Source organism: Nannobrachium achirus (assembly GCF_963921795.1).
Source record: "Nannobrachium achirus genome assembly, chromosome: 9".
Taxonomy (NCBI): Eukaryota; Metazoa; Chordata; class Actinopteri; order Myctophiformes; family Myctophidae; genus Nannobrachium; species Nannobrachium achirus.
In genome coordinates, this window is record NC_137818.1 from 31,386,370 (window position 1) to 31,491,105 (window position 104,736).

Genomic DNA, 104,736 nt, shown 5'->3' on the forward strand with positions numbered 1-104,736 from the left:
ATGGTAATATGATCTGGCCTCCAACACTACCACAAAGCCACTGAGCACACTGTTATGCAGTGTCATGCACGTGCACAGCATGTACTTAGTTTGTATTTTAATTTACTTTGTAGATGTAAATTAGAGACAATTTGAATTGACACAAGTCACATGATAGAAGTTCTAATGAGCTCATCTTGGTAATTATGTTGATGAAATTGAGATATGGCATCTACATTCAGTAGACTTTAGCATTTAGGTTATACTGGATACACTCAACTCAAGACTGCATGACCTTGACTTAGAGTACCTGAACTTAATGCAATCCGTTGACACATTTATATGAAGCTCACATCTGATGTAATTGGGTCATTTATCAATCACGATTAAATTGGTGTTCAATCTGATAGGCTTTTACAATGAACCTTTTTTTTTTTGTTAGAAATGCCGCAATGCATATCAAGGTGTCATACAGAGGAGGAAGATGAAAAAAAGAAAAACTGCCAAGTTATTGTGGAATGGGGAAGCCATACAGGTTGTTCCCATATTGCCTTTTAGAATTAATACTTTTTTGTGAGAGTGTGTTTTTTTCTGTGTGACGAATCTTTGTGATACTGCTGCACTGCGTCATAATTTGCATCCCCATTGCTTTCATACAAAAACAGCCTCTCATTAAACAATACTGTACACAGTTTAAAATGTTTACTCTAAGCTCACTTCCTGGGCTACTCTCTTCTTTAAAGGTACATTCTGAGATTCTTTTGAACATATACGTTATATTCACATACATTCTTAACTAGTTTTTTTTAATGCACAGTATACAATTTGGAACTTTATTACCCCATCATGAATCATTAAATGTTAGTTTTACGCCAATGTTTACATTACCAATATAAACAAACCTATTACAGCCCCAAACCACAACAAATGCAGTTTAGAAAATGATGTATCTGTTGTCTATAGCAGGGGTCTTCAACAGGGGGTCCGCGACCCCTAGGGGGTCCGCGGAGGTACTGCAGGGGGTCCGCGAAATTATTGATAAAAAAAAAAAAAAAAAAAAAAAAAAACGATTTCAAAAAATGTTTTTTCCTTCTTTTTTTTGCCATTTTCCACATTTATGTTAAAAAAGAAATCATGATTCTATCCATTTTGAATAGCTTGAATACATGATTGCTATTGACATATTATTGACATTTGTTCTCAGTTAATAAGTAGTATGTTTAGAAATGGTAGTGGTACGGCCCACCCTGCTCGCTGTAACTTGTACATGTTTAAAATAAAAAATATGTCGTAGCCCCGACCCCCCCACCTTACGAGGTGGTAGGGGGTCCCTGCTCCATCTCCCCATCAGTTTGGGGGTCCCCGGCCTGAAAACGTTGAAGACCCCTGGTCTATAGTGTTAGTCCTTCTTTCAAGAGCTCAATCATCTAGAATAAAAACATGTTTCCAGTTTCCACTGCATTTAATTTTTTATTCTTTTTGGTGTGTGTGTTGGGGCTACCAATTTGTGATGTGCATCACTGATTAGGCCTTTAAACAAAAACTAAAAAGTAAAAACTAAATGAGAGCCGAACCATAATGGTCTTAATTTTAGGTCTGATTTGTTGTTAAAGTAGCATTTTGTGAGCCCCACTCACTTGACTTTTTGTCAAGCATCGTGCTGATGCTTTTATTATTTCAGTTAAGAACCACTTGTCATTCACAATAGGCTGTTTAAAGTGTGTGACTCTTTTAAAAGCCAGACTGTGGACCGATTAAGTGCTTTGCGCACACTTCAAATGGTTTACTTGATTCAGTAACATTTCATTCCTCTAATTCTAAATTCACTTAGTATGTGATAGATGCAGGGAAACAGAGTAATACATCTACTGATGTTTTATTGGGTTATCAGTGTACTTAGCCATATACAGATTTGGCCATTAATGGTCAGGCATTGATACATCTTTTGAAACCTTAGTCTAGTCTAAGCAGCATTTCTGTTTCATTGAAATTAATGATTGTGAGATTCTGTGCCATGGCAAACAGGAGATTGTACAGTTTGTGAAACTGCTAAGTGTGAGTCAGAGACGCACTTAAAAAAGAGAGTGGGAGGAGGAACAGTTTGTGCTTAAGCTTATGGTTGTTCAAAAGTAAAACTTTACAACTACATAATTTAGAATTTAACATAATGGTTTTCAGTATTTATGTTGTTTTTCGAGACAACCCACATTTTCACAGAGATGTAGTTCATTATTAGTGGAGGTGAGTTACTGTGCCGTCATGTCCAATACTAACATGTTGACCACATGCCACAGCTTTGATGATATCCATGATATGAAATGTGGAACTTGCCCTGTCCTTGAAGTGTTACCAAAATGTTATCTAAAAGGAAAAAAGATTATTTTTGTATTTTGAACTGGGGTTGTAAAAATTGTAAAATTGTGTTCTCATCATTATAAATCAGAGGTTATTTGAAACTAGACATCACTGGTTCTCATCCGTGTTTATAGATATGGGACTCCCCTGGTTTTACATCTCTCATGGGCCAAGAAAACCCTTGGATGATTCTTAGAATGTTTTGGTCAGTTGGGAAATTAATTATATTTCAGCTGGGCCAATGTAAAAGGTAAATTATTGAACCCTTGTATAGGCTACTGGTCTGCATAGAAAATAATACGAAAAATATTGAAAATGTAATGTGGGGACCACCAAAAATGGCATGACTGAGAACCAATGATTAAAGGATATTTAAACAGAGAAACGTAGACAATGAAAAGTATGTTTCATATGATTTAGCCTCTGTAAATTGTAACTAATTCAACTGTTGATTTTATTTATGTTTTGTAACTAATCAAAATAAATGATGGAGTTAAACATCAAAACTGTTATTATTCTGTCCTTACATTATATATCCAGCGCCGCGGGAAATGGTTGAAATTGAAAAGTGAATACGAATATTTAGTTTGTCCCATATGGTTTGGCCTCTCTGAAGTTACCAGTGGTTCTCAAAATGTAGGGGTCCTTGAGTGAGTTTCAGGGGATCCCCAGCTAAATGATAGTTAGGAACCAAATGGACCCACATAGCCTATACATTAACTAAGACTGTAATGGAACCAAATGCCAACTCTCAGAGTTAAATTAACATTGCTTTTACAATATAAATTGGGGAGATATATGCCATTATTAATGGGGGTCTGTAGTGTAGCCTGCCTAATAATTGCATGTCAAACGAGGGTCCTTGAAATTATAATGGTTATAAAGCCGTAAAAATCTTAGGCTATGGTCCCTGGCATGTGTTTCCAGATGGGGGTCCTATTAAGTGTCAATTTGGGGGTCCTTGACATGAAAAGGTTTAAGGACCACTGCTCTGTGGTGAACATAGACTGTAAAAAAAAATCACACCCGTGTGAAGTGGAGCTGTGTGTGTGTGTGTGTGTGTGTGTGTGTGTGTGCGTGTGTGTGTGTGTGTGTGTGTGTGTGTGTGTGTGTGTAGATCATGTGTACCGATTTTTGTGACATTTGAAGAAAATATGTAGGAAAAGGAGCAAAAAGTGTGTTTTGGAGAAAATTCAAGATGGCGGAAAATCTATCCTGGCGCAAATGGGCGTGGTCTATATGTTGAGATGCGTCTTGACCCAAGGAATCCAGGGAAAAAAGAATTTTAATTTTCCGATCCACGGTTCAAGAGTTACGGGGCAAAACGTAAAGTGGGCCGTTATAGCGCCACCATGAGGCCGAGTGATGTAATTATTTTTCGATTCATTCTTAAAATCATTATGAATATCCTCTCCGAGGTTTGAAACTGTAGCTCCTATGGTTTACGAGAGAAAAATACTTGAAAGTGATTTCTTGCATTGTCCCATTATAAGTCAATGGGGACAATTAAGCGTCGTTTTTTGCCGATTACGTCGGCATGGTAAGGCGGATCGGAACGAAAGGTAATAGAACACCATTCCCGGCCGAGCCGCACATTTTGATGTATATATTGCGCGAGTGGCGTAAATGGTGCGGCACTAGTTACGCGCCGAAGTCAGGCTACATACACACACACACACACACACACACACAGACACACACACAGACCCACACAGCCACGTGTGGTTTCACACAGCTCCAAAAACAGATGAACCATTGGACTTATTAACATTTGGCAACATCGTCGCGTGAATGCAGCCCTGTGATCCCAAAAGCGCGTTAGCGGACTCTAGCGGTGTGCATAACGAGAATAGCGCAACTTTATTGTTCCTTCAACAACAGACAGCGACGAACGAACGTCTCGCGCTGTTGCCTTTGAAATGGCGCTGATGCGTTTATGTGCTCATTTATTTCTAGCCAGTGTGCTTATATAGGTGTCTATTCCATCATTTTGCCCTGGCCAGGGTTCACTTCTGGACATGATTCATTATACTTGGACATTGCACAGCTCTTAATCAATGATGTGGGGGCAGTAGTTGTGATTAATTTACCCTGAATGATAAGGCCGCATCGACCCCCGAGCTGTCGTAGGGATTTCATCCGCTTCTGACCGCTAGCTTACAAGCTATGGTAAGTTGCTAATAAACGACTTAGCCCAAAAAAACATTTTTGGGCATATTAGGCAATATTTTTTGCTGTTACGTGAAACAGTATAACATAAATGCAAAGATGTTGTATTAGTATAGAAGATAGATTTTATTTTCACATTGATATCTGACGTTGAGTAACCTAACATAGCTAGCTCGCTAGCATGTTTGCTAAATGTTTTAGCGCCCTGCAGGCAGTATCAACACTCAGTGTTTACAAATAGAACGCTAAAGCTAGTTAATTCGCTAGCAGGGTACACTAGATATCAGAACGGTGGTTTGGTTGTTTTTATTTGTGTGTGCTTAATACCAGCGAGTTATCAGCGTGTCAGATTTTATGTAACGTAATAAGACAATGGTGAAAAGTTTATTTGACAGCCAGCTCTACTATCGCAACCCATCTAAAATTTGCAAAGATTACCTTGCGCTATCCAGTTAGATTTGTATGTGAACGGGAGCTTATTTAGATGGTTTTCTGTACGTTAAACAAGGCTCAGAGTAACTTACATAGTATACATACTAAGTAATAGTTGAAACATTAAACTTTCATTCATATTTCTCACAGCTTCTATATGGTGTGCTGCTGTATTTCAACAGGTTTGCAGGTGAATGCTGTGTGCCATGTTTGCCAGGAGTGGGAATCTGGAAGTCAATGGTTGGATGAGCAGCTTGGTTCACGGCCACTAACAACTTTGCCTAGGATCTTGGTTCACCTTTGACACATTACGTAACATCTGTGTCCTGGATTTTATTTGGAGTGGTATTTGAGACCGTACTGATCTGCACCGTCCTACACTCAGTATGGCATCAGTACCTGTGTACTGCCTGTGTCGCCTGCCATATGATGTGACACGCTTCATGATAGAGTGTGACATTTGTCAAGACTGGTTCCATGGGAGGTGAGTGTGATGATATCCACTCATAATCAAAATAAAAAAGAGAGCATTTACATTTTATAATCACCTAAAAGAAAGTGACCCAGATACACTCCATAACAAGGCTCTCACACACAGAGAACATCTAGAGAGATGCCCCCTCAGCCAACTGGTCTAGGAACTCTGCACACAAACACAAGCTGAGCCACCAGACAGAAAACTCACAGGATTAAACCAAATTATAAAACAGCAAAAAGAAAGCTACCTGACACATTGGAGAGAAGCAACCCAAAAGCAGAGCAAACTAGAATGCTATTTGGCCCTAAACAGAGAATACGCAGTGGCAGAATACCTGAGCAAGGTGACCGACCCAAAACAAAGAAAAATCTTGACTAGGTATAGACTCATATTAGCCCCATATAGAACCTCACCCGTCGCTGCATACTGTTGTGCTCCGAGACGAGGTCCTATAAAGGTTTCCCCGTGGGGGGGTCGAACGCCTCCAACGTTGAGGTAGAAAACACTTCCCGAAATTGTATCCACAAAGTAAAGGTAGTTCCGAGCTCCCAGACTGTGATAACCTAACCAGGGTCAATAAAACATGAACCAGGGCACGAAACAATCCGTTAAAATCGCTAGTTTTGTCAGCCGGCAATGTTTACAAGCCTGGAAGTTGCAGCCGGAATGGCAGCATTAGCGGCCCCTCTGGTCGAATGTAGCCCCAACCGTCGCTGCATTCGAACAGACATTCGACCAGAGGGGCCGCTAATGCTGCCATTCCGGCTGCAACTTCCAGGCTTGTAAACATTACCGGCTGACAAAACTAGCGATTTTAACGGATTGTTTCGTGCCCTGGTTCATGTTTTATTGACCCTGGTTAGGTTATCACAGTCTGGGAGCTCGGAACTACCTTTACTTTGTGGATACAATTTCGGGAAGAGTGTTTTCTACCTCAACGTTGGAGGCGTTCGACCCCCCCACGGGGAAACCTTTATAGGACCTTGTCTCGGAGCACAACAGTATGCAGCGACGGGTGAGGTTCTATATGGGGCTAGACTCATATACGACATAGGCATACCTGGCTCCTTAGAGAAAACAGACTTTGCACACACTGCACACAAAATTAAGTGGAAACTGAGCTACAGTTCCTAACTGCCTGTCCACTGTACCAAGACATCAGAGACACATAATTCCCACAGATCATAACCACCCAAGGAGAGTTTGAAAACATGACCAATGATGAAAATTGAAAAACTCTCATGGTTACACATCTCCATTCCGACATGTCTCCTTTCCGACAACTAACCCTATCCCTAACCTCTATGGAAGTGTTGCCACTCCGACAATAAGAAGTCACTGTCGGAATGGAGAGCACCCCCCCAACTCCCATACCTGCTGGCTGAAGTAAAACAACATTGATGGCTAGCCTTACACTACACATCACTTGATGATGTAAATTATATTGTATATGTATTGTATTAGTGTGTTACAAGTGGTTGTGAATTATGAAAAACTCAACTCGATCCGTTTTTGCCATGATCAGTTATAGGCCTAATTTGACATGACTATTGTGACAACCACAAAGTACATACAACACATTTACCTAGTTAATTAATCATAAACCTGTTTGGCTTTCCATTGTGTAATAATTGATCATTTTCTTTGTGCAGTTGTGTTGGAGTGGAGGAGGACAAAGCTGCAGAGATTGATCTGTATCACTGCCCCAACTGTCAGGTGTCCCATGGGCCATCTGTCAGTAAGTAATAGTTTATTCTGGGTTTGCCTTCATGCAATACTGCATGTGGTATTTCCTTGGTCTTTTACAGTACAGCCAGCACTTCTGGATGGTCCAGCTTAATACTCTTAAGTGCTGGTTGCTGCATTGTTTTGACTTTTGGACTGTCTTTGACAATGTACATGTGATTTTCTTTCCCTTCTCTTCCATGCAGTGCGTAAGCGCCGTGGAGGCAATAAGCAGACAGATGGTGGTCTTAGTGTAGCAAGAGATCCAAGTCGGCCTGTCAAGACAGGAAGTCCGCAGTTCGTCAGGGAGCTACGCAGCCGCACCTTCCCAAAGTACATTTACATTTGAGGCATCATTCACACAAATAATTCTATTTAAATTCTCAGTTGTGTTCAGGTGACTTTGGTCTTCCTTAGTTTGATATATTTCTGTATATATAATACCAAAGTGGGACTTAACACTGAGCAGGACATGACAGACTATGATGTGAAAAACAAATTGAAAAATATGATCACAATCACATCTTCTGTGTGTCTTTTTCTGTGTCTGTGTGTGTGTGTGACTTATTTTATGACAGTGCGGATGAGGTGCTGCTGAAGCCCTCAGGGGCCCAACTGACAGTCGAGTTTCTAGAGGAGCGTTCATTCAGTGTTCCTGTCATGGTGTTAAGGCGGGATGGCCTTGGCATGAACTTGCCCCCTTCGTCGTTTGGTGTCAACGATGTGGAGCACTACATCGGTATGCCTCTAGCTGCCAGATCACATGGCTCAAGACTAACCCTTTTCACTTTTTTTGTTAAGCCGAGCTCACAACGTGTCACGGTCACAATGCCAATGAGGGCTCAAACAATCCACTTCGTAACAACTGTATCAGCCTGGGAGTTTTACCTTTGTCCTAAATTACATATTTTATTGTTCCCTGGAGGACAGGATGTTGTTGCCATTGAGATTCCCAGGCTAGTGTGTGATCAGAAAACATTTTGTCAGATTATATCTTTTTAAAGACAACTTTATACTTTGCTGTATTGTTTGCTTGAAAATCAGTTATTGACGTATAAATTAGGCAGTATCATGAGCTCATGTCTGAAATATGATTGTGTTGATCCTAGGTGCAGACAAAGAAATTGATGTGATTGATGTGTCTCGTCAAAGTGATATGAAGATGCGATTAGGAGACTTTGTGGAATACTACAACCGCCCTAACAGAGACAGAGTACTGAATGTGATCAGCCTGGAGTTTTCTGAGACTAGGTACAACTGGTTATTGAACCCATCACACTGATCTATAATAAACTCTGGATTCGTGATGATGTAATTAATCATTTGATGCCACCGTGATGCCACATTTTTATTCCCTGCTAATAATGTAATGAATAATGATTAACCACAATAATTAATTCTAGTGTTGGGGTCTAGCCCTATTACCATATTTACTTTTTAAAATATTTGGTTCGCTTAGATTTAACAACTATGAGCTAAAGAGAATTGATGAGTGAGAGATGGTAATACACATTTTTATTAACACAACCATTCTAAACCATCATAGTGAGATCTGGAGTTAATTATAAATCAGTGACACGTAGTTCATTCATTTACTGTATGGGTAATGTAAGTTGGTTTAACATAATTTCTCAAGCTCAACTAGTTAACCATCTGAATGTTATGTCATACGTACAGTGTATATATATGTGAACTTACAGGTTTTTGTCAAATTTATGTTCAAAAACCTTTTGAACATAATGTAAAATAAATAAATGTGTCCCTGTTTCAGGCTGTCAAACCTGGTAGAAACTCCAAAGATAGTAAGGAAACTGTCTTGGGTGGAAAACCTCTGGCCCGAGGAGTCTGTGTTTGAGCGCCCTAATGTGCAGAAGTATTGCTTGATGGGAGTGAAGGATAGCTACACAGACTTCCACATTGACTTTGGAGGCACCTCAGTCTGGTATCATGTTCTGAGAGTAAGTGGTGAAAACACAGCTCTTGAGATTCAGATGTAGCAAAGTTTAACTTGATGCAGCAAAACAATTCATTACTTATTCTATTTCCAAAATTAATTTAACATTTAATCAATGTATTATGTCTTTGTACATACAGTACATGAGTCTAATACTTTGAATTAATTGGATATTTAGATTTTATTCTCATAAATAACAGTATATGTGTCCTTGCCACTCTTCAGGGTGAGAAAATCTTCTACCTGATCTCACCTACACCAGCCAACTTGACCCTGTTTGAGCGTTGGAGCTCCTCAACGAGTCAGAATGAGATGTTCTTCGGAGATCAAGTTGACATGTGCTATAAGTGCTCTGTCAAACAAGGAAACACTCTTTTCATCCCAACAGGTAAGCTAGAATGTTTGTTGTTAGTTTGGGTTTGAAATTGCAATTTTGGGTTTGGCATATACAGTAGTGTTATTGCAGTATTGTTACTCAAATGTTGTCTCCTCTCTGTCTCCCCCAGGGTGGATTCATGCTGTGTTGACTCCAGTGGACTGCGTGGCTTTTGGAGGGAATTTCCTGCACAGTCTCAACATTGACATGCAGCTACGGTTAGTCCCCTCTGGTTCTGTTTTTCAGTATATTTGGTAGTATTTCGAACTTTTCTTAAGTCATCCATCCACAGATATTCATTGGTTGTAGCTGTTTCCATTGATCACTGAGTTGACTTGCTGTATTTTACCCTCAGAGCGTATGAAATCGAGAAGAGATTAAGTACAGCAGACCTTTTCAAATTCCCCAACTTTGAGACTGTCTGCTGGTATGTCGGAAAGCACCTTCTTGATACATTTAGAGGTAAGAGGCCTCACTGCTTTCCCATGAATTGTATTACTATCTAGTGAATAAATGATTGTGCTCTCCTCTCACTAACTCTTTTGCTGGTTTCTCTTGCAGGTCTGAGAGAAAACCGCAGACATCCTGCTACTTACCTGGTCCATGGGGCAAAGGCCCTGAACAATGCCTTCCGTACCTGGACTCGCAAAGAGGTGATGCTCAGTGATTCACGTTAACTGAAACGGACCATACCAGTGTTTTTCCATCTGTTGATTATATATATTTTATATTATATATATTTTATATTAACTTCCAGGAAGCCATTGGTTTCCATTAATTTCAGTACTGTATGAAAGTCAACATAACATGGTAAAGTTATGTTGCCATTGTGTGATACAGTTAAAAGCTATTTGATTTGAGTCCAAATTTGGGTTTGGCTGTTCTATTGGTCTGCTGATATATTGGCTCTAATGTTTTTTTTTGGCTGCCATTTTAAAATACTTTATTGACGTATCTAGAGGTACTGGTACAAACATTCAACACTCACTGAACAAAACAAAGTCATTTTACGATTGGTTTGATTCCCCAGTATTGTAAAGTATACAGTACGAACTGGGCTAACATGCAAAAACACTGGTATGGTTATTTGAGGATTGTATACTACTATACTCTTTCTTTTTACCTCTTAAGTTCTTTCTTTTCTTTTGTTCCTTCCCTCGTTTAAAAAATTACTCTTGCCGCTATCCCTGGATAACAATTTGCCAGAAATGATGCCGTCACATATGATATAAATTATGATTTTTTTCCCACCCAGGCTTTGAGTGACCATGAGGTGGAGATCCCAGACTCTATCAAGACGCAGCAGCTAATAAAAGACCTGGCCAAGGAGATACGCCTGGTTGAGGTAATTGGCAGAAGAACTCAAGTAAAAGTACTTTATGTGTTCATACAGTTTTCATGCAGTAAAAGTGTTAAACATGAATTCATCATAGATCTCTATCAAATGTCGCTCTCTCTTTTCCAAGGACATCTTTCAGCAAAACATTGGCCGCACTGGACCTCAATTCCCTGGTTCACCTATCTCCAAAGCTCCACTGACCACCTCTCAGAGTTCAGGCCGCCCCCCTGGCAAAAAGCGAGGTCCCAAACCGAAGGATGGTCTTGGTGGTGTAGGGCCCCCTGTAACCAAGAAAAAGGGTCAGAAGGCTTTACTCAAGGCAGAGGCAGGAGAACTGGACCTCCTTGAGATCCACACCAAGCACACACTCAAGAAATTTCAACCTGGGAAGTCAAAAAACAAAAACAAGGTATGAGTTCAGCAGACTTCACAGAAGATACCAAGAATGACTAGTCGTCATTATTCTTATTATCATTGTTGTTATTATTATTGGAGATCCTTATATCAAAGTTTGCTCACAGTTCTATTTTCTTGCACTCTAGTTGGACCTACCACTGGATGGGTTTGAAGGGAAATTAAAGAAAAGCAAGCTAAAACTGGTACTGACCAATGGTAAAATTCAAGGGTAAGTAAGCTTTGAGTCCAGAAATCAAATTATTTTCTTACTATAGGTGGCACTCTTTCTCAACCTTTATTTCATTGCTATGTTCTTATCTTTACCCTGATTGTAGGAAGAAAGTAAGCCGTTCAGGTGGCAGTAATGGAGCAGGAAGTGCTGGACAGTACCAGCATCTGGACATGGAGGGGTCCAGCCTCTCTGACTTCGAATCTGAGGATGAGCTGCAGATTGACGAAACTCCGCCGCCAAGACGCAAGCCTGCAGCATCTAGCAAGAAGAAGAAACTAAGTGGTAAAGAGGAAATCATGACTCGACAGAACTATGAACATTTGAATTGATCTATGGAGAACTTATTTAATGATGTGAAGTCTTTTTTTTTTTTCAAACAATGGGCTATGGGTGAATGTTTTGTCTTTAAAAAGTAATATTTAATCTGGTTGAAGTACCACTGAACACTGTATAAATAATGAAAAATGTCTGGATCCTCTCAGGTCTTCCTAGGAAACTTCCCCGAGCCAAACCCTGCTCTGACCCCAATCGTATCAGAGAGCCAGGAGAGGTGGACTTTGACATTGAGGTGAGATTATATGAATATAATCCAAATGAAAATGCCATATGTCTTATTATATGGGGGCATGCTAAATTTGTCTTTTTACACAGAATAAGCCCATTCCCAAGATGCACCTCAATCTTTCATGGGCAAATTTGACTTATGGGGGCTAGTAGTGTTAATGCAAATATTAATAAAGAAATTGCTGGCTTATTGTGTCTAAAAAGACATATTTAGCCACTTGTACGCATGCCCCCACCCACTGAAATTAAAATTGCTAAACGTGCTAAAACAATAGAACAAAGTAAATGAAAACATTTCTACTCACCTTTTCTTTTCTTTAATTACCATCTAAAATATGAACCCTTGTTGTAAAAAAAACAAAGTTGTCCTTTAACAATGTCATACAGCAGTGATAATTGCATTTATGCCGATCAGGAGGACTATACCACAGATGAGGAGGTACTGGCAGCCCATGGAGTAAAGGGTGGAGCTGGAGGCATTCTGGACTTGTTGAAAGCCAGCAAGCAAGTGGCAGGCTTGGACTCTGCTGCACTCAGGTTGGTTCTTAATGATGGCCACTCATCCCCTAGCACACAGGAATCATGTTTAAGGACATAGAAGGAAAGACCAAAATGTTGATAGTGTAGTATATTAAAACATTGTACCTCTTCAGAGTAAAAAAATAAATGTCCTGTATTGTCATGTTTTAGTAAAAACATTGTCTCAAAATCTTGCATAATTCACCTACAAATTGTCCATTATGTTGTCCATTTTTATGGTTTTACTATACTGGTTGACAAGCTGTCTTTTCTTTGACTCAGTGAGGAAGCACCAGCTTCTCCCAGTACCCGAGATGCAATTCAAGGCATGCTCTCCATGGCTAACCCTCCTTCCTCGTCGTCCTCCTCCTCGTCATCATCCTCATCTCCCACCTCCATCTCTGGGGGCCTGACTGAGGGACTGGGAGTGGTCAAGGAGAAGGGAGGGAGGGCAGTGTGGGTGACTGGAGGTATAAAAAAGACGGGGTCAAATCCTGAGAAGAAGCCTGCCGTTCAGCAGCGGCCTGGGAAACGGGCCATCAAAAAGCCAGCCCGACATCTGAGCGAGGATGACAGTCCAGATGAGCAAGAGACTCTGGGAACTTGTTTCAAAGACTCAGATTATGGTGAGAACACACATTATAATTTCTTTGAGTCTACTTTAAAAAAATAAAATAAAAAGGGACCAATCTTTTGGTTGCTTCTGATGCCACATGTACTCAAAATAACATGCATTAGTTAGTGCATGGTTCCAAACAAGTTTACAGAATAAAACACATGAACACATTCACAGTCCACATATGTCACTACAGATATACACTTCCATCTGCCATATTGGTAACACTGGGAAAATGATGGATACAGGAAACACGCACGCACATACACACGCTTTCCTTGTGCCTGCTGATTGTGACAGGTTACAGCAAAAACATTTACAATTAGTTAATGATCAGCCTTTTGTTTGATTTCTCAAATATATCTTTCAGTTTACCCATCCTTGGAGTCTGATGAGGAGGATCGTGCCAACAAGGCCAGGATGAAACGGAAGAAAAATTGGGATGACACGCCTTGGAGCCCCAAAGGTATTCAACTTGGTTACAATACAATCAGATATCAGTTTTGAGATTGTGGTGGTTTGATCCCTAAACATTTTGTTGGCATTTTGTAGCCCGGGTGATGCCAACCCTTCCCAAACAGGAGCGTCCAGCGAGGGAAGGAGCTAGAGTAGCATCAGTAGAAACTGGCCTTGCTGCTGCTGCTGCCAAGCTAGCACAACAGGTGAGTTGAAGGGACAGGATGTCAGCTGAACCAACCAAGCAATGGGTATGAACTATGAACTCATGGGGCATTCAACTTGAACTCAAAATAGTTTTTGTCCGTTATGACTTAGGAGCAGCAGAAACCTGCCAAGAGAAAGTACACCAAAAAGCCCCGCCCCCCTGCACCTGTAGCCCCACCTCCTGTCCAGGTAGAACCAGCTCCACCCTCTCCTCCAGCAGCTACAGAGTCTGCACCAAACTTCAGCCCAGACAGGAGAATGGAGTATTACTCTGCCAGCCTGCTGGACCATGAGTACACAGCAGGACCAGGACCCTTTGGCCCCGGAGGACCCAGAGGCAGTGGAGCCATGGCCCCCGGTGTTTTCCTCACTTCTAGGCGACCTTCACTTTCTCCTCAGAACAGCAGCACTTACTCTCCATCAGCTGGGACTCCTTCAGGCGTAACAAACCAAGGCACCACAGGACCAGGTCAAGGTAAGCATTGGTGGCTTAACACTTCACAGCCAATGATAAGATAAACATTGATTGATACAAGCAGAGAAATTCAGTTGTCATCGTAGGGGTGGGACAAGAAAATGGGTATTAGCAAGAACCCCTAGATACGATACGTATCACGATATTTGGGTCACGATACGATTGTATCACAATATATACAGTATATATTGAGATGAATCACAGGAAGGTGAACGAACTAGCTACAGTCGTGGCTAAAAGTATTGGCACCCTTGCATTTGTAAAAAATAAAAAAAACAAAGAAATCTTCCAGAAGCTTGGCAAATGAAAACATATTTTGCATCAACATACAGTATTTGGTTCGCAGAGGAACACAACATAAAGCTAGAATAAATACAGAACAGAATCCTAGATCATTCTACAAAGAAACTTGCATACATACTTAAATACACTGTACTTGAATTTCAAGCAGTCTATTCACCTGGAACTCACCTGCGGTGAAGTTGACTTCTTTAGTAACCACTAATCCACCCAGTTTAAATGGAGTAAATCCCCCATTCTGCTGTTTTGTGTCACAGTCAGGAGGTCAGAGGTCAGATTGTAGCCAAACATGGACAATCTGAACATTCTGAAGGCTCCAAGTCCATCTCCAGAGATCTTGATGTTCCTTCACTGTGCGCAATCTAGACTATTGTGTGGTGTTTTTTTTAAAACAAATGCAAGGGTGCCAATACTTTTAGCCACGACTGTATAGTACAGCGACGTCAGGACTGGACTTCTACTATTGGTTTCTATGTATGGGAACAGAGTTTATTTTTTCCTCAAATATTACTACAGCCTGGAGTATCGATACAGTATTGGGAAATAAAATATGCAATATATTGCGATATCTATTATATTGCCCATCTCTATGATATGTTGTCGTGTTTTCTTACGTTGTCAATACACTGGGTTTATTGACTACTAAATATGCTAGGTAATAGGTATAATTTTTTTTGTCTCCACCAGCCGAGGCATAGGGAGACTATGTTTTGCACCCTGTCTGTCCATCCGTGTGTGTCCGTGTGTCCGTCCTCTCCTGTCTGTGTACAGCTAATCTCCTGCGCCGTTGCCACGATGGCAGCGAAACTGGGCACGCACACTCCCTGGGTGCCAGAGCCGAACCTCTGCCCCACATTTTTTAAATTGGCTAAGATTGCCTTCCAAAGTTAGCAGAACTGCTCCATTTTGAACAAAATGCCTCAAATCATGAACACGGAGTGCGATTTCCGTCAAATTTTTCTTGCACATTCCCAGTTCCCACTAGACAGAAGAAGACATGTCACTTAAAAATTGTAAAATCAGCCTCATTGTGGTGCTACACCAGCCCGATTTGTGTTTTTTTTTTCTTCTATAACTACACCGATCACTGTAAAACGTTGTACACACACTCCTTACAGGCTAAAGATAAACCTTTGCCCTGCATTTTTCAAATTTGCATTATATAGCGCCACCAGGAGGCCGACTTACGTATCTGACTCCTTCAGATTTTATCCAAATTTCAGTCAACTTGCTACACATGATCTCTATAGTCATGTGATCAAGACGGATATCTTTGCTTTTTCATATTCCTTCCTGATTGGCTAAGATTGCCTTCCAAAGTTTGAAGGATTGGTCTGTTTTGAACAAAATTCCTCAAATCATGAACTGAAACAATTCCACCCTTTTCACATTTTTTAGAACAAAATGGCTACCTGGTGGAGACCTGTGCTCGGAAGAGCACTGCTTCTAGTTTACATTTGAATTCGTATAAAGAAAGTTAGAAGCTTGCCTTACTGGAACCAAGAATTTAACACGGGTCGCTGGCAGGTTGCTGTCGGTGTATGTTACAGAGGCACTATGCAAATTGTTGTTCATGTACAATTGGCAATTATGTGAATATTTCTGCTTTTTGCCTTTTTTATTGGTTTTTATTTATTCAGTTACACAGATATTGTGACTTATCATAGGTGAAAATGTGTGCAGTATTATATTGATTATCTCCTTATTGAGGACCAGATATCAAAATATTGTATTGTGAGTTATATCGTCCCACCCCTATGTCATAGCAGCAACAGCTATTAGAGTGAAAAACAGGATATGCACAGGAAAGAGACTAAGAATAGTGTCAAGACAAGAGCCATATCAGGACAGATACAAAATATATTAAATAAAATGGTTTGACTTAACACTAGATATCTGCACTTATGAATTAAATTAACTTTGTACACAACATTATATCAATAAGTGTACATGTACAGTCAGTCAGTCTATTACCAGTGAATATATGCATGAATATACTGTATGTCTATTGATAATATATATGAATGGATATCAACGGACTTGACTACACACATCAACAGTGAATTTCAGACGATATGTATGTATAGTGTCTGTCAACCAGTGGTTACTCATTTTAGCAACAGCACCTTTTCTAATTTATTGCTCTCATCCCACCCTCATTTATCAGGGAAACGTCCAAAGAAAGGACTTGCGACTGCAAAACAGAGACTTGGAAAAATCCTGAAAATCCACCGCAATGGCAAGCTTCTCTTGTGAGAGGTGTTGGGAATGTGGCTGAAGATTTTACATGGGAACGAAGAAAATGGCTTTTTATTATAGATGGCTTCAAGGAAGTAACTGCTTCAGATGATAGTGATTTATATTTTGTACTACAGTTATTTAGTTATTTCATCTAAAAGTCATACACATTATCTTTTTGACACTGTGCTTCCACATTACATATTGCTTATTTTGAGGAGACATTAAGTTATCTACAGCAAACAAAACCTAATTTGATAGTTAGAAGCCTAATCTTTTGCTACAATAAAACAAGAAAATAAGTAGTAATTCAAATTTTACAGACACATATTTAGCCAATAAGGCTAGCTAGCTCATTAAATGTATGTACTCATTTGAGGTTTTAGGCTATTTGAGTTTGTTTATATTTAGACATTATATAATTTATAATGTTTTTTATGAATTTGTAAAGGGAAAGAACATTTTATTGTCAGGTAAAATAGTGTTTTGTCTTAATTGGACTGTTTTTATAGTTATTTCCCCCAGTTTTTAGTTTTCTTTACGTTTCAGTGACGTACTGTATATCATTGTGGTGGATGACATATTAGAACACCAGTTGTTAACTTAATTTTGTCAAATGTTTTCATGCATGTGGTAAATGTCCACTGCACTACATGTTGCATTTCATTTTAAACGATTTCATTTTGTCCATCATGCTGTCGGCAAACTATTACAAATAGCCTAATACCTGAATAGAAAGTGCTAAGCTGATGCCAAAATTGCTCTTCCCAAGAAGACATTGCATCATGCTTTATTTATTTATTCATATTTATTTAATATAGTATTTCTGCCATCTCCTTATAGTTCATTTTCTTTGTGTAATTTTTGTCAGCACTTCAACTGTGTATGTAAATGTCATTTTCTTTCCTCCCCACATTTCTGTCAGCCATGTAATAACTGTATAATAGTGTATCTTCATTGTTTCATTATTTTTTACTGGTTCATTTAAGTCATTGTAAATATTTATTTATATAGATAAACAAAACAGTCAAATGAGCTGAAGAGACAGCCTCTCGGTTTATCATGATTTGCATCCCGAGTTTGAGCAATGTTCATGGGCCAGATCTAGAGACATGCTTTTTTTGTTTTAGGAACGACCTAGCATCAAAATAAATTGTAGATTTAACTGTATGAGAAGACATTTAAGGTGGGGATTAGGTATTTGGATTGATATGTAAATAAATGTTGTAATTTAATTTCTTTTATAGTTCAGAAGACTTTGTTTGAAATCTTTCTTAACACATTGTAAATGATGCATTTCTGTATTTGGAAACGGTATGTAATATGTTTTTTTTTTTTTTGTATGCAGTAAATATGTCATGCTTAGTTTGTCATGTAGTATTGTATATGTAATGAACTTATTGTGCTAAAACAAACTGCCCTTGTTTGATTTAATCCGTTAGTTATTTTAAATACTGTTGATATTCACACACTGTCAGTGTACTGTATATGTTAAACATGATGTGTTAAATACAAATACGGCCTGGAACAGATAAAATACACCTTGGGCAAAGTTGCTTTTCTTTCACTGAAATTATTTGAGTGCCCCATACCAAAAATTAGATTTTTATTTTAAAGGGCCAATATAGTATGACAACATGGACAGTTTTCCATGCATACGCTTGCTTGCTTTTTTATTTGACCAATATTCTTATAATACACATTTCAAAGACTGAATTCACTGAGTTTTACTGTCATCCTAAAGATATAAAGGGGAACATGTTGTATTAAACACATCTAGTCTTTACGTCAGTTTGATTTCTTCCCATGAAATTGCTATTCCTTAGGTTATAGTGGCTACACAGTATGGGTCTGTAATAACAAACCACTCCAGTGATCATTTTTGACTGATTAGTGTGGACCACAGTTATTCTCAGGGTTGTTTCCTTTATTGTACTCCATACTTTAGTGGTGACTTGTCTAAGCATTACTATCAGAGCTGTTAATTTATTCTAACAGCAACGTTTCCCAGTCAAGTTTGGGATAAAATTGCATTTGTTGTTAAAATGTCGGATCTTTATCCCCTGGTTTTCATTCAGTTTGAATACATTTTCATATCGAGATGAATTAAAGTATATTTTTCAAAGCTATAAGCATTGTGCCGAGTGCTTTTCGTGTGCACATTTATACACCACTGTAGAGATAATGTGTAGTGAATACTCTACTGCAGTGGTTAACAAACGTTTTAGCTTGTGACCCAATAGATAAATTAGACTTTTGCCCGGTACCCAAGCTAGTGCAAACAGCAGATCTACAAGCTCACAACGCGCCGCTTCGTGCCGAGTTGTGAGCTTGTAGATGGGCCATTTTCACTACTTCTTAAACGTTTGTTTTCTAATTTATGTAATTTCTTTGATTTTTCTTTGATTACCTCTTGAAATTACAGAAAAGGAAAAAAAAGGTATATATATATAATTATATATATATATATATATATATTCTTTTTTTTATTATTATTATTTTCCCCATAAAAAATGCTTTTTTGGGAATGTTTTTTGAAAATGTTTTGAAATAATAATTAAAAACGAAAATGTAGGAAACCAAAAATTAACCCCCACAATTGTGTCCGAAATAATAATAAAAAACTAAATGTAGGAAACCAAAAATTAGCGCCCACACTTGGGTCCTGACCCACTGTTTGGGAAACAGTGCTCTACTGCTTATGAGATAATTCCGATTAGTTATGTTTTTTAGCAACAAGGGAGTGCCCAGGGTAACGCAGCCAGCGCCGGTTAGCGGTCATTCTCGCGAGAACTAGACTGCCCTACTACTACTCGCTAGTGCAAGATGGAGAAGTGAAATTAACACGCATCCGAGGTAAGCAGACAGATGTATTCCAGACTGTAGTTTTGGTCAATACTCCCTGGAGGGTGTACCTTCATTCTCTTAGTCAACTGCTGTTTTGAGTTTGTACCCAAAATGTTGTGTAATGTCCTATAAAGCGGTCGTCTTTTGAGGGGTAAAGTCCGGACCTTATTCTGCTGTGTAAACCGCCATTTTTAATTTAGCCATGATTCCACCGATAGAGCATTGTGCTGCTGGCCGCTTGCTAGCTAACATACGAACACACACACACCACCCACACACACTCTCAAGTTCAATATGTGTTGGTATGTGCGTGTTATGTCTGTGTGTTACTGTGCTGCTAAATGTGCATGCTCACCAACTAGCTAAACGTTACCGGCGTTGAGAAAATGCCAGGTGATGAGTGTCAGATTGCGGATTTGACTTTTTTTTGTATGTAAGCAGCAGTGGTGTAAAGTAACTAAGTAGATTTACTCAAGTACTGTACTTGAGTAAAATTTTGAGGTATTTGTACTTGAGTATTTCCAATACTTTTACTTCTACTCCACTTAATCTCGGATCCAAATATTGTATTTGGATTGTTTTACTCCAATACAATTTGAAAACTTTAGGTAGCCTACTACCGGTAGTTACTTTGCAGAATACATGAAAGGTCGACCTAAAACAAAGTCGACCCAAACTCGTTTCCCAACGGGTCTGTGGCCTTAAGCTAGATGCAGAATAGACCGAAATCAAATCTTTGCTTCTGGGGGTCCCTGGAACAAAATATTTTGCGATAGGGGTCCATCCGTGGAACAAAATATTTTGAGATGGGGGTCCGTGGCCAAAAACACATTTTGGGGGTCCTTAACCACTGATAGGCACATTCTAAAAATGTCTTCTAATTCCTAACAGTTTTCCTGAAAAAACGTATGTTGCTATCATTGTTTCTCAAACTTTGTCATGTCAAGGACCCCCATAATGATATGTATTTGGCCACGGACCCCCATCGCAAAATATTTTGTTCCAGGGACCCACAGAAGCAAAGATTAGATTTTTGTCTATTTTGCATCTAACTTAAGGCCACAGACCCGTTGGGAAACGAGTTTGGGTCGACTTTGTTTTAGGTCGGCTTTTCCTGTTACCACTTTGCAGATATAAATGATTATATTAGGCTATTAAAGATATATTAACCCACTTAAGCCTCATTTTTTCAAACCTATCGCATAGCGAGTAGCGACGTGTTGTGAGCTTGTAGATCTGCTATTTTTTAATACTTTTGTACCTTTAGTCAAGTACATTTTGAATTCCGGACCTTTACTTGTAACAGTATTTCTACACTGCAGTATTGATACTTTTACTTAAGTAAAACATTTGAGTACTTTTTCCCAGCAGCTAACAACAGTTTGGAGCAGACGGAAGCTCGCCATAATGTCTGTGTGTACATCTAACACGAGCTAATGTTAAGTTTCTGTAACTTTTCTATGGCCAACGTTACGTGTACTCAAGTTAGGGTCGCCTTTTAATGGATGCTGTTGTGTTGTAGTGAGGTTGGCAAACATTAATAACCGGCATAAAGTGATGAGATGGAAGCTTGCTAATAATTACTGTAGCCAAACTACGTCAGACAACCGATGAAGCTGGCAAAGGCATCCCTGCATTCTTTATGATGCTGCTGCTGCACTGATATCAACATGTATGTGTATTGCCTTCTCGCATAAGTGCTGTCTATAACGTTACAAGATAAACAAGCTGCCCCACTAAAATATGTTAAAAAATAACGTCACTTACAATCTTGGGACTTGGGTCACGTTTTGGACCAAAAAAAACGACTGCAGTTGGATTCTTCCATTAAGTTTGAACTTGACATGTAATCCAGCAGCAGTACTTGCTGTATAGCAAGTTTTGAATAATGACAGGGTTGTGGGTTATCTCCACTCCACATGAGACCTTATACACTTCAATGAACATTGTGATGACATGAAAGTAAGGGGGAAGGGTTTTGGTATTTTCTGGGCAAACCGTACGTGCATGCCCCCGAATCAATCTGCATTGTAGCAATGGCTGGCATAATTGCTTTTGCTTATTCTAATTCATACCGGGCCACAACTAAGCTGAAGGACTAACCCACAGCACGGGCCAATTTGGAAGCAGTGAGCTCCAGTGGCATTAGCCCCACTATAGAACCTCACGCTCCGTTGGCGATCCGTTGGCGATCTGTTATTAGCTCCGTGGTGAGGTCCTATGGAGTATGGACCCATGCACCTGCTGTCGAGAAATGGCTCCACGGCGATGGGGAAAACCCCTTTTGCGGACATAAATCCAAAAAATAAGGGTAGTTCCATGCTCGCAGAGTACGGTTTTCCTTCCACCGTCTCATTAAATCTGGAAAAGCCCCCGGCGGCAGGTGCGAGTACTGCTCCCTTCGCATTGTAGCAGAATAGGGAGCAGTACTGGCAACTGCCGCTGGGTTGAATGGGAGAACATGGCAGGCTGATTAAATAAGCGATTTAAACTGTTTTCCGAGTGCCGGTGGAAGGAAAACCGTTCTCGGCGGGCGAGCGTGAAACTACCCTTAACTTTTGGATTTATGACTGCGAAAGGGGTTTCCCCGTTACCGTGGAGCCGTTCCTTGACAGCGGGCGGATGGGTCCATAGGACCTCACCACAGAGCTAACAACAGATCCCCAGCGGAGGGTGAGGTTCTATATGGGGCTAAAATAGCATTTGAAATTTTAATCATGTAATTTGAAATCAAACTAATTTTCTGGGTTTCAAATGTATACAAAATGTTGCCACCACCAACCATAAAAACATTTAGTCCTTGTTTCTCTTGAAGCTGATTTTGGTTTCCACTATTTATTGCATATATTAAGTTAAACTATTCCCTTCATAATGTGCCCTGTGACCAATCACAGCAGTTAAGTGTTCATCTTATTCATCTCTGTTCATAAGTACTGATTCACGTGACTTCAGCATGCATGAGCATAACTGACTGAGCAAGCTACCAGTGTGGGAGAAAGACAAATAGCCTTGTTGTCAAACTTCAGATGATTTGTTTAGTAGGTGGTCTATTATTTTCAGTCCACACATCAAGTAAGAACGGAAGACGGATAAAGATACAATTACTATGCCTGAACATGGAATTGAAAAAAAAAAAAAAGTATTTTTTACACTGTTTCATCCATCTAACATCTGAGTGGCACAGGATCAGCAGTTCAACTCTTTTGCTTTAGTTTTTGGATAAGGACCAGTAAAAGGAAAAAGTCAGATACTTTCTGGCTGCTAACCTGCTGCTATGAGGACAATACCGCACTTATTGCAGAAGGGGAAAATCAAAAAGAGGGAAATGGTTAATGTATGTATATTGATTATACGATGCAAATGACCACAAATTCAATTCCTGCTCTGGCCGTCCTGTCAAAGGGGTGCATCTCTCCACTCCGACATGTCTCCTTTCCGACATGTCTCCATTCCGACACTAACCCTATCTCTACCCCTACCCTAAACCTTAGGCCCATGGGGAGTGTCGCCACTCCGACAATAAGAAGTCCATTTCGGAGTGGCGACATGTCGGAATGGAGAGAGCCTCTCCCGTCAAAGTGTCCTTGAGAAAACACTGAACCTTCAATCAGATCAGTCATTGCAAGTTGATGTGCAGCTAATGAGTAAAAACTGAATAGACACTTGTGTGTGTTGTTGTGAAAGACTTGCTTTCGAAAAGTGCTTACTATGTAAATAGTTGTTTTAATAATAGCTGTGATCACAGACAATATTTACCTTTTTAACATTTCATGGATGTTAAAACAGTTTCCTTTCTGTCTACGCCTGGTATACGTGAGGAAGTTCATATCTTTTTTTGTTTCCCCTTTCTCACTCAGAGTTGAAAGAGACTACGAAACTAGCTGAGGAGGAGTGATGGAGCTAATGAACCAAAGCTGCTTGTGGTATGTACTATGTATGTACTGATAAAATGGTTACATTATGAAGGCCTGTTTACCAAGATGCTGTAAAACCTGCTCAGTGCTGAACCAAAAAGCTAGTGGCTACTGCCCTGCTACAAGGAAGTATCAAAACATTTTAAATGAATACTTAATTTGAAATACTTACGCAGAACTGCCATACTTTAGGTTGCATGTAATTTGCAATAACAGGCACTTCAACTCTGAACTACATCTAACGGTCAAGTGCAAAAGACATTCACATCTCAATACACGATGGATGGGTGCTGGATACAAAGAAATAAAGTGTGAAGTCTTACAGATTTCTGCACGAAATGGCTCCTGTTAAAATGATTTTTCAGGATCTCGGAAAAATATGACAGGATATCTCCGAACTTGACAGGTTTTGATGTCCTTGTCCATTGCCATTGCTACAACATGCTTCATTGAATTGCGGCAATTATATGGAAAGCAACATCCAGATTCTTATGCATTGATTTTCTAGTTAATCAAAGGCAAAATAAATGTCACATTAGAACAGTTCATTCAAATTATGCTTTTGATTGAAGTATACAAGCTTCGCAAAAAAAATATCTGAATGTGTATTTTATTTAACATGGTCGTCCTGTCCCACAGTACAAAGTTACATTCCTTGTACTGAGATTGACTCTAGGACAAAGCCAGCAGGCCATTATCTTTATGGTCCGGGATTTTTGTAATGTATGATTATTTATAAACTATACTGTATGTATCAATGCAGAGTTTTTCGGTATTGAACAGATCTTACTATAAATCCATCCCCCTTGTTCAGCTAGAGCAAACAAGTTCAATTGCAATTGGTACATTCAGCTGTCTCCATTAAATTGTTCTTCAGTTCCATGTTAAGAGTGGTTCCCCTGACATCACAGTGACATCAGAGCATGATATCAGAGTGATGTCATAGTGACAAGTGAACCAATAGACTGTAAAAATGTGTACTGACTGACTGACTGACTGACTGACTGACTGACTGACTGACTGACTGACTGACTGACACAGAAAGACAAGCTGTGACATTTCTCATGGTATAGACCTTTGGTCGCAATAACAACAACAATCTGACATAACACTTCCCAGTGTGTTCTTTGTTGACACCTTTATGTATTTTGTGGGTGCGAAATCCCTAGCTTGAGCTTTTAGTGTTTTTTTCTTTTTTTACTTGGTACATTTTTAACATCATCCTCAATATAATGATAGATCCATGTTAACCCAGTTAACTACAGTGTAACCAGTCTTCATGGTGGGCAGGAACCTTACCTGTGTGCCAACTACAGTGTATTTTTGAGCGGTGTTAACCGCTCCTACGTCTGGCTTTGTCTGTACTGTAGGTCCCCATATCCCTATGTCCGTATGAGCACGAGACTTACGTCACATGAGACGTAAGGTCAGAAAGTACGCAGAGACCGACATCACCACAGCTGATGTCACGGACAGAACTTCCCATACAAGGAGATAGTTTGTTTGATACCATGCGAAATGAGCACCGCCACTTCGCACAGGTGCAATGTTTTTAATTGCATCAAACACATGCCTGGTGTGACCCGAAAATGCGAAATATTCCAACTGTTAATGGTGGTGCGAATAGTTTCGGGCTGACAACCCATCACATCAGAGAGGCCACCACCTGAAGGGTTTCCAGGCAGTTGCAGTTAACAGTAGCCAGTGGTGTAAAGCAACTAAATACATTTACTTGAGTACTACTGTAGGTATTTGTACTTAGTTGAGTATGTCCAATTTCCAGTACTTTTACTTCTACTCCACTACATCTCGGATCCAAATATTGTATTTTTACTCAACTATTTATTTTAAAACTGTAGTTGCTACTAAATTATAATATAAAACATACATAAACCATACTTGAGTATTTCTTCCTGGCGGCAGCAGGGCAGCCACACACCGACAAGACGAGACACGGCTAATAGGAGAAACACTGTTCCCTCTCAATGCAATGGGATAGTCAGTCGACCATGTTCTCTCTCTCTCTCTCTTTAAATTGGGTAGAGTCAGCTTTCTTTGATATTGGGAGAGAGGAGTTCGCCTGCCCTGCGAATGTCTGCAGAATTCGACACCAGAGCGAATAATAACAACCGCTTTTTCGCTCCGTGGAAATTTGTTGCTGGTGTGGAAGCTTGCATTGACTAGCATTGAAAAAAAGGCGAATTATTTGCTTCGCAAATTCGCCTCCGGTGTGTAAAGACCTTAACGGTGCTAAACTTGGACTACAATTAATGAAATTATCTAGACTAAAATGTATTAATAAATCAAATCAAACCCATGCCTAAACGTGACCATACTAACAGTGCCTAACCCTGACTAAAATGTATTAGGTCACACCCATGCCTCAAGGCTCAAAGGCAAACATACTAACAGTGCCTAATCTAAAATGTATTAATTAACGGGTTGATTTCTTTATTCCCAGTGAAAAATCTACCTCACTCAGAATGAGATTGCAGCACTATATTTTTGTGTAATATTTGCGTTTGGATGTACTCATGACACAAACAACAATTTGTTAAATATTTTCAGGCCAATTAATCCCACAGACAAAAAAGTAAAGTTTAACAGTGCCTAATCCCAACAAAAGAATCGAGTGAGCGGTGCCTTAAGCGCCATTCCCACTGGACACGATAAATATAAAGATAACTATAACTATATCGTTCATTGTATTATCTTTATTGTCAGTGTGAACACTGCCATCCACTTGAATGGCCTTTTGTGCTGCCCAACAGTGCACTTGAAGGTCAGTAAGGTCACCCAGAGTTATTGTAGCTGTTGAGGCCGTACTACATAGCATAGAGACAGACAGACTTGGTCAAATGTTTGAGCCGTTGGCACCTCTCAAATATATTGAATTACACTTTTTCTCTCGATTGGCCATGACCTGGTATCACTCTGGTTAACTTAGTGTTTCTCCTGGCTTCCTTCCTTCCCCTTGATGCTAAAGTTAGGGTTATAATTTTAATAATTTGTATTTCAGAGCATGTCATGATCAACGCACTGGTCTGGTGTATTTACACAGTCACATTTTGTTACTGCACCTTCCCACCTATTGGAATGATAATGGTTTATGAAGAGTCATGGATTTATGTTGAGAACACAACTAATTCTGAAAGATATGTTTGTATAAAAAAAAATTGAAATTCTCAACATAAATAAGGCTGGCTGAAGAACACAATAGTGCTTTAGTGCCTAGTAGGCTAACATAAAGCGTATTCATTGTGTGTTTTGTTTTGGTTCTTTTGAGTGGGGGGCCTTATTGTGTTTGAAAATCTCCCTTATTTTCAAAAGTTAACACCGGCAGGTATGGCTTTGCGGCATAGAAGCTGGGGAATGTTTGGGACTACCACATCATCTCAGGGGCTCCTGTTGCACTGGCAAAAAAAAGTTCTCGGGAAGGTCCTGGCATTTACCATGACCGTTCTGGTTGTTTTTCTAGAACTAGAGGAGATACTTTGCTATTAGAATGTTGCCATACAAAGATCAGTCTCATTCCTGTAAATGTTAAAAAATATCTAGCAGGAGGAGGGAAACTGGAATTGGCATGTGCTTTTACTGTATTAGGCTTCAACACATGAGACTAAAGCGTACATAAAACATTTATTTAAAGTGGAAGACCACCCATTTTCAATATTGAACTATGTCATTAATATACCTTAGGGGAGTTGTGTGGAAATAAAAAAAATGTCCCCCCTCTTCTGTGTTGCCTAGAACTGGAGGATTGATTTGGGGGTTTGTATTGTAAAGTACAACGGTGTGATGTCATCACATTGTGATTTGACAGGAAATGGGGAGAGACTCGCAGCAAAGGTCGTCGGGAACAGGACTCGAACCCACGACACGCTGTCAGGCATCAGAGCCTATGTGGCATGCGCCTGGACCGGTAGGCCCATAGACTTAGAAAGGTAGACTCCTCCTTCGGCTCTGGTGCATATGCATCATCAGGGGATCAAGGGAATCTGTGTGTATCGCTTCCACGTGCATCACACATACGGACGTTGGTAGGCCAATCAGAGGCAGGTGGGGGCGTACACAGCCTGTAAGAACAGCTGTTCCGCACAGCCGCACAACATCAGGAAATGGATGGATTCATAAGTCCCGAAAAAGACGTGCTGTGATTGGCCAGTAGTCACTTTGACTGGGAGCGATCCCTTGGTTTTTCCAGGATGTCCAGACTACAACTGTTGCACGTCGCTCCAATGAACTGCAGAGGCGAATGAGGCGTCTAGCTTTTTATATCTGTGGGTAGGCCAGCAGGCGCCCACCTCCAACAATTTTCAAAGGCACGGAAGCTCTGAAAAATGATCAGAGGCAGGGGGGCTGATAACGTGAGTGCTTTGTCGCTCAAGCACCCAGCCGTAATGCTGAGCACTCAGCCAGAACGGACAAGCGTATTTTCATTTTGACAAACAGATGCACAAGACGGTCGACCTGGCCGTCTCCAAGTATTCAAACTCTTTTTAGTATTATAGTATTATAGCCAGCAAGTCTTATAACATGCGTAGCCTACATAACACACTAGCTGTATGTATTTGACAGCAACAGGATACAGGCAGGGGGCGCTCGAGTCGGGTTTAGCACGCAGTGGCACGCAGAAGAATCGTTACCTATGATGAGAGGATAAAGCGGATGTGACGCCTCCTCCCTGCTTCTGTTTCGCCTTTACAGTCACACAAATTTGTTTATATAAATTAAAAAATAATCTAAGCATATCTAGTTTAAGCATATCAGAAATGGAAATTCTAAAATAAAATTTAAAGCGATTTTTAAATATTTGTCTTAGCGGACATGACAAACAGATGGCAGCTTCCATTCTCTGCTTTTGGGGATGTATATTGTGTAGTATTTCCTAGTCTTGCATAGCCAGACATCTATTACACATATTCCACAGTCTCCGAATGCTGTAAAGTCTGTAACTACATCTCCCAAAATCCGAGACGGGAAGCTGTCATCTGTTTGTCATTTCTGTTCTGCCAGAGTTAAAACATTGTCTAGTCTCCCTTTGCTAGCGATTTGGAGCGCTTTTACTAACCTTTGAAAATCCACTCGTCTCTCTTCTTTCCACCTGAAAAATAACATATCCGCGTCTTTAGTTAGGGTCTGTATAAAAAGGCTTGTTTTGACCAAAAAAAGCATCTGGGAAAAGAATAGTTCCTGCTGCAGTTCTGGTATTTGTTGTCCTGATATCACTCACGGGTGCAGGGGAGCGCTCACTATCATAATCCAATGAAATAAAAAATCACACCTAGTGTGAAGTGAACGGTGCTAATTATGAGTTAATTTCATCAAGCGTCTCCTGAGCCAATCACAGCATGTCCTGCGAAGCTTGGCCAATGGTACCCTGGGCGTACAACAAACTTTGAGCCGTTTGCGCCTAGATGTAGGCCATATCTAGGCCAGATGTAGGCCACGTTTCCGTTTACAATGTCTCGTCGTTCGCATTGAATGAGTTAAAATATATTTTGCAGAAATGGACAAGCAGCGAGCTATGTGCTTAGTAAATAATCTATAAGCTACATATATTTAGATGTAGGCATCGTTTCCGCTTTATCGCTTGATAATTTTCGGGGCTTTGGTTTGGTGCTCCAGAATCCAGACTGTATGACAGAAGCGTTTGAAAATTGTTGGAGGCAAAAGTCTGACTTGTGTGAGATAGTGAATAGTTGTCTGGCTATGCAAGACTAGTCCGCTAGTAACATTGCCTTAATAACCTAAAGGGCACAATCAAATCTGAAATGGGATTTTTAAAATCTGTATCAACATTTCACTCATAAGCTAATGAGTCAAGTTAATTTATGTCATAAGTTTTGGAAACATATTGACAAGTACAATATTTAATACATTACTTAAAGCAAGCCATTTATGTCAGTGTTTACAACACACTGCATTCCTTTATAGTGCTGTAATTGGCATAACTAAAATGGCTGCACACCTGATAGATATTAATGTGAATATTATTATTGTGGGTAGCCAAATTAGTTAATGTAATTATGCAACGTAATTAGTTAATGTAAACATTCTAAACAATTTAGGTGGTATTGGCCATTAAATCATTGATTACAAATCAATCGATCTACAGAACAATTAAGGTGAAACAAATAACCAATGGTCACCCATTATGTTATTGTGCACTGCGTTGAGAAGACAGTGGTCCATGTCGTAACGTTATTCACTTTGCACACTACCCAGTCATAATGACTGTAGTGCCGACAGCCAGTACCCACTGACTACATGCTACGGATACACGCGCGCTTGCTCTCCGAAAAATGACCATAATCTAACAGGCTGGCAGAGGAACACATCACTATCCCGAGCCGGTTTCTACTCGGCTGTGTTTGCCCCGAAAGAAAACTGAAATACACCAACTCGCAGTGTCACGTTAGACACGGTCTGAGAATGATTCAGCGAGTTATTAACGTTATGCGTTTCTGCTATTGCTATTCAACTAGCAGCTAGCTCGCTATAGCTAGCCAGCCAGCGCGTGCCACGGCTGTCTAGCTGAAAGGCCGGGGTAAGAATTATGACTTTGCCAGAAATAAGATGAATGCAAATGTTTTGATGCACAATCAAAAACCTTTTGTCGTTAGCTATTCCGGGCTCTGTGCACGGTATGCCCGCTGGCCACAGGCTTGTGTGAGTGGTAGTGGTGAATGATGCAGGGTGGACAGTGCGGGCTTCTGATGCTTCGTTAATACTTCACCGCAACGAGCATGTCTCTCGATAAAAATGACGCATTTTCAACGGAAAAAATTGCCGTCGACACTTTTTTCATTCGAAAATTGCGTCATTTCGCTTTTATCGAGAAGTGCTCGTGTGACGAAGTATAGCCACATTAGCATTGATGCGGCCTGTGCTGCAGCCGCGAGCTAAACTAGTCCGGTGTTCACGGGACAAGGCGTCAAAACTAGTGGCGGTCTAGGGAGAGTGTTTAACAAACTTTACATTTCAAGGTCTCCCCACAATTCTGGCAGTGTACAAATGGAACCAAATGAACCCGTTAGCGTTAGGTTGGTTCCATTTGTACACTGTCAGAGTTACAGACTTGTATGGGTCAATTTAGATCCCCATAAAGGAACCCAGTAACCCCGGTCAGAGGCCCTGAAATCCACTTGGAGAACCATGGTCTAGGAGTCTCAGTACAGCAGTTTTTAAGTCTGTTCTGCTAAACCTCTGGGGTTTGAGGCCAGTGCATATGTATGTATCACGTGTTGGGATGATATTAGCCGGCTATCAGAAGTTTTTTCTTCCGCCTGGATTGTATTTTGTTGCTTTGAAGTAGCTGTTTAGCTGCTGGACTGGTAGCTCGATCCTACAGACCAACTCCTCCAGCCATCTATTGGAAGGCTCGGTTCGTTGTGAGGCTTTTTTTTTCTCGCAGTGTTTGGCTGTATGAGACGTGTTGCTGATATAACTACCGAGGTGTTCGATTGTTTGAGCTTGTGGCAGCCTGACACAGGCGAGAAATCTTAGATTTAAGTGCCTAATGTCAGGTAACGTTTGTGTTGCTAGCGAAAGGGCTAGAGTTAGCCAGCTATAACTTTAACCTGTCAGTGTCAAGTCACTGACGGCCAGCCACTCGCGTCAATTAGCTCGATGTTTGTTTCATGGGTCAACGTGAATGCAATTTCTTGAACATGTGAAACGTTTACATTTACCTGGTTGGGCGTCAAACGAAATAATTACAGTAACTTTGTCATAGTTGGCTAGCTACTAATTCGCCTCGTTTGCTAGCTAAGGTAAACGTTAGCATCACCTGCTAGCCAGTTATAGTGGGTCTCAGTTTGCTGACTAGTAGCACTAATTTCCCAACCCAAATAGTTTTTCTGTCACAGGATTACTGTAGTCTGGCCAATTCGTTGACTGCCTTGTACCAAAACTGAATCGATATTCCTTTTCCATTTGTAGAATATCACTTTTTTTTGTGCTATTGCATTGTTTATTGTGACGCTATTGTCATGTTAATTATTTACTGACCATGATTTTAATGTATCTTTAATTAATAGTTGACTGACTGACTTACTAGCATTGTACATTCTGACGTCTTGGCTTCTGCCTATGTAAGTTGCTTTTTACCATAAACAGCTTAATTAATCAAATGTGTTTGCAGGTAACGTGAATGGAACATGCTGTTAAGTGGGCATTGCCAAATTACTTACTGTAAGTCACATTAAAAGTTGTTGTTGTTGTCATAGATGTTCTCATTCGATTTGTTACTTTCATTCCACTGTGTAAATTGATAATCACCACTATATTCTGTGTTGTCTTGGTACAGTTGAATAACATATGCAATTTCTTGACAGAAGCAACAAATAAAAAGTAGCAACAATGAAAGTCGACAGAAGCAAATTAAAGAAAACCCCAACAGAAGCTGTGAGTGTACATAATGTTGTATAGTCACTTATATTTTGGTAATTGTATTTTTCCAGTCTGTCCCTAACATTGTCATGATCTGATCTGTGCTTTGCAGCCTGCCGACTGTAGGACACTTATAGAGAAGCTTAAGGCATGCAATGACGAACAACTGCTGCTTGAACTGCAGCACATCAAGACCTGGAATATTGGCAAGGTAAGCCACAACAGAGATGCAAGGGGAGGGGTGCCTATGCCTATTGAATTGATTGATTGAAGACTTTATTAGAAGTTTGCATAGGAAAAGGTACAGTTTCATGACGGTACAGTTCACTGGTACAAGGTCTACTAAAAGGAGATCCATGAAAAGACTAAGCTTATTTCACTGGAAACCATTGAAGTATCTCATAACATTGAATGACAGACAAATAGAACACAGTACTATGCAGTAGATATGTAAAGAAAAAGAAAAAAGAAAACAGTAAGTCTAAACAAACAGTATATACAAAGAAGGGGCAGGGGAGGGTAGGGTTGGGCTAGGTTAGTTTTTTTACCAGTTGCGAACGGCTGCTGCCTGTAAGTGGTTTTTCAGGGCAATTTTAAAGGATGCTAGTGATCCACACTCCTTTATGACCTTCGGTAAGGCTTTCCACATTTTGGTGGTATAGCAGAAAAAAGAGTTTGATCCTTTGTTGGCTTCATGTAGAGTCTGTGCCTGGGCCTATTATCACCCATTACAAAAATGTATCCAAACCATGTATCCAAACCTACAGCACCTCTGTATTTTTGGAGATAAAACCAAGCGAAAGGTTTGACTTGGAGTTGGCATCCTTAGCTGGCTTTGTTTTTAAACGTTTCTTGTGTCCTTATCAGTGTGAGCTGTACCACTGGGTAGACCTACTAGACCGCTTCGATGGCATTCTGTGCGACGCAGGCCAGACCGTAGAGAATATGTCTTGGTTGCTGGTGTGCGACCGACCAGACAATGGACAACTCAAAGCACTGCTGCTGGCTGTGCTCAACTTTACGGCGCTGCTCATCGAGTACAGCTTCTCCAGGCACCTTTACAGTTCCATAGAGGTAGGTTAAAAATACATATATATTTTTTTGTCAAGCATAGTGTGCTGTGCTAACATGTTGCACAACACGTTTTGCCCCCAAAGCATAAATTAAACTTGACAGTCTCCTTGCTCTTCTGTATCATGTACCAGTCTCCTTGCTCCCCTCTGGATCATGTACCTGTCAGACTAATAGTAGAGTCAACACAAACACTCCTTTTTAAATTATTTTTATTAACCATTTGTTGCCATTTTCTCTGTCTCTTTCTCTTCACAGCACTTAACCACCTTGCTAGCGTCATGTGACATGCAGGTGGTCCTGTCCGTGCTGAACCTGCTCTATGTGTTCAGTAAGCGCTCCAACTACATCACCAGACTCGGTTCTGATAAGAGGACCCCTTTACTGGCCCGCCTGCAGCACCTGGCAGAGGTTTGAAGAATACAATAATTTCCTTAATGACAGTTGTCCCTTTTTCAAGACTTGATTGTATTGTGAGTGTCTTTGTTCTCTCCTGCAGAGTTGGGGTGGAAAAGAGAATGGATTTGGTCTAGCAGAGTGCTGCAGGGACCTGTCTATGACTGTAAGTTTTTGTCAAAGTTGACACTCAATAAAAGGCCAAGAATTTGTCCAAATTAGTTATTAATAATAACTTTTCTCATTATGACTTTCAAATAAGACTAATGATGCACTATTCATTAATCTATTCCTCTTACTGTGCTGCCATCCCTTGACATGCAAACAGAAGTATCCCCCCAGTGCCACCACACTGCACTTTGAGTTCTATGCTGAACCGGGTCCTGAGGTCAAAGTAGAGAGAAAGGTAATGGCAGGAAATGTATTTATGACTTCCTAACATTGTACAGAATGGCAATGTGAAGGTCATTATTGTTTTAGCCATTTTCTGTTTACTAATGTGGCAATCGTTTGGGCTATCTTCTTTCTACAGCAGACCAGTAGTAATACACTACACTATATTCACATCGAGCAGCTTGACAAGGTAAAGCCAGATATTTGTTTTATCAGCAAACTTGTTTACAATGACCCCTTTTACATTGCCTGCTCACGCCCCTGCTATTTCTGTCCCTGCTCCACGTCTCCCAGATTTCTGAGAGTCCCTCTGAGATCATGGAGTCGTTGACGGTGATGTACAACATCCCTAAAGACAAGCAGACCCTGCTGTTCACACACATCCGCCTGGCCCACGGCTTCTCAAATCACAAGAAGAGGTTGCAAGCCGTCCAGGCCCGACTGCATGCCATCTCTATACTGGGTGAGTAGTGTGCATCAGTACCATCCCTTGGGGGCATATTTGTGACTTTATTACTATACAAACAGTTATTATACATGTATACATTATTTACTTCCAGTGAGTGCTCACTGCTGACATTATTTTGTCTTCCTTTTCCAGTGTATTCAAATGCACTCCAGGAGTCGGCCAACAGTATTCTATACAATGGCTTAATAGAGGAGCTGGTGGATGTGCTACAGATAACAGACAAACAGCTTGTGGTAAGAATATTGCCTGGCTCCAGCCCATAGACCCGCCCACACTCTGAGCGGACTGGTTCTCTTGGTCTGGTGTTGTCATATGACGCTTAACTTGATATGGTATCTTGGCGTACCAGCCAATGAAATCAATGCAAGATGGAGGAGGGGGTGGGTTTAACTTTTGAAAATCAACAGAAACAGTGGTGGGAAGGAGCTCAGCCAAAGCTCTTAATTGCTCCCTTTGAACTTCAAAGGGGGGTTGTGCACACCTCGTTAGCATCAAAGACAACGACCTGTTTGATGCCTGTCATAGAGGGGAGGGGGGAATGATTTTCTGTACACACAAGTCAAACACAACCCCTCCCACCAGATCTCTTGTGATTGGGAATGTCAAATCCCCTCCCCTTTGAAATCTCTTGTCAATGGGACAATGTCAGACTCAAGCTCAGCGCAGAGTCTGAAATCAAGAAGACGGACTACTCAATCCCACCCGTACTGCCTTGGTTATTGTATAGTCAGTAGTTGTATATGAAATTAATTATACTCCATATCCTATGTCCATGGGCAGCAAGGGTTGTTTTCACCAGATGTTTGATGAATATTCATGTTCAATTTAATTTTTAAATATTAAATTGCTATTTTTTCCATTTAGGATATAAAGGCAGCATCTTTGCGCACTTTAACTTCCATCGTCCATCTGGAAAGGACACCAAAGCTATCCAACATTATTGACTGCACCGGCACTGCTTCCTATCACGGCTTCCTGCCTGTGTTGGTGCGCAACTGTATACAAGCCATGATTGGTGAGCAACAATTTAGAATTGATGGCTAATTGCATTTATTTCTCAGATGCATATACATTGCCAATTTAGTGTATATACAGTACATTCACATTGGAAGTGAACATAATGCTTGTTATTGCCAGACCCCCTGATGGAACCCTACCCGCACCAGTTTGCAACAGCACTCTTCTCCTTCCTCTACCACCTGGCCAGCTATGATGCTGGAGGAGAAGCTTTAGTATCCTGTGGCATGATGGAAGCCCTACTTAAGGTATGTCCCAACTTTAAATCACTGCCAGTGGTGTTGACCCAGTATTTATAAACATGTTCCTAACGCCTATCCACTCTGTGTAGGTGATCAAGTTCCTAGGAGACGAACAGGATCAGATCACCTTTGTAACGCGGGCTGTGAGAGTAGTCGACCTCATCACTAACCTGGACATGGCTGCCTTTCAGTCCCACACCGGCCTTACCATCTTTATCAGCCGACTGGAGGTTGGTGATGCACTCTGCTCTTCTTTCAGTGTCTGACGCAGCAATCCAGCTACAAATTCACCATAGTCCCGGCCAAATGTCTGGACTCGCTAACCCCTCTCTCCATCTATCTTTGTGTTTGCAGCATGAAGTGGACCTGTCAAGGAAAGAGTGCCCTTTTGTCATCAAGCCAAAGATCCAGAGGCCGAGTACGGCAGTGGAGTCGGAAGATATGGATACAGACATGGACAGTCAGTCATTGTTAAACCCTATACTTAGTTGACTAGAGCACCTCAGGGCTCTATAGCAGGGCCTAGGCCCCTTCTGTTTTTGCTCTACATCAAACATATAATTTTCGAGATGTCTGAGTGAGTGTCTGTCTGTCTGTCTGTCTGTCTGTCTGTCTGTCTGAAACAGCGTTTCTCCTCAGTGGCTGGAGCAATTGATCTGAAATCGCATCACCATTAACATATGAACACACCTGACATAACTGTGAAGCCCGTTTGTCACTTTCACAAATCATATGCCGTATATTAGCATTTTTATGGTGTATCTACTATCTATTCTGCATCTAGCATGAGGCATATCTATTCTGCATCTAGCATGAGGCAACATGTTCACTGTGTGTGTGTGTGTGTGTGTGTGTGTGTGTGTGTGTGTGGGCGCGGGCGGGCGGGCGGGCGGGGGCGGGTGGTGGTGGAACACAGTATCTGTATCTCTGTAGCCATTAAACAAAACGGGTATTTCTTACATTGATGCTCCTACATATTATCATGCAAGCACCAGTTAAAGTTACTTTCCATCCCTCATCCCACATCCCATAACCCACACACTGCACATCATTTCGAAGCTCATATCTTTGAACGGGTAAGGGCTATTAAATGTATTCACCAAAAATAGCTAATCCTGCTACAAACCTGCGGTGTGTTGCAACACATTATGAGCTGATACATATGCCATGTTTGCCAAATGTTCACCCCCAGAATAGGGATACTAGGGGTCAAGTGGTTAAGCCAAATAACCTTAGCCCTGAAAGAGAACATTTCTCTTTTATATAGAACCCTTAAACTGTTATGAAGAGCTTTACAGTTAACCAACTTGGATAAAATAATGCTGTTTATTCCAGCATCCAGAAGCAATGGTAGCAAAAATACAATGGCGCTCAGACTTGGATCAAGACTAGAACCCAGGAGGGCCCTACCTGACGATCTTGGGTTGCTGTTGGCATGTGCCAGATCCTGCTGAGCCATACATTACCTTACCCGTGTTGTGTGCTTGTGTCCCTGCAGTGTCAGAAGTTGCAATGGAGAGCAGCCCTGGCCCATCCACATCCTCTGGTTCCAGACCAGAAATGGACCACCGAGTGCAGAGCAGCACTGCCAACACGCCTCGCACAGGTACACGCACATAGTGTAAGCACCAAGCTTCCTGCATACAAATGTTCCTCAGTAGCTCATTTTCTCATTTTGCCAATGTGTCTCACCACAGGCACACAGTGTATCCCCCAGAGGGCGGCTCTGTTGAAGTCAATGCTAAACTTTTTAAAGAAAGCCATCCAGGATCCTGCCTTTTCTGATGGTATCCGCCATGGTAAGCTTTTCACATACGTACTTATTAACCATGTGGTCTTTGGGCCAAGATCCCTATGCTAATCTTGCTGACCTGTGTCCCTCTCTCTCACTTGCTTTCTTTAGTAATGGATGGGTCCTTGCCTACCTCACTCAAGCACATCATCAGTAATGCAGAGTATTATGGTCCTTCGCTCTTCCTATTGGGTGAGTAAGAGTAAACACTGGTTTAGGGAAAGTGTTGAGATGCAAGTACCCTCCTTTCCCCAAGGTTAGGAAAACACGGCAAGTGGTATCTTTGCCAGTTGCTACAATCCTATCTTAAAGGGAGGCGTCACGCTCATGTCACAATGACCCTTTTTTTTTGTTTAATGACACAATTGCGTCATTAATCACATGTAACATTTAATTGTGAGTTGTGACAGCCCTAGTCATTTTTGGTTTTCTTGGCAATTGTAGAGATTTAACAAATAATATCACAATCACAAAAAATACACACTGAACTGAATCCGTATCCCCAATTTTAATTTCTTCCCTATTCCCTTGAGTTTAGTTGTTCAGCCAATTTCCTTATTTCCCAACATTGTGTTGGTCATTCATGTATATTAAACATTGCCCATCTCTCCCCTTTCTTTGTTTTCCTCCCTCCCCTCTTCATGTCTGGTTCCCACTCCCAGCGACGGAGGTTGTGACGGTGTTTGTGTTCCAGGAGCCATCCCTGCTCTCCTCCCTGCAGGATAACGGCCTCACTGATGTCATGCTGCATGCCCTTCTCATCAAAGACGTGAGTCTGTCTGCCAGCACTCCCCTCTCCTGTGTGTGCTGTCTTTTTCTTTCTTTCTTTCTTTTCTTTCTTTCTTTCTACCTCCCCCTCTCGTTTCTCTCGCTCTCTGGACAGCTCACTGTATCCCTCTCATTTCCTCCCATACGGCTATTCCATCACACTCCCTCCCCCCTCAGTCTTGAACATTTTTAACCCATTTAGGCCTGAACACATTATGACGCAATATTTTATGCTTTAACTATTGAAAAATAGCAGATATACAAGCTCACAGCGCGGCACCGAGTGCCACGCTGCGAGCTTGTAGATCTGCTATTTTTGAAAAATCGTGAAAATTAGAATTTCTATAAGTGTCTTTTGAATCCTTCTAAGATTTTTGGAAAAGAACTATGTTACTATGTCAGCAATCTGGCCAGCCATCGTCAAAGAAAAGGTTCTTTTCACTTAACTGGAGCTCAGTTGGTCTGTTCTTGAGAGACTACTGTGTCAGTGGTTCTCAAACCTTTTCATGTGAAGGACCCCCAAAATGATATTTATTTGGCCACGGACCCCCATTTCAAAATATGTAGTTCCAGGGACCACCCAGAAGCAAAATTTTAGTTACAAACGTTCGCTTTGAAAATACATATATTCAAAGATTTGCACACATTTTCACGACAAAAAAAAAAATAGCAGATCTACAAGCTCGCAGCGCGTGCTGTGAACTTGTATATCTGCTATTTTTCACTGGTTAAAGCATTCAATAATTCTAGGCCTAAATGGGTTAAATGTCACATTTTTCTTCAGCTGGTTCCCAACACAGCCAGTGAAAAGCTTCACTCGCTTCTCTTTTATTTTGCATTTCTCCTCATCGCACACAGAGTTTCATTTTCCCCCTCGTTTCTATTGGACACTTGCATTCTTACCGGTCCTCACTGCCTTTGCCTTTTGGCTCTCCCCCGCTCTTCCTCCATCGCAGTTAACCCTATCCTCGCCACTCTCTCCCCCTTGCCTTCTCTCCCCTCTTTCCTTTTTTTTCCTTCTCTTTCTGCCTATTCTCTCTCTCACAGTGTCTCTCTCTGCAGGTTCCCGCGACCCGCGAGGTGCTGGGCTCCCTGCCTAATGTGTTCAGTGCCCTGTGTCTGAATGCGAGAGGTCTGCACTCCTTCGTTCAGTGCCAGCCCTTTGAGCGCCTCTTCAAGGTGTTGCTGTCCCCTGACTATCTGCCGGCCATGCGACGACGACGCAGCTCTGACCCTTTGGGTGAGTTCAAACTGTTTGCGCATTTGTTTGTTCATGAATCTATTCAAATCTACAGTATATTGCAGAATGTGTAGCTGACATTTGTTTAAATGTGCGTCTGCAGGTGACACTGCATCAAACCTGGGCAGTGCCGTGGATGAGCTGATGAGGCACCAACCCACTCTAAAGACTGACGCCACCACTGCCATCATCAAGGTCCGACACCCATTTAGCACATTTCTATTTTTCCCATGAAAAAAAAACACAAAATGACAGTTTTCCAGTGTGGGAGTTGAGGTAATTAAAGATGAACATGCATTTCCAGCTACTGGAGGAGATCTGTAATCTGGGCCGAGCCCCAGAATACATTTGCCAGAAGCCGTCCATCCAGAAGGCGGATGGCACAGTGGTGGCGCCTCCAGTGCGCTCCAGCCACGCTGCAGAGGAGGCGTCCAGTGAGGATGAGGAGGAGGAGGAGGCTCTCCACACTTTCACCCAGCAACAGGGGGAGCCAGAGAGCAACAGACAGTCAGTGCCAATTGAACTGTATGACGATGAGTTCAAAACACAGTAGAGTAGAATGATGACTCCTAACACTTGACTTTTATTACTAGATTTATGTTTATTTAATTGATGTCTGGCTAATTAAATTTGACTTTTTTTGGGTGGCTTTTTGATTTAGTGATGTCTGTTGCAGGGTGGTCGGAACTGAGGAGCGGATACCCATTCCCCTCATGGATTATATCCTGAATGTTGTGAGTGTTTTTATTAGTATTTGGTCTTTCAAAGATTGTTTTTCACTGAACAATAAGGGCAATAGGCACCTGGTTTATAAGTTAAACTCTATTTGGAATCCGTTTGTGCTTTCCAGATGAAGTTTGTGGAGTCCATCCTTAGCAACAACACGACAGATGACCACTGTCAGGAGTTTGTTAACCAGAAGGGCTTGCTTCCACTGGTTTCCATCTTGGGTCTGCCTAACCTCCCCATAGACTTCCCAACTTCTGCTGCTTGCCAGGCTGTGGCTGGCGTCTGCAAGTCCATCCTGGTGAGCCATGAGTTGACAATGTTGTGCATCAGTTTGGATTATTCAGTGTTGAGACTGAACGTCTAACGTTATTACTCTCTCTTTGCTCCAGACCCTGTCTCATGAACCCAAGGTTCTCCAAGAGGGTCTGTGCCAGTTGGACAGCATCCTGACAGCCCTGGAGCCTCTCCACCGGCCCATTGAGGTGCCTGGAGGCTCTGTGCTGCTCAGAGAGCTGGCTACTGCCGGTCATGTCACAGACGCCACGCTGTCTGCCCGTGCCACACCACTGCTGCATGCACTTACAGCAGCGCATGCATATATCCTCATGTTTGTCCATACTTGCAGGGTGGGCCAGGTAAACATGTATTTTGTGTTTTTATGTGTAGTTGCTGTAGTTAAGCCAACCATACATTTCTGCAACTGTGAAGTTTGTGCAATATCAAACAACCTAGCATAATTTACTGTATACTGCATCTTGGGTAGGTGTCGCTTTCTAAAAAGAATTCATCTACAGGCGAGCAATGCGTTGCAGGACGTTGTGTCGTTAGCTTAGATCTGTTCCTTTAGGCAAGCGACAGTCATACAGATGAGACTTTACATCAGAGACAGTATGATCATTCGTTACGTTTTGTGATACACAATTGTGGCCGAGTCCTGTTTTTGGCCAGTATGTTTAGTTGGTCAAATTTTACACTTAACTACATAAATGGACTTTTTGTCTGAAACCTAGGTTACTGCAGGGAAGCATTTGAATTGCCAGGGAAAATTATGCACTGCTTGTGATTTTGCCATATCTATATCAATGGCGTTTAGTAGCCTAACATTTGGCAGCTGTTCTCACTGTACAGTGGGGATAATTTGTAGTAAATTACAGAATGTTCAACCACCATGGATTGGCACCCAATTAACAGAGAAGATGGTAGAGGATTTTCAGCCACGAGGACTTTCTTTTCTCTGTTGCTTAAATTCCTGTTCTATCAATTATTGATTCCCTGGCAAATTTTTGTCCTTTCTTAATTTTTATGATTAGAGCGAGATCCGGGCAATCTCAGTGAACCAGTGGGGGTCTCAGCTTGGTCTGAGTGTCCTCAACAAGCTCAGTCAGCTCTACTGTTCTCTAGTGTGGGAAAGCACGGTGCTGCTGTCTCTCTGCACGCCCAACAGGTCAGTACTCCTCCTACACCACCTCCTTCTCCTCCTTTCCTGATAAGTTGTCAAGCAATGACCCTCACTTATCTGTCCCCTCAGTCTGCCTCCAGGCTGCGAGTTTGGCCAGGCTGACATGCAGAAACTGGTGCCCAAGGAGGAGAAGCCACCTGGTAGCTCTGCAGCATCCGCAGCCTCTGGCTCCAAGAGAACAGGTAATGGAGCCATTTGACTTGGTTAAACAACCAGTGTTCGTCATGTTCTTGGAAGGGTTGACTGAATGCCTCCCACTTATCTTGCTTTCTCCTCTTCCCCCTTGCCCTAGTAGAGTCTGAGGCGGTGTCTGTGGATTCATCTGCTGGGGGCCTGCTAGAAGGCATGGGGTTGGATGGCGACACACTCGCCCCTATGGAGACTGATGAGCCCACCACCACCGACCCAAAGGCCAAGTCCAAACTCACCCCAGCCATGGCCACCCGCATTAAACAGATTAAACCACTGCTTTCTGGTGAGTGGGTGTCACCAAATGAACTCGTTGACTGCTAACGTTGTTTTTCAACTTGTGACGTTCCCTGCCAGCTATTTTTCGTTTTCTTACCTTTTAATTTACCCCCTGTGGCACTCCACAGGGGGTAAATGTTAAGACACCTGTGGACGTCTTAAGGTAGCCGCACACTAGCTGATAATCGGGGCATTTAATGACCCTCCTGACTATCGGGCTGCCTGCCTCTGAAACTGGGCCGATTATCAGGCATAAATGTTGTCTAGTGTGAGGGTTCACAGATCCAACCTGAACACTGCTGAGTTGCTCGCAGGACGATCGGGGCCGACCTGACAGATTAAAAAAAAGTTTGATATTTTTCTGGATCGCTATACTGGTATGGAACGTCAGTGGGGGACCAAGCGAAAGACCGCCACTGTTTCGGATGCAAGAAATGGGGTCTGTCACACACAGAGACACTTGTGTGGTTGTATCATGATTGGGATGGGAATTAAAACTCAACAGGAACGGGTTTCTTTTATATCAAACAGAAATCACTACCAGTCACAGACTGGGAACGGCGCACGTCTCGCTTTGCTCTTGCCATATCATCAAAATGGGACACAACTTCCATATTGAAGTGTTACTTCAATATGCTGTAGTGTTCGTAGTCCCCTGACTTTTTAAATCGGCTAGTGTGATCCTGTTAAGATTATCTGGTAAGAGAATCTTAAACCTGATTCGTGCCCGATGATCTGCTAATGTAAGGCCTGCTTTAGGCCTGGACCAGCGGGAATAACTCGAGGAAACTCGTTCTGTGGCAAACATAGAGTTGAATTTTCTCAGTTTCTGTCAATATTGGGATTCATTTTTTGACTTTTTGTCCTTATTTGTACTGTGCGTTTTCACATCCTAGACTTCGGGTTGCATAATCGATTATTACATTCTCAACAAACCTATGTCTCCGTCCCTCTAGCCTCGTCTCGTCTTGGAAGGGCTCTGGCTGAGCTCTTTGGCCTACTTGTCAAGCTGTGCGTGGGCTCCCCAGTGAGACAGCGCCGTTCTCACCATGCCACCAGCACGGGCACTGCCCCTACCCCTGCTGCCCGCGCCACCGCCTCCTCCCTCACCAAGCTACTCACCAAGGGCCTGAGTTGGCAGCCCCCACCCTACACGCCCACTCCTCGCTTTAGGTATGAGCAGACTCGCTTAAGTCAATCAATCATCATTCTCCTAGTCACTGGCTTGTAAATAATTACATGACTTACTGTTTTCAATCTGATACTGTTATCTGTTTGTTGGCATTGGTAATGGATTATGTTGTTTGCAGATGGTCAAGTGTTGTGTTCTCTGTTGCTGTAGGCTGACTTTCTTCATCTGCTCTGTGGGCTTCACGTCTCCAATGCTATTTGATGAGAGGAAGTACCCCTACCATCTGATGCTGCAGAAGTTCTTCTGCTCTGGAGGACATGATGCCTTGTTCGAGTGAGTCTGAAATTAATTGTGGAACATAATCAGCTGGCTTGTAAAGGACTATGGCGGACCTCATGGATGTTTTCAGCAACAGTTGATTATGTTCTTCTCTCTGTAGGACATTTAACTGGGCCTTGACCATGGGTGGTAAGGTGCCTGTGTCTGAGGGTCTGGAACACACTGATCTGCCAGATGGCACAGGAGAGTTCCTGGATGCCTGGTTGATGCTGGTGGAGAAGATGGTGAATCCCAGCACTGTGCTGGACTCTCCACACTCCCTGCCAGCTAAGGTGCCTGGTGTCACCCCGACCACACCCCAGTTTAGTGCCCTGCGGTTTCTCATTGTCACCCAAAAGGTCAGTGACTATTAACATGACAGAATTACTATGCAGTATGCCTCAACTCACCAACAGAAGAATATCTGCATCCAACATTAAACTACTCTGTATGTCTCAAACAACTGTATGGTTGGTGTCTGTTTAAAAGAGTGAGGTGCCTATGGATAGTGTTACTAGCTTTTTTGTTTGTGTGCACATACACTTGTTAACGCGAACTCCTTCTCCCTCTGTAGGCTGCATTCAACTGCATACGCAGCTTGTGGAACCGCAAACCTCTGAAGGTTTATGGAGGCCGGATGGCAGAGTCCATGCTGGCCATCCTCTGCCACATCCTGAGAGGGGAACCTGTCATCCAAGAGCGCCTGGCCAAGGAGACGGAGGGCACAGTCCGTCCAGAAGAGGAGGGGACCCCCTCCGCGCCCACTGCACCCAGCAGCAGCGCCCCCGGTGTCGTTGCACCACCTGGAGAGGGAACGGCACCGGCCGGGACAGCGCCGGCCCCAGGCGCAGCAGGAGGGTCTACCGACGAGTCCACCAACTCCACCCCCCGTAGAGATCCGCAGGTCAACCAGTCCCAGCTCACGCAGGTAAGGAGATGAGCCATCTTTGTATTATGTCGTCCAAAGTTCTTAATCTCTGGCTCAAAATGTAGAATTCTTGCAGGATCACATTCTTTCGTCATTGCTCTTTTTTTCCTTTTCTTAAAAAAAAAGAAAAAAAAGATAACCTTTTTATTGTATGGCTATTTCATAGGCTTTGGTTATTTTGTGGTAGTATTATACATTTCTTAGGCTCAGGGCCTTCTCACAAACTTGTTACAGTGCTGTTGTCTGCTTGCTGTGGTATGCAGGCAGTTTTGACAGCACAGGTTAACAACATAATTGGATATCTAGGTGGCCATTTCAGTGAGACCAGAACAGAGCTGCTGTGTTTATGACACACTTCCTCCCCTATTTAATGCATGAACTGAACCTCAGGCCCACCGTTTGTTTTGAAACAGGGAAGAGGCAGAGGGAGAGAGAGTGACCCACATGCCCGCCAGCAACAACTTCAGCAGGTATAAGAGATGGGGAGGGAGGGAGATTGACAGGAGAGTTGGTGGGAGGGAGGAAAGATTATATTGGAAATCTTTCTGCTGATAAGTCTGGAAACATCTAAATTCAATGCAGTTGCTGAAAGTGGGTGGAAACGATTGGAAATGTAACAAATAACTGCATTTGCTGAACCAATGTGAAGACACGGTGATCCTTATTTGGACAGTGATATTATTAAGCAGTAGTCATAGGTTTGTCTAGCTACTATGTTGAATACAGATGTCTCCAGGTGTATTGGAAGCCTGATTTTCTGCAACGCAAGACTATGGAGAGGGAGCATTATTCTATATTCTGCATGATCTGAACCCTGGGTCCACCGTTTGTTTTGAAACGGGGGAGAGGGAAGTACCCACGGGTCTGTCGGCAGCAACTCCAGCAGGAATAAGAGATGGGGAGTGGAGAGATTGGCAGGAGAGGTAGAGCGAGCAGGAGGGAGGGAGGATAGATTAGACAGAGGGGGAAAACATGAAGAGGGAGGAGGATTAATTTGGTGAGAAGAATTTTAATCAGAGTAATGGGATTCAACCCATCTGAGGTTGTTCATAAGGGTGGTGTTGGGCAAGGTAAGGTATGATGATTGGATGCTATGCAGAGATTAAAGAGAGCCGGTTGCTGAGGCCACTCAAGTGTTATTAAAAGCAAATGAAGGGAAGAGAAGGAATGTGTGGAAGAATGTTTCCCTGGTCTTTTATAATGATAATATTCCGTAACAGTCTTTGACCTTTCACTGCCCTCCTTGACTCTTCTGCAAAAATCCCTTGCGTCCTCATCATTCCCTCTTTTCTCTTCGCACCCCCCCCGACTATTTTAATTAATGATGTGACCTGACCGCCTGCTGTCTGTTCTCAGCTGATGGACATGGGTTTCTCCAGGGAGCATGCTATGGAGGCCCTGCTCAACACCAGCACCATGGAGCAGGCAACCGAGTACCTGTTGACACACCCTCCACCCCTCCTCAGTGGAGCTGTCAGGGTAAGGCTACTTAGAAACAATTAAAGGGGAGAGATGCACATATACAGTATAATACACACACACACACACACACAAACTGTACCTTTCTGTCCCTCACCACATTGGCACATGTGTGGTGCGTTGTAGTAACGGTGAGTTTTTTTTTTTTTTTTTTCTCCTTGGTTTTTCTAGGACCTGACCATGTCTGAAGAGGACCAGATGATGAGGGCCATCGCCATGTCACTGGGACAAGAGGTTAGCATGGAGCAGCGCTCTGACTCCCCTGAGGTGCGCCTCCTCACTTAACACATTACGCAGAGGAACACACACTCTCTGAGCCACCTGTTGCTAAATTACATGACGGGTTGACCTCATCTCCCATTTCTGCCTCTTCTTTCTACCTCAGGAAGCTGCCCGGAGACGTGAGGAGGAGGACAGGCGGGCCAGGGAGCGGGCGGAGGAGGAGGAGGCACGCTGCTTGGAGCGCTTCATGGAGGCTGAGCCCCTGGACCCCCAAGAGCTGCATACCTTCACAGACTCCATGCTGCCTGGCTGCTTCCACCTGTTAGACGAGCTTCCTGACACTGTCTACCGCCTCTGTGATCTGCTGATGACGGCCATCAAGAGGAGTGGCCCGGAGTACCGAGACCTGATCTTGAGCCAGGTTGTTGACCAGGTCAGTGTGAAGAGATGCATTGTTTGTATATTGTTGATGATTTTGACCTTGTTCTGATAATATTTTAATACCTGATTCGATTTTAATCTTGTTTTCCAAAGCTCTTTATTACTTTATTTTGAAAAGCACTAAGTTGCACTAAGTGCCTAATCGGGGCTCAAAATTAGCACCAGAAAGTTAGGAATACCAATATGTATTGTAAGTGGTTTAAAAATATAAAATTGTGAGAGTAGCCTTAAAATGAATGGTAGGCCACCACTGCAACTTTATGTAATATGCTGGGCCAGGATTTAAATAGTAGTGTCCTGACTCTCTGACCTCAGTCACTTTGATGGATGGGATGAGGGACAAACATCTCCAGATAAGGATCCTAGCTACTGATTCCGGCCAATCATATGTTCCTTTTTTTTTTTTTTTTTTTTTTTTACTTCATAGCCTATTTGGATAACATAATTCTAAGTTATAACATAATTGCAATGTAAATAATTGCAATAATTGGGTGCTACTTTATGATAGTTCTGAGCAGGGTCTTATTGTGACTAATCTAATTTAGTTCATATGGCAGTAAATCTTAAATCCTCTGACGACTCAGAGTATTACAAAAGCTTTATTCGGGAGCAGAAAGTAACAGTGCAGAAAGTAAATGACTTGGAATAAGATTTCACTTGTACTTGTTGTGGCGTGGGAGAACATTTTGCTTGCGTCAGCCTGATGCTGTGTGGGTTGTGTGTAGGTGTGGAATGCGGCAGACGTGCTGATCAAGGCCGCCGTGCCTCTAACCACCAGTGACACAAAGACGGTAGCTGAGTGGACCAGGCAGATGGCCACACTGCCCCAGGCCTCCAAACTTGCAACTCGAATTCTGCTGCTCACCTTGCTCTTCGAGGTAATCACACACAAATGAACGCTTGAATAAATGCAGTGTTGTACAGTTTACATACATTATTTAATAATATCATTCCACTGTGTGGGTTACATGTCAAAATCTTGCTTTCGCATGACTTTAAAAAAGAAGAGAGTTGTCCTTAGTAGTCCTTAGTATTCAGAACCTATCACTGTTTGCCTTAATAAAAGCACATCTTGGGGTAATGGCACTGCCTGTTAATTTCATGCAGGAGCTGAAGCTGTTGTGTGCCAGAGTGGTGGAGAACAGCGGGATTCTCAATTTGCTGATTAAGCTGCTGGAGGTGGTGCAGCCCTGTCTGCAGGCTGCCAAAGAACAGAAGGACATACAGACACCCAAGTGAGTGGTCTACAACTCGCCACTCGCAATCTACAGAGCAGACAGATTAAAAATAGCTCTGCATAACCTTTGCCAATGCTTAAATGCCAACACACTGTGACTCATGGCATTCTTTGTATTTAGGCTTGCAAGTGTCAACATTACAGAAAACAATATATAACATACATTTTTAAACTGTCTTCTGTATAGATGGATCACCCCAGTGCTGTTGATCATCGACTTCTACGAGAAGATGGCCGTCTCCTCAAAGCGCAGAGCACAAATGAACAAGGTAGCCATTGAATTTGTGCCCCAACAAAAATGGCGATCTGAATCATGAGTTATTTATTAATGAATAATTATCCCACTTTTTAAGGCAATCGTTCTTCTGTTTACAGTCATTCTGTCTGTCCTTTCAGTACTTGCAGCCTAATGGTAACAACTGGCGGTGGTTCGACGACCGCTCTGGCCGCTGGTGCAGTTACAGTGCTTCCAACAATAGTACAATCGACTCGGCATGGAGGGCCGGGGAGAGCAGTGTCCGCTTCACTGCCGGACGCAGGAGATATACCGTACAATTCAACACTATGGTGCAGGTAAAGGCTGTGGACATGGTCCTCCTTGAATACACAGTTTTAGCACCAGTGTTTGGATATTCATAGCATCATGTGTGAGTTTGATTCAAGCGCATGCAAGTAACGGTTGCTGATCTCCTCTGTTCTGTGTGGCAGGTGAATGAGGAGACTGGTAACAGGAGGCCAGTGATGCTCACTGTCCAGAGAGTACCTCGTGTGACCAAGCCTGCCAAGACGGGCAGCACTACAGAGTCTGAGAGAGACGAGGGGGAGAGGAGCAAAGTAGAGGACACCCAGCCTGATGCAGGTACTGATGCAGAACTACAGAATGCACGCAACTGCTTGCAGGTTTTGGAAAAAAAGTCGAATTGTTCTTGATGAATAATACTGTATACGATTCAATGAGGCAAAGCAATGCTGCTATATTCAGGTTTGAGCTTAATAAAAGAGATCCAGGTGTTAATAAAATGCTGCTTTTAACAAGTAAAAAGACGTACCAATTAGGTATTAGACATGACGTAAACTTTAAAAAGTTTAATGTATAAAGTGAAAGCGTAAAAGTCTCAATTATAAAAAATATATATGATACATTAATGGTATACACAAATAATATTTAGTTCACTTTGGTAGGCGCAATACTATCTAATTGTTGAACCGAATATCCGCACACAGCCCTAATCTGTATTCTCCTTCTAGATTCAGCCTCCGTGGCAGTAGAAATGGCAGCTCCGAAAGATGATTCCAGCCAACTGAAGGAAGCTCCGTCTGTGCCACCGGCTTCCTCCACTCCTGGTGTCTCCCTGGAACCAGACCAGCCCCAGGGTGATATTGTGGTCCAAGGTTTGACGGAGGACATGACCACCGTCCTCATCAGAGCCTGTGTCAGTATGATCAGCGTGCCTGTGGACCCAGACACCCTCCATGCCACCTTGCGTCTCTGCCTGCGACTGACACGTACCCACCACTACGCCATGATGTTTGCTGAGCTGAAGAGCACACGAATGATCCTAGGGCTGACGCAAGGTTCGGGTTTCAATGGTTTCACCCCACTGGTGACCCTGCTGTTCAGACACATCATAGAGGATCCAGCCACACTTAGGCACACCATGGAGAAGGTTAGATACATTTGAAGAACAGGTCATGATATCTGGAGTATAGTAGGCCCCTATACCATATCATAAACACCACCCCTGACTAAGTGACTGTGTCTGCTTTTATTTTGTTAGGTGGTGAGGTCAGCAGTAACCAGTGGAGCAGGCAGCACCACATCAGGTGTGGTGTCAGGTAGTCTGGGTTCCAGAGAGATCAACTACATCCTGCGTGTCCTGGGCCCAGCTGCCTGCCGCAACCCTGATTGCTTTGCTGACACAGCCAACAACTGTGTCCGTATCGCTCTGCCTGCACCCCGCGGAGCTGGAACAGGTGAGTTTGCTAGCTTATCTATTCTTTCTAGGGAATAAAATCTCCTCTAGGAAGTTTGGAGTGTTGACTAGAGGTCTGTTTTCATCCTCTATCGTCCTATCAACCCCTTTCCCTTCAGCCTCTGATGATGAGTTTGAGAACCTGCGGATCAAGGGGCCCAATGCTGTACAGCTGGTGAAGACCACCCCACTAAAACTGTCCCCCCTTCCCACCATCCCTGACACCATCAAGGAGGTCATCTATGACATGCTCAATGCTCTGGCTGCCTACCATGCCCCTGAAGAGGGTAAGATGGTGTACTATGCCAAACAGATTGGTTAAATAAAAATGTTTCCACCAAAAAAGGTTATGTATTGCTGCTTCAAGTGTGATATTTTTTGCCCAAACCTGGATGTTTACCAACTCTCCATATTATTTCTATCAACATATTCAATGTGTCAATATACAATTTGCCATATAAGTTGTCTATTGTACAGCCCTATTTTATGTTACCCGCCTGCTAAGTTTGTTTGTGTGTTGCAGCTGAGCGTCCGGAGGAGCGAGCAGTGACGGTGCCTGGTGGCCAGGACTTGTGCCAGATCCTGCAGGATGTTGGGGATGATGTCTACCAGCAGTACAGACTCACTAGGCAGGGCAGCGACTATGACTCCCAGTCTGCCTTCCACATCAATGTGAGTCTACCTGACCTACAGTGGCAAATAAATGGGTATTGTGCGGAATGATGCCATTAGTCACAAGATGGACTATTTGCTGATTTGGCGACATCATGTGGTGACTGGTGGTCACATCAATTGCATTTTAATAATACAAATCTCAGCATTCCATTCTGTTTATACACTAGCTTTTATACACTGGCTAATGAGTCTGCTTTTTATTTTTAATCCAAAATGGGTAATTTCTGTGGTTGATGCAGAACACAGGATAAAAGATTTGTGTCGATTGCAAAGGCTGTGCCAGGCGATCACTTGTCATTTCCTAGAGAAAGACGGGTGTTGTGGACTTGCAAGTATATGAACAAAACCTGCCTCGACTAATCTGTGCAAATCTCATTTTGAAGTATTCCTCCTTTATGATTGCCCTGCGCCTCCGTATGCCAATGGGCAGTGATCTTTGCATCAGTTACGTTGATATTACATTAAATAGCTATTGATACAAAAGGAAAAGTATCAAATTTGATCTTTATGTGAGATATTAAGGATTATCACAAATGTGTACTCCTTTGTCTTCAGTTAATAACAGAAGCCTGTCTTTTCCTTATCAGGCTCAGGTGTTTGCTGCAGATGGGGGTGTAGCTGAGACTTCCCAGTCTGGCACACCACAAGGAGAAGGTGAGATGGAAATCTGTTACATTTATCAATCTATTCAGCATATAGTATTAGAGGAAAAGAGTTTGGTCCTAATGTTTTGTCTTCTTCTCCCTCAGCCTCCACACCAGAGGAGATGCGGGAAGAGAAGAAAGAGCAGGAAGGTGATAAGGGTGCCTCAGAGGAGGCAAAAGCAGCTAAAGCTAAGGCTAGCAAGCCTTTGATGCCCACCTCTACCATCCTTAGACTGCTAGCTGAGCTTGTGCGCTCCTATGTGGGCATCGCCACACTCATAGCCTCCTACTGCTACACCGCTGGACAATCTGAGCTCATCAAGGAGGTAGATGATTCAACATTTATACTTATTTAGTGTCATGACAATGGCCCATTTTTAAGTAATTGTAATTTCTGAGATCAGCCCTCGTTGACAGCCTCAGCCTGTTTGTTGACTGTACTGTACTTCATCCCATAGGACTGTAGTGTTCTAGCCTTTGTGCTGGACCACCTGCTGCCCCACACCCAGAACTCTGAGGACAAGGATACCCCAGCCCTGGCCCGCCTCTTCTTGGCCAGCCTGGCTGCTGCTGGCACAGGCACTGATGCTCAGGTGGCCTTGGTTAATGAAGTGAAGGCTGCACTCAGTCGGGCACTGGCTATGACAGAAGGCACAGAGAAACATGCCAGGTAAAAGTAGTCAGGAAAACTGGAGTAAAACTATTTCAGTAACCCAAGAACAAACTTTATTTTGAAAATTGATGTTTTTCAGCTTGACATCATGTAGGCAGGAATTTGACCCAGCCGTATGGTGGGGAAAGCTGGTTCCACACTGACTCCTTATCTCTCTCCACCTCTCAGGCTGCAAGCAGTGATGTGCATCATCAGTACCATCATGGAGTCGTGTCCTTCCACGTCCAGCTTCTACAGCACTGCGGCGGCCAAGACACAGCACAATGGCATGAATAACATCATTCGCCTGTTCCTCAAGAAGGGCCTGGTCAACGATCTGGCCCGTGTACCTCACAGCCTGGATCTGTCCAGGTACACAAATTACACCACAATATAATATACACTGACAGTACTGCTCCCAAGTCATTGTACTCTTGGGTTTTGAGAACATTGAGCGTATTTGTATGGTGATTAAATTAAATTGAATGGTACATTGGTACATATTTAGTCTGAGCTCCCTCTCTACTTCCAAAGTGGTTATTTACCTCAGGAGAACAGCAAAAGTGTCAAAACGTACCAGCATGTAAATTAATATTGAGGTTTTTCCTTGTACAGACTTGTTTGTTCTTCTGTCTGAACTGGCTTCACATTAATTATTTTCTGTGTGCGTGTGTGTGTGTGCGTGCTTCAGTCCCAACATGGCCAATACAGTTAATGCAGCCCTGAAGCCTCTGGAGACTCTGTCTCGCATCGTAAATCAGCCCAGCAGTCTGTTTGGTGGCAAGGGAGGTTCCAGCAAGAACAAGACGGAACATGACACAGTGGGCACCGCCAGGGACAGTAACAGCAACACACAGGACCAAGGTAAATAGTTTGATACTACTGTGTTTGCTACCCATATCTATATATATATATGTATTACTGATGAATTTAGTACAATGGAAACAAGCCCCCTGGAGCTTTTTTTGTGATGCCTTTATCATAACCTTTGACTTAATTCAATCAACCAATCCAAATGACACAAACACATGGGTACGTGACGAATAAACAATCCGAAATTGCGTTGCAAATATGAAACTATTAACCTGATGATGCCTCATTCATACAGGTTGATACTTTTATTTGTTGTGCGATGTACGCATGACACAAACAGATGTTTACATTTATGTGAATTAATTGTGACCTTAATGCTCACAAACACCCCTTGCTGTTTGGTGTGTTTTTCCAGGTGAGTCTTGCGAGGCAGAGCCGGTGGAGGGCAGCCACAGAGTGCAAGGTACAGACAGTGATCTGATGGATGGAGAAGCAGAAGGAGACACGGTGGTCATCGCTGGCCAGCCAGAGGTGCTCAGCACACAGGACATGCAGGTGAGTAACTCAAAGAATACCTGTAAGGCGTTGCTCAAATGGTAATACCGCCCATTACCTAACACTGAAATAACAGTGTCTTGCATTGCGCTTGTGTGCCCTGTTTCATACATACGTACAGGTGGAGAACGAGCTAGTGGATCTGATTGATGAATTGTTGGAGAGGGATGGAGGCACTGTTAACAGTGCTATTATAGGTAAGTTTACAGCTCCTACTTGGTGGAGACCATGTTTGGTCATAGGGGAAGCCTAGGGCTTGTCTGATTTGTTTCCTCTATCAACCAGTGGGACGGAGCGGTGAGGATGAATCGAACGAGGACGTGTTGATGGATGAGGCCCCTTCCAATATTAGCCAGGCCTCCACTCTTCAGGCCAACCGTGAAGGTGAGGTGGTAACAGTGACCTGTGTGGTCATAGTGCAATTATGACCTCACAGTCTGAGAGAACCTGAAACATTTTTGGAGCTGTGTGGAACACAAGCTCCCTATACGTGGCCGTGTGTGTGGGTCTGTCTCCGTGTCTGTCTGTCTGTCGGTCTGTAGCCTACAGGACCTTTTGTGACCACACGAGGGCGCTGTTGTTCAGCCCACACACACACACACACACACACACACACACAGCTCCACTTCGAACAGAGGTTCGATTTTTTTGTTCATTTGTGTGTTTGTTACCACTACACTCTCTTCTTCATCAGACTCCATGAACATCCTGGAGCCAGAGGATGAGGAGCACACGCAGGAGGAGGATTCTAGTGGGAGCAACGATGATGAGGACAGCCAGGATGAGGAAGAGGAAGAAGAAGAGGAAGAGGAGGAGGATCAGGTATGTAGGAAAATGTATAACATTTCTGGGAAACACGGGGTGTGGATTTGTCTTCAATGCTCACTGCTTCATTCACCCCAAAGGACGATGAAGAAGGAGATGAGGATGATGATGATGAAGGTTCAGAAATGGAGCTAGATGAAGACTTCCCTGACATCAACGCTGCACCCCACATCCGATTTGAGAGGTTCGATAGGGACGACGACCTCATCATAGAGTTTGACAGCATGTTCTCCACCACTGGTAAGTTGGCAGGACTGTATTGAATTGTCTCACATATATGTCTAAAATGTTTATTTCAATCGAACATTTACTTTTAACAGTTACTTTGTAAGCCATACCACACAACTAAGCTGGTAAACAAGCCATACTGTAGTTGGCCAACTTGGCCTACATAAACCGTCGGCTTCACGGATTGGTGGAGCTTCGAAAACATTTCTGCTGCATAGCAGTATGAAAGAGTGTTGATCAGAGAACATAAAAGTGTTCAAATCTGAAGGGTAATGAGCAAGTGAGCGTTGAGCAACTATATAGCCTAACTGGTGATGCCACGCTATGCCCAAAAAAAATATTTTTGGGGGCTCTCCCAATTCTTGTCACGTTTTTCACACCCGGTTTTTATGCCTGATATTGTCTTCGTTTTTATTCTGTAATATTTCTTTCTTTTTATTTGATAATTTTTTATGTAAATCACATCGTACAAGTATGGCAGGAAGAATTTTGAATTGCGGTAGCTTACCTGAATGACACTGAATGACTTGGGGGTTGCGAGTGAGCAGTCCTTTAATGTCTGCGTCCTCTTCTCTATTGTGTTCTTCCATCAGCTGACATCCCTCCCTCCCCAGGCAACATCCCCAGTTCTCACCCGCTGATGGTGCGTCATGCCGACCATGGCTCCCTCACCCTGGGTTCGGCGAGCACAAGCAGTCGGCTGGCGCAGGGCATGGGCCGCAGCCAGCGTACGCTGCGCCAGCTCACAGCCAACACGGGACACACTATCCATGTCCACTACCCCGGCAACCGGCAGCCCAACCCCCCACTCATCCTACAGAGGTGAAAACACTGATCGGTATATTGGTAGCTTTATGTACAGTATATAGCACCTACTGTATCAAAAGCTAGTTCCAAAATATAATGCTTTACAATAAAAACATGAAAGTGAATAAAACATCAAATTTAAGAAGAACATGATAGCATTAATCTGTACTATAAAATGTTGTTTTAAGAAGAAATTTTACGGATACAGAGTTAACCTACCTGAGATCTCTAGGCATGAAGTTATGCAGCTGAACCATTACTAAAGCCCTGTTGGAGAATCTCGTGCAGCGGCAACCAACTAGGTCTTTAAAAACAGACAATTTTAAATAAATTCTAAAACTAACAGGTAATCAGTGAAGGGTGAGTACACCCACTTGTCGTATGTGGGTGTAACTGGCAGACGCTTTTGTGTGTGTGTAATAATATAATGTAATGGTGTGACAACAGCAAGAATTTCCTTGATTGATAACGCTGTTGAAACACTAAAATAATTGGTCTCTTTGTCCATTTCTATTGTCACTCAAAACCTCAAAACCTGTTTTGGTTTAGATGCTTATTATTGGTGTCTTCCATCTCTCTCAGATTACTGGGTCCCAGCGCAGCAGCAGACATTCTGCAGCTGTCCAGCTCTCTGCCCCTGCAGTCCCGTGGCCGTGCCCGCCTTCTGGTGGGCAACGAGGATGTGCACATAATCGCCCGCTCTGACGATGAGCTGCTAGATGACTTCTTCCATGAGCAGAGCAGCACAGGTGGACAAGCAGGTGAAAACCACTGTAACACATTGATATACATGGGAAGAATGACACTTTTTGTGGGTCATGGTAAATTATTAACACTGCTGACTTCTCATCCTTCTAGGCACCCTCTCTAGTATACCCACTGCCTTAACAAGATGGACAGACGAGTGTAAAGTGTTGGATGCTGAGAGCATGCATGACTGCGTAGCAGGTTGGCTGATTTCCTAGACAAATCATGATTTGCATGCTCAACCAACTTGGTACGGGTCACTGACCTTTGTACAACACTTTCAGTGGTGAAGGTGCCCATCCTGCAGCACCTAGAGAGTCTGCGTGATGAGGAGCTGGAAGAGCGTCGGGAGAAGAGGAGGCGGCAGCTGGCGGAGGAGGAGGAGACAAAGCAGAATGAGAGGAGGGCCTCTGGTGCAGAGGAGGTTAGGGAACAAAGCCTGCAGGTTAGGAGATAAAGAGACATGTTTGCAGGCTGTGCATCTGTAGCACATTTCAGATTAGAATTTTGTCAATTATTTGGCTTTTAGTGCCTGTTAACCTTTTTTGGTCTGTGTTGACAGGGTTCTGGACTGGGAACAGTTAATGGCACAGAGAGCACTGCAGGTACAGTCACCATAAAACTGTTATTACACCTATACTTGTTTGGTCAAAGTGCCATCTTATCCTTCAAGAGAGGAGACAGCAGAGGAAGTGGATGTGATGGTCAGCCAGAGGCACTGCGTGCTGTGGGATGAGGTAGTAGTTTGTATAGTTTTAGGATCACACCAGATCTGGGAGATAACTATACAGTCTACTGTCTTTCTTACGGCAACGCCAAACCAACTCTTCAACCTACAGCTACAGTGGAGACCCTGTGTTGATTTCAAAATGGCTACACTGCTTTTTAACCGTGTGTATTGAAAATTTCAACCCTGTGCTTTACATTTGTCTGTCTATGCTGTGGTGAGGTAGTAAGTTGTGTTGTTGTTGGGGATCAGGATTGTGCACCCCGTTAAGGAGATAACTATACAACTTACTGCCTTCCTCAGTGTAGGTCCTTGACGCCCTGCATTCCTGGCTAAATTGGTAGTTAGCCTTGAGCTTTGTTAACAGATTAGTTTCAGATTAATGGCACCTCATGTAAAACAGTTTGTTTCAGTGACAATAAAATAATACCTGATTGGTGTTGCATCATTTCAGCTTTTTATCAATGTGGACCAGTCACTGATGGTGGACAAAGTAAAATATTTTGTAAACCATTTTCCTCTAAAAGTGGGTAAAGCCTCTCTTGTCTGATTGTTCCAGAAGGTGAACAGGCTCAAGGTGGTACTGTGTCATGTCTAGACCCACCCAGGGTCTCTGAGGGCTTCCTCACTGCTCCCCCATCTGGAGAAGTCACCCCCACCACCCCTGCTCCCCATGAACAGGCCCTGGTCTCCCTGGAGGCAGCCATCAGCCAGCAGGTCCACCAGCCAATCGCTGACATGCTGCTGGCTGAGTCTCTGGCTGAGTCTCGTGCCGAGCTGCTCGCTGAGTCGCATGTCAACTCACTGGCCGTTCTGGGGGCGGCGGACCTTCCACCCCTGTCGGCAGCTGATAGGCCCAGCAGTGAAGCAGAGGCGTCTCAGATGGAAATGTCTCCAGCGCCCACAATCGGTGAGAGAGGTGGAGGAGCATTGGATGGAGGCAGGGAAGGTAGACTAACTTTGAAAACTCTCTTTATACTCACTGGCCAGCAGTAAAGGGTGCACATCTTGTAGTGGCAGCGATGTTGACCAAGCTGGTAGCCAAAGATCTGTCATTTGCTTTTCGGAACGATCTGCCTTATAAACTATTAACATTTTTATTTTTTACCGTCAATATTATTTTAATTATGTTGAAACATCTTGTTCTTTCCCTTCCTTAAATCAGCCTCCCTAAGTCCAGACATCGTGGAGACCTCGGAGCCTGCAGCAGCCGGCGTGTCACAGTTAGAGGGGTCGCCCATGGATACCAGCAGCCCTGCTTCTGCCACGCAGGAAGAAGCGCCATCTAATCCTGCCCAGACCGCCCAGCTGTCCCAGGAGCTGTCCGGTAGTGGGGAGAGTGGGTTGACGGACCGGCAGACGGATGCAGAGACTGGGTCAGTGGCTTCAAGAGGCATCATGTAGAATACTGTCAGAGCATTTATTTAACTTGGGAGTGTACAACTCGGTTAAATAAACACAGATTACTTGTGTACACTGTGTACTGTAGATGTACAAAATGAGGACAGGATACAGTTGTTATGAATTCTGACTGAAGCTGCCCCCTTTTCCTGTCGTAGCTCCACCTCCATCTCATCGCCCGGGGAAACGATGCCCAGGAGTGACAGTGCCGACAGCCAATCCCAGGCCATCCAGGAGGAGCCCCTCCCATCCACCAGCAACGATGAGGAAGACCCACTGGCAGGTAAGATGAATGTCTCTAGCATGGCTTGTCCTCGACATTAGATTATTTTAGTCTTATAATGTGTGTATTCTCGTCATGGCATTTTCACCATGTTGCTTTGTCTTTGTTAACCGCAGGCATTAGTCTGCCAGAGGGCGTGGACCCATCCTTCCTGGCAGCACTTCCTGAGGACATCCGTCGTGAAGTGTTGCAGAATCAGCTGGGCATCAGACCACCCGCCCGTCCCCCTGCTTCCGCCACCCTGCCCTCCACCACCGCCCCTGTCCTGGGAGGGCCAGGGGTCACGGAGGTCAGCCCTGAGTTCCTCGCAGCCTTACCGCCAGCCATCCAGGAGGAGGTGAGAGGAAAAACTTGCTTTCATAATACTCATTCCAATCTGTTGCTCTCTAGGACGCAATATAATAGATATTCCTTTGCTTGCCTATTTTTGTGGTTTCATACTTTTATATGTTAAAGGCCATTTTCTATAATAAAAGAAGTCGATAAATTTGTTAGTTGACTTTTGTTCTGAAAGTCTTGGTTGATTATTTTAGTGCTTTTATTGTGCTCATTACTTGGGTGCTTTTATTATGCTCATTTACTACTCAAACAATTATGATTCAGCTTTAAACCTTTACTTCTGCCAGTCTAACTTAGGATCGCCAGTACAGTAGACAGTGAAATCAACTTAAGTCAGTTCTCAACAACACCTACCTGAAACGGTTGTTTATTTTGAGCTAATTCTGGCCATGTTCTTGGTCTATCCAGGTGTTGGCCCAGCAGCGGGCTGAGCAGCAGCGCAGGGAGCTCTCCCAGCAGCCTACCCAGGGAGACACTCCCCTGGACCCGGTCACCTTCATCCAGACACTGCCCTCGGAGCTCCGCCGCAGCGTCCTGGAGGACATGGAGGACAGTGTGCTGGCTGTGATGCCCCCAGACATCGCTGCTGAGGCGGCTGCGCTACGCAGGGAACAAGAGGCCCGCCAGAGGCAGCTGATGCACGAGAGACTGTTTGGTCACAGCTCATCCTCGGCCCTGTCAGCCATCCTACGGTCGCCGGCCTTCACCAGCCGGCTAGGCAGCAACCGTGGCGTCCAGTACACCCGGCTGGCTGTGCAGAGAGGAGGAACCTTCCAGATGGGAGGAGGAACCAACCACAGCAGGTGAGAAGTCCAGAATAATGTGAAACATATTTTAAAAAGAAATCACACCGTGTGAAGTGAGCCGTGCTTTTCATGAGTTCATTTCATGAAGCATCCCGCGAAGCTTGGCCAATGAGCCAAGTGTGGGACATGCATACATGCATAAAGACAAAGCCAGATGTAGGAGCGGTTAGCACTGTTTAAAAACCTTGAACATTGTATTAACCCCTTAAACCCTATATTGTCCAGGTTCCCCTAGAGCTCTATTCTTGGACTTTTTCGTACACCAAATCTGTGCCAGTGCATCGTGTTGCAATGCAGTCTGAGCAAAAATATAACACAACAGTACAAGCTGACTGTTTTCCCCCGAATAGGGATGCTAGGGTTCATGGGATTAACACAATACTGTTGAATACAAACTGCACTGAGAAGTACAATCTTTAAGTTACAATTTACACAGTAGATATTATTCATAGATTTTCCTATCAAAAATGATTGATTTGTCTTGTCCACAGACCGTCCAGTTCCAGTGTAGACTCGTTACTCCGTCTGCGAGGCCGGCTATTGCTGGACCACGAGGCCCTGTCCTGTCTGCTGGTGCTGCTGTTTGTGGATGAGCCCAAGCTAAACACCAGCCGCCTGCACCGCGTGCTCAGGAACCTGTGCTACCACTCGCAGACGCGTGGCTGGGTGATCCGTAGCCTGCTTTCCATTCTGCAGCGCAGCAGTGAGAGTGAGGTCTGTGTGGAGACGTCGCGCCTTGAAGACGGGGCACGGGGCAAGAGGAGCGCCCAGGGGGGGTGCGGACCGAAAGGCTCGGCCACCACCACCTCTTCCCTCTCCTCCTCCTCGTCCTCGTCTTCTTCCTCTTCCTCATCGTCGTCCTCCTCCTTGGAGCTGTTGAACAGGGTGGAGTCTCGCAGCTCCAGCCAGCTCTCCTGGCTCTCAGTTTCCATGGACGCTGCTCTGGGCTGTCGCACAAACATTTTCCAGATCCAGCGAGCGTCTAGTAGGAAACACGCTGACCGCCACTCCACAGGAAGCTCAGCGGGACCGGGATCATTAGGAGGAGGAGGAGCGATGTCTGGGCCATCGGCAAGCGTCACTTGTGCTGGGGGTGGAGGTTCCACTGTGCACATTCACCCTCAGGCTGCCCCGGTGGTCTGTCGACATGTACTGGACACACTCATCCAACTGGCCAAGGTGAGTCACTGGAGATTCTAGGGTTGTACAGAATAATCTTTTTTCAAGTTTAGAATATTCTTGTTTTTGATGACGACGTCATGGTGTTGTAATCGTGACTTGTGAGCTAGTAGATTGTCTTAATTTTGCAAGCCCCCATTGTACAATAATAGTCAATTGTAAAAAATCTATCTATAATTGTTAATTGCCCAGCCCTAGCTATAAGGTAATTGTTTTGGAGGCAAAGTGAATATGAAATGATGCATAGAATTTTATTTACAAAATGCATTGTCAAGATTTTTAAAGTTTCTTGGTTAACTTGGACAATGAACTATTCATGTCTCTCCCTCGCTGCAGGTGTTTCCCAGCCACTTCACCCAGCAGCGCTGTAAGGATCTGTCATTGTCCTCCACTGACTTGGACTCTCGCCTACTCTCGGGCTCATCTAGTGGAGGAGGGGGAGGTGGGGGTTCAAGGTCAGGATCCCAGAACAATCCTAGCTCAAACCCCTCCAACCCCACCCAGAACTCTCTGGGTTCCTTCGCTTTCACGCCCCAGTCCCTGGGCATCTCCACCGACTTCTGGGACTTGCTGGTCAAGCTGGACAACATGAATGTCAGCCGCAAGGGCAAAGCCTCCATGAAGACAGTGCCACTGGGGGGCAATTCTGAGGCAGAGGGAGCCCAGTTCAGTTTGGAGGCCTCTCCGCTGGGCCAGTTGATGAATATGCTGTCCCACCCTGTCATCCGGCGCAGCTCCCTGCTAACAGAGAAGCTGTTGAGGCTGCTCTCTCTCATCTCTATTGCCCTGCCCGACAACAAGGCCACAGAGGTGCCTGCCGGCCACCCTACCCCGCAGGCTGCCAACTCCAGCACAACTGTGAGCTCTGCCGCTGCCGCGGCAACAGCCATGGCTGCCACCCAAGCTTTGGCATCAGTTGGCTCTGTCCAGGCTGCTGCAGTAAGCTCAGGGGGCTCTGTGGGAGTTGGAGCCCAGACTTCATCCTCAGGGTCTGTTCTAGCAGCCTCCCAGACCTCCTCTTCTACAGCAGTATCTATACCCACATCCACTGGAGTCAGCTCCACAGGTATATACACTGTCATGTCATACCGTCGTAGCAGGCCAAAGAAAAAGTCTCTTTGTGACGCCGTTATAAAATTTGGAGCAAAATAACGATGCAGTGTGTTTTTGTTGATCTGAACAGGGAAGCAGAGGACTGTTGTTAGCAGTATTGAGAGTGATGCCAAGATGGCCTCCACTGGACTCACTGAGAAACAACTACAACTCTCTGTGGAGGTAGGGGAAAAGTTTAATCAGGGTTTTATTTTTCATACAGGCACAACGCCAAATACTATGGAAAGAAATGCCAAAATGTCTTTAGAGAAAGGCCATAGGAATTAATGTAACAAAGAAATGTGTTCCCTAATCTTACAAACCTCTACCATGTGATCTGTGTTCATTAACATATCAACTTTTAAGTGCAAAATACTAACCCTAATCCTAATGTCCTGATGACCTTCTGCTCTTCTTTTAACCAGGTGTTAACGTCTCACTCGTGTTCAGAGGAGGGTCTGGAAGACGCTGCCAACATCCTGCTTCAGCTGTCCAGAGGAGATGGAGCAACTAGAGACACAGTGCTCAGATTGCTGCTCAGTGGAGCCAGACATCTCGGATACACTCTCTGCAAACAGATTGGTCAGTATAGAACCACTGCACATTATGATGACTTGATTCATAGAATCTTACACTTACAGCATACTTTAATAAAACAAACAAAAGAATGCCTGTGGTTGTCCAAGACCAAACATCAGTGACAGGTACTATTCACATGGGGGATGTTAGTAAACTAAATTGGGAGGAAAAACTTAAAGGAAAAAAAGCAGAGTAGGCTATATTGTGTGCATACATTGTGAGAGGAAAAGTGTTACAATGCCTATGCTAAGCTCCATCCTCTTGGTCCAAATATGATCACTTTTGGCTGCAAAAATCCATTATTGCAACGGTCAAAATGTAGAACTTTAGACTTCAAAACGGGACTCCCAAAACCACTGGGGACATTATGGTTGCCATGTCCTTTTTAGTCAACGGTTACAATCCTGTATCCCTAGCTGAATATGCATACTGTATATTTGTTTCTACCATCCTTCCATTCATATCTTAAACCCTTTTCTCTACTTCCCCAGGCACATTATTGGCAGAGCTTAGAGAATACAACTTGGAGCAGCAGAGAAGGGCGCGAGCTGATGCCCAGTCCCCCGATGCCCCTCCAGAGGACTCATCCCTTTCTGCAAGGCTCAAGGGCAAGATGAGCAGCAGGTGAGCCGAGAACAGCTGTGGGAGGAGGTTGCATTACTTTGACACCAGTTGAATAAAAAGAGATGGTGGTAAAATGTAATTTTCAACCATTGTCTTGTCGAATATTCGATCATCCATGGGGACAAGACTTTTCAGAAAAGATTTTGGTCAATAATGCACACATCCCTTGACATGTCGATTTGTAGAACAGCAAGCAGATTCACGTAGGCTGGCATTTGGCTCATGCAGACCATTTTATTGACCATACAAAGATTGAAATATAAATGGATTTTAATCGGTTTTATTCTTTTAATCTATATATATGAAATCATAATGGACCAGCTACTGGGATAAGTGGGATTCAGATAATTCGGGTGTCATTTTTGTGTGCGTGCCTGTTTTTGCATGCTCATCCATTTCTTTATAATAACTGCATTCGTCTTGTCGCCCATGCTCGTGTGTTGGCGGGGGCGCAGGTTCGACGGTTCAGAAAGCGTAGTGATCGTGGCTGCTCAGAAGCGCACCCTTGGGGGGCGTGAGTTGCAGCTGCCCTGCATGAGCTCGCTGACCTCCAAGACATCCACGCAGAAGTTCTTCCTCCGCGTACTACAGGTCATCATCCAGCTCCGCGAAGACACGCGCCGTGCCAACAAGAAGGCCAAGCAGACGGGACGGTTAGGTAGGAGAACCACGTACACCCACAGCACCGTGGCCATCTGACCAGACATTTAGTTTAAAACATCAATAAACATACATTTCTCCCAATTGAAGCTAATACCCCAATTATTTATGTTGACGTTTGTCCCTTTCCTCGTTGCTCTCTGCATGGCCAGGCTCCACCAGCCTAGGCTCCGCCAGCAGCATCCAGGCCGCGGTGCGTCAGCTAGAGGCCGAGGCCGACGCCATCATCCAGATGGTGAGAGAGGGCCAGCGGGCACGCCGGCTCCAGCAGGCCCCACCGCCCACCGCCTCCTCTGCCTCTGCCGCCGTCGCTGTTGCCGCCGCTGCAGGATCTTCCGTGGCGGCTCCCCATGCCCCCCCTGCTGGCGCTGCCCCCCCTGCCAGCGCTGCTGGCACTGCCACGGTTAGCATGGGCAGACTGCTACTCACACACGCACACCTTGTGTACTGAAACAGTACAAAAATAGACATGTAACCTTATTCATACAGGCTATTTAATCTGAGACCCAGCCACAACAGACATGATATTACAATCAATGTGGTTAAAATATAGGTACAGTTTCCACTACCATGTGTTATACATCCACTACAATATTACCTACTGGTGATGAACGTAAAGGCATACTGTGTAACATTTCAATTAAACAAATTTTATTTTTTATTACTTCCACTGCTACGTGTCTCACAACCATTCCACATAATATTTTTTGACAACTTCTCGAAACGCAATTTAACAGTGCAAGTGTCTGTACCCGTCACCTGTGGCAAAACGACATGGGTATTTTACAGTTTCTGACGATGTGTTTTTGCATTAGAAGATAGCCTCCAGTGCAAGGACCCTGCTAGATTCCTTGTTCAGCTGTAGTTTCATACCTGCAAAAGGGATGTCATTAAAACAAACTATTAAAATGAATGTTACACAGTATGGCCTACTACAGAAAGAATACTGTCAAATCCAGTTTTGGTCTCAAGAGGCTATTAGTGACTGCTGTGTACTGCCTGTGCACGCAACTGGGGAAAAGGCAATAAATGGTACCCTCAATTATTGTATTACTGTATGTTGCCACTACCGCAGACAAAATAATTGCATTTATCTTGCAGCATGCAGTGTTATGTATCTGAGTGTACACACTGCTGATATGAGAACTGGCAGTCCTGGAAGAAAGACTGATGCACCAGTGGTCCCACTGCATTCTATATAGAGTAATGGTTTGGTCTGCATTGACATGTTACTTACCGTTGAACCGGTATGCAGTGTGAATGTGCTGCCTGCTCCATGATATGTTATCTGATCGGTTAGCTGGCTGACATGGCTTCTTGCTTTTGGCCTTCCCCTCCCCTTCTCCAGTCCTTGTCCCAGCTCCTCTCCTCCCTCACAGGTTCATGGAAATGTCATTGTAATGCATGGCAGTCTTAAGACTTCAATAAGTTTGCGATCTACTAATCTTGGTTCCTTTCGCTCTCCTCTTATCTGCCCCATATGTGTTATTCTGTGTGTGCCCATCCCCTTAGTCGGAGGTACAGTCTGTATCGGAGAGCCAGGCAGCCCAGAGAGATGAGTCTCCCATGGACGTGGACCAGCCATCTCCTCTGGATCAGGACCCTGCATCTTTGGGTAGGACCACCTATAGACGCTGCTCTAGCAAAACCACAGCACCTCTCTGATGGCATATATCTGTTGGCTCCACTTCAATTTGTTTTAATAAATGTTTGATCCTCAGATGCCACTTTAACAACATTTTATTTGTTGACGGGAATCTATACTAGATCTGCTGATATTTCCCCTTACACCAGACCTCTTAGCTTAAAATAGCCGATCTACAAGCTCACAACGGGTCGTTTTGTGACCGATTGTGAGCTTGTAGATCTGCTATTTTCTCCAACTGTTGGCCCCAGAATAGGGAAGCGGGGCTGTTCAAGTGGTTAAGATTAATTGCGACCGTAAGGTCGCAGTTTAGAATGAAAACCTCCACCGGCCGTCCGTCCGTCCGTCACACCTTTGCCCTGCTCAATGTATACGTGTAACGCCTGATACTGAGGTGATGTGTCACTGTGACATCACAGATACTGAGGTGATGTGTCACTGTGACATCACAGGTGAGATCGCAGTGATGTCAGATACTCAGAGCAGGGATCTCCATATTTAGGCATAAACAGGTGACATCACAGTGATGTCAGATACTCAGAGCAGGTATCTCCATATATGGGCATAAAATGGATTCTGTTAGGGATCTCCATACTGTATATGGGCATAAAAGGGATTAGTGATGTCAGATACTCAGAGCAGGGATCTCCATATATGGGCATAAAAGGGATTAGTGATGTCAGATACTCAGAGCAGGGATCTCCATATATGGGCATAAAAGGGATTCAGATGGAGATTCAACTTCAATGAGTAACAATGGCAAACTGTCAACTGCCCGTATGTCTTGATAATTGGTAAAACAAACTTTTGGCCTATTTGTGGCTTATCATCACATCCAACCATCTTAAGATACTCAGCTAGTGGGGAATGCTCTCTTCCCTGGTGAGAATTGCCCCTTTATATAGGGCTTGTTTGTGTATTGTATGACATCACGCCACATCATCAGCTGTGGACTCTGTGATGTCATCGTATCTCCATATATGGCCATCTCCGTATATGGAGATATAAGTCGTCCATGCCCAGGTATGGGCTGGTGAGGTCAGACTTTGTGTGATGGGTAGGTTATCTCCATATATGGAGATTCAACATTCCAGGTGTAACTATGGCTGCCCGTATGACGTGAGAGGTCGCTTATCTCCCGATTAGGGAGTCTTACTGGTAGGTATTACAATATATTGCATTTGATTTCCCCCATGTTCAGATGAAGAAGGCAGTGGCCAGTCTGAGAGTGAGGAGAGGCTTCCAGACCTCCCTCTGCTGAGTGAGCAGCTGCTTTTAGACGAGCTGTGGGACATGCTCGGGGAGTGCCTAAAAGAGCTGGAGGAGTCCCATGACCAGCATGCCGTGCTGGGTAAGTCGCAGCCACACTTAGTGGTGGTTGGTGTTTTTAAAGGACTTATGTACTCTGGTCTGAAATAAAGCCTGCATTACTTTTTAAAGACTGATCCAGCTACTGTATGATGCATTTCATCATCTCTTGTCTCATCTCTTCTCTCCAGTTCTCCAGCCAGCAGTGGAGGCCTTCTTCTTGGTTCATGCCACGGAACGGGAGAGCAAACCCCCAGTGAGGGACACCCGGGAGAGTCAGTTGTCACACATCAAGGACGAGCCTCCACCGCTGTCCCCAGCACCCCTCACCCCTGCCACACCCTCCTCTCTGGACCCCTTCTTTTCCAGGGAGCCCTCCTCCATGCACATCTCCTCCAATCTGCCTCCTGACACCCAGAAGTTCCTCCGCTTTGCCGGTGAGTTCCAGACGCCAACATCATCTGATAATAGTAAAAGGAACATGGGTAATTGTTTAGGGGCAAACCAAACGAATGGATGAAAATTAGTGATGTGCATTAAACGTGTTTCCATCTCCTCTCTTTATCAGAAACTCACCGCACAGTGCTTAACCAGATCCTGCGCCAATCCACCACTCACCTGGCTGACGGGCCTTTTGCGGTTCTAGTCGACTACATCCGCATCCTTGACTTCGATGTCAAGAGGAAGTAAGGGTGATTTGTTGTTGGCTCAGGTTTTGTTAAATCTAATATTGTTTGAAATGATCTTACCCTCTCTGCCCTCCTCTCTTGCAGGTATTTCCGCCAGGAGCTTGAGCGTCTGGATGAGGGCCTGAGAAAGGAAGACATGGCGGTGCATGTCAGGAGAGACCACGTGTTTGAGGACTCCTACAGGGAGCTGCATCGCAAGAGCCCAGAAGACATGAAGAATCGGCTGTAAGGCGCCAAGTGTACTCATTGTCCGTCTGGTCCCCTTGTCATTGTTTCAATTCCAGAACCCTTACTGATTTCCCCTGTGTTCCTGCTCCAGGTACATTGTGTTTGAAGGAGAAGAGGGCCAGGATGCCGGTGGCCTGCTCAGGGAATGGTACATGATCATCTCCAGGGAGATGTTCAACCCCATGTATGCCCTGTTCCGCACCTCACCGGGTGACCGCGTCACCTACACCATCAACCCCTCCTCCCATTGCAACCCCAACCATCTCAGCTACTTCAAGTTTGTGGGCCGTGTGGTGGCCAAGGCAGTCTACGACAACAGGCTGCTCGAGTGCTACTTCACACGCAGCTTCTACAAGCACATCCTGGGCAAGAGTGTCAGGTAGCGGAGCCACAGGAAATAAACCTTTTGAATGTGAAATCCAGTAAGGATCGAGGAATTATTGCATAATATGTGCAATTTTCATGTTTATGTGTTATCCACAGGTACACAGACATGGAGAGCGAGGACTACCCGTTCTTCCAGGGCCTGGTATATCTGCTGGAAAATGATGTGTCCACACTGGGCTATGAGCTGACATTCAGCACTGAAGTAAGGCTTCACTCATCTCACCATTCAGTTTCAAGTAGAAAATTGATTCTCATGCTGCATCGTGTCCTAAAACTGTTCAAATTGATATGGTGCTAGAAGGATTTGAGTCCAGCATGCTCCATGCTCTTTTCCTTTCATTATGGGAAGCCAAGTGCTAATTACACCACTAAGTGCCTCAAAAGTGTAATTTAAAGTCAGCTGGTCCTAAATTACTGTTAATGGATGCCAACTGTGACCATCTGAGATTGGGCTTTAACAGTTCAAGAGAAGCAGTGCTATAAATCCTCTTGCTGTGTGTGTGTGTGTCTGTGTGTGTAGGTCCAGGAGTTTGGGGTTTGTGAAGTAAGGGACCTCAAGCCCAATGGAGCAAACATCGTGGTCACAGAAGATAACAAGAAAGAATATGTACACCTTGTCTGCCAGATGAAGATGACAGGTGAGAATCGGCAGTTGACTCGACCAAACAAAATCTGTCTCTTGAATGGGAACAATCCACAGAAGAAGGCGCATTTAAGTGGTTTTGACTTCATACTCGCTGTGTTCTGCTACTTAGGTGCAATCCGTAAGCAGCTGGGATCCTTCCTGGAGGGCTTTTATGAGATCATTCCGAAGAGGCTGATCTCCATCTTCACTGAGCAGGAGCTGGAGCTGCTGATTTCTGGCCTGCCCAACATCGACATCGACGACCTCAAAGCCAACACGGAGTACCACAAGTACCAGTCCAGCTCCATTCAGGTACGGATCAATAACACATCAGGATACATATAGGGCTTAGAAATTCTATAATGTAATCATTGTATTTGTATTAAGGGTGCAAATTCGATTAGGTCTAGGGCCCTAATTTGTTTCTTATGGACTTTAATACTGTTACTGCCTTTCGCCAGAAGGGGGCGTTTTAATGTCACATTTGAAAAGGCTATCTGTTTATCCCACTTAGCAATAGTGTAACTGGTTTGCTGACCACCACCTACCCCTGAAAAGATACAAAATATTATGATTACATTCATTTATGTTTTTAAAGATCCAGTGGTTCTGGAGAGCCCTACGTTCCTTCGACCAGGCAGACCGGGCCAAGTTCCTACAGTTTGTTACAGGGACGTCCAAGGTGCCCCTGCAGGGTTTTGCTGCTCTAGAGGGCATGAATGGCATCCAGAAGTTCCAGATCCACCGTGATGACCGCTCCACTGACCGCCTGCCGTCTGCTCATACCTGGTACAGTTTGAAGCTAGATTGCAAGCTTTTATTTAACCAATGTATAGCATTACAGCACAGTTCATCTGGCTTCAGTTTAAACGTTTTTATGAATAGAGCCTCATAATGTAATTGTATTATACAAGTTTGTTCTGTCTTTCTTTCTCCCCTAGCTTTAACCAGCTGGATCTCCCAGCCTATGAGAGCTATGAAAAGCTGAGACATATGCTGCTGATGGCCATTCAGGAATGTTCAGAGGGATTCGGACTGGCTTAAACACTGAGACTCTTAACACACAGACATGCATTCAGAACACCTGAATTACTTGCCTACTCTTGACACATTCATACCAACAACCCATAAACGCACATGTACACAAACACGCACCACACGTGCACACATACTGTCCACTATCATAAACATTACTGGATAACTTGTTGAATGGCCTAGACTTACTGGTTTTGAAATCCATATAATGAAACAGATAAACCAGCAAGCAAAATGGGACTGATTGACATTGCCTACTACACACAGAGCCTCATGTTGACACGGTTGTGTCTCCCTTCCCAGTTTAATGGCAAAACGCGAAAGCGGATTCAGAGGATTAAAAACATGGACTAATATAAGAGACATTTTCTCCATTTAGTTTGATTTCTCTGTACAAAAGGTTTGGGAGTTTATTATGTTTAATCTTTTTTGTTCTTCTCTGGCTGTGTAAAAAAGAAAAAGGAGAAGGTTGTGTGTGTGTGAACAGGATGGTTATAAAACCTTTGGGGAAAAAATGTTGGCTGTTTCTTGTTGCAAATTTGTGACCTCATAAGCCTTGAAAATGGGGGAAATTTTTATGGGGGGATAAAGAACAACTTGAGAAGTTTTGGAGATATTAGCGGAAATGCACTTTTCAAAGTTTTGTGGCATTTTTAAGGAAGGATGGTACAAAAAATGAAGAGAACAACTGAAGGAGATAAAGAAATTAACCATAAATTCTAGAGTATTTTTGGCTATTAAATCGCTGACCCAGCCTTGAGCCTTTGAATCAGAGTGGAATAACTACATGAATAAATGCATAAAATTGAGTCCATTGTCTCTTTTAACATTGTTCATAACCATTATGTGCAGTGTAAATCACCCAAATCTACTAATTATCAAGTGGTGTGTGTAACCACACTTGTAAATTTCTAGTTTGTGCTGATTGAATTGACTCATGGCTACAAAGTATTAATTAGCCTTCAGTCACCTGAATTTGAGATCTTAGGGTTTGACCCAGCACTGGAGCAGTCAATCTCCCCCCAATGACAACACCTGACTTTCATGTTATTAGTTTGTAGATGATGGACAAAAAATAGTAAAGTCCACACTCTAGAAAATGTTCATAGCAATTGATTTCCCCCACAAGACGTTTAAAGTATTAGCTCTTTATCAGACAAACGGATGAAGGTTTAGTCACAGGAACAGCGATCTAATGCCATCCTTAAGTGCTTTCCTCATCCTCTGTCTCTTGTGCCTTTGGGTTAAATGGATCCGTCTGATGGGAGCTCAGAGGTACAGTGTTCCCGTCATCTAGTTGGCAAGTTGACACTGGCCCAGTGCTTCTCCTGGCTCAAATGTGTCTGTACCCCTGATTACTCAGCCCACAGTGTCCCTTCTCTGCCACAATCTCATCTCTGGTGACCTGAAAATTCTTAGATGGGTGCAGAATGACGTGAAATCTCACAACTTTCTTACATGGTTAGGATTTAAGTGCTGTGCAGTAGACCAGATAATGTCACTATTATGTGGTTTGGGTCTTTGTTAGAGCCATCTGGTCTGCCGTGTCTGTCTCTGGAAGAACATCTCGCTAACCGTCTGGACTTCAATGAACCAAGATGGCAGACAGAGGTTCACATGTCATGTTCATGTCACATCACTGAAAATGGGTCTCGATGTCCTCTGTCCCCTTTGGTTTGTTTCTTCAGTCTCTAGATGTATTGCACTTGAGAAATCTGTAATGTCCTGAAGGATTTACAAGTAATTGTGTATTGTGCAGCCATGCAGCACACTTCCCAACTTGTTCTCACCTGGTTCTGTTTAACGTGTCAAGCTCCCTGCTCCTGCACTGAGGAAGTGTTAGGGCTCTTGCACCCGTCTCTCCTTCCGAATCCCCTGTTGTGTATCCATTTACTCTTACCTGTTCTTGCGTGCTGTATTTGTTCCACTTGAAGACGTGCTACACCAGAGGAAATCGAATCTTATTCTCTAGCACTTCTTGGCTGCTTCTTAGACTCGCTCCCCTCTGCCTACTGAAAGCCACACAGGCAGTCGAATAGGAGCAATCATGTATGATTTAGTGTGCGCTGAGGCGTGATAAATGAAATTACAGTGCCGTCATGCAGGGGATTTCAGGCCCCACTTCTGGTTTTTAGAAAGGCCAACCAGCTTGTTTGGCCCCCTCCTGGGAGAGGCACAGATGCAATTTAGCACTGGGATATTGGCCACACATAATTTAAACATATTGTGTGTATCAGTTGATGCATAGAGATTATGATTCTCAAATAAAGTAGAAAATTAATTGCTAGTCACCCTGGGAATATGCCTAGCAGAGGATTTCACAATGCCCTCTAATACCTTCCCTGATAATTAGGTTTACCGTGCAGCTGTCTTTCTTTTTTATTGTGGGGTGTACTCTGAAGCAACTCTATAGAAACACTGACCGCAAAGCCTTCACAACTTGTGCATAATCAGGATATCAATTGTCTGGCAAAATGAGCTTGGATAGGTTTTCTGTGTAACCTCACTGCACTCTGCCCCGTGGGACTCAACACGGTGAACAGGATGTTCCCTGTTGCCTTATTCAACATGAATGCAGTTGTTTTCCAGCAAAATCATCCACAACGCTTGTGATCCATTTCATGCCCCAGGCATGTTTTGGGGGTGACCAATGTTTGTTTGGAACCGCTGATGCTCCCAGTCTTCTGAAAGGCAGGGGGAACCAATCTGTAATTGGTCATAGGTTATTCATTTCTCTCTTTTTTTTTTTGTCTTACAAGACCATTTCCCCTCTGCAAAATCACTTTCTGCATACGTACAGTATTTAGTGCCGCCTCCCTTGCTGCTAGCACACAGAGTAGGCATAATAGAACAAACAATCTTTATCAATGATTGACCTGATAGTTGGCGCTGAACAGGAAATGAAGGCTGGTAGAGCAGTTCATTAATAAAATCTACTTTGTGTATACGTCAGAATGCTCTCAGACTAAATACATTCTGCTGCTGATGCTTCCAGCATCCCTGGCATAAATCACTATATTATGGCCCTCACACGGCGAAAGGATAAAAGACTTCTTTCAGCATTGAGCGCCAAACACTAGAGGGTGGGCACAGGATCAGTTCATTAGAGTAATTGGTTTAATGTTTCTGACTGGCTTGATTGAAGTGATTTATTCATGACAGGAGGGAAGCAATGACAGCAATTAACCATTTCCTTGGTTGTAATGCTCGCTACCCGCTCCCATTGCTTTTCATTCAATTCTTATGATCATGCTCCAAGAACACTGGTGGGGGTGGGGGTTGCTTGCTAGAAAAAGAACACTGGAGAGCCCTTATCCGTAGATGCATTGTGGGGTGGGGACCAGAGTTGCATACATCATTGGCGGTGTTTGATATATCTACTTTGGAGACCTGTTTGCAGCATCGTTATTTACAGCCCCTTCCACAAACCTTTATTATAATTAAGCACTGTTTGTGTATGGTTGGATGCCTCATTTGTCAACCTTAATGCATCCCAGTAGATAGCTGAAAGATAATCTATTATAGGCCTATCTGTATGTTGGTTTGTCAAAATGTAACCCCATATACAGTAATGTTTCTCTGTTGCACTAAAAATGCATTTTATACAGAAAGCTATGGTTTACGGATGAAAAGAAAAGCTGAAAATGCAGACAGGAGTAGCCCTCACTTTGGAGGTGTGTGATATATTTACATTAGAGATCTGATTGCAGCATCTTTATTTACCCACACACATACACACACACACACACACACACACACACACACACACACACACATTAAGTTCATGTATGTATGGTTGGATGCTCCATTTGTAAACCTTGAAGCATCCCAGTGGACATGTGAGGAGAGATTCTTGTAGGCCAATGTTGAATAGTCATAATTTAATGCTACGGTATGTTTATTCACTAAGGGGACTCTCTCAACTAGGGGACCCTAGTTGAGAGAGAGATGAAGCAGTGCCAGTTTTATTGTATAAAATTGTGTTGTAGACAAAGATTTGGCCCCCTGTAGTAACTCTGGGGACCCTGTTTAGGACCCCTGCATTAAGACATTGCATTTTATCTAGTCTTTTGACAGTGGTGTGACACATTGGCCAGAGTGTTATGAGCTGTTGTGAAATTAACCCCCCTAGCGTGTCATCACTTCCTGATTAGGCTGCTATTTCTGCACACCAGCAGGGAGGCGAGAGCAGTATAGATGTGGACTGTCGACTTATTCCTAAAGAGGAGAGATGATTCCCACCAGCCTTGGACCACGATGAGATATTCTCTCCCATGCTGTCACTGAAGTAGAACCAGTGGTGTTAAGTAACCAACTACATTTACTTAGGTACTGTACTTAAGTATAATTTTGAGTTATTTGTACTTTACTGGAGTATTTTCAATTCTCAGTACTTTTACTTCTACTCCACTACATCTCAGATCCAAATATTGTACTTTTACTCCACTGCAATTATTTGAAAACTTTAGTTATTAGTTATTTTGTAGATTTTCATTACAAAACATACACTAACCACTTCAGCCCTATATACATTTCGGCCATTTGAAAATAGCCGATCTACATGTTCACAATGCGTCTCTATGCGACGCATGGTGAGCTTGTAGATCTGCTATTTTCTAAAGATTTTTAGACATTTTATACATTTGAAATGGGACATTCTGCATAATCAGTACTTTATACTTTTGGTACTTTAAGTACATTTTGACACCAATACTTTTGTACTTTTACTCAAGTACATTTTTAATTCCGGACTTTTACTTGTAACAGAGTATATCTATACTGCAGTATTGCAACTTCTACTTAAAGGGGCACTCCACCACTTGTCAACCTATGTTCATATAATTGGTCCTCACTCAAAAATAGCTTTTTTTCTTTCTTTTTTTTTTCTCAGAGGAGGGTTGTGGGCAGGTCAGAAACCCATCGTCTTGTGACATCATCGATTGCCAATCCAGCTAAATCTTTGGGAAAATGATGATGTCACAAGACGATGGATTCTGAACTTCAGCACAGACTTGGACTGAGTAGAAAAAAATTGTGATATTTTATCATGAACATTAGTGAGGACCTATTATATAAAGACAGGTTGAAAAGTGGTGAACTACTCCTTTAAGGAAAGAATGTGAGTACTTTTTCCACCACTGAGTAGAACATGTGGCCTACTGCATGTATTAGTGTGTGTGTGTGTGTGTGTGTGTGTGTGTGTGTGTGTGTGTGTGTGTGTGTGTGTGTGTGTGTGTGTGTGTGTGTGTGTGTGTGTGTGTGTGTGTGTGTGTGTGTGTGTGTGTGTGTGTGTGTGTGTGAGAGAGAGAGAGGAAGCCAGTCGACCCCTGGACAGTGGTGGAAACAAGTGTTACAAGTAAAAGTCCAGAATATTGACATCAAAATATACTTTAAGTACAAAAGTAAAAGTACTCATGCAGAATATCCCATTTCACAAGTTTTCAAAATGTATAAAAGCCGCGATGCAATGAATTGTGAGCTAGATCGTCTAGACTAGAGACTTGGACCGAGTAGAAAAAAAATTGCTATTTTATTATGAACATTAGTGAGGACCTATTATTATTATATGAAAATAGGTTGGAAAAGTGGCAAAGTCGTCCTTTAAGTACAATACTTAATTAAATAAATGTACTTAGTTACTTTCCACCACTGCCCCTGGGAGATGGAGCTCAGCTGGTCATCAGGTGGATACTGGATGGTCTTAGGTCATACATACAGTACAGTAGACACGTAAACTCAGAGACCCCTCGGTCCAAACTCAAAACGGAAGTGACAGTTCATGTCTACTGTAAAGGTCATCATGTTTTAGATGTTGCTGTGCTCACTATCTATCTATCACACTGCACCTGTACACCCCTCCCCCTCACCAACCCTCCATGACGGCAGGGCTTTTACCCTGTGGCATTTTAAGAAGAAGCAGGTGGTCGCTGGATCAAACCCCCTAATACTCCAGATGACTATTTTGGGTGAATGGATATGGGCCTTTAACCACATGAACCCTAGCATCCCTATTCTCGAGCAAATATACAATGTGTTGGGTGCTTGTAGATCTGCTTTTTTCCTGCAAATATAGTTAGTATAGAGCAAAAACAGGAGGGGGCATAGAATAGCCCCTTCCTGTCAAGGAGCGGGCTATGTAGGATTCCGGTCAACTAAGTATAGTGTTTAAGTGGTTACGTTGTGTTTGTTGGTCTGGGGTTTTCAGAGATGTACTAATGATTGTTGAAAAGCTGCTGTATCATCTTTTATCATGAGTCATGATGACATGACGTTACTTTGAAGCATTGAAACGTTAAATTTAAAACCGTATTACATACTGTACATTTACAGTGAGAGTGAGCCTTTCACTGCTGTAAAGTTTCAAGTTAAATATGTCCTCTTCATGGTTAATTTTTATGGCCATCTTACTATAAAATATGCAAATCATGGAATGATGCAATTTCGACATGGTTTTGTGTAACTCAAGATAAAGGACAGGAGACATTTGTTTGCATACAGCAGATAAGGTCTTTGAAGTGACAAATGGCAAGCTAGCTGAGGTCACATTCATCCCTGCACTTTAAAAACAGATAGCACTTTGTGCCAAAAATGGCACCCCAAAGTTTGCTTTGAACATTTCTCTTCTTCTACTCTCCCATCGCTCTCGATCTCGGGTGATGGCTAACGTCTTTGACAGTACCCTAACCCCTACCCAAAGGGCATTTTTCTGCTGGTCACTCAAACATTACCTATTTACATACAGCTAGCATGCTTTAATGACATGTGTTTGGGTGACCAAAGTGCTGGTCATAGCTGGCAGCCGGGCCACTCAAGTATGACAGGAAACTCAATCAGAGTCATTTCCCTTCAATTACAGAGTGATTAACACTGGGGTCAGAGACGGACCGCTGACCTTCCAGCCAACTAATGAGTTTAGTGGATCAATGGGGCCACCAAACCACCGGCCACATCGGGAGCCTAGCAACAACCAATCAGTCATCAGTTGCTCCTGGAAACGCCTTGTGGGAGATTGTGGAGAGTTTTAAAAACTGCAGGCCTCCATCTCTCACTCTCGCTATATTTCTCACTTTGACTAACCATGTCTCTATTTCTCTCACCCTCCCAATGCCTGTATGTCAACCTGTCCCTCCCACAGTTTATTTTTCTTTCCTTCTATTTTGATGCCTCTTTCTCTCTTTCTTTCCTCTCCGGCTCACTGCCATATCATTTCATCTGTCGCTCCCTCTGTCTCACTTATAACTGCCCCCATCTTCCAGCTGCTCTTCAACTTTCTCAACATGTTCTCACTTCTCACTTCTTATTCCCTTTTCTCACCCGTCTGCACGTCTCGGACTGACGTGCTTGCTTGAGCGCAAACACACACACACACACACACACACACACACACACACACACACACTAACACACCTCAGTATCTCACACCAGCCATACACCATAGCATCTCCTTTCTTCACTCTTTCCTTCTACACTCCTCTCCCCCATTTGTTTTCATCTCCCTCTCTGTGCTTCTCCGTTTCTCCCCCCTCCTCCCTCCCAGCCTTTCTTGAACCCGCACACCCATATACTGTTTCCATTTACTCTATTGCTTCACTTATTTGCCTCACTGTTGTTTAAGCTGATGGAATACTTTCGCTCAGTCTTGTTTGCTGACCGCATCACTTTTTCCCGCAAACCTGGTCTTAAAGTTGTCCATTCATAGCCTTCCTCTCTCTCTCTCTATCTCTCTCTCTCTCTCTCTCTCTCTCTCTCTCTCTCTCTCTCTCTCTCTCTCTCTCTCTCTCTCTCTCCCTCTCCACCAAGGCCCTCCCCCCTCCTCTCTCTGTGCTCCCTCCTTCCTCCTCATATATCATTCTATTTCTCTTGTTCCCTGTCTGCCAGCTGACTCACTTACAGCAATGTATGGAGAGTGGAGGAAGAGGAGAGCAGCAGAAAGAGGAAAAAGGTTTTCCAAGGGCAGGTGAAGAGTCTCTTAGACGCAAATGGGTTTAAACTGAGGGTCTGGTTTAAACCAAGGACCTTGGAGCAGAGGGCATGAGAGAATGACTGACAGCTGGTGTACTGTACATAGAGTAGAATTACTCTTACTTACTCTTACTCTTTTTTTTTTAGGTTATTTCATTCTCAGCACTGGAGTCTATGGAGTCAGGACATATAAACTGATTTTTAATGTCGCTTTTGGGCAGAAACCTTGTGTCTCCATGTTTATCTGTTTGTTTTTGAGCGGTGCTCCTGGAAGGAGCTAATGCTCCAACATCTGGCTTTGTCCGGGCTCTGAAGCGTGGCCTACTACATCTGGCCTACATCTTGGCACAAAGCGCTCAAAGTGTAATTGTACGCCTGTGGTCACATTGGCCAAGCTTCGCAGGACTCTTAATGAAATTAACTCATAAATGGCACTGCTCACTTCAAACTAGGTGGGATTATTTCCATAAAATAACGCCCTATTTGGGGCGCCCGGTCCCTTTTAACATATCTTAAAAAAATAAATAATAATGCCCTATTTTATACTTTGTCGTCTTAGTGTTACACAATGGTAGTGAAACTAGCAGTTCTACAAGCTCACAACACAATGTGATGCGTGTTGCTATTTTTACTATTAATCCATTAAGACCGGTACGTTTCCTGAAAAACGTATGTTGCTATATCTGTGGTTCTCAAACAAGCAAAGATCTTAGTTAAAAATGTTCACTTTGTCACAAATCTTAATGATAAAAAAATAGCAGATCTACAAGCTCTTAGCGTGGCATGAAGTGACGCACTATGAGCCTTTATATCTACTATTTTTGAATAGCCAAAGTGGTGAATCTAAAATCACACAAATGCTTTCCCAGTTTTAATGGGTCAAATGTCAACCATTTTCGACATGCCAAAATAGGGGTGCCAAGTTGAAAGTGGTTAAGTCTGCCTGTTGGTTTCATGTTTAACCAATGAAATGTATTACCAAGTGCTTGTGTCTAAATAGCCATGGATCTTCGGGTTCATACAAGGTTTTTCGCCCGACGGCAGCGATATGCAGCTGGGTTTCAGAGGGGATGTGAGAGCCAGGCAGGCTGGCTATGTTGAGGTGAAACAAGCTGGGAGAGAGAGACAGAGGAGACATTATCTCTATTGATCGGTCTGAGTGAGACTTCCTACAAGCTGTAGACCTGATTTCCCCTCCATCCCAAGCTCTTCACTGGCAAGTAGCTGCTAAATATTACATTATCATCCGTGTTTTAACGGCTGGGTCTTAACACGCACCACTCATGATGAAATGTTTCGGAGAAAGGGTTGGACTGATTCTCACGTGCACACACTTAAGAGTAATTTATACTTTGTTGTGTCACTCACCATAAATCATTTCTCAATTTTCGGTGAATGAAATTAAGCTTCTGGCAAACTTTCTGATTTCTTGTGGATGGAGTGACATAAAACCTTTCTCATATTCCCTGTTGCCTGGAACCACACATATCTCTCTCAGATCTCTGAATGAAAACAACTTTAGCTGCCTCTTCTTTGATTATGCTCTCTCTCTCTCTCTCTCCTGTATTTCTCAATGAAGGGAACAAAACAGAGGGAATGGCCTGCCTTCTATCCATTAGCAAAAAATAATAAAACCTTTGGCCTATGGTTGTAAATCCAGTTCCACTTTATGGATTCTAATTATTTTAAGAAGTGAGTGTGACATCTTTTAGTCCTGCCTCCCATTACAATAGACTGGACTGCAGTATGAGCGGAGCCGGAAGCAGATAATCTCATCATCTCCATCCCTTGTCGTTTTGATCGGATGCCCAGTCTTTGTCTGCGTGTACAATCTTGGCATCCGGCCACGGTTGTGTTCCAGACAACCTTCCAACCTCAGCCTCAGACTGAGGATAATGACTCTGGTCTATATGACTACCTGGGCCTCTGTCATCAATCATTTTTTCCCATGCCCTGACCTCCTCCGTCTGCCCCCTCCTCCCACAGCTTTTGTCCGCCACCCCGCCTGGCAGATCCTGGTGGTACGTGTGGCAGATGGGCACACTGGCACTCCTCAGTGCTGGAGGGGAAACGGAGGCACAACACCGAGAACCACGGGAGCTGAATGTGAACGGGGGGTTAGTGGGGTCCTGGAGGTGCTGATGCAGGCTGACTACACTTTGCCCTTTCATCTCTGAAAGTGCTTTCAGCCTGCGTCAGAAGTTGCATGACTACTCTAAAATGTAGGTTTTTTGAAAAGTGTGTGTGGGGGAGAAGTCGCCTGGTGTACGGAAGTGAGACGTGCATGGGCCCTGAGGGCGGAGGACGAGGAGAAGCTGGACAGAGCAGAGACGAGGATGATCGGATGGAAGTGCCGCATCATGTCACTGAGGGAGAGAAAGATGAGCGGAGAGCTGAGACAGAAGACGGGAGTGGAGACGATAGCGGATATGGTGAGCAGAGGCAGACTAAGATAGGGACACGTCGTGCGGAAGGAAGGAAATGACTGGAAACTTAACGAAGACCCATTGGCCATCCAAAGAAGACCTGGCAGATGACCATGTCACCTGACATGAGAGCACTCTATGGACCGTCCCCGGTGGAAGAAAGCCATGTTGAGGATCAACTCAGTGGTGCCTGCAGTTATGTTCTACACCTACAGTACATGGCAAATCTTTGGATTCCAAAATCATGTTACAATGTTTTTGTGGAATGGGGATTTACTTTGATGTTGTGGCATGGCGCCTGGAAAGCGTGCGTGCGTGCGTGCGTGCGTGCGTGCGTGCTAGAGAGGGAATGAGAGAGAGAGTTCCTTATTTCAGGACCCGCTCCAAATCCCAGAGTGTGTGAGTGCAGGTGTGTGCTGTCAACAGCACACAGGCAGTGCTATGCCAGTATCGCATCATATCGCAAGTCTCTGGCACCCCTGCTTGCTGTATCATTGTTTACCAGCCTCACCACTGTCATGTAATCATATCACACTGCAGACACACACACCCAGATTACACACACACACACACACACACACACACACACACACACACACACACACACACACACAAACCCACTATATCTCTGCTTCTCCTTGGCCCACTTTTCAGATACAGATGAAAGACAACAGTAAATTGTACCACCCCTCTCCTCCCCACCACCACCACCTGGTGTGTGTGTGTGCGTGCAACACACACACCAGCATTACATAACAGTTACCACATCCAGAGTTTTCTTTGGTGGTGCTGTCATTAAATGTAGCCCAACAATAATATCTCGATGACAGGCTGAGCTAAGGTTGATAAAAGTGTGGTTCTTCAAAGCACAGTGAGATTATTGATACAAAATCTAATTCGGTTATTGCTTCACCTGTGTGGCCTTTTAGCTCCCCGCTTGGTGCAAAGGAGGAGCGGGCGAGGAGGTGCTACTGTACGTGCTCCTGACATTAATGAGAGTATTGTTATGCCTGCTCTGCATGGCTGAATAAGAGGAGCAGATATTACTGTAGTGTGGCTTTTCTGGCACAGGGCGACTGGCCCTGCTAATCCAGTCACAGAGACTGCTTGAGAGAAGGAAGAGAGAGAGAGAGAGGAGGTGGGGGCAGAGGTGCATCGAGGATATGGAGAAAGGAGGATGGGGGGAGGATACAATAAAGGAATGGTCAGAATCCACAGAGACCGGGGAGATGAGAGCACAGGAGAGAGAGAGAGAGCAGGAGAGGAGAGGAAAAGGGAGGGAACAGGGTAGGAGGGAGGAAGGCAGAGGAGAAGGGGTGATGTCACCTCTAGCAAGCAACCAATGAGAGTCAGGAAGGGAGAGAGAGCAGTGAGAGAGGGTGTGTTTTTCTATCACTGCAGCATCAGCACAGAGGAGAGGGCACAATCAATTTTACACAGGAGAAGAAGAAGAAGAAGAAGAAAATACAACTAGATAAGGAAGGAGGAAAAAAAGGGAGGACGCGAGGAGCGAGCCAGTGGATAGGAGCATCCCCGAGGCCGTCTTTCAAACCTGTGGAGGAGGTAAGAATCCTGCCGCGGCCATTTCACCAGACATGGACAGAGTTTGTCATTAACAAGAGAGAGGAGGGGCTGTTGCGCGGTTTAATTAGGTTGTTGGGTGGAGGCACTTGTCATAGAATCACACCTTGGGATACGTCGGTACATCTGCTGGCACCACAAGATGGTAGTCAGGTTCATGTCAATGACTTGGGGGATATTTGTTTAATGACATAATTTTATTCATTTGGCTGGAGTTTTGTCTTTTTAATGAGCTGCGTTGTCACTGAGGAAAACTACAGTATGATAGCTGCTATTTCTAGAAATTCTGATTCTTTTCCAGTGATGGTTGGGGGTGTTGTGGTGAAATGTAGCGCTGTGCAATATCACATGCAATACTTTTAATTGTTTGAGTTAATTAGTGATGCAATGAAGTTAAACGATTGTCTCATGAGGTTGACTTGTTGGTACATGTTGCTGTTTGGGGAAAAAAAGCAGGGTGTTGTGTGTACTGTGATTCTGCCGAGCGATTGATGCTCTATGTGTTGCATGCAACAGGGTCCGCTCTGCTCTCATATTAATATTGCATGTTTTATAATGCTGTGCCCTGTTATGCTGCCTCACAGAACACGCTGGTGATCATTTCAATATTCTACAATATTACTTTATATGTCTGTGACCCATCCACACAGTAAATACCTAGTGAATTTGAACCTCTGAGTGTGTAACCAAATTAACTCATTTGCATTTTACTGTGCAGTTGGTGTTGTACATACTGTATATAAACATTGATACATACACATTTTACAAGAAAGATGCCTTTCTTTTTTTTTACACATTCTTTGTGCATCATGGATGTGTGTTATATATTGTCCAATTGACTTACTGTAAATCTGCTAAAAAACATTTAAACACCACTTCATTACCATTTCCTACCAAGTATGATTCAATTCCTATCTAGCTCCTATACAGCTTGGTTTTGTGATTGTGCGTCTTTTGCACATTTCAGCCAAATTGTGTTACCTCAGTTAAGTTTCTGCCAACTTTGGGTCATTACTCATAAAACATATGCTCTTTTTTGATGTATCATTCCCTTTATCTTTCTACTTTAATGTACAGTACATTTTACCTCTACTGTATGTTGCCTTCCCGTCCCCAGACTAGTAGCTGAGTGGCGTAATGTGGTTAAGTATAGTCCTTGATTGCAACATGCATTAATGGTATTCAATTGATGTGGAGGATGGAGCGCTTCTAATGTAGTAGCCTATGAGAGATACAGACAGACAGAGAGAGAGAGAGAGAGTGCACAGCTCTACTCGCTGCCTCTTCTCTTCTATTGCTGCAGTAGTGGGCTTGTTTCCTGGGGCAAACACACAGAACCAGATAACCTTAAATTATGGACTTATACGGAAGGACTAGAGGCAGAGAAAAAGAGATGGGTGAGAGAGAGAGAGAGAGAGAGAGTAGGACAAAAAGTGATGGGAGACATCAACAGGGAGGAATGAGAGAGAGAGGGAGGTATAGGGAGATGGCAGGAGGAGAGAGAACGCGGGTGGGGCAGCCCTCCAAACAGAAACAGATTGAGGTGTGCCCATGAGAGGAAGGCCCTTACCTGGCTGCGTGCCAGAGCGCCTCAGTAGAGTAGCCTGGAATACATCTGTTCCACCTGACAGGGGGAAATCGAGAAGAAAAAAAAAGGCTCCGGCAATTACATTACTTGCATGGAAAATAATTTCACCACCAGAACTGGACCCCCCGCCCCCCTCCCCCAACAACGGCTGTCAATGTTTCAGCCTGGTGGATGTGTATAGTGTTTGCTTGTTTGTGTTTTTGCTTGTGTATGTGGGTGTGTCGTGTTCTGACTGTGTGTCGATTGCGTGGGTGTGCATATATTTCTGCAGCCACTTCTTCTTTGTGCACCTGTTTATTTGGTGTGCTCGTGTGTGCCTCTGAACCGAGCGCACTCTCCTCCTCAGCCTCCGAATGTCGGCGCCTCAGTAGCCTCCAGCCTGTCCCAGATGAGAAGAGTCAAGGGAGCAGAGGGGAGGGGCACCTGACAATGACTTGTTACCATCTGTACGACATCCATAAACATGCTGCTGCTGCTGCTGCTGCTGCAACACACACACACACACACACACACACACACACACACACACACACACACACACACACACCAAAGATCAAGATAGCCCTAGCTATAGAGGCTCTCTGTGTGTGTGTGTGTGTGTGTGTGTGTGTGTGTGTGTGTGTGTGTGTGTGTGTGTGTGTGTGTGTGTGTGTGTGTGTGTGTGTGTGTGTGTGTGTGTGTGTGAGACTGTGTGTGTGTGTGTGTGTGTGTGTGTGTGTGTGTGTGTGTGTGTGTGAATGTGTTAAAAATGCTCCAGAGACCCTGTACTGTTTAGCCACATTATCATACTATTTAATGCAATGGTGTGTGTGTGTGTGTGTGTGTGTGTGTGTGTGTGTGTGTGTGTGTGTGTGTGTGTGTGTGTGTGTGTGTGTGTGTGTGTGTGTGTGTGTGTGTGTGTGTGTGTGTGTGTGTGTACAACGGTTGGCGATTCGCTTGCCGGTGCTGAGAGCTGGTGTTGACGCAGAATACAGTAGCTTGTTGTTGTCAGAGCAGCTGGCTAGAGTTGAGTGTATGATTACCTCTGCTACAATATGGTACAGAAAGTAATCTCCCCTGTGACGCTGGCTGGCTAATTGAGCTGTTCCATCGGAGAGATGGATGTGGGTGAAAAGTGATTTGGGGGAGGAAAAGAAGTGAGAGAACAGAGGGAAAAAGGAGAGCGAGAGATGGGGGGGGGGTGGGGGGGTAGTGGAGCAGGGCAGAGAAAATGCAGGAGAGAGATGCGACGGATATAGATAAGGAGAAAGGGAGGGTGATACTGTATGATGATGAGAGATAGGGAGAAGAGTGTTGGCTTCCATTTGAAAGGCAAATCCTGTGCTGCCAGAGGTATTGTGTGTGTGTGAGACAAGAGAATGGGGGATCAACTGTGATAGAGGAAAGGGCAAGGTCACAGAGAGAGCAGAACGGAAGCAAAGGAGCCAAGGCAACAAGGTGGAAAGAACGAGGATCTATCCACACAATCGTTCCCCGTATAATAAATGATTCCGATCTCTGCTGTGAACAACGCAGCGGAGGTCGTCCCCTCCAGGCTGGTGTATTTATGGTTTTGCACAGTTAATCTTTATGTGAAGTATATATAACAGCCGAGACTGCGGCCTGTTTCCCCAGTCTAGTTTAGCATCGCCTCTGTCAGAGAGAGAGAGATGTCATGGTATTGTGTACAGTAGTTGCCTGAGACGAGCTATATCTGCTCTCAATGTGCCAGTCAGGAGGGGAGCTCCAGGGAAGAGCAGTGTGCACTGGGCATGCATCCTCTCTCTGCCACCTGTTCTAGCCTCAGGCCACCTCTACCAGTCAACCATGCAGTGTTGATTTCGTCGACTTAAAACTATGACGAAAAAATGTTCGCTGACTACCTTTTTTCACTCACGAAAACTGAATAATAACTGATTAAAAACGATGATACGATGACTAAAACTAAGTATTGACAATTTCGTCAACAAATAACAAAAGATAAGAATGTTTGGAAGGGACTAGTGGAGAAGAGATCCAGTACAACTAAAAGACCAGTCATTTTATGTTTGGTTGTGCTTTATCTTCTAAATAGCAAATCTACAAGCCCACAACGCGCTGTGCTGTCACTGCTGTGACGCATTATGTTGAGATTGTAGATCGGCTATTTTCAGCATTCAACCAAGTGTAAAATCTGCCAAAATCAATTGTAGATTTAGATATTTAGTCGATATATTTATGACTAAAATATGACTAAAACTAAATGGAATTTTATTCAAAAGATTATGACAAAAACTAAAATCTAAATGTGCTGTCAAAATCAACCCTGCAGTGAGCACTGTGCATGCATGGCAGTACACTCTCCTCTCTCTGCCACCTGTTCTATAGCCTCAGGGCACCTCTACCAGTCAACCATGCACCCACCACACACACACCTGTGCACAGTACACGCTCGCTCACAGGAACACTTGTACAGTACACACATACAGTACGTGCATGGCAGTTTCACAATAGCAAACACATTTCCACAGTTATCCCACACGTAGAACTAGAAACACATACTGTAGGCAGAAAACCACTGGTATTGGTTATTGACTTGTATTTCAAGTTTGATAATGTGCACACCTGTGTCTCTTTACATACACACCCTCTGTGTTGTTTGCAAATAGGACACACACACACACACACACACACACACACACACACACACAGTAAATGAAGAGCTCTCTCTCTCTCAGCTGTACACACACAGCAGCATCCTGTTGCATCTGCACCAAATTAAACATTCTCCATCATAGCTTGCCTGGCCTGATTAGTTAAACGTCTGCCATAGATCAAAGACTGCACCTGCTACTTTCCAGGGATTCAACCGTCAAGTGGTAAGGGAGAATGGCTAAAGAGTGAACTAGATTTCACAATGAAAAGTAAACAACTGCTTCATCTCGTATACCTGTCTTCATTGCTCTCTTATCCTCCTTGTAGAATATCACATGTAAAGTTGTACTGTACAAGCACAGGCTCTATTAGCCCAGATGAATCGGTTCTTCTTGGCTCATGATAAATCGTGTGCGTGTGAGCGTGCAAGTGCGTCCGAGCGATTTTCACAATACTTTAGTGAGAGCAAACGTATGGGAGAGTGTATAAGACTGTCTTCTTGATGATGCTATCAAGATTTCTTTAACCACTTGAGGGCTATTGTTGCCAGTTTACAACCCAAACATTTCGCTATGTTTGAAACAATCTTGGCATTTCACTTATATATACACCAAATGGGGTAGGCTAGCTACTTGGTTGAAATTTAGTGGTTAAAAGTAGGATTACATGAGATTTCGCATGATAGTCACCCACCTCCTAGCCTCGGAAACCCAGACTTTTATTTTGGCTAGAATAGCCTACATTTTGGTGTGTTTAGTGTGAATGCCTGCCTGCTAATTTAGCGCGGCTGCGCTCAATCAATGAAGAACGACATAGGTCGCTGTCCAAGGTGCTGAATTAAGGTGCTGAAAACAGCTGTTTTTCCCCTTCAAAGGCAACAATACTTTAACTCGCTCAACTATCATCAACATGCGGGGATTTACAGAGGGAAGGTGTCGGGTGCATCGACGGGCTTACAGTTAGCCTATATTCTCTATGGGAAAGGGGAGCAGCAGGAGATCTTAAAACATAATAAGAGGGAGGCAGAGAATATGGCATGAAATGCGTGGAGGACGAGTGAGAAGCAGAACATGGGTTCAGTGGGTGGAACTGGAAACAAGGTGAAGCGGGCTGTTCAGGAAAAGCTCAGATGAAACGCGGCAGAGCAGAGGTGGATTCAGTTGTCAGGCCGGTATCTCTGAAGCACCTTCTCAACCGAGCGAGTCTTCACTTCAAGTATCTAGACTACTAGAGCGAACCTGTCAGCCTAGGTAATTCTGCATCTCCTCCTCACTCCTTCCACTTTCTCTTCCCTCCCAGCGTTTCGTGTCATGTCTGTTCATGCATTAGCGCATGCACGCAGAAGCGCGGGCGGCCTCCTTAACTCATGGCCTTAATCAAAATGAGCGAGATTCCTGTATTGGGCTTCCCAGCAGCCATCAGACAAAGAATCATAAAACGAACCCAATTATTCAATTGAATGTGCTATGGAGAGAGGCGGGGGAGCACAAACCAGAGGCGTCGTATTTATGTATGGAGAACGAAATTAATTTGACAGAGTGAATTACCTTATTATGTCTTTCAGCACTGATTGCGCGAGAGAAGAACATAAATGGGAGCTTTCCCTTGGGAAACAATATGGTATTGGTTCGTTAAGAAATTGAAACTGCATAATGCACTTATTGGATTGAGCCATAAGAGAAATTAATAACGGACAATGCAGACTATACTTGAGTTGAAACAAAACGGACAAGAAGACGGACGTTGTTTAAGGAAGATTCCATTTTGTCAAAACGAATTACTTTAATGTTGTAATGATTTAGACATACTGTAGGCCTACTGTATATATGGCTTAAATTCATTCATTTCCTTATTCTGTGATGAGACTTCAATCCAGAAGACCAAAGAAACCACAGAAAAGGGTGACGATGAAGTTGCAGAGCTGACAAGAACGAGAAGGGAGAAAAAAAGGGTAAGACATGAAGAGAAACTCTGTATCTGACCTTTTCTCAACGTCTTCCAGACTGGCAGGCAGTGGCACATGCACCCTCATGTTCTGCTTCACAAAATTATGTCTTTGTGTGAATCGCAGAGAGAATTCCCCACCATAATTTCTATCAAAGAGGCTTTATCAGTCAAATCAGTGGTTAAAAGTAGACTGAATTGACCCTCTGTAGTCCCCTCTGAAGTCTGTATACAGCCTAACTGCGGATGTGCGTGTCACTCATGTGTGCGTGTACATGCATGAATAGCCCAGGCTACTAGATGCGCTGTGTAAGTGACCACAGTGTCTGTGGAGAAAACCCTCACTGTAACTGAGATAATAGTCTAAATCTCCACATGGCTTCAGCATCAAGTTGGAATGTATCTCGAATATATTGAACATATTTCTCTACCATAAACAAATAGTTAGAAATATGTCTGTCTTTATTTAACATGTTTGTGAGTGAGTGAGGATCATCTACTCCCAGTTGTTTTGAAATTGATTATAAACACACTTTATATGTTAATCATTTTCAAATATTTCTATCACTTTTGAACCCTTATTTGACTGAACACTATAGAATAACATTTAAAATATTGTATTTGTTACATGAAGAGTTACATTCTTTGGTTTCGGCTCCTCAACAATGTAGCAGCAATACACATTAAAACGTATAGAGTAAGAATAGTAATGATAGTAGAAAGAAATAATTAGATACAGTACATGCAATAATTATAGTAGACTTTAGGTGCTGTGTGCAATGCATGCATGGGTGGTTAATCTTAAGTGGATCACTGTAGAAATTCTGTTGTTCTGCGTTTGTTGCATGTGTAGTAATTTTACGTGCAGTGTTTGTTACTTGGTCAATTTGCACAGGACAGCACATCATGTCTAAGCAATAAGAAGCACAAAATTCTGGCAGCACTAAAGCCCTGTCGTTGGTATGTGAAAACCCTGGCAATTGATGGACCTGAAAGTTGCTGGACCAATGGAAGGCATCTTACTCACCATGGCTGCACAGTGAAACTGGCATGAGATCTCAGTAATGCCCTCATTAACCTCTGAGAGCCACGTCCACATTTCCAGAGAGATGTGTGTAACATCTATTAGGCTGTCCACATGGAGATGGAAGCAGTGTGTTAGAGAAACTGGCAAGGGTTAAGCAACCCTGGCAGTGACTTGATACATTTATTAAAGCACTGGAACTGCCATACAGCTAATGAAAAATAATATAATTCCCTACAGACCCGGCCATGAAAAAAGGGATTTGTGATTTTGTGTGCATGCTTTCATGATGAGAAATAACATGGCCAAGCCAACCAGTGAGTGAACTGGGTCAATGACAGACAAGGGCAGAGCCTTGGAGTGAGAGTCCTTATGGTCACGCAACCAACCTAACCTTCAGAGACATATGGCATTATTTCAGCATCACCATGACTGATTATTAGTTTTATTTGTAACATTTGTTTTAATTTATTATAGAAAATATCTTGTACAATTATTATTATTATTTTCTTTATATCAATATCACTAGTAAGACGCCTCAGGAAGACATGCGACCTCGCCCCAAAAAGGGTGAGGTCGCAGCCACAATGTCCATATATGGGCATTCCCATATGAAGTCCTGTTAGATATGGGCTTAATGTTGATGACATCAGGGATCTCCATATATGGGCATAAAAGAGATTTTGTTAGAGTGGTTCCCATGACATCACAACATACGATACATTTTATGCCCATACATGGAGATCCCTGTCTGAACCAGCCACACCACTGTGATGTCACCTGTTTATGCCCATATATGGAGATCCCTGCACTGAGTATCTGACTGTGATGTCACAGTGATGTGTCAGGGGAACCACAGTGTCAGGCATGACATACAGACAGACAGAGATACGTGAACAAGATGTGCCGGTTTCCATAGTTAACTGCGACCTATGGTCGCAATAACATTATTATTATGATTTGGATAATGAACGATATGATTATCATTAGTTGCATCTGTTAGATCACTCCAAGATTGGATCATAGTACGCGCTGGTGATAACCGCTGGCATTTTCATTGTACAACCCTGTTTACAACGACATTCTTCCATCTGAAAGATGAAAGCTTGTTCTCTTGCAAAGCTGCAACATTAGCAACCTTTTACCGGACATGCTGGGTTGTGTCCGGTAATGCAGTGTGATGATCGCACACTTATGGCTGTCACAGAGTGACTCATCTGACTGGGTCTATAAACTGGAATGATATGAAGGGGAAGTAGCGTGTTGGTGTCGGAGGAGAGAACTTGAGCCGAGAGAGTCGGCAGACAATTGAGACGTGTGTCGTCTCTCTGACGCACAGAGGCGCTGGGAGTTAAATGCACTGAATGAAAGATGACTGTTTGACATTGAGTCATGCCGCCGCGTATAACGTGCCCTGTGTGCAACACAATCGCAGCAGAATATATGGTTTGATTGTATGGTCAATACAGCTGAAGGATTGCATTCAGTTATATCTTGCTGTATCGATTCTGAATCATTGTGTTCTGTACCTCATCCCACCCACCTCCCAATAGCTACAGTACACGTATGTGAATCAGCTCACAAGGAACAGATGGGACATAAACTGTGTATTCATTTCGAGCAAAGCAAACTTGTGCACAACAACAGACACGCTGGTGTGAGTAAACAGGCTGTCGGTGTTCGTCTCCCCCCATGCGTGTGTTGTGACTGCATGGGTTCCTTCTTCTCTGCCGCGTCAGCCGTGATACATTCATTAGGTGCTGGATTACGGGGAGTGGGAGGGGATCGAATCTGAAGTGGGTTGTAATCCCCATACACTGGGCCTAATTTAATCTCACCTACTGTGCCATCCTATTACACACTACGCCCACCAACGTGCATGCGTGCACAGACAGCGACTGAAGGGGGAGATGAGGAGGGGGCTTGAGGGGTTAGAGCCGGGTGACAGAACAAGAGGCACGGTGCTAAAGGAGAGAGGATGGAGTGGATGTAGCTGCAGTGAAAAGGAGAGTTCAATAGAACCACAATGGGCGAGAGAAAGAGAGAAATACAAGGAAAGAAAGAGGAAATGTTATGGCAAGGACTAAGGAGAGAGAACACAGGCTACGTAGAGGGGTTGAACAGTGAAGAGACAGGAGAGATGTCTCCTTACAAAAACAAAAAAAAACTTTTTGTGTAACTCCCTACAGTATTTTGTCTGGATACATTTAACATAAAGTTCCTGGAATAATCTTCCTCTATTTGATTTGGATTGGCTTTTTTCTGACCTGGGAGGTTTTAACATTCTGGTGCATCGCTGACAGTTAAAGTGGGTGAGCCTGAGAGTCCATCAGCCTTCAGCTGTCATGCTGAATAGATTCTTGAATACATTAGAATGAATCACTGGTTGCTTGATTGTGTTTACGGCACCATTGTATGATACTGGAACATGCAGGTACATGTATGACCTTCTGCAGCACACCAAGTATATAAAGTACATGTGTACAAGAATAACCGCATTTTAACTAACTAACTAACTCTGCTGCCTCCATAAGCCTTTGCCTCTTTTCATAGGGAGACTTGCGTAAGAAGACTTTGAACAATACACAATATATAATATGCATGTTTGTCTTTTTACCCACGCATATTAATGGGATGTATTAATCTCAAGCTACAGTGGATGCTTGTTCCATATATTCTACATAGCACACAAACCAATATGGATCATCATCATCATCATCTGTTCAATACAGGATTGATGAGCAAACCTGATAACACAGTGATATTAAGACGGTTGTTAGCCTCGAAAGAAAGGGTTTATCTAACCTAAACCTTGTTCAATCATATAAGCCATCTACATGGTATTTATAGCCGGGCAGATAACAGAAATAATCGTTCACTTGCGGATACAAGCACCAAAATTGGCACACATACTCCTTAGGGATTGCTCTTTTCATAAAACCATCTGGCCAAATACAATTTCAAGATGGCGGCCATTTTTCAAGATGGCCGCCATTGAATATACAGTAATCTTGCATTCCGCAATAAAATACCATAGACCTGTCCTATTTGAATGATCTTGGTGTCAAATCATACATTTGTCACTATGTAGAATCCAAATTCGGACCCATGGACTTACTCACTGGCTTCCTTGTACCATATATCAGTCCCGGAATCCTAATATTCTGCTAAATTAGAGTTTTGTGTTATGTCTGACTCGGGTAAAATGGGTGGTAGTGTATATCTTAGTATTGTTAGAGGTTTATAGTGTGTATGTGTGTGTGTGTGTGTGTGTGTGTGTGTGTGGGGGGGGGGGGGGGAGTGGATTTCAATGCACAGCGGCTGACGCGGCTAAAATGCATGGTAGATATAATAGCGCCGTGGGATCACTCTTTGTCTAGTCTCTATTCTTCGACCTTTTCGACTTGGGTAACCCTGCCAGGAGTACAAGACTCCTGCCAACATAGCTCTGGGGGTCATGGAGACACGCAAACTGCCTCACCACGATAAGGTGATGATCCCGTCGAGGCAGGAGGTAGTTTTTTTCTTTTTTAAAAAAAAGTTTTTTCTATCTAGGGCCTAGGCAGTATAGTACAATAGTATAGTAGGCCTAGACTACAACGCTTCTAAACCTCGCACCTGCAGCTGCACAGGTCAGACCAAAGCGGTAGCATTTGCATCGACTGCAGCATTCCAACTTGCATCCACACTTGGTCAGCTGCTGGCAACTCTCTGCAATGGGTGGGAGCTCAGTCCAATCAATCTGCCACAGATCTCCTTTCTTGGTCCAGCCCCAGTTGTCAGGAGTCTTCATTTCTGGTTGACATACTGTTGACTGACTCCAGATGCAGGCCGCTTGATAGGAAGCGCGCTTCACATGTTGCTTCAGTACTGCTTGCGTTGGAGGAATGGCTTCATATGTCCTCTGCTTCCGAGCAAACAAGTCCAACCTCGCATCATTGACACCTTCAGCTGTGCTGGATCGGTCGTACATCATGACCACAAACTTCTCCAAGGTTTTCAGGTCTTCATCATCCACTACATCCATTACACACACACACACACACACACACACACACACATACACACTATAAACCTCTAACAATACTAAGATATACACTACCACCCATTTTACCCGAGTCAGACATAACACAAACCTCTAATTTAGCAGAATATTAGGATTCCGGGACTGATATATGGTACAAGGAAGCCATTGAGTAAGTCCATGGGTCCAAATTTGGATTCTACATAGTGATAAATGTATGATTTGACACCAAAATCATTCAAATAGGACAAGTCTATGGGATTTTATTGCGGAATGCAAGATTACTGTATATTCAATGGCGGCCATCATGAAAATTGGCCGCCATCTTGATTTTTATTTTGGCCAGATGGTTTTCTGAAAAGAGCAATGCCTAAGGAGTATGTGTGCCAATTTTGGTGCTTGTATCCGCAAGTGAACGATTCACCTGTAATATGCACTTTATCTGCCTCGCTATTATAATAGACCGCATTTATCACGCATTTCTCAATTCAAGTTTTCATTACTTATTATTTTTAGTTAGCTACAGTATAATAACCTGTTTGTATTTGCTCACCAAACAGGAGTGGGCATGTACAGAGAATGAAGTGATATAATGAGACACTCTATCTACCCCTGTATCAGACATCATGCTCTGCTGCACATCGGTGTCATTTGTGTTTGTGTAAAAACTTTTACAAGTTGTAGTCTCAGGAAAGAAGCGAGAGTTGTTTTTGGCATTTTATGTATTTTTATATTAGAAATAGTTTTATTTTTAATTTTCTCTACTTCACAGGAACGTAATCCTTTCATTTTTGGAGGGTGAGAGACTAAAGACACTGGAGTGATATGAGGGGAATTGATGAACAGATGAGGAGGCATTGTGAGTTGAGGTGTTGATATGGAAAACATGAACGATACCCAGGAGAAAACCCAAACACAGCAAAAAAAAAAAGATTATATAGATTTATTTAGGGGAGCAGATGTCAGCTGGTGGAGGGTTGTGTTGGGTGGGGGAATAACAAATCCCATTGTGCGAGAGAGAGAGATGAGAAAGAGAAGAGACAAGATCGGGTCCGGACATTGTTAACAGGCTTAACGAGGTAATTATACATTTAAGCAAAGAGCTCATCCTTCGGGCCAAACCGGGCTGGGTGGGGCACAGAGGAGAGGAGAGGAAAGGGGAAAGGGGGTGGGGGTGGGGGTGGTATTGAGTTAACAAAAAAAATGGAGGTCTATTATCAGTAACCTTTTAGTATCGTTGATTATGGCATTAGGGTGTGATGTTGCTCGGGGGGCCGGGGAGAGTGGATTGAATCAGGCTTCGATGGTGTAACAATGCAATGAGATGAAGACACTGTGGTGTAGGAGAGAGAGGGAGAGAGATCCCTGTTGAGATTAAAATGTCATATGTGTAGGGGCAGATGTACTGTGTATACCTGACACACACACACACGCACACACACACACACACACACACACACACACACACACACACACACACACACACACACACACACACACACACACGCACACACACACACACACACACAGGCACACACATGCTCACCTGCACTCTCTCAGGCTGTGTAAAGAACAAGTTCATGACACTAATTACATAACAGGAAGTGTACCCATCCTCAGCCACTGACAGTATAGTTCCGTCCCATACAGACCAAACTAGACATGATTAAATCAACACGTCTGAAGCACTGAGAGGACTTCATTCGCTGTACGCGCCGTATGTCATCCGTCTTTATGAGTTCTCATTACGCCTAATGTATTTTCCGCTCTGCTTGATAACAAACATGATGTTCTCGACCTTCCTGCACGCCTTTCATTTCTCCTTCGTCGCTCCCTCTTAATTCACCCCTTCCTCTCCTCCTTTCTCCGTCCTTCCTCTCCCTCCACCAGTCCTTCGTCCCATCTTTACGTTCATCTCTCTGCTGGCTGGACACGCCGGACAGTCTGGGTTTTATTTATGACCGGTTATGGTGTGTTTTGACGACCGGCCTGTGGTTGGTTCAGCGGCGACAAACAAGCCAACTGTAAAGATTAGTGACAGGGCCATTACTGCTCCTGTCTCCTCAGCCAACACACTGGCCTCCCCATGTTGACCCCGGGGTCTGAAGGACTCTGAGGTCTTTATCAGAAGAAAACAGTGTCCCCACGATTCAGTTGAATAAAGCGAATGAAGAATTCAGCTTACACTGAGGAGGGCTTTGAACTGAACTGTATACAGTACAAATGGAACCAAATTGACCCTATAAGGATCCATTTGTACTCTCTTTTAACAGTTAATAAAACACTAGCATTTTATTGTATACAAAACAGCTGTACTCCTTAGGGATGCATTACAGTAACCGTGATTCTGGTTGCAGATGCAAACTAAAGAAAAAAACAAGAAAAAAAGTTAAACCAATTGAAATGTAGTAAACACGTTTTTGCAACTAGTTTGCTTTTATTTTGTTCCACAGGTAGACCGTCATCATAAAAGGCTTCATCAGCACATTCAAACATAAATATTATAGGTAGCATTTTAAACGAACAACATATTATACTAGGATTATTTTGCTGAAGCAGATTTTACTGAAATTGCATTTTTAAGGCCGATATCGGCCATTACTGACATGATGAGCGATTGATCATGCATATCTAATGCTGTTAGCTACAGTACAGTAGCTTATTGGTGGTTGATTCTTTTGGATCTGGCCAATGCTAGGGCTAATTAACAGTACAGTAGTTGCTGACCTAGCATGTGGTCTGGTCTATGTGTCCTATATTGGAACTGATGTGGTCAGCATGGTTGGAAGCATGGACCCGTGCTATCATGATGATGTGAAGCTGATACGCTTGTTAACCATTATGGAGAGAGAGGTTATGATGTACAGTCTCATTCCTGCCTGCGCCTTTCAACCATGATAGGCTCTGTGTGCGTGTGCGTGCACACACGTGTACTGTGTGTGTCTTTGTGAAGCGAGTGTGGGAGTACATGAATATGCATGAGGGTTTGTACACAGCTGGCTGTGGGTCCGTGTGGGCTGTGCGTGTATATGTGGTTTGTCAGAGCATGTCGGCCTAACTCGCTAGCTGCGGGGAAAGGTCACCGCCGCGTCTTCTGCTTCCCATTGCTCCGTGTCCCTTCGCTCTCTCTTGCTCCCTGTGCAGAGTCTGTTGCCGTTGGAATGAGGGCCAACCCCTCCTGTCATCTCTCGTAAACCATAAAACGGGGGACGGAAAGAGAGAAGAGAGACTGTGGAGCTGGCTTTTGGTCCCCCAGCTGGACCTTCTGCGAGATGGAGGAATACCTGAGGATCAGGGGAGAGGAAAAGGAGAGAAGAGAGAGAGGGAAGGTAGGGAAAGAGGGGAATAAGGGGAGGCTGGAAAAGAAAGGAAGAGAAGAATTAGTTGAGCAAGTAATAAATAGAGATGGGTTTGGAACTGATTTTTCCACACTACCCTAGGTGGTATAAATATGTACCCTTCTGGGTACATTCAGAGTTAAATAAACATTCAGGATTTTACAGTTTAAAATAATCACAGAGACGCTTGCCGCTCCTGTTCACGGTCTGATGGGAAAGGACACAGACAGACAGACAGACAGACGGGGCGGAACAGTTTGTCTGTTTACCTCCTTTGATATCTTGTGTTGTTGAAAACTGGAGCGAGTTTCGCCCAAATGTCATGTCCTTGATGTCTTTGCGCTGCTACACCGCACAGCGTGGAGGAATGGAGCCTATGGAGTAATGTGGAGGGAGAGGGGAGGGGAGAGGGAGGGGTGGGAGGGTAGGGAGGGAGGGAGAGAGAGGGGAGGGAGGGGTGGATTTTGCCCGGACCGCTGCAGAGACGAAGGGTCTGCGTGTCTCAGATAATGCAGCAGCCTTTGATGTGGGGCTATGGTCCTCCTGTGACGGGGAGGACGAGCCACGTTTCACCTCGCGTGGATTTCCGCCAAGGAGTCCATTGGTAATGATTGGATTTAGTTACCGAGCCGAAGCGGTTTGCCGATGATAATCATAACAGATGTAATGGAGAGTTGGGTTACTGTATCCATGCCACCCACGTCCGGTCCCTTCATAATGCTATACGTTATCTTCCAGAGGGTTTGATCAAGCTTAATTCAGACTCCGTCACACGACAGTGTTGCTGTCTGTGTTGTTTGCAAGACCAGATGAGCCAATCCAAAAGCTCATCTGCTCCTGCCGGCAAGCATAATTCCGTATTTTAATGGTTGATGGTGGGGCCGTGTGGGGGGGCACTACCTGTAATTGCATTCTATACATGATGCTAGCAGGTTGGCTGTAATGAACGTCTAATGAAGCACGGCTGGGAGAGTGTGATCTACAGGCATCTCCCTGCAGGAAAGAAAGAGAAGGAAGAGAGAGGAGCAAAGCGTGAGAGGAAGAGAGCGAGAAGGAGAGAGAGCTGTCTGAGCAGCGAGAAGCTTTGCATTCAGCAGGGAGCAGAAAGAGAGAGATAGAAACAGAATAATGAAAGAGAGAGAGAGAGAGATGCAGGGGGGGGTACAAATAAAAGAGAGATACACTGTAGAGGCAGTGACTGCAGTGAGTAAAGAGGAAGACTTTGAAGTAAAGATAACATGTAGACATTATAGAAGGGCTGGCGAGAAAGAGAGAGAGAGAGAGAGATGGGGAAAGCATGCAGGCAAGAGAACGAGAGATGTGGAAGATGAGAGATGAAGGAAGAGGGAAGAAGAAAGTAGAGATGGATGAGCGAGGGAGAGCGAGAGAGAGAGAGAGAGAGAGGGAGTGGGGGATGGGGGGAGGAGGAGGAGGATGGATGGATGGAGGGGGGAGGGGAGAGAAATATTTGCTGTGTGCGGCAGGGCTGGAGTCAGGGCGTTGTCATGGTAATAGCGGGGTGAGAAAAGGAATGGAAGAGAGGCTATTGACACCTAGTATTGGTACACAATGCTGCCGACATGCATGGATGCACGCACACACACACACACACACACACACACACACACACACACACACACACACACACACACACATTAAACAAACAAATGAGTCATGTTTAACGATGCCATCTCCCACCTCTAAAGTAAATATACATGTTTTCTCTCCCTATCTCTCTCACACACACACACACACACACACGCGCGCGCGCGCGCACGCACGCACGCACGCACGCACGCACGCACGCACGCACACACACACACACACACACACACACACACACACACACAGTGCGTCGGTGCCTGCAAATGAGCTTTGAGTGGCATCAGATGCCCAGCAGCATACTCTTATCTCCAATCAACTCTATTTGAATGGCAGGCAAATACCCTTAAACTTACTTAACTTGACGGACAATTACTGAAAACCATAACATTCAATGTCAGCACATGCGTGCGTGCACACATGTTCCCGTGTCTGTGAGGGAGTATGGAAGAAGGAACGTGCAGTGTGAGAATGGACCCAAATGGATCACTTTTACTCTCTCTCTCTCTCTGTCTCTCTCTCTCTCTCCCTCTCTCCCTATCTCTCTCTCTGTCTCTCTGTGTGTGTCTCTCTCTCTCTCTCATCACAAACATTATCCTCCCACTCTCTTTACAGCTTACAGTCACTTACTGGCCTTTTGTGGAGGTATGTCTCCCTCTTGCCTCAGTCTCCATCCACCTTGTGTTTGATTAGATCAGGAGCACTTAAGAAAAGTATCGCTGATTTGCACTTTTTTTAGTTTGTTAATGGGACCACCGAGATGCACTCATCTGACCGGGTTTATCGCTATTGCGATGATGCTGATCGCTGAGCTGTTTGAACCACTCCACAAAACTCCTTTGACTAATGCTATACAAATGATGTATTTTTCACTTCATGTTTTTATCCTGGTGATTCGTATTTTGCATTTGTAATTGCTTTCATCCCCAGAAATTATGATTATGTGTATATGTGCAGAATGCGGATGCATTCAAGTGTGTGTGTGTGTGTGTGTGTGTGTGTGTGTGTGTGTGTGTGTGTGTGTGTGTGTGTGTGTGTGTGTGTGTGTGTGTGTGTGTGTGTGTGTGTGTGTGTGTGTGTGTGTGTGTGTGTGTGTGTGTGTGTGTGTGTGTGTGTTATGCATACAGTCAGTGCATTCGATATGCATATGTCTCACTCTGGGCATGCCCCTGCAAGCCTGGCACTATAGGTGGGAAAGAGCAATCCCTGACACTTTCCCATAGTCGTTGTGCCACTGGGACCCCTCCATGCAAAGTGTTAGCAAAGTAGCAAAAACCCTGCATCTGACCTTGCCCTACAAACAGCTCATTTCCCTATGGTAGAGAGAGAGAGAGAGAGGCTGATAGAGAATAGACAGGGATTACAGTGCATCTAACCTAAAGGGACCGTGACAGATGTTTCAGACAAGTCTACATCTCTTGGCACTAAGCTGTCTGCAGGAAGCTTAGGGCTGAAAAGTGTGCTTTGCTAAATGTAAGAATATTATGAAAATACGCAACCTGTTGAAGGGGAACTGGAAAGGATTTTGACAGAAATTGCACAGATATTGCAAAGACACCAGGGCATGACATCTGACTCGGATGTCATGCCCTGCAGGTGTCTTTCTGATCTGACTGTTACGGAGTGGGATCATGGAGGTCTATGGCTTTCTGGTCAGGCTGAAATCTTGCCCAAATTTGGAGTCCTACAGTCCAGTACATAATAGATACGAGTGCGTCATAGCAGGGCTGGCCACATGAAGACTGGCCATGACATTATTAGACCCATTGTTTTGTGCCTGCATGAGATCTCTTTCTCCTGTTCTCTTTCATCTCTTTGATTGACAGTGATGTCATTTGTCCTCAGTTGTCCTGACTTGCCTGCCGACCGTCCAAAATCAATGGCGTGTCGTGAAGGACAGTTGGAGGACGTTATCATCCATCACACACAAACACTCCTCCCCTCTTTTCAGGGTGTGGTGTGTGTGTTCCAGGGGTCCCTCCGGAGCCAACCACGTGTCCTTGCATGTCACACGAGCCTCTAGCAGCTGTGGTCTCCAGCGCTATATAGGCCACTTATCACCTGGCCCAGGGGACCACTCCGTTCTCCTCTTGTCTCCATCTGAGTCGATGACTGACTCCTCAAACCCACGCTACCTACAGTCAGCCCACACACACACCTTCAACTAGTCTGCTAGTACAGCGATGTGATGTGTGCACGTCCACATGAATGCATGCATGCACACAGTCTCATCCGAGGTAAATCCCAGGCTCCCATCACTCCTTGGCATTTTCCCTGAAGTCACTACAGGAGACGAATGTCACCAACAAACAAATCCAAACAAAAACACTTTGTATTTTTTTATAGCCCTTAATCACCTTTATCTCTAAGGGTTTAACAGGCTCACATTAAATAAAGAAACAATAGGCAAGCAAAACCTCCCAAGAAAGAACCCTCTCGGAGTAAAACAAAAAGAAATGAAATGGAAGACAACTCAGGAAGGATAAAAATAATCTTCCAGTATGTGCCATATCCGCAAGTGGATCATATTCTAAAATGCAAAACAAACAAAAGAACAAAACAGTTTCGTTTTTTAAAAGAAAAAATGTAACGAAGCGGAAACATAAGGAACCAAATATGTTTTGTGCTCTTAGGCGCTGACTATACTCATGCATTTTTATAAATGCATTTGAATAATGATTGCTGCTTTCCCTCTAGTGATGTTGCATGTTGTTTGTGTTGTGAGTGCATTGTGATGTCCTCTCTAGCGTGTTGTGCCGTCTCCGGTGTCTGGGCCTCTGCACTGTTGTCAGCTGTTTTCTGCTGGACCTGCTTGACACTCTGGCAGACCCATGTGTTGATCCCCAAAGGCTGCTAGCGTGCAAAGCACGCACGCACGCACGCACGCACGCACGCACGCACACACGCACGCACACACACACACAAATACACACACACACACACACACACACACACACACACACACACACACACACACACACACACACACACACATACTTTCTCTCCGTCTCTCTCTCTCTCTCTCAGCTGTCTGATCTTCCTTTATTCCTTCTCTCTGATCTTTCTGACAGTGCCTGTGCCCGTGCCCATGCATGCACACACACGCACGCTCACACACAAACACATGCGCACACACACATACCTTTACTCAAGAATCTCTGCTGACGTGCCAGTTTAGGATTCTTAGCAAAAGGAAAACAGTGAAGGTCAGAATGGGAACTAAAACAAGAAGGAGAACTGTGGAGAGTGAAAAATAGTTCAGGCGAGGCTGAGTGACAGAGATAAAGAGAGAGGAAGGGAGAGATGCTGTAGGCGGAGGCTGAAGATGCTGAAAGCAGCAAGGGAAGCAGAGGGAGAAGGTCACTCCTAATGGCTCTTCCGCTTAATTTCATAATGCCACATGATTGCTCCTATTTACCCCGGCTAATGTTATGACCAGCACAGCATTCCTACCAGGGCTTGTACACCATTACCTCCCATGTCCAACATACACTGCAGCATATCGCAGCATTTGCGGGTGCGTGTTTTGCTTAATTTATACTTGCTGTGATGGTGTCACGTGCCAGTGAAGCAAAAAAATAAAAAATAAAAATAGAAATCTACAAGCTCTTGAGTTTGTAGATTGTTGTATTTGTAGATTGGCTTTGTTTTCAGCCTTTACTGAATACACAACCACTTGTGTTGATCAGCGCATGTTCCTCGTTGGTTTATCTGCCCCGGTGATGTGCATTGGAGGACAGAGTCAAAGTACCATACTCCTGGTCAAATGTTACTCAACCACAAGTGAAAGTTGTTCATGCTTTCTGTTAAAAAGTACATCAACACTTTATTGAGTTTTACTTTTAGCAGAAGAAAATATTAAAATAGAACGCCCTAATATTGAGGGATATTCAGGGATCTCCATATATGGACATAAAAGGGACATGGACGGAATTCATTTGCAAGTGATTGCGGTTGGTTGTTTAAAGGAGTAGTTCACCGCCAAAATCTCATTTTTTCTATTGATTACCCATGCCATGGAGACTTGAGTTCAATAATATTTTTAGTTTTTTGTCGATGTCAGAAGAGTGACGGATGGACAGACAGACAGATAGACAGACAGACATGAGCTGGAGGTTTTCATTCTAAGTAGCGACCTACGGTCGCAATCAAACACTCAAACTTGCTAGATCTACATGAGCTTGTAGATCTGCTGTTTTCACCATATTGGAAGTAGTTAATTTATAATGTACATTTCCCTTCTTAGAATAAGTCCAAAGACAATATTTGTCTTTGAAATGTAGTGGACTAAATGGAGTGAAGGTCAAACATTAAGTACCGGTATAAACATAATATACAAATACTCAAGTATGATGTGAGCTGAATGTGTTGATGCATTTGCATGTTTGTGCTGTGGATGCTTCTGTGCATCACGTCTTGCATCATCTCCATGGGTCCTAGGGTGTGTTTGTAATTAGCAGGCTCTGCACTTCAGGCACAGAATCTGACTGATGATGCCGCTGCTAACGAAGCAAATCACACCCAAAGGCATGGATGTGGAGGTTTAGTGAGCATCTGCGAGTGTGAGAGAGAGAGTGCACACACGCGTGACGCGTGTGTGCATTAGAATCTGGAGACTGCGTGAGTGCGCATGCTTGTGTGTGTGTGTGTGTGTGTGTGTGTGTGTGTGTGTGTGTGTGTGTGTGTGTGTGTGTGTGTGTGTGTGTGTGTGTGTGTGTGTGTGTGTGTGTGTGTGTGTGTGTGTGTGTGAGCTTCTGAGCGTGTGTGCAAGTGCATGCGTGCATCTCAGTTACCACCCTTTAATTTTGTTGTTAGAAAGTGTTTTTAGATAATGAGTTCAGCGTTTTTTTTGTCTTTCTATTTCCAGGATGTTCTCTCAGCTTATTTCTTTGCAAGGAGACTGTGTAGACCCAGGGTCTTCAACAGGGGGTCCGGGACCCCTAGGGGGTCCTCGGAGTTACTACAGGGGGGCCACCAAATCTTTGTGATAGGATCATTCTTTTAAATTAACAACTCGAACCCTCGCATCCCTGTTCTGAGGAGAACTTTAGCCAGCTCTCAACGCCTCGCGGCGCGAGGCGTCGAGTGCTTGTAGATCGGCTATTTTCGGCAAATAGGTTTGGTGTAGAGGTAAAAAATAGCAGACCAAGTACAGAGTGAAAGGTCAAGTTAACACGCATCCAACATAGACTGATGACAGTGCTGTCAAACAAGTCTATGAATCTATCTGTGAAATCGATGAAAATCTGCATCACACATTTATACAATATGTGGGTGGGTGACGTGACGTAACGTTTTCGCTGTCCTCGGTGTCAAACATGTATAAATAAAAAATATATTTGTCAAAAACCTTCTGAATATTGTGCAGGACATTAAGCTTTATGTGAACTTACTCAAGATTAAAACATTTCATTCCTCATTTCTTCAGAATCTTCAACCAAACATGGCAAAACTCATATGGTGTGACTGTCCTGACCTTGTTTCTCAAAGTGGGAACTTGAATAAAACTAAGAAAAAGAATTGCTAAAAATCATTTGAAAATGAATTTAGGCTAAAAAAAAATGTCTATTTTGAGCCTATATCTTTTCAAAGTCAAAGCATAATGTTTTCAGTCATTTCTGATCAAAAACATTTTGTCCCCCAACCCAAAATCATTTGGTGTGACACTAGTTTGGAAAAATTAAACAGGCAATTATTTGGACACCTATTGGCTAGAGAGGTCCTTCTTCTGTAAGGCTATTCAGCACTCCCAGCACAACTGCAAGACAGGTGTCTGAGGTGAGTTATGATTTTAACATTTTCATGAAATGCCATCTTGTTGAAACGTTGACAAACTCACCATTCTGGATGTCTTTTGGTGTGACACCTTTTCTTTAAAAAAAGCTTAAGTTATTTGAAGTTTTGGTCATATTTCCATGTAGATCTAGGCTGCTTTGTTATAGCTAGCATGCTGTTAGCATGCTAATGTGTACATAGTAGCCTCAAGGTAAACCTAAATGGAGAAAACAGTAATATGGTGTGACACTTAATCATATGGTGTGACATGTCTGCTTGTCACACCATATGACTTGACTGTCACACCATATGATTTATACTGTATTTAACTACAGATATAACAACAAATAACAAAGTTCCATGTCTCTTTTGTACATTTAAACATTTGTTTTAAACATTTTTACATAAAATGTAATTTAGCTTCATTCAGTGATACTTCAAATTCATCAGACAGAGCAGAAACCCCTTCACAGAAACCTTAACATATTGTTTCAATCTAAACAATATTTTCTCTTTGTCTTAAACTATACATTCCATTTTCTTTTGTCAGCTGGAAAATGACAAGTGCTGAGAGAACGAGAAAGTACAGGGAGAAACTAAACAATGACCCAGCAAGGAGAGAGGAGCCAAAGGGGCGAGACTGCATTTTCTACGAAGAGCAGGAGGTTGTCTGTGGCATAGCAGAACCGCAACAAGGCAGCCGGTTTGCTACCCTCACCAAATACGACTGGCTGATGTACAATACAGTCTAAATGTATAATCTAATCTGATCTAATACTTTTGTACTTTGACTCACTGGACTGGACAGTGGACAGTGTTAAGGTAGGACCCGAGACAAAACTAGCGAAAATAGCTGATCTACAAGCTCTCAACACGTTGTGCTGCGAGAGCTTGTAGATCAGCTATTTTCAGAGTTGCGCAACCCAGCACTCTTTAGCTAGTGGAGATGTGGTGTAATGTCATGATTCCTAATTACATTTGTTCAACACAAAATGCTGTGTTCAAGTTCAGGAGACTTCGGAAAAAAGCAATTTACCTGAATGCTGAGTTCTGTTTCCACTAATTGGTGTTAATAAAATGTTGCCTTCAATGCCTTGGCTCCAAGTGTGGCTATGCGCCTTATTGTCCCTTTAGGATCCTTCTGCCGTGGGCCGGCAGAAGACTTAGGTGTGCGTAGCATTCCTGTGCACATCCTCATCATCCATCTACTACTACAATTCTTTCTTATCCCATGTTAAAGCCCTACAATAATATCCTGTTCAGAAATATTAAGGCCATGTTATCCTGGGTAATTGTTTAATCAATCAGTAAAGTTCAGTACTCACTAATAGGTAGGTTAAAACACAGTTTGCTTTGACACATGAAGATATGATCATACGGTGTGACACTAAATCATTTGGTGTGACATTCCAAATAGTGAGAAATCATACCTTTATTAATGATTAAACCAAAAAAATGTTTATGGATTACATAGAGAATATTATCAGGAAGAGTCACAAATATTTGTGTAATTTTAGAGAAAGTTTTGACAGAATACATTTAAAATATGTTGTAAGATCATGAACAT

General features: G+C 43.5%; 2 protein-coding genes across 15 annotated transcripts; both read left to right on the top strand.

Annotated features, from left to right (window-relative positions):
- Positions 1 to 4,261: 4,261 nt before the first annotated feature.
- On the top strand, positions 4,262 to 18,608 carry phf8 (PHD finger protein 8). The gene is made up of 22 exons (XM_080733142.1): positions 4,262 to 4,503; positions 5,118 to 5,419; positions 7,066 to 7,151; positions 7,345 to 7,471; positions 7,717 to 7,877; positions 8,248 to 8,389; positions 8,910 to 9,096; positions 9,318 to 9,480; positions 9,599 to 9,686; positions 9,824 to 9,930; positions 10,030 to 10,121; positions 10,724 to 10,813; positions 10,935 to 11,216; positions 11,350 to 11,432; positions 11,539 to 11,717; positions 11,918 to 12,003; positions 12,415 to 12,536; positions 12,801 to 13,144; positions 13,505 to 13,600; positions 13,687 to 13,796; positions 13,909 to 14,272; positions 16,740 to 18,608. The coding sequence occupies exons 2-22, from the start codon at positions 5,322 to 5,324 to the stop codon at positions 16,826 to 16,828; spliced, it is 3,096 nt and encodes a 1,031-aa protein (XP_080589268.1). The 5' UTR covers positions 4,262 to 4,503; positions 5,118 to 5,321; the 3' UTR covers positions 16,829 to 18,608.
- Positions 18,609 to 19,617: 1,009 nt separating this feature from the next.
- Positions 19,618 to 69,809, top strand: huwe1 (HECT, UBA and WWE domain containing E3 ubiquitin protein ligase 1). Of its 14 annotated transcripts, none has more exons than XM_080733786.1 (84): positions 19,618 to 19,666; positions 23,515 to 23,580; positions 31,718 to 31,767; positions 31,911 to 31,980; positions 32,078 to 32,176; positions 32,833 to 33,039; positions 33,295 to 33,447; positions 33,536 to 33,598; positions 33,761 to 33,838; positions 33,965 to 34,015; positions 34,120 to 34,288; positions 34,427 to 34,527; positions 35,159 to 35,309; positions 35,432 to 35,559; positions 35,643 to 35,783; positions 35,908 to 36,013; positions 37,052 to 37,159; positions 37,251 to 37,352; positions 37,457 to 37,537; positions 38,008 to 38,114; positions 39,161 to 39,353; positions 39,457 to 39,548; positions 39,658 to 39,878; positions 40,030 to 40,087; positions 40,204 to 40,380; positions 40,472 to 40,717; positions 41,393 to 41,526; positions 41,611 to 41,723; positions 41,834 to 42,016; positions 42,966 to 43,182; positions 43,352 to 43,474; positions 43,581 to 43,818; positions 44,034 to 44,387; positions 44,801 to 44,857; positions 45,744 to 45,866; positions 46,038 to 46,133; positions 46,252 to 46,521; positions 47,255 to 47,407; positions 47,637 to 47,764; positions 47,954 to 48,035; positions 48,163 to 48,339; positions 48,475 to 48,625; positions 49,015 to 49,433; positions 49,545 to 49,740; positions 49,859 to 50,026; positions 50,263 to 50,411; positions 51,002 to 51,068; positions 51,164 to 51,384; positions 51,517 to 51,728; positions 51,900 to 52,082; positions 52,402 to 52,574; positions 52,939 to 53,078; positions 53,155 to 53,275; positions 53,364 to 53,462; positions 53,773 to 53,900; positions 53,984 to 54,143; positions 54,725 to 54,953; positions 55,521 to 55,699; positions 55,797 to 55,886; positions 55,970 to 56,130; positions 56,248 to 56,290; positions 56,972 to 57,361; positions 57,578 to 57,788; positions 57,972 to 58,096; positions 58,213 to 58,433; positions 58,844 to 59,238; positions 59,733 to 60,420; positions 60,757 to 61,486; positions 61,604 to 61,695; positions 61,938 to 62,094; positions 62,583 to 62,715; positions 63,171 to 63,373; positions 63,528 to 63,778; positions 64,888 to 64,990; positions 66,222 to 66,371; positions 66,520 to 66,765; positions 66,897 to 67,014; positions 67,102 to 67,242; positions 67,337 to 67,624; positions 67,729 to 67,834; positions 68,153 to 68,270; positions 68,388 to 68,569; positions 68,856 to 69,046; positions 69,199 to 69,809. In XM_080733786.1, the coding sequence occupies exons 4-84, from the start codon at positions 31,936 to 31,938 to the stop codon at positions 69,299 to 69,301; spliced, it is 13,956 nt and encodes a 4,651-aa protein (XP_080589912.1). In that variant the 5' UTR covers positions 19,618 to 19,666; positions 23,515 to 23,580; positions 31,718 to 31,767; positions 31,911 to 31,935; the 3' UTR covers positions 69,302 to 69,809. The 14 variants fall into 14 exon arrangements, with proteins under 14 accessions (XP_080589912.1, XP_080589901.1, XP_080589904.1 ...); XM_080733775.1 differs by having other exon boundaries at positions 62,583 to 62,714; positions 63,158 to 63,373; XM_080733778.1 differs by having other exon boundaries at positions 56,972 to 57,322; positions 62,583 to 62,714; positions 63,158 to 63,373.
- Positions 69,810 to 104,736: the final 34,927 nt, after the last annotated feature.

Coding starts and splice junctions, on each gene's coding strand:
- phf8 (XM_080733142.1), top strand. CDS start 5,322: ATGGCATCAGTACCTGTGTACTGCCTGTGTCGCCTGCCATATGATGTG. Junction 7,878..8,247: donor CGATGTGGAGCACTACATCG/GTATGCCTCTAG, acceptor TGTTGATCCTAG/GTGCAGACAAAGAAATTGAT. Junction 13,601..13,686: donor CACGCCTTGGAGCCCCAAAG/GTATTCAACTTG, acceptor GGCATTTTGTAG/CCCGGGTGATGCCAACCCTT.
- huwe1 (XM_080733775.1), top strand. CDS start 31,936: ATGAAAGTCGACAGAAGCAAATTAAAGAAAACCCCAACAGAAGCT. Junction 37,353..37,456: donor TTCTGATGGTATCCGCCATG/GTAAGCTTTTCA, acceptor TGCTTTCTTTAG/TAATGGATGGGTCCTTGCCT. Junction 52,575..52,938: donor CAGCAACACACAGGACCAAG/GTAAATAGTTTG, acceptor GTGTTTTTCCAG/GTGAGTCTTGCGAGGCAGAG.